We start from the raw sequence: 144,179 nt of genomic DNA, 5'->3' as shown, positions 1-144,179 counted from the left end.
CTTTAATAAAGTACCATTGGCTCAGAGCTCTATCTCAATTTCTTTTATTGTAAGTTGGATAATTTTAAACTCCACAGACTGAAGAGAAAGTCAGAAGAGAGCATTTGGATGGTAAAGAGTTCAAATTAATGCCACATGTAGGTCAATTGAAGGAAACAGGTATTTTTAGCTTTGGTTCTTACCTTGATCCACATTAAAACAGGAGAAGTCACTGTGAGCTTGTCACTATGAACATGTACTCCGCCCTGGGTCCTGGAGAGAAAAGTCAGAGTTTTCTAGGCAAAAGGAGAAAACTGATTCTTCCAAAGAGAGAATAGTTTGAGCTTATTAGCTCATTCCTCTGCTAATAAAGATAATGCACTTGAACTAGACTTTTCCTTTCCACTTCTTTAACATCAGCAGGGAAAGAGATGCCCTAGGTTCCTTTAAGTCATATTTGCTGTTTGTTGTTGGTAAGACATTTTTCAGTTATGTCCAACTCTTAGTAAAACCATTCAGGGTTTTCTTGAAAAAGATACTGGAGTGGTTTGCCATTTCCTTCTCCAGTTCATTTTACAGATGAGGAAATTGAGGCAGACATGGTTAGTGACTTGCTCAGGGTCACATAGCTAGGAAGTATCTAAGTTTCAAACTTAGGAAGATGAGTCTTCCTGACTCCGGGCCCAGTGCTCTTTGTACTGTACTATATTACCTAGCTGCCCCCTTCCCAAATCCATATCTGCACTAGTTATCTGGAAAATGCAGACCCCCCCTTTTTAAAAAATCTGCTTTTTAAAAAAAAAACTGAAAATACTCAGTTTCGATTATCTAAATAGCCCGTCTGTCTCAAAATTTACTGAATATTGTTCAGTGCCGGTTTTATTTCAACTCCTTTGAAATAGCATAAAAGAAATGACAGAAGTGAAAAAAGGAAAAGAACAAAAAGAATAGATTATTTTTTAAAAGGAGGGGGATGGGATTGTATAAAGGAATAACAATAAGAGGCAATGAGGCTGTGCAGATAATAGAGTATTAAACTTGGGGTGAGAAATACTTGAATTTGAATCCTGCCTCAAACAATGAGTATATAATTTTTGACAAACCACTTAACCTCTCTCGATCTCAATTTCTTCATTTAAGAGGACAATTATAACATCTACCTCATAGAGTTGTTGCAAGAATAAAATAAGATAGCATATATAAAATGCTTTGTAATCCTGAAACCATTATATATTCAATAGAAATGCTAGCTATTAGCAATAGATGGGGCAGCCAGATAGCCCAGTGGACAAAGCACCCAAACCTGGAGTCAGGAAGACTCCAAATATGATCTCAGATTTACTAGCTGAGCAAGTCACTTAACTCTGTTTTCTTCCTTTTCCTTATTGGTAAAATGGAATGGAGAAGAAAATGGCAAAACACTCTAATATCTCTGCCAAGAGAACTCCAAATGAGTCACAAAGAGTTGAATATGACTGAAAGAAATGAATGAGAAAGCAACAGATAGTTATACTAGAGGTTCTGCCCTTGATCTTCCTCCGAAGAAAAACCACTTCCAAAGATATCTCAGACCCAGTTCTATAAACCTTAGAACCACAGAGTCTTGGATTCTGAAAGATCCTCAGTGGCCAGATCCTCCAATCTGCATCTGAACACAAATACATTCTAACAGCAAGTACACATCTAGCCTTCTGCATGAAGACCTCTCTTGATAACAAACACATTACCTTCCAAGGCAGCCCAGTCCATCCATGCACGGTTCTGATAGTTAGAAAGTTTTTCTCTACATGCATCTGGCCTCCATTTGGCTTTCTGTATATTCTACCTACTGGGCCTAATTCTAGACTCAAGGCATTGCTCAGCAAGCCTTGAATGAAAAAAAAAAGCCAAATGAAAAGCCAAATGCAGTCCATAGATTGTTTTTGTATGGCCTGAAAGCCAAGAATTGTTTTTGCATTTTTAAACACAATAAAACTTTATTTTAAAATGTAAAAACCATTCTTAAACATATTTTTCCTTTATTTTTCTTGTTTTCCCTACCCCAGAATATGTCTAATGCAAAACCACATTTTGTATGAAATAATAACTATAATTGGTATTATATTTCTCATCTACTTAATGGGTGGAGGAGGAGATGAAAGAATAGAAAGAATTTGGAATTTAAAAATTAATTTAAAAATAAATAAATTCTTAGCTCCTTGACCCTGCAAAACAGGGAACCAAATTTGATCTGTAAACCATACTTAGATCCTTACTTAGAGCAAACCAGAATAAATCAAATTTCTCTTTTCCACAAAAAAAACCTTTAAATAATATGATTTAGCTGTAACGTATCACCTAAGTCTTGCCAGGTCTAAACATACCCAGTTCTTTCAACGAATAGAAAATCCTTAAATTTTTCACCCAGCTCAGAAATCTTTCTTTTAGATAGAGTTTAGTTCAGATATTTCCCTTTATGTTTTCTATCACAAAGGGATCTCTCCCTTCTCCCATCTCTTACAACAATCTGTTCATCCCTTACACTATACTGCATTTTAAGTTGTATTACACATGTTATCTTTATTTCTGTACCTTACTTATCTCGATTATAAGTTTCTTGAAGGCAGAAAGCTTGTATTCTTCTCTATTATGCTTCAATTTTATTATAATTATTTCTAAAATTGCCTCTGAGACAGAAGAAAATGGAAGAAAATTAGAAAGTATAGTATTGCATCCACATTATGGATGTGACGCTGTGAGACTGTAAATCCTTTGAGAGATATCATCTCATTTATCTTTACAACCTATTTGGTCAAAGTAAAGGGCTCTGCACATAGTAGGCACTCCAGTAAATATTTGGTGAATTTATTGAAAATGATCTTTGAATATTGGTCCTCCTTGGGCCAGCTTTATCTGATATTTGCTCAATTACAGGCCTCCACATTATTCCTCAGGCATACCCATATCTTCTCCTCCACCCATCTCTAATTTCCCTTTATGATATCTTCAGCCATTGTCTTAGCTTCTCAGGGAAAGGAACCATTTATCATCCTTTTTATTTGTATTCCTAACTCTTAGTACAGTACCTAACACATACTAGGTATTTAATAAATGTTCTATCTTTGAAAAGAAAAATAAAATGAATGTTTAAGGAAAATCTATTAGAATTTTTGAAAGGAGAACAAGTTGGATTAGGTGAGTATACATTACTTCAACTTGCAAAATACATTTGAAAAAATTACACCTAAAAAAGGTTTTTAAAATGAAGATTCCAAAGGCTCAAGAGGAAATAGGGAGTTTCTTATCATGGACAACCAAAGAACTACCTTAAAAACAGGAGTAGAAAGGGGTAAAAATTAGCTACCCTATCCTGAGTTCGATTCAGTAGGATCAGGCAAAGAGCATCAAATGGGGAAATCTTCAGTGGAATGGTAAATTAGACAAGAGGCCAGGCCAATTCAGGCTAGAGCTGATCAAAGTCTACTGAATAATGTGAAATTGAAAGCATGGGTTCAAACCTCTATACTTCTTAACTTAAACAAGTTATTTAATTTCTCAGGGCCTCAAATTTCTTCATCTGTAAAAGAAAAACATTGAACTAAATCATCTGCTACCTCTAAATCTTGTGAACCTGTAAATGATCCTACCTTTATTTAGCCTTATGTCAAACCAATTCCATTCATATATATGATGGTCTAGCAACAATAGATTGCTAACTGCATTTATCTCTCCCACATCATGACTTTCCCCATTGTAATTTCAATATATCGGGGATCATCATAAGAAATCATATGGGAATTTTGGATGATTTTGAGGAAGCCACAGATGACATACAAAGGCTAGCAGACAACATAAAACAACTTTAGAATCTCAGAAATGCATAAAATATGTCTATAGTATTGTATAATATCATATAATTATTATATCATATAATCATTATGGTATTAAAAGATACAATGTGTTGATATCAACACATTGTATCTTTTAATACCATAATGATTCAGACTTCTTCTCTAGTACTAAGGACCTCTAACTCCCATATATGGATGTACTTCTTGTTCTTTTTAATTTTCTTCCACCTTCTTCTGTCTCAGAGGCTTTGTTCACAACCTTCTCTGTGCCAAAATCGCATCTCTATCTCTTCTCAGATTGTTGAAATCTTCCTCATCCATTAAGGCTCATTTCAAAGTTTTCCTCCTTCTTCAACCTCCCCCACCAGAAATGAGTTGTGTTGCACTTTATACCTTTCTCATATATATCATCTTATTGTTTATATCACAACAATCTCTCTTGCTCTTGTAAAAGCCCTGTAAGGGCAAGGATTGTGTCATATTTATCTTTCCATTCTCCCTCAATATTTAGCATGACTTCTTATACAGAATAAATGCTTTAAAATATATAAGGAAATTAACTAAATTATACCCCCGCAACATTAACAAATCATAGATTTATAATTGAATGGGATCTTAGGACCATTTAGCCAAACTTTTTTCTCCTGGATTACAAATTTCTTGAAGGAAAGAATTGGATTTTTTTTAAAACACTGAGTCTCCCTCTCTTGCCCAAGCCAGCAGTAAGAATAGGACAACTGACAGGCGCAATCTCACTCTTAGTTGTATAGAAGCTTTGATATATTCCATTTCCCCCTTTGTTAAACAGTCTGGTGGCCCCCCATTCCTGGGGATTCACTATATTGATACCAAACTTAATTCAGACTTCCAACCGACTTAACCCATTGCAACCAAGAACCCCTGAGCACAAGTCTCAGCTTCTATCTGCAGTAGGAATTACAAGTATGTATCTCAATACCTAGCTTACATTTTTGACATCTCTGTATCTCTAGCTCTTGCTAAAACATCAAGGCATTCTGAATGAGATACATGACACATCCTTGTCAAATGAATCAAACTATCTCCATCTCAACTATCACTTCCCCTCATATTTCAGTGAATATATCCTAGTACCCAGAGTCCAATAGCCTGGGAATAATACCAACGTCGCTTCCAGTCTTGCTCCCATTGCCATCATTTATGGAAACAACTCCTTTAGAGAGCCCATGATCCTCACCACCAATATCAGATAGGTAAACTAAAGGACATCAGGACTGCCAAGACCATAGATCCTATTTCCAATAGAACCTCCACATGTAGCAGACGTTTTATATTCTCTGTGGTTTTAAAATTTTATAACCCATAGTGTTTTTCACATACGTGTTTAACAAATGTTTTTATTCATTCATCCAACCCCTTCATTTTACAGATGGAAACCAGGTCCAATAAGTTCCCCAAGGTCAAGAAATAAGTGGCAAACCCAAGATTTGAACCCCAGTCCTTTTAGTACAAATTCAACATTCTTTCCACTACATCTTTCTGCTTTTAGACAATTAAAATGAAATAATAGTTCGAGCAGAAGATAAGGTAATTAATTTATGAAACCTATTGCCCCCATGAGAAGTTACAAAGCTAAAAATACAAACCGAGAAAGGTTTAAATAAATATAAGAACAACATAAAAAATCCTCTTGTCAGTTCTTTACATATTAAAATGTTTATTTAGTTGAGATTAAGTTTATAATGAAAAAGAAAATTCATATTAAAAACATACTGAGGTCATTAAAAAAAGTAAATAGACATATGAATGACAGATTCATAAAATGTTATTAAGGAACCCAAGAGATTTTTATGGGGGATGTTCTTAATCCTTTGGGTTTGATGTCAAGGAAGACAACAGTATCCTTACACCAAAGCTCATTTTCCTCTACCAGAGACAAAATACTGGGAAGGATGAACTACTAATCTCAGTGCTTCAATCCCCAGGTTCTCACTCTGTCTGCATAAGACTTTAAGTGGCGTTGTGTCAGTACTATCTTAGAGAATGTTCAACAATCCTTGAATGGGTTGAAAAAATAGTAAGAGCGGAAAGTTCAATAGTAATGTCAAGAGCACTTGGGGAAAAACAGAGAAATATAAAATAATAAATGCTTATCTAGACATAAGTGTGGTAGAGGAAGAACTGTGAGAAATTACAAAGAACCTCAAGCAAGGTCAAGCTGTTATTATATTTTATTCCATGATGGAGAGAAATTTAGTATTGGAGTCAGGAAGATGTGGGTTAAGGCATTTCCTGTGACCTATACTGACCAAGTCATCCTGGATTAATCACTTAATTTTTTCAGACAACTCTCCAAGAGGATAAATTGCAGAGCAGATGTTCATATGCACTAGGAAAGGGAGTTTCCACAAGGGTAATTTCTTATACAATGAAATCACAGATTCAGCATCCTACCCACTTCCAAATTTATTTCTGTGCTTTTTAGTTCAGTCCTGTGATTACATTAGTGTAGGAAATTCCTAGCTCCTTCCACCAATCCAAGGAGCCTAGGATCCAAAAGCATTAAAAACAGAACTTGAACCTGGGGTTTCCTGGCTCTAGTGCCAGACCTATATTTATTATTCCACATTGCCTCTTTTTTACTTTTATTGACACATTTCATTTTGATACAACTGATATTTCTCAACAAATCCCAAAACAAAGCCTTCCATAAAGTGCATTACCTTAAAAGCAGTTCAGTCACTTGCCATTTTGTTTAATGTCACTATGTTTTAAAGTGAATCCAATCCTGGATTCTGGTAACAAGAAGATAAAACAGATGGTCCATGAAGTAGTAAGTGGTCAGACACTTATCAGAGCAGTGTGTCCAGTTTTGCACATGACAATTAAAGAGGCAGGAGAATAAAAAGGAAAAGCAAAAGACAAGTCAAATTAATAAAACTGAATACGGGAACAAAATCAGGACTAAGGAAAACTAAAATGAATTAAAATGATTCCTCTGAAGAAAACAGACTTCTCACTATATCAGAACAGAGGTTCTTAACCTAGAGTTCAATAACTCGTGTTGTAAATATTTTGAATTTTTCAAATATAATTTTTCAATATAATTGTTTTCTTTTGTAATCCCGTGTATTTTATCTTGTGCAACAGTTTGAAAGTAGATTCAAAGGCTTCTCAAGACTGCCAGAAAGTGTAGTGACACCAAAAAGATTAAGAAGTCCTGTACTGGGCAGTGGTGGCTTCCCCTCTGCAGAGGAAAGATGAATAGATGATATAAAAGCACCAGAAAAGATAAGATAACATTATCTTGTCATGATGAGGTTTCTCCAGCAAGTAGAATGTGAGTCTCTGTTCTCAAGAAACTTCCATTCTAATGATAACCGTTATTGGGGATTCAAAGAAATGTGAAATCCAATCCTGCCCTGGAGGAGCTTACATTTAAAGAGAAGAAATAAGGTATAGATAAATAAGTGAATTAAAAACACAGAATAGAACTGTGATTGTTTGTCCTTCATCCTCAAAGAGGACCTGACTTCAGGGAGGCAATGGAGCAATTAGGTACAGTAGATAGAAGATTGGGCTCTGAATCAGGAAGACTGATTTTCATGAGTTCAAATCAGATTTCCTAGCTCTGTGATTCTAAACAAGTCACTTAACTCTGTTTGCCTCAGAAGTATGGGAAACATACAAGGGAAACCTTAAGGATTTAGTGAAAATGGAAAAGGATTCCTGCGGGTGGCATTTGATGGCCTTGAATCTTGATGGAAACCAAGAAGCAGACATGAGAGAATTCTGAGCATGAGGGCTAGTGAGTGCAAAAATGGATTGGCCTTCAAAGGATATGAACAGACAAATTTTCAGATGAAGAAATTGAAACCATTTTCTAGTCACATGAAAAGATGCTCTAAAATCACTACAGATCAAAGAAATGCAAATTAAGACAACTCTGAGATACCACTACAAACCTCTCAGATTGGCTGAGATGACAGAAAAAGATGAATTTTGGAAGGGATGTTGGAAAACTGGGACACTAATACATAGTTGGAGTTTTGAAATGATCTAAGCATTCTGGAGAGTAATTTGGAACTATGCACAAAGGGCTATCAAACTGCATACCCTTTGATCCATCAATGTTTCTACTGAGTTTGTATCCCAAAGAGATCATAAAGGAAGGAAAGGGACCTACATGTGTAAAAAATATTTGTGGCAGCCCTTTTTGTAGTGGCAAGAAACTAGAAACTGAGTAGAAGCTCATCAGTTGGAGAATGACTGAACAAGTTATGGTATATGAATGTTGTGGAATATTATTATTCTACAAGAAATGATCAGCAGGATGATTTCAGAAAAATCTGGAGAGATTTACATGAACTAATGCTAAGTGAAGTGAGTAGAACCAAAAGAACATTGTACATGGCAACAAGATTATGTGATGATCAAATGTGATAGTGATAGCTCTCTTCAACAACAAAGTGATTTAGGCCAGTTCCAATGGTCTTGTTTAAGAGACCCATTTACACCCAGAGAGAGGACTGAGTGTATATCACAACATAGTATTTTCACTTTTTGTTGTTGTCTGCTTGTTTGAATTTTATTTTCTTTCTCATTTTTTCCTTTTTGATTTGATTTTTCTTGTGCTGTGTGATGAATGTGTAAATATGTATAGAAGAATTGCACATGTTCAACATATATTGGATTACTTGCCATCTAGGAGAAGGGGTGGGGGAAGGAAAGAAGAAATTTTGAAACACAAGGTATTGCAAGGGTGAATGTTGAAAATTATCTATGAATATGTTTTAAAAATAAAAAGCAAAAAAAAAAAAAGAAAAAGAAAAAGAAACAAATTGATTGACATGAGCAACAAAGCAGGTCAATGCGGTTTTGGATTTCATGGAGAAGAGTAAAGTGTAGGAAGACTACAAAGTCAGGAACGTCAGATTGTGAAAAACCCTGAATGCTAAACAAAGGACAGGTCCCATATATGTAGTACTTCATGTTTACAAAACACTTGATATAAATTAGAGGCAGCCTTATATAATGGAAAGAATAGTAGATTAAGAATCAGAAGAGATGTTGATTTGAATTCCAAACTGTTATGAATTATATAACATTGGGCAATTCAACTGGCTTGCCCTCAATTTGCTCATCTGCAAAATGGGGTTAATAACACTTAAAAAGTGGACACAACTTGGCATAATGGACAGAGGGAGAGTCTTGTAATCAGGAAGGCTTTGGTTCAAATCATATTGACTATATGGCTATAAGCAAGAAACTAAAACTTTCAGTGCCCCAGAAATTGATGATAGGCATTGGTGGAGAGAGTTTCTATACTAGGAAATAGATAAATGCATAGAACTTTTCCAAAAATATCATCAATGCTTACCTCCCAGCTTTGCTGTAAGCAAAGTTCTCTGTATATCTTTAGGTACTATATGAATATGATACATATATATGAGCTAGGAATGATTTTAAAGAAATATATAGATGGATAGATAGATGGATAGGCAGATAGGTAGATGATATATGTATAGAGAGAGAGAGAGAGACAGAGACAGAGAGACAGAGAGGGGAGGAGAGGAAGAGAGACAGACAGACCAACAAACAGACAGATGGATAGATAGACAAATAGATAGATGAATGTATAGACAAATAGGTATAAGATAGATATTCAAAAAGACAGAGAGATAGAAAGAAAAAAACAAAGATATGTAGATAGATGGACAGATGGATAGACAGCTATAAATGGATGATCAGACAGGTAGATGATAGATTGAGAGAAAGAATATAGACAATTGGATTGATAGACAGACAGATGAATGGACAGACAGATAGGTATATGATAGATAGATACATGGATGGATAGACAGACAGATAAACAGATGAATGGATGGACAGGTATATGATAGATAGACAGACAGATAGCTGAATGGATGGACAAACAGGTAGATGATAGATAGTCAGGTGGACAGATAGGTGAATATATGGAAAGATAGCCAGAAAGATAGAAAGAAAACAAGAAAGATATATCAATAGATGGACAGATGGATAGACAGATAAACAGATAAATGGATGAGCAGACAGACAGGTATATAATAGATGACAAATGGATGGATAGACAGACAGACAGATGAATGGATAGACAGGTAGATGATAGAGGAATGGATGGACAAAAAAATAGATGATAGATACATAAATAGATGAATAAAAAGAGATAGATAACAGACAGATATATATATATAATAGATATTATTTAATAAAAAAAAAACCTTCACAACAACCTTATGAAGGAAACAATACAAGTATTACTAGTCCTTTTTACATATAAGAAAAGTGAATCTCTGAGAAGTTAAATGACTTGCTCAATGTCACACAGCTAAAATAGGGATCAACCTATATCTTTTTACTTCAAGCCCAATTCTCCTTCCATTGTACCATGTGGCTTCTTAAAAATGGATCAAAGAATTAGAAAATGTTAGGCCTAAAGGGGACCATGGAGACCACCTAGTGCAACCTCATCATTTATCCAAGAAAAAAATGAGACTAGGAGAATCTAAGTGATTTTTCCCTAAGTCCTAGCTTTTCAATAATGGAGCCCAAGTCCTGGCATGTAACCGTATGTCATCTAATTCATGACTTTTAGTGGATTACCAAGGACCTAGTGGCAATAAGAGCTGTCAGGAAACTAGACACCATCACTGACAAAACTTGCCAGATACACTCTCCTGGGAATTACAAAACAGCCTTGCAAATAGCTTTGAAAAATCCATGCAATTACATTCAGCTCCCAACATCTGCCTTGACTCAACCCAGTCCTTAACCCAGGCAAGTCCCACTTCCTTTAACTATCTCCTAATTTACACACATCTGCCTGAAACAAGACTGTTCAGTTTTGTGCCACCGCACTCCTACCCTGCCAAGATAGTCCCATTAAGCCAATTATAAGGCATGAACTAGGAGAGATAAAGCAGATGACATTTGTCACTAGATCAACCTTGGTTGTGACAGTCTCCAAGATGTGTCTTAGGCATTCTGGAGATAGGGTGTGGTTTAAATGACTCTTTTGGTCCTTGGTAACATCAAGCAACACCTATAGGTCTAACCATTACCTCCCCACAGGGAGAAAGAAGCTCTTTTTCAGGGACAGAATCTGGCTTTCATTCTGAAAGGTTAGTTCAAGTCAAAGACTGAGCTGAGAGCTCCCCCTACTGAACCAAAGCTTCCTCTGCTCTGCTTTCTTGCTTTCTGCTTAAATTTTAAGGCTCAGATAAAAATCACAGTCCTAATTATGTTGGATCATTCCTTAGTTGTTTGTCCTTCATTCTCAAAAAGGACCATGACATTAGGAAGATGATGTCATGACTTGCAAGTCAATTGGATTTGAGTGAGAAAGGATGTGGAAAATCACCAGCCTCACTTTCTCCTTTGGAGCCATCTGATTCCAGTGGCAAGATATAGATAGTCTGGAAATAGCTCTGGATACAGTAGGAGACCTTGACCCTTTGAAGCTAAAGTCTTTCTTAGGTCTCTGACTGAGGCAACGTCCATTCAATGATTAAGGTTAGGTTAAACAAAAGAGACAAAGAATGGCTTCTTTTACCTAGTCAAAACAAATGAAAAATTCAGCCTAGGAGGTTGATCAGGGTTTCTAGTCAAAACAGAAGCAATTGCAATTTACACTAACTTTGAGCAATCAAAGCCCAAACAATGACCAAGTGATGCCTGGGCTGGAACCAATTGGCTAATCAATGAGAGCCAAAATGGTCTGGGTGTGAGGCATGATTCTTTAAAAAAAAAAAAAAATCTAGATTGTAAACTCCAAGATATCTTACAAGGGATGGATGGATGGATGGATGGATGGATGGAAGGAAGGAAGGAAGGAAGGAAGGAAGGAAGGAAGGAAGGAAGGAAGGAAGGAAGGAAGGAAGGAAGGAAGGAAGGAAGGAAGGAAGGAAGGAAGGAAGGAAACTAGCAACTATCATGGAAAGCAAAAGACTTATTGAAGGTAGGAGCTGTGACTATTATTTCTGTGCCAGATGTTCTATCTGATTCCTAGGGACTACATGTCACATCATGGCTGATCAGCCCTTGATATGTCCATACTAACAGAAAGGGACCACAAGTAGCTGTTTTCAGCATGGGTCATATGATTACACCTGAGGAAAGTCATTGGAGAAGCTAAAAACAAATCAAATAATTTGCTAAGCTTTTTTCCCCTTCTACAAGGAGCCTCCACTCAGAGGCAGGTAATTTTATTGAATCATTTTATGTACAAAGCCTGCAATATACTCACTCCATCCTCACCACAATCCCTTGGGAATCTTCATATCACAGCTTAATTATCATCTTCTATATGAGGCCTTTTCTGATTTCTCCCAATTACTAATAATTAGTTTTCCCCTTTCAAAAAAAAGTACTTATGTACCTTACATACATAAATGTTATCTTCCCCCCAAAAATTTAAGATCCTTGAGTAGAGACCTCAAAAAGTCTTTCATTTTTGTCTTTGTTGCTGCCAGTGCTTCGTATGTTTCTCACAGTATGTACTTCATAAATGCTTGTTGACTAATCAAAAACACTTTGATGTATTAATCACAGTAAATTATACTTAGTTTTTCTGTAAGATCAGAAAACTCACACAAATACTGTGTTTCTAAATGGGTACAGCATGAGAATAGCTATTTCTGACTAATAAAAATCATTTACAGGTAACTAAATGGCAGTGAACAAAGTACCAACCCTCAAGTCAAGAGGACCTGAGTTCAAATCTGGTCTCAGACACTTAACCCTTCTTAGCTGTGTGACCCTGGCCAAGTCATTTAACCCCAATTGCCTCAGCAAAAAGTAAATAAATAAATGAATGAATAAATGATTGCTTGCATTTCTGTAACACTTCAATAATTACAGTGTTTTCTTCAAGACAACTCATGCATTGTTGTTATTTTTACACATGAGGAAACTGAGACCCAGAGAGATAAAGGAACTTGACTAAGAATATACAGATGATAAGCAGAAGAGGCAGGCCTTGATGCAAAGTCCTCCCCCATAAAAGTCAATTTGCCTCCATTCACCACTCTACCACCTGTACAAGCAAAGCCATCCTTATAACCCAAAGGCCAATATTCTGGTCCTGAATTTATAGCTCTTTGGTCTTTAGCCCTGGAGAAGCAATTCATATAATCTAAATTTCAGAGGTTAAATTTTATTTATTAGTAAAAATTATTTTTTATTAGTAAAATAGGGATAAAAATATTCCAATGCTTAACAATGATTCCATCAGTATGGATTCTTTGATGCAAACACAGTAAAATTCTTTTATACCTTAGTTTGAAATGAGGGATGTCCTTCAATGAACAAGAGTTTATTTGGTCCCTCTTTACTTTTTCCTCTCCAAAAGAAAAAAAGGAAAAAGAAAACCCCTATAACAAATGTACTGAAGAAAGAAAAACAAATCCCCACATTGGCCACATCATAAAATTTATGTCTCATTCTGCATTTTGCATCCATCACCTCTCAATGAAGAGATGAGCTGCAGACATCATCATAAGTCCCTGGTTGGTCACTGAATATTTTTCAAACAAATCACCTTCTAATCATACTTCCCCATGCTGTACTTAAATCCCTAGCCCCTTCTCATATCACTGATTATACCTAACCCGGCTTCAATCTTAAGTCACTCCCAACATTCATCATTTTCACTTCCACACATGAAGGTGCTGAAAGGTGAAGAAAATTACACTACCTTCCTGACTGTGTCCAATACAATTTAAGTTATAAAGCTCTCAAGATACTAGGCAATCCTTCCATAGCTTCCTTATCAATTCACTCTCCCACTCTTTTTTTATTGGTGGTTTTTTTATAAAACCAACTCTTAGTTTTATTTATTAATTCAATAGTTTTTTTTTTATTTTCAATTTTATTAATCTCCCCTTTTATTTTCAGAATTTCAAATTTGGTATTTAATTGAGGGTTTTTAATTTGTTCTTTTTCTAGCTTTTTTAGTTGTAAGCCCAATTCATTGATGTTCTCTTTCTCTATTTTATGCAAATAAGCAACTACAAATATAAAATTTCCTCAATAACTGCTTTGGCTGCATCCCACAAATTTTGATATGTTGTCTCAGTATTCTCTGGAATGAAGTTGTTGATTGTGTCTAGAATTTGTTGTTTCACCCATTCATTTTTTAGGATTAGACTATTTAATTTCCAATTAATTTTTGGTCTATTTTCTCCTGGCCTTATATTGCATGTAATTTTTATTGCATCATGATCTGAAAAAAATGTGTTTACTATTATTTCTGCCTTTCTGCATTTGATATTGAGATCTTTATGCCCCAATACATGGTCAATTTTTGTATAGGTTACATGAACCACTGAGAAAAAAAGTAAACTCCTTTCTGTCTCCATTCAATTTTCTCTAAAGATCTACCGTACCTAATTTTTCTAACATTCTGTTTATCTCCTTAACTTCTTTCTTATTTTGTGGTTTGATTTATCTTGTTCTGAGACAGCCAGGTTGAGATCCCTCACTAGTATAGTTTTGCTGTCTATTTCTACTTGCATCTCTCTTAACTTCTCCTCTAGGAATTTGGATGATATACCACTTGGTGTATATATGTTTAGTATTGATATTGTATCATTATTTATGGTACCCTTAAGTAAAATATAGTTTCCTTCCTTATCTCTTTTAATTAGATCTATCTTTGCTTTTACTTGATGTGAGATTAAGATTGCTACCCGTGCTTTTTTTACTTCACTTGAAGCATAATAGATTCTGCTCCAGCTCTTTACCTTCACTCTGTATATATTACTCTGCTTTAAATGTATTTCTTGTATCCTCTCTCTTTTCCCCTCTTCCTCCTGTCCTATTACTCAGGTACCTTCTTTCACTTTCTCTTCCTTTACCCTGGTCTTGGTTTTTTTTAATTATTATTTTATTCTGAACTAAAGAAATAAAACAAGCATTTCCATAACATAGTAGAATAGAAAAAAAAAAAAAAGTGTACATGAAGCTGCAAATCTCCTATGTACAATTTGCCATTCCTTCCAAATATATAATAAAGGTATCATATAACTTTCTCTTTTCTTTTTTCCCTTGTTCTACTCCCTACCTCCAGAGATGATTACCATTAGACACACACACACACACACACACACACACGTATGTATGTTATGATCCCCATATGTGTGTATATAATCGCAAATATATGTGGGTGTGTATGTGTATGTATGTAAAACATTATATACCTACTTCTATTTATCACTTCTTTTCTCTGGATATAGATAGCATCTTGCTTCATAGGTCCTTTGTAGTTAATTTGGGTATTTATAACAGTCAAAATGATTTTTTCATTCAAAGTTGTTCTTTAAAAAAATTGATGTTGCTATATACAATGTTCTCTTTGTTCTGCTCATTTTGCTCTTCATTATTTTATTCTAGTCTATCCATGTTTTTCTAAGATCATCAAGCTCATCATTTCTTAAAGCACAGTAGTGTTCAATCAAAATCATATATAACAACTTGTTTAGCTTTCCCAGTTGATGGGAATTCCCACAATTTCCAGTTCTTCACCACCACGAAGACGGTTGCTATAAATATTTTAGAGCATGTAGGTTCTTTTCCTTTTTCCCCAATCATCTTGGGAAGCAGATCTAGTAATGAATTGCTGGGTCAAAGGATGTTGGCAGTTTAATAATTCTTTGGCAAAATTCCAGCTTGCTCTCCAAAATGGCTGGATCAATTCACAGTTCTAACAATAATGAATTAGTATCCCAATTTTTCTACATCTTTTCCAACATTTGTTACTTTTCCCTTCAATCATTTTAGCCAATCTAATAGATATATAATAGTATCCCAATTTGCATTTCTCTAATCAATAATGATTTAGAACATTTTTTCACATGACTATAAATTGTCTTGATTTCTTCATTGGAAAATTGCCTATTTGTATCCTTTGATGTGAGAAGTAAAGATAATATCAATTGGGGAACAGGCTTCATAAGTCATTTATATATTTGAGATATAAAATCTTTATCTGAGACACCTCAATTTTCTGCTTTAATTTTGATCTAGACTACATTGTTGTCATTTGTACAAAAACTTTTTAATGTGATCAAAATTATTCATTTTACATTTCTCACTTCTATCACTTGTATATTTATAAATTGTTTACCTATCCACAAGTCTAATATATAATGTGTTCCATGTTCTTCAAATTTACTTGTAATATCTCTCAATATATCTTGAGCATATATGCATTTTGATTTTATCTTGGTGAATGGTGTAAGATATTGGTCTATGCCCAATTTCTGCCAATGTTTTACAGTTTTCCCAACAATTTTTATCAAATAATGAATTTTTACCCCAAAACATTAAGTTTTTACACTTGTCAAAGACAGTTACTATATTTATTTACTGCTATAAATTTTATGTTTATTCTGTTCTACTGATCTACCTTACTATTTCTTAGACAGTACCAGATACTTTTGATAATTATTGTCTTTAATATAGTTTAATATCTGGTACTGCTAAACTCCTTCCTTTACATTTTTTTATTAGTTCTTTCAATATTCTCAACTTTTTGTTCTTCCAAATGAATTGTTCTTGTTTTTTTTCTAATTCAGTAAAACTAATTATTTGGTAATTTAATTGGGATGACATTGAATATATAAATTAGTTGAGGTAAAATCATTTTTATTGAACCTGTCAAACCATGAACATTTGATATTTCTCTTATTATTTAAATCTGAGTTTATTTGTATAAAGAGTTTGTTTTTATGATTTTGTTCATATAATTCCTGAGTTCATTTTGGCAAGTTTACTTCTAGGTACTTAATACTATTTAGAGTAAATGGGATGACTCTTACTATCTCTTTTTGCAGGGTTTTGTTTGTGATATATAGGAGTGCTGATGATTTATGTGGATTTACTTTACATTCCATTAATTGTTTTAACTAACTTTTCAGTTGAATTTTAGAATTTTCTAAATATATCATTATATCATCTGCAAATACAGACATTTTTATTACTTTATTCCTTATTCTGATTCTTTTTATTTTTCTTCTTTTATTGCTATTGCTAAGATTTCCAATACAATATCCAATAGTATTGGTAACAGTTGACATCCTTGTTTCACTGCTGATGTTATTAAGAAGGCTTCTAGCTTATCCCTATTACAAATAATGCTTACTAATGGTTTCAGATAAGTATGTTTTATCAATTTAAGGAAAAATCCATTTATACCTATATTTTCAAGTTTTTTTTAATAGTTTTATTTTCATTAAAGGCTTTTTCTGCATCTAATTATATAATCATGAGATTTTTTTAAAAAATTATTACCAATATAATAAATTATGTTCAGAGTTTACCTTTTGTTAAATCATTCCTACATTTCTGATATAAATCCTATTTGATTATAATGTGTAATCTTTGTAACATATCATAGTAATCTTCAAATATAAGATTTAAAATAAGCATGAAAAGGTAAACAGGAAAAGAAAAAAGCCTCTTATTTAAAGGTGAAACTGTTTATATCCTTACATGGGAAGATGATACTTGTAAATCTTGAGAACTATAAATTTATTAGGAGGTTAGAAGGTATATATTTAGAGGGTGTGGGTATAAGTTGGCTTTGATGTTATGATATTAAAAAAAAACATTAAGGAGTAGAAAAAAAGGATTGTACTGGAAGAAGAGGAAAGGTAAGGTAAAGTGGAGTGAATTAATTCACTTGAAGAGGGAGGGGAATGAGCATTGTTTGAAGCCTAATCTCATCAGATTTGGCTCAAAGAGAAAATAACATACACATTTAGTTAAATATAGAAATTTCTCTTTTCTTCCTTTTGACAAGGAAGTGGGAAGAGAAAGGGGAAAGAAAAGAGAGGGATGATAGGAAGAAAGGGCAGATTGAGGGAGGGCATGGTCAGAAACAAAGCACCGGTGAGGTGAAAGAGAGGATGACAAGAGAAAAAAAAGTATAATAGGAGAAAATAACATGGAGGGAAATATATAGCCAGTAATCATCATGGTAAATATGAATGGGATAAACTCTCTCATAAAACAGAAGGGAAGAGCAGAGTGGATTAAAAAAGCAGAATTTACAATATGTTGTTTGCAAGAAACACATCTGAAGCAGAGAGAATGCACAGAGAAAAAGGTAAAAAAAAAAACAAAAAACTAGAGCAGCATATATTATTATGCTTTAGTTGAAGTAAAAAAAAAAAAAAAAAAAAAAAAGCAGAAGTAACAATCCTGATCTCAGCCAAAGCAAAAACAAAAACAGATCTAATTAAAAGAGATAAGGAAGGAAACTACATCTAGATAAAAGATTCCATAGGCAATCTATGGTGGTTACCAAGTGATATAGCATTTAAATTCTTAGAGAAGTTAAGTCAGTTACAGGAAGAAACAGACAGCAAACTATACTAGTCAGAGATCTCAACCTCCCTCTCTCAGAATTAGATAAATCTAATGACAAAATAAACAAGAAAGAACTTAAGGAGGTGAATAGAATTTTAGAAAATTTAGATATGATAGATCTCTAGAGAAAAATGAATAGGGATAGAAATATATATTTTTTCAGTGGTACATGGCACCTATACAAATATTAGGGCATAAAAAACCTCACAATTAAATGCAGAAAGGCATATATTGAATACATCCTTTTTAGATCATGGTGCAATAAAAACCACATGCAATAAAGGGTTATACAAAGCTAACTAAAAACTAGTTGGAAATTAAACAATCTAATCGTAAAGAATGAGTGAGTCAAATAATAAATCATAGAAACAACCAAAAATTTCATCCAAGAGAATGGCAATAATAAGACAACATATCAAAACTTATGGGATGCACCAAAGTAGTTCTTAGGGAAAATTTCATATCTCTAAATGCTTACATGGATAAAATAGAGAAAGAGGAAACCCAATAAATTGAATATGCAACTAAAGAAGCAAGAAAAAGAATAAATTTAAAAATCCCCAATTAAATACCAAACTAGACATTTTGAAACTCAAAGGAGACATTAAAGAAATTTGAATTTATAAATAAGACTATTAGCTGGCTTTATGAAAAAAGCAATAAGATAGATAAGTCATTGGCTAATTTAATTTTTTTTTAATTATAGCTTTTTATTGACAGAACATATGCATGGGTAATTTTTACATCATTATCCCTTTCACTCACTTCTGTTCCAACTTTTCACTTCCCTCCCTCCACCCCCTCCCTATGTTAAAGTATATCCTGTATACAATATATGTGTGCAGATCTGTACTTGTTGCACAAGAAAAATTGGATTCAGAAGATAAAAATAACCTGGGAAGAAAAACAAAAATGCATTCATTTCCCAGTGTCCTTCTCTGGGTGTGGCTGATTCTGTCCATCATTGATCAATCGGAATTGAATTAGATCTTCTCTTTGTCAAAGATATCCACTTCCATCAGAATACATCCTCATACAGTATTGTTGTTGAAGTGTACAATGATCTCCTGGTTCTGCTCATTTCACTCAAAATCAGTTCATTTAAGTCTCTCCAAGCCTCTCTGTATTCTTCCTGTTGGTCATTTCTTACAGAACAATAATATTCCATAACATTCATATACTACAATTTACCCAACCATTCTCCAAATGATGGACATCCATTCATTTTCCAGTTTCTATCCATTACAAAAAGGGCTGCCACAAATACTTTGGCACATAAAGGTCCCTTTCCTTTCTTTAATATCTCTTTGGGATATAAGCCCAGTAGTAACACTGCTGGATCAAAGGGTATGTACAGTTTGATAACTTTTTGAGCATAATTCCAAATTGCTCTCCAGAATGGATGGATCTGTTCACAACTCCAAGTCCCAGTTTTCCCACATCCCCTCCAACATTCATCACTATCTTTTCCTGTTATCTTTGGCTAATTTGATTTTGAAAAAGAAAGAAGAAAACCCAATTATCAATATAAAAAATGAAAAGGGTAAACTTACCACTATAAAGAGGAAATTAAAACAATAATTAGGAGCTATTTTGCCCAACGGCATGCCAATAAGTCTGACAATCTAAGTGAAATGGATGGATATTTACAAAAATATATTATCTAGATTAATAGAAGAGGAAATAAAATACTTTTAAAAAATCTACTTTAGAAAAAGAAATTGAATAAGCCATCAATGAATTCCCTAAGAAAAAATCTCCAGAGCCAGATGGATTCACAAGTGAATTCTACCAAACATTTCAAAAAATTAATTCTAAAACTACGTAAATTATCTGAAAAAAAATGAGCAAAGAAGGAATCCTGCCAAATTATTTTATGACACTAATATGGTACTGATACCTCAACCATGCCAAAACAGAGAAAGAAAATTATAAACCGAGCTCCATAATGATTATTAATACAAAAAATTTTAAATAAAATATTAGCAAAGAGATGAAAGTGATGTATCACTAGAATAATACACTATGATCAGATGGGATTTATACCAGGAATGCAGATCTGGTTCAATATTAGGAAAACTATCAGCATAATTGATCATAACAATAAAAGAAATCTTTGATTATCTCAATGGATGCAGAAAAGGCCTTTGACAAAATACAGCACCTATTCCTATTAAAAACTCTAGAAAACTTAAGAATAAATGGAGTTTTTCTTAACAAGATAAGCAGTATCTATTTAAAACCAGCAGCAAGCATTATATGTAATAGGGATAAGGTAGACAACTTCCCAATAAGATCAGAGGTGAAGCAAGGATGCCTATCATCATCATTATTATTCAATATAATACTTGAATATAATAATAATAATAATAGAAAGAGAAGAAAAAAATGAATTGAAGGAATTAGAATAGGCACTGAAGAAATAAAACTATCACTCTTTGCATTTGATATGATGGTATACTTAGAGGATCCTAGAGAATCAACTAAGAAACTTCTTGAAATAATTAACTGTATGTAATGTTCTGGTTTGTTTTCTAGAGGTCTTGGGATCAGCCTTCGTTTCAGCAGAGTAATCATCATGAAAATAGGCAGGGATAAGGTCCAAATTCTTTATTATCTCCTTCACAGTCTGTCTCCTTCACCTAGGGCTCAGCTAGTTTTCTGAAGGTCCTCCAGAATGTGTCTTGGTTTCTGTAGAGGAAACAGGAAAGCCACCACAATGGTCTCTATCTTGAAGTCTGTCTCAATCCAAGTCTTCCTCTAGGTCTGACTCTGACTTCTTAAATACTCTATTACAATTAAATCCATTCATCATACTGAGTATAAGCCAAAATCATTATATCACTAGGGACCCTATTATTTGTTGTAAGATTAATTCAATCATACTGAATTGGAGAACTATTAATCACCATGCTAAACTAGATAGCCAGTGTCTTATCAATTCCACTGAGTTAACACCTTGTTGTAAGAATCCTTCTTTCAAGTACACTTCTCCAGAGTTCTGCTCTCTACAATTAACAACTTTAGCAAAGTTGCAGGATGCAAAATAAGCCCACATATATGATTAGCATTTCTATATATTACTACCAAAGCCCAACAGCAAGAGATAGAAAGAGAAATTATATTTAGAATATTAGTAGACAATATAAAATATTTGGGAGTCTATCTGCCAAGGTAAACCCAGGAACTATATGAACACAATTAGAAAACACTTTTTACACAAAAAGTCATATCTAAAAAAATTCAAAAATATCAATTGTTCATGAATAGGATGAGCAAACATAATAAAAATTACAATTCCATCTAAATTAATTTACTTATTCAGTGCCAATCAAACTGCCAAAAATATTTTATATAGTTAGAAAAAAAAATAACAAAATTCATCTAGAAGAACAAAATGTCAAGAATATCAAGGGAAGTAATGAAAAATGCAAATGAATGGAGTCTAGCCACTATATTATAAAGAAACAATGATCAAAACTAATTTGTATTCACTTCACACCCCACAGACTGCCTAACATGACAGAAAAAGATAAATAATAAATGTTGGAGGAGATAAATGAAAACTGGGACACTAATATATTGTTGGTGGAGTTCTGAAATGATCCAATCATTCTGGAAAGCAATTTGGAACTATGCCCAAAAAACTATAAAATTGTGCATACACTTTAATCCAGGAGTGTCTCTACTGGGTCTGTATCCCAAAGAGATCACCAAAAAAAGGGAAAAGAACCCACATGTACAAAAATGTTTGTAACAGCCCTTTTTGTAGAGGCAAGGAACTGGAAACTGAGTGGATGCCCATCAGTTGGGGAATGGCTGAATAAATTATAATATATGTATGTAATGAAATTTTATTGTTCTATAAGAAATGATCAGCAGGTTGATTTTAGAAAGACCTGAAGACACTTAGATGAACTTATACTAAGTGAAATAAGTAGAAAGAGAACATTGTACATTGCAACAATAAGATTATGTGATGATTCACTGTGATTGTCTTGGCTCTTTTCAACAATGAGGTGATTCAGGCCAATTCCGATAGACTTGAAATGGAGAGAGCCATCTGCATCTACAGAGAGGACTGTGGGGACTAATTGTGGATCACAATATAGTATTTTCACTTTTGTTGTTGTTTCCTTGGTTTTTTTTCCCTCATTTTTTTCTCTTTTGATCTGATTTTTCTTGTGTAGCATGATAATTGTGGAAATATGTTTAGAAGAATTGCATGTTTAGCCTATATTAGATTACTTGCTATCTAGGGAAGAAAAGAGATGGGGAAGGAGGGACAAAAATTTAGAACACGAAGTTTTGCAAAAGTGAACGCTGAAAACCATCTTTGCATGTATTTTGAAAAATGAAAATCTTTTGTTATAAAAAATAAACTAGTTGATACTGGCTAAGAAATAGAGTAGTAAATCACTGGAATAGGTTATATACACAAGATACAATAGTCAATGACTATATTAATCTACTGTTTGATGGACCCAAAGACTCCAGCTTCTGGGATGAGAACTCATTATTTGACAAAAACTGCTGGGAAAACTGGTAAATAATATACCAGGAACTAGGCATTGACCAATATCTCACACTCTACTCTAAAATAAGATCAAAATAGGTATATGACTTAGAAATAAAGGATAATACCATCAGTAAATTAAGATAGCAAGGAATATTTTACTTGTCAGATCTATGAGAAGGAAAGAATTTATGATCAAACAGGAAATAGAAAACATTAAGAAATGCAAGATGAATAATTTTAATTACATTAAATTTTTAAAAATTTACATAAATAAAGTCAATGCAGCCAAGATTACAAGGAAGCAAAAAGCTGGGAAACAATTTTTATAGCCAGTGTTTCTGATAAAGTCCTCTATATATGATTGTATATGTATAACCTATATCAAACTGACTGCCATCTTGGAGAAGGCTAAGAGAAGAAATTAAAAAAAAAATTAGAAATCAAAATCTTATAAAAATAAATGTCAAAAACTAATAAATAATTTTTATAAAAGGATATAAATTATATTGGACTAGATGGCCTTAAAGCAGATCGCTTAGTTCTTAGATTCTGTGATTCTGATTCTATTACTTTCAAATTAATAAAATTTCAAATGAATCCAATGTATTAATGTGGGTATGAACTTCATTGTTTGCTCTTCATTTTTGAAAAGGACCACATCATAGGTGATGTCATTACTTGGCTGTGAATTAGATTTAAATGAGGTAGAGTTGTGCAAAATCAGCAGTCTTACTCTTTCAGTCATCGAAGTCCAGAAGCAGGACAAAATTCAAGACATGGTAAAGAATGACTTCAACTACAAAAGTGAAGCCATTTATCTTAGGTGGAAATCTCATCATCTTTCAAAATACAATAAGCCTTGGTTTGTTGTTGTTTGTTTCTTTGTGAGTCCATCAACCATACTATCCATGCAGTTTTCTTGGCAAGGACATTGCAGTGGTTTGCCATTTCCTAAATGACTTGCCCAAGATCATACAGCTAGTAAGTTTCTGAAACTGGATTTGAACTCAGCTCCTTCTGACTCCAGACCCAGTGCTATATCCACTGAGCTATCTAACATCTTTAGTTTTAGAAAAGGACCAATGACATCATGGGATGATGTCTTGACTTGTGTATAAATTGGATTTGTGAGGCAGAATTGTATAAAGTCATCAATTTCTATTCCAGAGTCTTCAAAGTCCAGTGGCAGTACAAAAGTTAAAATGGATGTCAATGGATGGCTCGGTATACAATAGATGACCTTGGTGTCTTCAAGCTCCAATCTGCCTTCATAGCCATTAGGATAAATTGTTCTTATCCACCCAATTCACCAAGGAAAGTTCTGCCATGGTAAGTATTCATGCTTGGAATATCTAACCCCCCTAATTCATCCATGGTGTTGAGACTTGTTGATTCCCCTCAACCTGGTATAACCCATCTGCAAAGACAATTGTGCTGGAGTGTGACTAATACCTATGCTACAGCTTCTTGGAGTCACAGGTGAGAACTGGGTGACAGATAGACACCAAAGGTGGATGTGCAGTTCTGAAAAGGGCTGGGCAAGCCCTCATACCAGAGGTTCTAATCCTCTCTAAACATACATACATTATCTTCCATCCCTCTGATTAGAGGGTGGAGTTATAAATGCCTCCTTTTAAAAGAGTTATCAAATTCCCCATCCTCCTATACTCATTTTGAACATCTTTTCAATCCCCACCATTCATCTCTCCCTTGGAAACCCTTCCCTCTGCTTTTCTGGCTTTCTTTTCTGTGTTATCTTCCCCCACTGGAAGATGAACTACTTAAGGGAAAAGACTATCCTACATACTTACATTCCTAATACTTAACATAATGCTTGGTGTTTAACAAATACTGACTAACTGGTATCAGGACCTCTTTATACTTTTAAACATTAATGATGAATACCCCCCCCCATAGATTTTGCATATGTGAGTTATATCTATAAATATTTATTATATTAATAATAATCATAGTAGAACGTAGCATTTATATAGTGCCAAATGTTTGTCAAGAGCTTATAAATATTACCTCATTTGATCCTCACAACAACCCTCAGAAGTAGGTGCTATTATTATTCCACTTTTACAGAAAGCTGAGGCAGATAGCATTAAATGACTCACATGAGATCATACAACTGTCTGACAGAACCTGTGGGCCAATAGTAAATCATATAACCAGCTTCCCTCCTTTTCCAGAACCACATCTCTGATGATATTCTTTATACTACTTCTCCTGCACTAGTTACTCTGCTGCCTATTCATACCAGCATGAACTTCTCCATTTCCTTTTAGGTAACCCTCAACTTTAATTATTTAGAGACTGTGTAATTTATAACTTGCAGCCATTTAATAGGACTGAAAGAAAGCTAATGTTAAAAAGATGGACTTTTGTTTCCACTCGGGGGCACTGAAAAACACTGCCCAACTTCTGCTTAACTGGATTGTTTTCTTTTCAGAGATAAAAGTAGGATAGTTATTGTAAAAATATAGTTGTGCCAAAATCCTTAAAATATTCCAAATAAAATCAAAGGCAGTGAGTTGAAAAGGGGCAATATATAAATATAATAAAAGTCCAATATAACCCACTTTCCTGCTCTTGTTCAGTTCTGGGTCCAGATTTTAACTGTTTGTAAACTATATATTGCCGGATTCCAGTGTTTGAATTCTCAGCAGGCATTCTCAGTATAAGGCAAACAGAAATATGAGAGAGACTATATATTGTCATATATGGCAACAGAGCCCTAATCTGCTTGGGGAAAGAGAATCTTTGGCAGGCAGGTCAATAGTAATAGAAATTAAATAAAGAAACTGCTTCTTACATCAGTCTGTAGAGCTAGTCTTCATCTAGCAATACCCTTTGTGAGGAATGTAGAGAGCTCCTTCCAAAAAAAAGGTTCTCTATTTTCACCCAGGTTTTTATCTGGCCTATTAATACTCTTCTGAGGGGTTAGCTGGGTCCACATTCAAGGGAGGGTTCTTTGTTTCTAGAAGTGTAGCCCTGGCCCTTCCCTTTCTCTTTAATCTTTATGTATCTCTTTAGAGTAACTCACCAGCTACACTAAATATATGATATGATATGATATGATATGATATGATATGATATGATTATATGATAGACCTAAAGATGTACAGAATCCCAAAGTCTCTCTAGCCCAATCCCCTCATTTTACAGAAGAGAAAGCTGAGACTTAGGTTCAATTCACACAGGTAGTAAATGATTGAGATGAGATTTGAAATCACATTTTCTGACTCTAGATCTTATACCAGGGGAAACTAATGTCAAGGGATGTTAATAGGATTTAGAGTTGAAGGTCCCTACCTTTCCTTCAACTCATTCTTTTCTTTTTTTTCATCTCTAAATGACCAAGGTCCCCAAAATTGATCTTTCTTCATATCTTCAGGTAGTATATAACATAGTTGAGGCTAGCATGTTGCATGCAACTTATCTTAAGGAATGGAGATCTTTGAGATTTATACCATACGCTGTTTTTTAACATACCCAAATTCTGGAAGCTCTTTATCAAAATTAACGCTCTCCTCATAGATGACATTCAGTTTTTCATCAACAGCAATTACCTTCACCTGAAATAAAAATTTTTAAAAAGACTGGATCAGATCAAATAAGTATTAAAATAGTTATCTATGAGAGTCCTTGCTCCTTAAAAGCAGCCACCCTCACACAAGAAGCTTATCTACTTCTCTCTCTAGAGTCTACACCAAGAAGAGGAAGAAAGAAAGAAAGAAAGAAAGAAAGAAAGAAAGAAAGAAAGAAAGAAAGAAAGAAAGAAAGAAAGAAAGAAAGAAAGAAAGAAAGAAAGGAAGGAAGGAAGGAAGGAAGGAAGGAAGGAAGGAAGGAAGGAAGGAAGGAAGGAAGGAAGGAAGGAAGGAAGGAAAAAAGAAGACATAATTCAGTATATAACTCTATTTTAATGACTTCTTATTTTCAAAATACATCTATAGTTTTCAACACTCACCCTTGCAAAACCTTGTGTTCCAAATTTTTTCTCCCTCCCTTCCCCTTACCATCTCCCCTAGACAAAAAGTAATCCAATATATGTTAAACATTTGCAATTCTTATAAACATATTTCAATTATCATGCTGCACACACAAAAAAATCAGATCAAAAAAGGAAAAAAATGAGAAAGAAAACAAAAAGCAAGCAAACAACAGCAAAAAGAGTCACAATACTATGTTGTGAACCACACTCATTTCCCACAGTGCTTTCTCTGCGTGTAGATGGATTTCTCCATCACAAGTCTATTGAAATTGACCTGAATCACCTCATTATTGAACAGACCCACGTCCATCAGAATTGATCCTCACATAATCTTGTTGCTGTGTACAGTGATCTCTTGGTTCTACTCACTTCACTTGGAATCAGTTCATGTTAGTCTCTCCATGTCTTTATGAAACCATCCTGCTGATCATTTCTTATAGAACAATAACATTCCACAATATTCATACACCATAACTTATTCAGCCAATCTCCAACTAATTGGAGTCTCCACTCAGTTTCCAGTACCTTGCCACTACAAAAAAGGCTGCTACAAACATTTTTTCACGTGTGGGTCCTTTTCCCTTTTTTATGATCTCTTTGGAATACAGACCCAGTACAGACACTGCTGGATCAAGAGGTATGCAGTTTGATAGCTCTTTGGATATAGTTACATATTGCTCTACAAAATGGTTGGATCAGTTCACAACTCTACTAACAATGCATTTGTGTTCCAGTTTTCCCTTATGCCCTCCAATATTTGTCATTATCTTTTCCTGTCATCTTAGCCAATCTATTACTCTATTTATTTATGGATAAATTCTAAAAAAACTATACTTATACTTGGGAATTGAAGAAACACTGGGCAGAAAAATGTATTAAGCCAGAACAAAAGTGTCTCTGAAGCTAATGTTTGGGTAAATCAAAGCAAGATCACAAGACAGAGCATCATAGATTTAGAGATGATAGGGAACTGTCAGGAAGGAGAAGGGGAAGAAGAGAAAACAAGGGTATGCCAGAACCTGATACTAAGATGTGGTGGCTACAAGAAGAAGAAAGGGGTAAGTGTGCTGTATCAAGAGTGCTTTTGATAAACAACCCCAATTAGAAGGGAAGCAGAAAACTGGGGGGAAATTTATATATCCAAGGATTCTGATAAAGGCCTCAAATCTAACATAAATAGAGAATTGACTCAAATTTATAAGAATATAAACCATTCTCCAACTGATAAATGATCAAAGGATATGAACAATTTTTAGTCAAAGAAATTAAAACCATTAATAGTCATATTTTTTAAAAAAGCTCTAAATCTCTATTGATTACAGAAATGCAAATTAAGACAATTCTGAGGTACCACTTCACCTCTCTCAGATTGATTAAGATGACAGGAAAAGATAATGATAAAATCTGGAAGGAATGTGGGAAAACTGGGACACAAATGCATAGTTGGTGGAGTTGTGAACTGATCCAAGCATTCTGGAGAATAATTTGGAACTATGCCCAAAGGGTTATCAAACTGTGCATACCCTTTGATCTAACAGTCTCACTACTGGATCTATATCCCAAAGAGATCATAAAAAAGAGAAAAAGATCCACATGTGCAAAAATGTTTGTAGCAGCCTTTTTTGTAGTGGCAAGGAACTGGAAACTGAGTGGAAACTCCAATTAGTTGGAGACTGGCTGAATAAGTTATGGTATATGAATGTTATGGAATATTATTGTTCTGTAAGAAATGACAACAGGATGATTTCAGAAAGGCCTGGAGAGATTTACATGAACTGATACTAAGTGAAGTGAGTAGAACCAAAAGAGCATTATACACAGCAACAAAAAAAATTATATGATAATCAATTCTGATTCCTTTCAAATGAGGTGATTCAGGGCAATTCCAATAGATGTGATGGAAAGAACCAGTTGCATCCAAAGAGAGGACTATGAGTACTGAATGTAGATCACAATGTAGAATTTTCACCCTTTTTGTTGGTGCTGCTGCAGTTCATTTTGCTTTTTTGTTCTTTTTTTTTTTCTCCTTTGCAATTTGATTTTTCTTGTGCAGCATGATAAATATGGAAATGTGTTAGAAGGGAAAAATACAGAGTGGTTGATAAGGAATGCCAGTGAGTTCAGCCACTCAAACGTGATCCCTTCAGCTGGGGATTAAAAATAAAGAAGGCAAGAAACCAGAGGAAAAAACTGTGGAGACGGAGTATGGATCACAACATAATATAGTATTTTCCCTTTTGTTGTTTGCTTGCATTTTGTTTTCTTTCTCATTTTTCCCTTTTTGATCTGATTTTTCTTGTGCAATATGACAATTGTGAAAATAGGTATAGAAGAACTGTACATGTTTAATATATGTTGGTTACTTGCCATCTAGGAGAGGGGATGGGGGAAAGGGAGGAAGAAAAAAATTTGCAACACAAGGTTTTTCAAGGGTGAATGTTGAAAACTATCTATGCATATGTTTTGAAAATAAAATGCTATAAGAAAAGAAAAATAAATAAACTGTCCTTGGCATAATACTCCCCAAAAAAGAAATGAGGCAAGAACATGGCAAATGCAAGAATTTGTTTGCATGAGTGTACATAATTTCTCTTTTTTTTAAGTAGGGAAAATTGGAGGGAGAAAAAACAAATCTTTGTTAATTTGTTAATTTCTCTTATTGAAAAATAAGGTGAAAAAGAAAGAAGTAGAAAAGAAATTATTCAAAGGGGGGAAAAACCTGAAGACCACGGGGAAGGTCTCCAGGCTCTGTTCTGAGAAGAGGCAGTTGAAATGGTCAGTAACCTAAAGCTCTGGACAGAATCATTCATAAGCCATTCACTAACACCTCTGTACATCTACCACAAATGTTTGTCACTATTCAGAAATCATCTACATCTCCCCATACATACCTTCTTCCCCCAGGCTACATAAAAGTCCCATATATTTTGCATGTACCACTGCATACAAACCACCAAAGTTTCTATATACTTCCTGGCCATCACTCATTGCAAACACCTCCATTTCTGAAATGTGTCTTTTCATGTTTTATCATTACTTTCTTGTTACGACATATAGCCCCAGGCAGTGCTCTATCCCACAGGGACCCTTTATGCTATCTCTGCTGTTGTTAATGCTAGGTAAGTGAGAATCGAGAAACTCTCCTTACACAAAGGAACAGCTTGGTGTTTTAAAATCTCATCTCTTTTGGTTTAGCTAAAGAGTCCAGTCTCTTTCTGGTCCTTCCTGATTTTAGCCTGAAAGAGCATGAAGGGAACTGGTGGGCTGGAGAGTCACTGGACAGGGCCAGAAGGATAGAGGAAAAATATGAAAATAGAGCATCTGAACAAGAAACCCCTCAAGATTCAACAGTATTCCTAGGAAAAAAATACAAGCCTTTATATTTTGGATGGTGGTATGAGATAGTAGAAAACATCAAGATGTAGGAATATGTGTTGATGCTTTGATTCTAACTGAAGTTACTTCTCTCTGTGCCTCAGTTTCCTCATTTGTGAAAAAGATGCTAATACCTTCAAGCATCATAGGGTGGCTGCATAAAAAGTCTTGCTTGCATAAATGGATAAACAAGAAGTTATCTCACAAATCAGCAAATAATGTTGAGAAAAGCTCAAGCTAAACCTAGTTCCAGGTATAGAATCAAAGGTCATTAATTGAAAGATATGAAAAACAGTCAGATTCAAAGGGCAGATTCAAACTCCACAAATGAGTTCAGGATCCTTTGTTTAACATCATGCTGGCTTCCCCATGAACTTTCCCTCCTAACCTGCAGCTAGACTGAACAGCCAAACAGACATAGGTGCAGTGATGGAGCTGGAGTCAGAAAGACCCAAGTTTAAATACTACCTCAAATGCTTTGTTAACAGTGTGACCCTCATTTTTCTCATCTTCAAATGGAGATAACAATAGCACCTATTTCATAGGGCTATGGTGAAGATCAAATGAGATAATATATAAACAGTATTTTGCAAACTTTAAAGACTTATATAAATGCTACCTATTATTATTATTATGAAAAGCCTGAAAATTTTAAAGTGTTATTGTTACTTTATGTATACATTGATTGTATCATGATGGCATAAGTCAAGAAATCTTGGTGCTTTTAGAAATTAATAAGGCACAGTTGGGTTGACTACATTTATTTTTTGAATGCAAATAATGCTGCTAAAGTAAGCTTGAAAATGATTTTTTGGCCTTTATGCTCAAGAAACTAAATATGGGCTACATGCATGCTATTCATTTCCTTAACTGGTGCATGTAAGGCAGGCCTACCCCATTTTCATGAGCAAAACTCCATATTCCCATGCTCAGGACACAGTGCTAGGCAGGACAAGAGACAAAGATATGGCCCTTGTCCTCATGGACAAGGCTAAACGAAAATGAATAGAACACATTTTGAAGTAATAGGTCAAATTTTAAGCTAATATGTCAGAAATGGGACTCGAGGACAGCTCTCAGCAGTATGCTATGCTGCCTTTCGAAGAATGTCGTATATGAGAAGGAACACTGAATTTTTAGAAATCTGGAGCAAGAAGAGATCTTAAAATGTTATCTAATTTTAGAGATGAGAAACTGAGGCCCACAGAGATTAAATAACTACCAACGGTCATTTGGCAGAGCTGGGATTTAAATCCCTGTCCCCTGATTCCAAAGCCAGAGCTCTTTGTGCTATGCTGTCCTGACTTCTGCCAATGAATCTCAGTCAGAAGCCAGATAGCTTACTAGGAATAGGAACAATGGAATCTAGGTGGCACCATGGTGCACAGAGTGCTGGGCCAGGAGTTCAAATTCAGCCTCAGACATTTACAAGCTGTGTGACCTCTGAGCACTCAGTTTCCTCATCTGTAAAATAAACTGGAGAAGGAAATAGTAAAGGATCCTCACCAAGAAAATCTCAAATGGTGTCTCAAAAAGTCAGATGTGACTGAAAAATGACTGATTTCCATTGGCAGAAGGTGGTTGGGATTCTCCTTATTGCTGAAATCACAGCTCTTTTAAAAAATAATAATAATATTAGCATAAATAATAGCATACAAAGTAGTCTTGACTAGGATTAACAGAGTACTCTCCTCCCAACAATCTAGTAGTTTCCTCTAAATTCAGGTGTTTGTAAATGGAAATATTAATTTCAGATCCACTTACTTTAATACTTTGATGAATCTGTAAGTATTCTCTTCAACAATACCAATTAAAATCCATTCACACCTCAATCAATGCAGTTTTTGTGTTCATATAGTAATTTTTCTGTTCATGTAGATAAGGAGAAAAAAATACTCTAATTCTTAATTGAGTAATAAGTTTTAGATTGAAGAGGCAGCAGGTGACCTCAGGAATCCAAAACATTAATTTAGTCTTAGGGAGATCTTTGTCCTAACAATGTCACACCTTGCTGATAACAAGAATGTAAATAATTCAAGAAAATTGGACAGCAGCACTTTCTTTGAAGTTCCTTTCCTTTGCTAATACTCTGCATCTAGGTTTTGCTTTTTATCAGCTCTAAATTATCTTAAGTGAGAAATATTTTGTTCCCTTTGCATATAAACAAAAAACCTCTGCGTGAAACATTCTTTGGGAGAAAATTCTAAGCCTAAATTCCAGTTGCCACTCTCGTGTAATTACTGTAATAAAGATTCACTTGTCTCCAAGCATAATTCACATTTATTATTGAAATACTTTTTTTCTTAATAACGTTAATCATTTTGCACATGTATAACCTACATTAACTTGTTTACCATCTCAAGGAGGGGAGAAGGAAAGAAGGAAAGGAAAATCTGGAACTCAGTTTTTTAAAAACAATGTTAAAAATGATTTTTACATGTAATTGGAGGGAAAATACTTTAAAATATTAATTATTATTCCTGCTTTGTAACAAACTCAGTGAAAAAGTGAATAGAGAGCCACACTTGGAGTTAGGAAAATCTAAGTTCAAATCTTGCTTCCAATACTGTCATCTGACGATGGTGCTCTAGTCCAGTGGTTCCATAAGTATGGTTCAGGAACCCATCAAGGGTCCAAGATACCCTTTCAGGGAATCTTTAAGGACAAATTATTTTCTTAATAATACTGAGATTTAATTTCTAATACAATAAAATCCATAAAGAAAATCTACATAAAAAACTCCTTGAAGGAGTTCTCAATGACTTTTAAGAGCATTAAAAGATCCTATGACCCAAAAGTTTGAGAACTAGTCAGTAATACTTAGATTAAATAATGGAAGAGGTGTTTATCTATATTGGGAGAAAAGGGAGAAAGGAATTTCTATACTGGGAATTTCCTGTAGTCTATAACATACAGGTCCTGACCACAATTCAACTCAACAAGTGCTTATTAAGTGCCAATTTTATCCCAGAAACCATGCTAGATGCTAAGAATAAAAGGACAAAAATGAAAACAAGAACTGCCTTTGAGGAGTTTATGTTCTATTGGGTCATAGCAAAAGATATACAGATTAGCAGGAATATTTGTGTGTCTGTGTGTATGTGTGTACACATACATATATATACACACATATATGTATACATCATATGCATATAAAAATATGCTATAATATATGTATGTGGTGATACATACATAGTAATTGTGGGGAATATATGGGGAAAATCAAATGCTACTTCTCAGACTATCTATACCACACCTCTTTCTATTTTCTGCTTACCTTGAATTTTGATTCTTCATTGATAGCTGGAAAAATCATTATTTATCAAATTAACTGACATTACTAAGAATGGTGGTTGTTGTTATTGTTTGTACTTCATTCTCCAAGATTACCGTGATATTAGGGAGGTGGTCTGTAACATGCAAGTGAATTAGATTGAAGAGAAGGAGGGCGATGCAAAGTCACCAGCCTCCTTTTCTCCTCTAGAACCACCTGGGTCCAGTGGCCAGATATAATTGAAGATGACAGGAGATGACCTTGGATACAGTTGGAAACCTTGGCCTTTTGGCAGTGAATTCTAAAACCAAACTGCAGCCTTTTCAGATTAGTTGGCAGTTTCCCAGGGGGGTACTACCTGAGAAGTTTGGAACTCTGTGAGTTAGCCAGAGGCAAGAATAACAAAACAGTGGCTCACACATTCTAATCCTCTGCAGATTTAAAGAAATCTGAGTTATAAAACTTGTTAAACCAGAACAACAGTACTTCTCAGTGGGATGAAAGACTGAATTTGAGGAAAACAAAATACAGTTACAGGGCACAGGATTGAAAATTGAAAGGGAACTCAAAACTCATCTAGTTCAACCTTCTCATTTTTGAATGTCATAAGAACATACATCTAGACCTAAAAGGTATATCATAAACTATTTAGTCCAGATTTCCTCATTTTACAGATGGAGAAACTGAGGCCTAATATGAAGGGGGAAAAGACTCAGTACTCTGCATTTTGGTCCAAGTCTGTCAAAGACAAATGTATTCATTGTCTTCTAAGCATGAGGTCTGCTTAGAGCAGGGATCTGCATCCAACAGGTGTATGAATTTTAAAATTATATTTTTATAGTGAATTATTCACTATAACACTTCCTTTGTCATCTTATCTTATTTTATGCACCTAAAAATATTATTTTGAAAAAGGATCCATAGGCTTCACCAGAAACCAAAGGGGGCCACCACTTTAAAAAGATTAAGAACCCCTGGCTAGAAAAAGAAGTAGAGACAGTTTTGAACCATATCGGAATTCTCTTGGGGGCCCAAACCATGTTTACTTATATTTTTATAGCAACACTGAAATAAAAAGATAAAATTCTATAGCAAAGTAAAACAAAGGTGCTTAATTTAAGTTTGGTTGGTTTTTTGTTTGTTTGTTTTTGGTTTTGTTTTTTAATTTACTAAACAAAATTATAGCGATGTTTTTATCAGGAAATAATCGTTTCACTAAATAGTAAACTACAGAAATATTAATAATGGGAAGAGTGTCCTAGGAAATATCTTTCCGGAAAACCAAGACCTAGGGTCACCTCTTTGAAATTCACTTCAAGTCCCACGTAATTGAAGTTTTTAATGTAACCCCCAGCTGCTGGTGTGCTCACTGACCCTCGCCCCCTTACATTGTATTTATTTCATTCACACATTTGTTCATGTTTTCTCCCCAGATATAATGCTAACTTGTTGAGGCCAGGGGCTGGTTCATTTTTGCCTTTGTTAAGTTCCATAAATAATACTCCTCTGGCATATAGTTGGCACTTAATGCATATTTGCTGCCTGAATGAATGCCAAACAACAACAAAGGCTTCCCGTTATGACGATAATGTAGCTGTGCCCTTTGTACCCCGAGTCCAGGCCCTCTAGTCAGGTCTGCCTGGGAAATCAGGACTGAAAATAGGCACAGAAGATAAAAGGGAAAGATGCAACTGCACAGGTGGGGAGCCAAGGCCACAGGAGGGCTGTGGGGTTCAGTTTCCCCGATTTTCATGCTTAAGTCTCGAACCCCGCCACTCCAGCTGCTTTGGATAGCATACTGAAGCCAGAATTGGGGAAGGAGAAACCAAAATGATTGGACTAGGGCCAGATTACATTAGTGGGAAACGATCCTGGGTGGGAAGAGCAAGAAAACCTACTCCAACCAGGAGGGTTCTGGAGAAGAGGGAGATTCCGGGGGCAAGGAATCAGAACTGGGGAAGACAGGGCGCACCTGGAAGGGGGTCCCGGTGGAGGGAAATGTGCGTGCCCGGAAACTAAAAGCAGGAAAGAGAGAAAGAAACGTGCCCCTGAGTCTGCGAGGAGAGGCGGCGGTCGCTGGCCGCCAGCGGGGCGCCTCCGGGCGGGTACCTGCTGGGTGCTGAAGTCCCATCCTAGGTAGGCACCCTCTGCCATGGCAGTGGAGGCGGGGAGCACGACGCGCTGCGAGCTGGCTGGCGTCCTTGATGTGGCTGACGCCACCTCTGAGGGTGGGCGTGTGAGTGTGGGTGTCAGTGTACGCGCGCGCTCACGTTGTGTGTCACTGCGTGCGTGTGGGTGTGCTTCGCGCGCGCGTGTGTGTGTGTGTGTGTGTGTGTGTGTGTGTGTCCCAAGTCCAGGCGTATGACACCGGATGAGCCTCTGCACCGGAGCGTACGGTCCAGACCCACATGTAGCTCTAAAGCGGAGGGTCCTTGGCCCCTGTGCCTGCCCCCGGGAGGGCCCAGCCAAGCCCGGCCCCTCTCTACCCCATCCTGTCCGGTGCTGCCGCTTTCCTCCCTGCTGCTGCCAATCGAGCGCTCAGACCCGCCCCTTGGCCCGTCTCGGGGGTGAGAGCTTGTGCTGCGGTGTCGACAATTCACTCATCACCAGTTTGGGGGGGATCCGGGGAGAATACTCGGCCACACCCACTAGCAAAAGGAAATACTGTGAATTCCCCAAAGTTTTTCTTCTCTACCGTGGTCCACTCAGCCCTTTTTCTTTTTTTTCCTCCACTTCCCCGTTTCTTTTTTTTTAGGGCCCTGTACCATTTTGTTGACCACTCCATCAACCTGCTTCCCAGGAAAGAATCCACTCAGCTGTAAATTTCATTAACTTTCCTCTCTTTAGATCTTTGCATTTGTCTTTGTAAATTGAGGGATTTGGAGCTCTGAGGTTGCACTGAATTTGCAGTGACGGGCAGCCACCCTATTCTTCCTTCAGGAGCTAGTTCAAATGGTAGCATCGGCCTGGGGCCTTTCCAGGTACACACACACACACACACACACACTCTGCTAGTTTCTTCTCTCTGAGAATGCCTCCAAATTCCTCCACATATATTTTATTCATCCCTACTTGTTTGCTTTTCCCCCTCCCATTCAGAGGAGGGACTGTTTTTGCTTTTCTTGGCGTTCCCAGAACTTAGCACCTGGAACCGAGTAGTGATCAATAATCGTTTATTCATATGCTGAATTCATTTGCCCACTATATTGCCACTGAGGCTAAAGGCAGAATCGGTGCTCCTTTGCCAGTGGGCTGGAGATAGGAGTGCCAAACAAAATTAAAATGAAAGTAGGTCATTTTGGAAAATGCCCCCTGCCCCATGGTTTTTGGAGAGTCTGAATATGTAATACTGGAAAGTATAGTAAAACCAGAAAATCTGGATTCATTGTTCTGACACCTACTGGTGGGACCTTGGCCACCTATATACCAGGAAAGGCTTGTGGGTGGTATGGTTGATAGAACACTAGACTTAGAATCAGTTAGACCTGAGTTTAAATATAGCCTCATACTCATGCTAGGTATATGATCCTGGTCAAGTCAACCACCTCTCTTAGCCTCAGTTTCCTCATCTATAAAATGGGGATGATAATAGTACCTACTACTGAGTTGTGGTGAGAGTAAAATGAAATGACATTTATAAAGAGCTCTGCAAACCCTAAAAGTGCTATATAAATGCTAACCAACAGTTATAAAATTAGGAGTTGTTGTGAAGAAAAAATACTTTGAAAATTGCATAGCACCATATTGCTTCATGGTGTTGATATTATTTAAAGAAGAAAACATTCACATTTGTGGATTAGATGCTGATCCCCCATCTCTGACCTTTATCTCACAACAATTTGGGACTTAAAATCTCTTGTCACCCAGATAGCATATATTTGTTCACTCAACAGACATTTATTAAATAACTGCTATTTGCAGAACACTATAGTAGGCAGTAGGGCAAAGACGCAGCTTAGATATGATATGGTTTTCATATTTATGAAATTTACATTCTGATAGAAGCATAAGACACATCTATACCTTATAATGCACAATATTTCATGGTAAGTAAAGAGGTACAAAATACACTGTAAACTTGAGGGAGAAAGTTGTTGGTCATAGTGGTGCACAGAGAAGGCCTGTGAAAAGAAATGGTGTCTGAGATGGACTTTAAGGCATGGATAAGAATTTGACAAGTAAAGGATTGCTTGTCTAAACTTTAACAAAGTGCAGTGCAGCCAAGGGATGGGTCACTGGCTTGGGTACAGTAGGTCACAACAGCATTACTCTTACAGAATATTAAGACATAGTACCACCAAGAATTAAACTAAATAAACATCTTAATTTAGTATTGATAATTTCTGAAATTTCAGAAAAAATCTTCTACAAGAGCTACTTGGAAAGGCTGATTGATATGATTTCAAGCTTTAATATGATTGAGATCTATACAAAGAAATTATAAAAGCTGCAACAATAGATCATGTGTTGACTTTAAGAGACTGAATTATCCACATTGAGCTTCAGGGAGTTTTCTTTGGCTAGAGATATGAAAATCAGTTTCAAGAAAAAAGCAAGATACTCTCCTAATTAGTTCTGAATAGACAAGAAATTCCTAAGTAATATTAAAGGGAAATACAGTTGTATTTCCAATACATTTTGCCAGCTTGCTATGTTTGAAGTTTTTATATTACTTTTGACTTTCCTCTCCCTATACTCATATCCAATGAGTTCAGATTGTTCAGTTTAAAGGGACTTCTAAGACTAACTAATCCAAAGCATTCAGACCAAGAATTCTCACTATCTCACTAATAATACGAGAAATTGGATCAAACAACTCATAGGTTTCACTTCATATCCAGAAAAATTGGGGGGAAGGAGAAGGATATAATATGGAGAAAATCAATATTGAAGATATTGTGGAAAGACATGCATAGTAATATATTAGTGGTCAAGCTGTGAATTGGCCCAACCATTATGGAAAGCCATTTGAATTGTGCCTTAAAAAGGAAGAAGGATCTAAAATGCCCAAATACTTTAACTAGAGAATGTATAACTAGGCATAAATGTTCTAGGAAGGTAAATAATAACAAGAAATGTTTTTTTTTTAATATCAAGATATTTAGAGCATCACATTTCATAGTAGCCAAGAACTAGAAACAAAGTAGATACTCATTGAGTAATACCTAGACAAGTTGTAGTATATGAATGTAATGTAACTTTTCTCACTTTCCTCTGCTGAAACAATGAATGTGATGGATACAGAGAAGCACTGGGCAGTGTATGTACATAAAGTGATACTGAGTGAAGTGCAAACCAAATAATCAATGTAGATAATCAAAAAACAAGCATTATAAAGCACTCTTCTATGGGGTAAAATTTCCCATGCATATAATCTGTAAATAAAAAGCTATAAAAAAAAAAAAAAGGAATATCACTTTGACATTTGAATGGAGGATGTACTAGCATGAGGAAAGATTTGTGGCAAAGACACTGACCAACAATGTACTGCAAAACTCCAAGCATGAGGGGATATCTGCACCATTGGTGATGTCAGGGGTTAGAAAAGAGCATGTGCAAAAAATGTTACTAAGATAAAATTGACATACTTTGGCAACAGACTAGAAAAAGGGGATAAGAAAAAGTAAAATATCCATGATGACACCTTTTAGTTGTTTTTTTGTTTTTTGTTTTGCCCCTGAGGCAATTGGGGTTAAGTGACTTGCCCAGAGTCACACAGCCAGAAAATGTTAAGTGTCTGAATCCAGATTTGAACGGGTCCTTCTCACTTCCAGGCTGGTGCTCTATCCACTACACCAACTAGCTACCCCCCAAAATTTATAATAATATATATTTTAATTGCAGTAAAGATGGATTTAAGATGGATTTTAGCTTTCATTTTTATAAGATTTTGAGTTCCAAATTTTTTTCTTCCTTTTTCCCTCACTCCCCCCACTCCACACTAGTAAGCAATTTGATATAGGTTATACATATACATTCATTTTTAATATATTTCCATGAGTCACATTGAGAAAGAAAAACTAAAACAAAAGAGGAAAACCACGAGAAAGAAAAAGAAACAAAACAAAAGAAAAAAAAAGGTGAAAATAGGATGCTTTGATCCACATAGTTCTTTTTCTGAACACAGATGGTGTTTTCCATATCAAGTCTATTAGAACTGTCTTACAATGGTATTGTTAAGGAGAGTTAAATCTATCATAGTTGATCATCAGACTATCTGGCTATTGCTGTATACAATATTTACCTGGTTCTGCTCTCTTCACTCAGCATCAGTTCATGTAGGTCTTTCCAGGCTTTTTTAAAATCAGCCTGTTCACTGCAATTGCTAACCTAGATATCTGGGAAGATGGTGGTATAGGCCTGAAGAAGTAGATTTGAAAATAATGAGTATAGAAATAATCAACAAATCCATGAAAGCTAATAAGATCACCAAGAACTCTCATAATTTATATGTATAACTTTGAGAAAGTTCCAGAAAGGAGTGAGCTCAAGTCAAACTTCTCATTTAGTCTCCTCTTTGACATGGACTGGCATCAGGTATCTTATCTCCCCCATACTTCCTCAGTCCTTTCAGATTTCTTTTGTGTGCTGTCTTCCCCCATTAATCTAAGTTCTTTAAGGGTGGAGACTGGGATGGGCAGGGGGGTTTGTATCTTCTACACTTAGCAGAGTGATCAGCAGTAGATGCTTAATAAATGTATTATTGTTATATAATAGAAGAGACTGAGACGGAACAGTGAGATAGGTAGGGAAAAAAACCAAGAAAGAATAAATGTCACAAAAACCTAGAGAAAAGAGAATGTCAGGGAGAAAGTAATTAAGTATCAAAAGATGCAAAGAGATCAAGAAGAATGAAAACAGAGAAAAGGCCATTAGATTTGGCAAGTAAGAGATTTTTAGCAACTTTGGAGAGAGGATTTAGACTAGATAATCATTCATCTTTCAATTGAATGCTGAGCTCAGAAGCCAGACTGTATAGAGTGATTGGAAAGGAAATAGAGATGCATATGGCATACAACCTTTTCAAGGAGTTTAGTTCCAAAAATAAGGATAAATATAGGATTATACCATCACAAATGGATAGGTTAAGTGAGAGGTTTTTGCAGATGGGGGAGACATGAACTTGTTTACAGGCAGTAGAAAAACAGCTGGTATGTAGGGGAAAGAGTGAAGATTATATAATGAAGATTATAGAAGGAACAATCTTCTGGAGAAGATGGGATGAAGTGGAATTGCTTTTGCATGTAGACCAATTGCCTCCTTTTATTTGTTTGTTTTATTAAAACAAGCTTCAAATGCAAGAGCTACTCAGGAGTCCAATCCCACTACTACATTGGAATAAAGTTTTGACCCTTTTCCTGGGGGTTCACCATATTGATTCCACACAATGGGCTTAGACTCTGTGGCTCTCAGAAATACTAAACTCGAGAAATCTTCTAGCCTCAATCTTCCTGATCACTGGGATTAGTGGTATATTCCAATACTCCAAAGTCCAATAATCACCTTTTATAAGTAAGGACATTAAAACTGAGTTTTGCAGCTATTCAATTCCCACTTATTACCCTCAATTCTACCCCCTAGGGAAGACCAAGTCTAATCCTTAATCTCCTTTCAATTTCAATTATAGGAAGCTATCAAGTCTCTTTAAATCTTTTTTCTCCAGGCTAAACATCCCTCTGTTTCTGAAATCTTATGGGTTTTGCTTCTGAAATGTCTATCGAATCTGTTCCCTCTTCTCTATTCCTGTTACATCTTCTCTATTTTGGGCTCTTGTTTCACATCAGCCTGAATGATTATAATGATTTTAATGTCTTTCTAACAAGTCTTACTATTTTCATTCTATTCTTGCTGTAATCCTTCACCTCAAGGGCTAGTAAGATAAAGTTCCTTATGTGTGATCTAGTCATGTCAGTGTATAGATTTTGATATGTTAGTGAAGTGGATCTAGTCATGTCAATATGTGATATAATCATGTCCATATATGACCTAGTCTTGGCCCTTTGTGATGTAGTCATGTTAGTATGTGGATCTGGTCATGTCAGTATATAGAAGAATTGCATGTTTAGCTTATATTGCATTCTAGCTATCTAGGGGAGGGGAGAGATGAGGGCGGGTGGAGGACATGAAGAAAAAGGGAGGAACACAAAGTTTTGCAAGGGAAAATGTTGAAAACTATCTTTGAGTGTATTTTGAAAAAAATACTATGCTGTGATCCACTACATTCGATCCCAATAGTCCTCCCTGTGGATGCAGATAGCTCTCTCCATCACAAATATTTTGGAACTGGTTTTAATAACCCCATTGTTGAAAAGAGCTAAGTCCATCTCAGTTGATCATCAAGTAATATTGTTGTTCCTGTGTACAATGTTCTCTTGGTTCTACTCACCTCACTTAGCATCAGTTCACGTAAGTCTCTCCAGGCCTTTCTGAAATTATCCTGCTGATCATTTCTTATAGAACAATAATATTCCATAACATTCATATACCACAATTTATTCAGCCATTCTCCAACTAATGAGCAGAAAGGGCTGCTATAAACATTTTTACATATGTGCGTCCTTTCCCCTTTTTTTACAATCAATAGAGCAGTTCCCCCCCCCCCAAAAAAAAATTTACTATTAGCAACTATTTGAAAAATAAATGTAAATCATAAATAATAAAGATGCAAATCAGAGCAGTTTACCTCACATGAAGCAAACTGGCAAAGATGATAAAAGATAGGAATAGTTGCTATTAGAGAAAAGACAAATACATTTATACACAGTTGGTATTGTGAGTTGGTCCAATCACTTGAAAAACAATTCAACTGGAATTATGCTAAGAAAATAAGTCCAAAGTCTTTGACCCAGAGAATGTATTACTAAGCATATATCCCCAACAGGCCATATTAAAGGGAAAATCCCATATACATCAAATATTTATAGAAGAATTTTTTTTTTGCAGTAACAAAAAATTGGAAAAAAGTAGATGTCCATCGATTGGATAATGACTAAACAAATTGTAGTGAATGTTATGTAAGAAACAATGAATGCTGTGAATACAGAGAAGCATAGGAAGAAGGGAATGAGAATAATAGCAATATTCCAGACACTGTGCTAAGTACTTTTTACAAGTAAATCATCTGATCCTCACAGCACCCCTGTGAGGAGGTGCTTTTATTATCACTATTTTACAGTTGAAGAAACTGAGATAAACAGAGGTTAACTGATTTGCCAGGGGAGGCACAATTAATATTTAAACAAAAATCTTTTAAAATAAAGCATCATATAAATGCCACCAAATTCCCTGAGCAACTTGTTTGCCTGGCCTGAAGTCAGTAAGACTCATCTTCCTAAGTTCAAATCCAGCCTAAGACACTTACTAGCTATGTAATACCCTGCGCAAGTCATTTAACCTGGATTGTCTTGGTTTCCTCATCTGTAAAATGAGCCAGAGGAAAAAAAAAAATGACAACTCCAGTATCTTTGCCAACAAAACCCTAAACGGGATCATAAAGAGTTGGACAATACTGAAAATGACTGAAAAACAACAACAAATAAATGCCACCATCAAATGGTTCAGCATCAAAAACTGCTAAGATTTATTTAATCAGTGGATATGAAAGACCATTTATTTTATCATTGCCCCTTAAGAATCATGGCACCTATTGACCCACACTTAACACCACTGAAAAGTTTTTGTACAAACAAAACTAATGCAGACAAGATTAGAAGGGAAACCATAAACTGGGAAAACATTTTTACAGTCAAAGGTTCTGATAAAGGCCTCATTTCCAGAATATATAGAGAATTGACTCTAATTTATAAGAAATCAAGCCATTCTCCAATTGATAAATGGTCAAAGCATATGAACAGATAATTCTCAGACAAAGAAATTGAAACTATTTCTAGCCATATGAAAATACGCTCCAAGTCATTATTGATCAGAGAAATGCAAATTAAGACAGCTCTGAGATACCACTATACACCTGTCAGATTGGCTAGAATGACAGGGAAAAATAATGCAGAATGTTGGAGGGGATGTGGGAAAACAAGGACATTGATACATTGTTGGTGAAATTGTGAACACATCCAACCATTCTGAGAGCAATTTGGAACTATGCTCAAAAAGTTATCAAACTGTGCATACCCTTTGATCCAGCAGTGTTACTACTGGGCTTATATCCCAAAGAGATACTAAAGAAGGGAAAGGGACCTGTATGTGCCAAGATGTTTGTGGCAGCCCTGTTTGTAGTGGCCAGAAACTGGAAAATGAATGGATGCCCATCAATTGGAGAATGGCTGAATAAATTGTGGTATGTGAATGTTATGGAATATTATTATTCGGTAAGAAATGACCAACAGGATGAATACAGAGAGGCTTGGAGAGACTTACATGAACTGATGCTAAGTGAAATGAGCAGAACCAGGAGATCATTATATACCTCAACAACGATATTGTATGAGGATGTATTCTGATGGAAGTAGATTTCTTCGACAAAGAGAAGACCTAACTCAGTTTCAATTGATCAAGGATGGACAGAAGCAGCTACACCCAAAGAAAGAACACTAGGAAATGAATGTAAACTGTTTGCATTTTTGTTTTTCTTCCCAGATTATTTTTACCTTATGAATCCAATTCTTCCTGTGCAACAAGAGAACTGTTTGGTTCTGCACACATATATTGTATCTAGGATATACTGTGACATATTCAACATGTATAGGAAGTGCTTGCCATCTGGGGGAGGGGGTGAAGGGAGGGAGGGGAAAAATCGGAAGAGAAGTGAATGCAAAAGATAATGTTGTAAAAAATTACCCAGGCATGGGTTCTGTCAATAAAAAGTTACAATAAAAAAATAAAAATAAATTAAAAAAAAAAAAAAAGAATCATGGCACCTTTCCATAGAACCTGCAGCTAAAGCCTTTCACATATGCTATCTTTCCCATTAGAATGGAAGTTCATCAAGAGCTAGGATTGACTCTGTTTATCTATTGGTATCCAGGGCTTAACATAATGCTTTGCATATAGTAAGTTCTTAATAAATGCTTCTGTCATTTATTCTGATAAATGTGAATACTCTCGTGATGCAGGAGCTGGAAGGAGTGTGTGAGCATGTGTGTGTGTGTATGTGTGTGCTTATATATGTACTCACAAATACATAATGAGTGATATGACAAGTGTAGGCAGCCCTGTATAGAGACTGCTGATCTTGGGAGAAAGCAAAGATGTCACTAACAGGTTTGGGCGGGAAAGTGCCTCACTTTAAACAGAAGATAAATTGTACCCCTTTGGAGGGGAATTGGGAAGGAAGGAATTAAAGGAAGTCTGGGAAGACCATCTCACTTTCTGTCATTGGCCAGGGACTCCTGGTAGTGAGAAGTCGCGGTGAGGAGAGAATTGACTGAAACCTCAGCCTATTCTGGGAGTATGAGGGTCTCTAAATGTCTCCTTGCTTTCTTTCCAAGGGCTGAAGTTTTCAAAAAGCTTATTCAACAAGATGGATGCTCTTGTAGAAGCAGAGGGAGGTCTCTCCCACCATCTAGTGGGCACTCTGTGTGTCTGCACTAAACCTTTAGATTTGACTTCAGTAACCAGACTTCAGTACCACTTTGATGGTAAAAAACAACTCTTTTCCTTAAGTCATTTATACCAGTAGTCTCCAAACTCTTAGGGTCAGGCACCTGTATCAGTTTTTAAAGATGTTTTGAACACAGTTTATATTTAAGTAAATGTATATTACATCTGATGTATTTAATATATGTATCTGTATATGTGTGTTTATGTATTATACGTCTATGTACACATGTGCATATACATGTATATGTATTATATATGCATTATGAATATGTATGCATATTGCGATTATATGTGCATTATGATCATATGCATGTTATATATAGTATATGCAGACAAACATATATATGTATACATTTATTCATTTGTTTATTACATAAATATACTATTTTGCTAATAGTTATATATATTATGTCTGGTGCATATTCACAGTACCTGAGACAGCATCACTCCATTGGAAAAGTTAAGGAGTCTACCTCCAAGAGACTGATAATATTCATAGTAATATTCATAGACATTCTGAAACTGGTTCTGGTCTGCTGACCATGCGATTAAGAGGAATGACAAAGAAGGGATCTTTGCATGTGATGGAATATTAGATGGTGATTTCTAAGAAGAATCCTTCCAACTTTAGGGTTCTAGAATTCTGTGGTTCAACCTAGAGCACACAGGCTCCTCGGGCAGTACATTTACAATTATGGAATTTTAGAGCTACAGGAGACATTAGAAATTACCCAGAAACAACATTTTCATTTTACAGATGGAGAAACTGAGGCTCAAAGTAGGAAAGCGAATTATCCAAGGTCATGCAGGTAGTGAACAGAACAGGGATTCTCAGTTAATGCCTTTGATACCCAATCTAATATCTACCTTTCTGTGCTTTCATTTCATATTCTTTTCAAATCCCTAAGTGTTCTTCCTTCCTGATCTAAAAAGCGTTATGTAAATCAGAAGTCAGATATCAATTGTTATTGTTTCCTTGACTACCAGAGACTTCGCTCCTTCTGATGAGGAATTTGGCACCATAAACTGTATTTGCTCTGGGAAAGGAAACCATTTATCAGACAGGTGCCAATGAATTCCATAACCCAAGAGACTTCTGGGATGGCACTCCTCTGGGCATCTTTTCCCCATTTGGAACTTAATGTTTGCTTGTGGTGCCAGTGCTCAGAATGAAGAGGAACAAGTAGGTTCATGTCTACAAATATCCCTAACTATGGAGAAGCCAGAGTCTGCATTTGTATGTGTGCACACACACAGGTCTGTGCAACAAGGTAAACACCTGGCCAGAGACTCAAGGCTTTGGATTCTAAACCTGACTCTGGCACTGACTCACTGTGTGATGGGGACCCAATTCTTCACCTTCTGAGCCTTTATTACATCACCCCAGAAGCTTTAGATGCTCTTGTTCCCCTATGAATCTGTTGTTGTCCAGTCATTTTTTTCCCCCCGTCATATCTCATCCTTTGTGATTTCATTTGGGTTTTTTCTTGGCAAAGATACTGGAATAATTTGACCTTTCCTCTGCAGCTCATTTTACAAATGGTGGAACTGAAACAAACAGAATTAAGTGACTTATCCAGAGTCTCACAACTAATACACGTCTGAGGCCAGATTTGAACTCTTAAAAAATTGATTCTTCCTGACTTCAGGCCCAAGCAGTCTATCCACTCTATCACCTACTTGTTCTGGAAACAAGCCACCATAGATAAATGATCAAACTATCTGAATTGATAACTTTCAAAAGAGCAAGCACAAATTTCTAATAACTACTTGAAAAACACTCAGCCTCAGTGATAGTCAGGAATTAAAACAATTTTCAGGCAACATTTCATACTTGTCAAACTAGCAAAAATAATTAAAAGCAATGAAACTTACTGCTACTTGTTTGGTGGAGAAAAAAGGACAGTCAATTCATTGCTGGTAGCTATCTGGCAGTGTACAGTGTAAGTTACAAAAAAAAAATCATAATCTTTGACTCATTAATTCCATTGTTGGAAATACAACCTGAAAATGTTATTTTAAAAAAATGAAACTAAAATTCGCTATCTGTAAAAAGATCTGCATGGTCCTAGAATCTGTAATTGGTATGGAGGGAACCCTGAGAACACATGTTGAAAAATAAAGGTATGAGGGACAGTTAGGTGACGAAGTGAATAGAGCACTGATCTGGGAATCAGGAGGATCTGAGTTCAAATATGAACTCGGTTATTAGCTGTGTGACCCTGGATATGTCACTTAACTCAAATTGCTTCCCCCCCCCCAAAAAAAAAGAAAAAAATGGAGGGTTAAATAAAATGTGGTAAATTAATATAATATTACAATGTAGGTAAACCCAATAAGCATAAGGAATATAAATAAATCTGGAAAGACCTCTCTGAAAAAATGCAAAGAAAAAAAGAAAAAAAAAAAAAAAAACAAGCGGAAACACCTCCCTCCAAAGAAAAACATACACACTGACAAGCTCACAAAAGGAATGTAAATTATAAAAAAAGAAATCTAAAGAATTCCAATGAAGACAAAGAGGAAACAGCTGAAAAAATAGTTTTATTATATTGCAAGTAATTAATTTAAATATAATTAAAAAGCTCTAGTACATAGAACTTAATAACTTTATTGATTTATGTAGTATTAAACTTTTTCAATATACAGAGATTATGGTACCCTCAGCTAGTTCTCCCTCCTTTCTCAAGGAGTTCAGCACAAAATTTACTATTTTCTTCTTCTTTCCAGGTCTTCCCCTTTGAATGGATATATTAACACTCCTGTTGATTTCCCTTCAAACACTCTAACACATCCGGTTCTTCAATTTTCTCAAATCCCATTATCTTTTCCTTCAATACATACACACATAGAGCACACACAGAGATAGTCACACCTTAGATCTCACTATTATCCCCAAGGATTCTGATATTCCTTTATCTCAGGGCTTCTTAAACTTTTCCCACTCTTGTACCTTTTTGCCTGAGAAATTTTTGCACGACACCAGATATATAAGTATGTCAAACAGATTTTAAAATCAAACATTTGCTGATAATAAATCATAAAGAAATGAACTCTAAAGCAATCCTTTGATACATGTGTGTATACACATATAAATTTATTATTTATTAAAGATGAAAATCAATTTGTATACTAATGAGATGGATGTGCTTGTTTATTTTTATATAAAGAATTAAATCTTGGCAGAATATTTAATATCTTTTACCACTGCCAAATTTTTCATGACCCCCACATTCAGTTACAAGACTCCATATGTGGTCATGGCCCACAATTTAAGCTTTGCTCAATCTAACTATTCCAACTCTTTCTATGCCTCTTTTTTCCTATCCCTATTCTGCCCATTTCATCATGGTTTCCTGTCCTGTTCAATATTTTTTTCAAGTCATTACCCCAGCTTTGATTTCACTTCTCTCCTATATATATATAAACAATTCAACTTCACACTGTTATCATCTCTCAAGTCCCTTGGCCCTCTTGTCCTATTACTCCCCATCCCTTGCCAAATTCCACTCTTGGATTTCTTCTACAATCTGTCTCTTCCTCAACTCCTACACATATGAAAGATGGACTAAGCACTAAGTTCACTGCTCCAAGGTAAACTTTTTATTTCTCTTTAATTGACTCTTCATCTAACTTGCAATGGAGTTGCTCCTTCAAGCTGCCCAAACTTCACCAACCCCCCCTTTTTCACCTAAGGACCTTGCCTCATACTTTACTGAAAAAATTGAGACCATTTGCCATGAACTATATCTTCTCCCCTTCTCCTATCCTTCATCTCAAGATTCCTTGATACTATTGTCCATGCTTTCCTCCCTATCTACCAATTCATTTTCTATTCCCTTCTATTCCCCCATTCTTTTATTTTTTTTAAATAGTTTTTTATTGACAGAACATATGCTTGGGTAATTTTTCAACATTGTCCCTTGCAATCACTTCTGTTCCAACTTTTCCCTTCCTTTCCTCCACCCCCTCCCCTAGGATGGCAGGCAGTCTCATACATATTAAACATGTTAAAGTATATCTTAAATACGATATATGTGCATACATCCGTACAGATTCAAAAAGGTAAAAATAACTTGTATTCCCCCATTCTTAAAAAAAAAAAAAGCCTTCACTATCCCCTATCTCTCTTCACATTTTTGTCCTATATATTTCTTCCTTTTCTAAGCCAAATGCCTATTTAAAAAAACTGCTTCCTTTCTTTTTTACTTATTCTTTAAATATTTGCAATTTGGCTTCTGACCTCATTATTCAAATGAACCACTTCTCTGTAAAGTTACTAACAATTTAATAATTGCCAGAGTTGGAGGTCTTTTTTTTTTCTTCAGACTTCCTCCTCGACCCTCTTTGCTGAATTTGACAGTTTGTGTGTGCCCTCCTGAACACTCTCTCCTCTCTAGGTGTTTGTAAAGTTATTCTCTTCTAATTCTCTTTTCATTTATCCAACCCCTCTTTCTTTGTTTTCTTTACTGTCTCATCATCCATATTGTGCCCCCTAACTATGGGTGTTTCCCAAAATTCTCTATTAGATGCTCTTCTTTAAACTCTTTCTTGATGACTTCAATTTTTATGAATTTAATTACCATCTCTTTTTGAATGACTCACTGATAGATTTATCTAACCCCAGGCTCTCTCTTGTGCTCCAATTCCACACCAGTGACTGCCTTTTGGAGAAGCTCAATTTGTCCTAAATGAACTCTTTATCTCCCTTCCCAAATCTACTTATCTACCCAATTTCCCTGTTTCTAACAAAGATAGAACCATTCTTCTAGACATCCAGATTTATAATTTTGACATCATCCTCAACTCCGGATTCCTCCTCATTGTCTCTCAATCATTCCCCAGGTATTCATCCTGTTCTTATCACATAGTCACAGGTTAGAAACAACCTAAGGTCCTACTAAAGAGATAATTGAGAATGGTTATTGAACCCTGAAACAGGATATTGGGAAAAGTTACAATAGGTAAAGGTCTAAGGTTGTGACATGACTTTGGGTCCTGGATTTGCTGCAGACTTTTTCCAGGTAGGAATCTCTATGCTACAGGAGTTTGGCACACAGATACAGAGAGTTTGCACTCAAGAGGGAGTGCAAAGATCAGACACCGGAAATCTAGTTAGTAATAATTTGGAAAAACCCAGAATGCATAACCAGCATGATTTCTAGCGTTGTCAAAGAAAGAGAGGTTTTGCAAGCTACATCCGGAAACATGTCTCTCAGCAGTATCTATTTCATAATAGAAGGGTTTTCAGAAGGAAAGCAAACAAACTTGTTGACATTACCAGGCTCATCTTCCCAGGGATACAATCCCTTGTGATTAGAGATGAACCAGGGGTCAGAAATAAAAGGTTGCTTAAATCTAGGCAGGGGCCACTCTCTATTTTCCTAACCAGAGGCCAGATGACCAACCTCAACTAGAAGGAGTTCCTCCTCTTTCTTAGACCAAATTCAAACATAAAGACATGACTTCTGAGCTTAAGACACATATTTAAATATATTAATTTAAACATAAGGCTTTTAACTGTGCTTTCTTCCAAAAATCCAGTGGTGAAGTTACATGTATCTCTATTCCCATTATATAGATGAAGAAACTGAAACTCAGATAAAATAAAGGAATCAAAACCACATTTTTCTGACTCCAAATGTCTGCCGTTTAATTCTATACTATACTATATGCAGCCTAAATGGATATGAGTACTGAACACTTCCGTGGGATAGCACAGATTTTAGAGTGAGTTGAAAGGGCCCTCAGAAACAATCTAAACCATCTCCTTCATTTTTCAGTTGAGAAACAGAAGCCCAGAGGAGGTAAACTCTTTTTCAAAGTCAGTTAGGTATTAAACATCAAAGGTAAGATCAAGGCCCTTTGTTTCTTTTCTCTGTACCTTAGTAGGGTTGCTTCAATAATTTAGCATAATCCTTCATTCACTTGTAATCACTGATTTTCCAATGGGCACCTTATTGAATTTGGGAGTGGGATAAGTGTGATATTATACTATATCCTATAATATTATGTTAATCTATGACAGTTTATTTAATCATTCCCTTATTATTGTATGGTTAAATCTGGAATGGATGAGCCTAAGGCAAAGGTTTTGAAATTTGGATCTATGAATTTACTTAAAAAAAAAAAAGTATTGATAACCTTTTTTTGAAAAGAATTGATTTGTTTTATGTATTTTATTTTATGTACTAAGAAAGGGGCATAGATATCACCAGATTGCTAGAGGCAACTACTAAAAAAGTTAAGAATCCTTTATGTAAAGAAGTTACGTAATCACTTCTCAGACAATTTGGGCTAAAATCACGCATATCAAAAGAGCACTTAAGCAAGAATGGAAATGTGAGGCACAGTGACCTGTGAGTAATTGGAGCATGGTACTATTCCAAACTTGGATCAGTTTGTAAAGTGACAAAAAAATCCCACTTCCCTTATTGGGCCTTTGACCAACAGTTACCATATCCTATTAGTCACACCGGTGTTTTCATTTGAACAAGGACACAGACTTACAAGAAACAAAAACAAATTCATTATTGACTATAAGCAAAAAAAAAAAATCTAAATTCACATTTTTAAAAGTTCAAAATATAAAATATTTAAATAATTTTTTTCAAAGAACTTTTGGCATTTGTTAATGGGAAGAATTATTTAGTAAATAGTACATATGATTTGCTTAAACTTATTTACCTCTGGTCTGTTAAGAAAAGTGGGGCTAAAGGAAGGAAGAGAGAAGATAAAGGGAGACAAGATAATGTAATGCTGGAGAAACTAAGGCCAGATAGAGATTACAGAGTTTTTAATATTTTATTTGGAAGAGAGAGATTGTGTTGGGGGTATGTTGCCCCCAGGGCTGATGTCTCAAAGCATCTAGCAGCAAATGTGAATTCTCAATGACATATATATGGCTCTAAGCTCAGGGGTGGAGTCCAAACTCTCTGGAATCTTCAAGAAGGGGTCCATCAATCCGGTTCTGACAGTTTGGAGATAGGACCATAAATTCTTACAAATTGGGAGGACTGAGGAGGTGTCCAACTATAGCCAGGAAGTCTGAAAACTAGAGAATTAGACAATTCCAATTACGTATCTAAGATAGGACATCTGGAGTCTTATCTTCTGGAATGTCAGATCTCCACAGCCCTAATTATCTCAGTTCTAATGAGCAGAAAGGGAGGGTTGCAACCAGGAGAACTGAGGCAAAACAATTCAAGGAAACCGAGACAGAACAATTTAAGGAAACTGAGGCAGGACAATTTAGGGAAACCAAGGCAGAACAATTAGGGAAACTGAGGCACAACAATAAAAGTAGAGTTTTAGGGATCAAATCAGGGAGATGAAAAACCTGGAAAGTCACTTGGCTTCAATATGTCTGATCTTGTCTTGCCATGGAGATTCCATTTACACCATGGATTCTTGACTTTCAGTCCACAGATCCAGAATGGGTGGATTTGGATGGGAGAAAATATATTTCTTTATTTTCACTTGCCTTTAACTGGCATTTAGCATTTCCTTTAATTCTGAATGTAGACAACAAAACATGATTCTGAGAAAGCGTCCATAGGATTCTCTAAACTACTGAAGAGATCTAGGACACCAGAAAATACTATTAATCACTGATTTACATTGTAAATATCTTGCCTTGTCCATAGTTGTTGGTATGTTGTCTCTATTGGATTGTGAGCACTTTGAGAGCAAGGGCTGTATTTTTATAATTTGTATCATCTGCATGTAACATAATGATGGTGAAGACCAAATGCTTGTTACCTGACTCCTGAATCCAGCCTCATGATTGGGACTATTCAAGATTCCTTTACCAGAGTATTTGGCCTCTACCTTATCTAGTTTTCAATACTGCCCTGCATTGTATCCACCTTGTTATATATATTATTCTCTTTCTTGCATTTTACATCACAGCCAAACTGGCTTTCTTGCTATTCCTTACATATGCCATTCCAATTTCCTTCCTTCATGTTTCCCTAATGTCTTCAGAAGGGGTTATTGTCCTCCTAGGGATAGAAGTTGAATGGCCACACTGGGACAAGACTCTGAGATAAAGTCACTTCCTCCTACCTGAGATATGACTCCAGCTGACACACTATTGAACTGATGAGGTCAAGAGAAAGATGTAGGACATATATAGCTCATTTTTGAGAAAAGCTCATTACTCCCAAAATAGAAAGCCCTTAGAGGATTCAAAATATCATTCCTAATGTAGCCAGTCCTAGAGAGCTTCAACACTACCTTCATCAGGGATATAGCAACAGGAGGATCTTTTATTAACTAAAGCATAGGGGTCAAATTCACAACCTACAGGCTTCAGGCAGCCTGTGAAACTCCTAAGTTTTAGCTGAGCCGCATTAAAATGTAATTGGAAAAGAAATCATAAAAAGAGGGGAAAGGGCCTATATGTACAAAAATATTTATGGTAACTGTTTGTGGTGGCAAAGAATTGGACATCAAAGGGAGGCCCATCAATTGGGGAATGGCTGAACAATTGGGGTAATGGAATATTGTTGTGCTATAAGAAATGATGAGCAGGCAGATTTCAGAAAAACTTGGAAAGGGTTACATGAACTGTTGCTGAGTACAATGAGCAAAACCAGGAGAACATTATAAACAGTAATAGCAACTTATATGAACTGATGCCGAGTAAAATGAACAAAACTAGGAGAACATTGTAGATAATAATAGCAACATTGTATGATGTTCAACTATGGTAGACTTAGCTCTTCCTTGCAATATTATTATCCAAGACAATTTCAAAAGACTCGTGGTAGAAAATGCTATCCACATCTCGGGAAAGAACTATGGAGTCTGAATGCAGAATGAAAAATAGTATTTTTACTTTTTAAATTGTCCAGGTTTTGTGACTTTCTCTTTTTGTTCTGCTTCTTATTTCATAACATGGCCAATGTGGAAATATGTTTACATGATTGCACATATATAACCTATATCAGATTGTTTGCCATTTAGAAGGGAGGAAGAGAGAAAAAAATCTGAAACTCAAAACCTTATTAAAAATGAATGTTGAAAACTATCCTTATATGTAATTGGAAAGAATAAAACACTATTTTAAAAAATCTAATTGGAAAAGATTTAATAATATAAATAAAAATACAGCAAAATGCAGATAATGTGAATTTATGTTTTTCTAAGTCAATGAGACCCACACACCATTGGACTAGAGGAGGTTACAGTTCAGAATGAATTCACTTAGAAACATGTCACCCTGAATATCACTCTTAAAATAGCCTTCTTCAGAAACCCTGACTCCAAGTCATCCAAGTTCTGCTGAGTCAATTCTCTGTTCACCCCAAACTTGTTTTCCTGGCTCATAGAGGAACTCAGCAAATGATTAGCCAATTTACTTTTCAGTTACCACAAGGTGACATAAGCCTAATTGGAGAAATTAGAGAATATTCTTAAGTTACTTCACTCCCAGAAAAAGGCCCATGTCAAGGTCAATCAAGATAATTTAGTAGAAATTCTGATGACTGAAGATTCAAAGTTAGCATCCCAGCTATGATCTACTAACTACTAATAAATCCCTTTGAATAGTAGGTCCTTTTCTCTCTTTGAGATTTACTTTCTTCATCTATAAGAGGAGTATTTTATTTTAGAATCCAAACAGTCTGATTTATGTTACTGCAATGGTTGGTGTAATAATTAAATGAAATAATGGATGTTTAAGCATTTTGTAAATTATAAACATCTACATAAATATAAATTGTAATTATCATTAAAAAGTATAAAAAATGACTTTTTCATGAAAATCATTAATAATCATACTTTAGATATAACTATTTCCTCCCATTTGGGACTAAATTCCTTGAGAAAACCTAGGTGGCTCCACATCCTTTCCTTTCATTATCTTCTTCTATTTTCTGATAATTAACATTCATTAGAAATGGCTCTCTACAAAAGTTACTAACAATCTCTTAATTGTCAAACTGAATGGCTTTCTTAGTCTTCAGCCTTCCTTATCCCTCTCAAGACATGAATTACCCTCTTCTCTCCCATACTCTCTTTTCTCTAGATTTTCATGACATGGCTCTCTCCTGATTCTTCTTTATGTCTGGCACACTTCTCATTCACCTTTGCTGAATGTTTGCCCAGGTCATACCACTAAATGTAGTTGTCCCACAAGACCTTGTCATAGATCTGCTTCTATTCTCCTTGTATACTATTTTGTTTGGTGATTTCATCACTTCCTTTCTTATTAAATTATTATCTCTATGTTGATGATTTCCAGAACTGTTTATTTAACCTTAACCTGTGTTCTAACATCCAGTTTTATATTTCCAACTGTCTATTGGTCATTCTGAACTGGATGTTCTTCAAGCTTCTTAAACTCAATATGATCAAAACTGAAATCCTTATTTCCCCTCAAGCTTTCACCTCTTTCTAGCTTCCCTATTCCTGTCAAGACTAGTACCACTTTCCTAATCACCCAGGATCACACATACATGTTATCCTTGACTCTTCACTCACCCACTCTCTCCTTTTAACCAGTATATTGCCAAATTTTATCTTTGTGATCTCTCTTATATGCCTTTTGATTCTGACACTGCCACCACCTTGGTGCAGACCCTTACCACCTCATGACTAGACTATTGAAATAGCCTGTGGTTAGTTTCCCTGCCATAAGTTCAATACATGCTCCACCCAGTTATTAAAGTGATCCATCCTAAGCAGAGGTTTGATCCTGTCACCTCCCTACCTACTTAATATACTCTGGTGGCTCCCTATTATTTCTAGAATCAACTATAAGCTCCTCTGCTTGGCTTCTTGAGCTCTTCATTACGTTACCTTCTTATCTTTTTAGTCTTTTTACATTTTATTTCTTCTACAAACTCTGTAATCCAGTAATACTGGCCTTTTTACTGTTCCATGAAAAAAAAATTTTTCCATTCCCATGTATTTTCTTTGGCTGTCCCCCATGTCTATAAATATCTCTCTCCTCTTTACCTTCTGGCTTCCCTGGGACCTTTCAAGTCTCAGGAAAATTCTGACCTTCTATGAGAAAACCCCAATGGAATGTGTATACCCTTTGATCCAGCAATGTTGCTACTGGGTTTATATCCCAAAGAAATTTTAAAAGAAGGGAAAGGATGTGCAAAAATATTTGTGGCAGCTCTTTTTGTAGTGGCAAGAAACTGGATACTAAATGTATGCCCATCAGTTAGAGAATGGCTGAATAAGTTATGGTATTTGAATGTTATGGAATTTTATTGTTTTGTAAGAAACAGCATGTTTCTTTTGTTTTTATTGTTCTGTAAGAAACAGGATGTGTGTTATGTTCTTTTGTTTTTATTGTTCTGTAAGAAACAGAATGTAAAAAAGGATGATTTCAAAGAGGCCTGGAGAGACTTGCATGAAGTAACGCTAAGTGAAATGAGTAGAACCAGGAGATCATTGCATATGTCAACAAGATTATTTGATGATCAATTCTGATGGATGTGGCTCTCTTCAACAATGAAATGATTCAGGGCAGTTCCAATGATCTTGTGATTAAGAGAGCCATCTATACTCAGAGAGAGGACTATGGGAACTGAGTGGATCACAACATAACATTTTCAATCTTTTTGTTGTTTGCTTGCATTCATTTTATTTTCTTTCTCATTTTTGTTTATCTTTTTGATCTATTTTTTTCTTCGAGCAAGATAATTGCATAAATATGTTTGCATATATTAGATTTAACATATATATTTTACCATGTTTAATATATATTGGATTATTTGCCATCTAGGGGAGGGACTGGGGGAAAGAGGGAAAATTGGAACCCAAGGGTCAATGTTGAAAAATTATCCCTGCATATGTTTTGAAAATAAAAAGCTTTAATTAAAAGAAGAAGAAGACGACCCCCAACGGAATTACCACTTTTGTATGATTGGATAATATATCTCTCTTAAAACAACCTAAGGTTGTATTAGTTCTACAGGTTTCCATATCATATCTTTGCCTCATATTGAGCTTTCAGTCCACCAAAACCCTCAGTCCTTATTGTTATAGGAATTTTGACTGTCATCTAAGTGTGTTAGCAATCTCTCCCAGCTTTGTTTTATTTACATATTTTAATACACATTCCACCTACATCTTTATGAAAGTCATTGGCTTGACCAAAGCTATAAAGTTAGTAAGCAGCAGAGTTGAATGTGAAATTAAGTGTTCTTCTCACTATATAGAAAAATTAGCAATTTAAGCAAAATATCAGGGGAATTATTTAACCTTAGAAGAAGACAGAATTAAAAGGATAGATTTTTTTCAGCCTTTAGTCTCATACATTCATGTACATGAATGTGCTAATTACAAACAAGATTCTTATCTATTCATTAAGCACAATTTGCTGAATCTTGGAAAAATCAAAGTCTAGTATTCTAATTGAACAGAGAAAGAAGCTGAGATATTATACCTTAAAACTGGCAAAGGAGATTATCTCTATCATCTCATTTGAGTTTCATAAGCATTTTGTGAAATGGGACTGTAGGTGTTATCACCCCTATTTTACAGATGAGCAAAGTAAAAAGTAGAAAGGTCAAAAGATTTAGGACCTTGACCTCACCACTAGTCAGTGAACAATTGAACCCCAGAACTTACTGACTTCACCATGCCATACTGCAAAACTAGGATTTAAACACAATTTCTAGAAATCCAATATCTTTTTCGTTATACCTTGAATTTATTACCCAAACTTTTTATTGCATAACTTTGAAAGAAATGCAATTGTATATTTCTAATAATATTCAAAAATTTGAAAAGCTTTCTCCTCAATTAGTCCAAAATAAAGAAATTCATTAGCCTATAGCATTATTTAACTTGAGAAATAATAACATATTTCACCCCAAGTTTTTTTTAGAGCCTGCTATTGTGGACCCCAGGGGCACAAGTAATTAGAAAAACTCAGCTGTCTCGGTATTTAAACTCAAAGAATCTTAACACTAGAAGGGCCATTGATTTAAACTCAAAGGAATTAAGTTGCAGGCTGGGGAGGAGATGTGGCTCTGCCATTTGTGTGACTTTGATTAAGTTCTTCCTTTTCCTCATCTATAAAATGGGAAAGGGGTTGAATTAGAAAACTTTTGCAATCCCTTCTGCATCAAATTTATGATGCTACAGTCCTATGGTTTAGTCCAAATCCTTTCATTTTACAGTAAAAACAAAAGGGAGAAGAGGAATGATTGAAAGTAATTAAAAAAGCTGGGATTAGAAGTCAAGCTTCTGGATAATATCTCTCATAACTATAAACTGAGTGACTTGGTAGTGCAGAAATTAGAGCAGGCCTGAGCCAGGAAAACATGAATTCCTGTCTGTGTAACCTAGGCAAGTTATTTAATTTCTGTCTACCTCTATTTCTTCAACTGTAAAATGGGAATAAAAATAGCTCTTATCTCCCATGGCTATTGTGAAGATCAGATAAGTTAATATTTCTAAAGGGTTTAGCATAGTGCCTAGCACATATTAGGTGCCTAATAAGTGCTTGCTTCCTAAGAACAGTTATTTTTTTCTTTAAAATTCAGTTCCTTATTATTGTTCTGTAAGAAATGACCAGTAGGATGAACATAGAGAGGCTTGGAGAGACTTACATAAACTGATGATAAGTGAAATGAGCAGAACCAGGAGATCATTATCCACTTCAGCAACAATACTACATGATGATCAATTCTGATGGACGCGGCTCTCTTTAATAATGAGAGGATCAGTAATGAACAGAACCAGCTACACCCAGAGAAAGAACACTGGGAAATGAGTGTGAACCAAAACATAGCGTTTCCATTCTTTCTGTTATTGTTTGCTTGTATTTTTGTCTTTCTTCTGTTATATTTATCTTCTTTCTAAATCCTATTTTTCTTGTGCATCAAGATAACTGTATGAATATGTATACATATATTGTATTTAACATACACTTTAACATATTTAACATCTATGGGACTACCTGCCATCTAGGGGAGGGGGTGAAGGGAACGAGGGGAAAAGTTGAAACAGAAGTTTTTGCAAGGGTCAATGTTGAAAAATTACCCATGCATATGTTTTGTCAATAAAAAGCTATAATAAAAAATAAAATAAAATCCAGTTCTTAACTGGAGTCTTAAAAGCCACGGTTGATCTGAACCTGTGACAATTTCAGTCTAAACTGAACTCAAAGAAGCTTTTGTCAGGTTAATCCGTTAAGGTCCCATGATTTCACCACAGAGACTGTCTGTTCATTGTTACTGAGAGTGGCGATTTCATCACAGATGAGTTCAATTAGGTAGAATCCCAGTTTTTCCTTGGACACACCCCTTCCTCCACTAGATCAGCCTGAGATTGTACAAAACTGTGTTTCAATGAGAATCATATATGTAAAGCACTTTCCAAACCTTCAAATGCCATATAAATGTGACAATTATTACTGAATGAGAGGTCTCAGCATTTTCTTCTCAATTCTTTGAATTTGGTGATGATGAAGAGGATGTGAACTATGATACATAAAGAAATTAGGTATGACTCTCCTCAAGAAGAGAAGATTTAGTGGGAATGTGAAGGCCAAAGATTCATAGAATTTCCAAGTTAGAAAGGGCCTCAGGGACCATATAGTACAGCCTATTCCTATAAAAGAATTTGTCTATGACATAAGTAACAAATGATCATTCAGCCTTTATTAGAAGACCTGAAGTTCAAGGAAGACCATTATCTCCAAAGGGCCCCATTCCACTTTTGTTATTATTACTCAGTTGTTTCAGTTCTGGCAGACTCTTCCCATTTGGGGATTTCATGATGCTAAAATGGTTTGCCATTTCCTTCTTCAGTTCAATTTATTTAAACTTTTCCTACTCACAACGCCAAGTGCGTGAGAAAATTTTATGTGACCCTGGATTTATAGGTACATAAAATAAATATACAAATCAGACATTTACTGACAATAAATCAAAATTTTGTGACCCCCCCCCCATTCAGTTTTGAGATTCAATAAGATGTTATGAATCATAGTTTAAGAAGCTAGGAACTGAATGACTTCTGAGGGTTCCTTTCAGATCCAAGTCAATACTCTTCTGGTCCTGATTAGAAGTATTCAACCATGGCACAGGTATATGGCAACATGGCTTTGTAAGGTAATGAACTCTCCATCACTAAAAGTACTTGTCAGGCAGAAGTTGAATATCCGTCTTCTGGAGATTGGTTGGAGATTAGATGACTCCTTCTTAGATTCTATGATAATATGATTCAGTGAAGACTTTTAGGCTACATGGCATTGTGTGTGTGTGTGTGTGTGTGTGTGTAGAACTGAAAAAGGAAAAAAAAGTCCCTTGACATTTATAATATGGTCCTAAATTGCTTTTTTTGTTCTTCAAGCAAATCCCAAAGGGTCGATAATTTATTCAGTAGGATAAGGCCTTCTCTCTCTCAGTGGAAATGCATCTCAAACACAATGAAACATCTGTCCTCTTGAGTATTTCTAAACTCACTTTTCAAAGGACTGCCTTGTTCCCATGGAGTCTGTGTAATGACTTCCTTCAATGGAAGAGTGCCTAAACCAGGAGTATGGAGTAAGAGTTGTAATGGAGGAAACAAAGCACAGGGCCTAGCTTGCTCAGACAGATGATTCCCTCATTGGAAATCCCCAAAAGCTCACTGGCAAAGCAGCTTCTCTGATCATTCTTCCTTTTTGGCTTATTGATCGACCAGTTGTTGCATTAAATTCAGCCCAGAGGTCATAGATTTCATAATTTATAGATTTAAGCTGGAAGAACCCTTACAATTCATCTCATAGATCATAAAGGAGAGAAAGAGATCCACATGTGCAAAAATTTTTGTGACAGCCCTTTTTTGTAGTGGCAAGAAACTGGAAATTGAGTGGAAGCCCATAAATTGGAGAATGCCTGAATGAGTTATAGTATATGAATGTTATAGAATTTTATTGTTCTATAAGAAACAGTCAGCAGGGTGATTTCAGAGAAGCCTGGAGAGATATGCATGAACTGATGCTAAGTGAGATGAGCAGAACCGTGAGATCATTGTACACAACAAGATTATAGGACGATCAATTCTGATGGATGTGGCTCTTTGCAACAATGAGATAATTGAGGCCAGTTCCAATGACTTATGATAAAGAGAGACATCTATACCCAAAGAGAGGGCTGTGGCAACTGAGTGTGGATCACAACATAGCATTTTCACTCTGCATTTTGTTTTCTTTCTCATTATTTTCCTTTTTGATCGGATTTTTCTTGTGTAGCATGATAATTGTATAAATATGCATACATATGTTGGATTTAACATGTATTTTAATATTTAATATAATATATTGGATTACTTTCCATCTAGGAGAGGGGGTGGGGAGAAAGGTGAGGGAATTTAGAACACAAGATTTTGCAAGGGTCATTATTGAAAAATTACCCATGTATATGTTTTGAAAATAAAAAGCTTCAATAATAATAATAAAAAAAAGAAGTCATCTCATAAAACTCCCATTTTACAGATGAGAAAATTGAGGTCTAAGAGAAGGAACTTACTCCAAAGTTATGCAAAGGGTCATGATTTGAATGCAGGTCCCCTGACTCCACATGCAGCACTCTATCCACAATAGAGTGGAATAACACTCTACAAGGGAGAATAACAACTTATATCTCAATAGAGCTGATATATTACAGTAGAAAAGGAATTGCATTTGGAGATAAAGTTCAAATTCCTGGATTCAAATTCCAATTCTACCACTGGTGTGACCTTAGTCAAATCATTTCACCTTTCTAGAATTCAGTTTCTTCATGTGTAAAATGGAGATTAATGAAATGATTTTCTGAAGCTCTTTCAACCAATCAGTGAAACAGGAAGTAAATGACTTTTCCCCATTTTATAGAGGAAGAAAATGAGGTTCCTAAAACTGTCCACAATCACACAGTCAGTTATGGAGCTGAGATTCGAACACAGATTTTTAGCTTCTAAAAGTCTATATACTTTTCCTAACAAGGAAATTAATCTAGTTTCATAGAGTATGTAGGGAAAAGAACCAAGTCATAGCTGTGAACACTGTTTGCTCTCCTGGACACTCTACAATCAGATTGTAAGAAGATGGTTTCCAAAAAACACTGGAAAGACTTACATGACCTGATGCAAAGTGAACAGAAACAGAAGAACACTGTACACAGTTAAGAGCAATTTAGTATAAGGAGGATGAACTGTCAAAGACTTAGCTACCCTGATCAAGACAATGTTCTAAGACAATTCCAAAGGAAGCCATGGTGAAACATACTATTCATCTCCAGAAAGAGATGTGATGAACTCTGAATGGCGATTGAAGCAGTCTGTAAAAAGAGGATAATAACAGCATCTAACTCATAGGTGTGAAGATGAAATGAGATAACATATGTAAAATCTTAAAGGCTAACTAGAATATAATAAATGTTAGCTAATAATAATAATAATAATGTATTAATTAAATATATGCCCAAGATTTGGGGGATTAAAGGTTGAAGGTGAAAATAGTGTGGATCCTCATGAACATTTATAGGAGCCCTGGAATTTTCTCATATAACGGAATATATTTTATTTTTCAAGTGACTTATTTTGAACCTTTGAGATCAAAGCAGGATCAACAGAAAACAAATAAAGATGTAAACAAGAAAAGGGAAAAAACAGCTAGAAATTCCACCAGGAGGAGGGATTGTCTTCTTCTATGATGTCTAGGAATGAGTGCTCAGGACATAATAAGTGTTTGTTACATGTTTGCATTTAAAGTGATGTTCCTGGGCCTGTTGTGCTCCACCTGAAGTTCAGTTGTTGTCACTGTCTCCCTGCACTTCTGGAACTGATGTGACCCTTGTGGTTGTTTCTTATGCAGGATTGCTATCTTTTCAGCTGCAAAGACGATAATAAATCTTTTGCCTCCAAATGTTCAGATCAAAAATTCACTGCACCCTTTTTGTAATGGATGCCCATCAACTGGAGAATGGCTAAATAAGTTATGGTATATGAATGTTATAGAATATTATTGTTCTATTAAAAATGATCAGCAGGATGATTTCAGAGAGACTTGGGGAGACTGACATGAACTGATGTTAAGTGAAATGAGCGGAACCAGAAGATCAATGTACATGGCAATAGCAACATTATAATCTTGTTATAATATAATATATTATAATATAATACAATATATATTACAATATATTATATATAATATAATATTATAATGATCAATTCTGATGGATGTGGATCTTCTCAAGAATGAGACAATTCAGGCCATTTCCAATAATCTTTTGATGAAGAGAGCCATCTGCATCCAGAGAGAGGACTATGGGAAATGAGTGTGGATCACAACATGGCATTTTCATTCTTTTTCTTTTATTTGCTTGTTATTTTATTTTCTTTCTAATTTTTTCCTTTTTGATTTGACTTCTTGTGCAGCAAGATAATTGAATAAATATGTATGCATATATTGGATTTTACATATATTTTTTACCATATTTAACATATATTGAATTACTTGCCATTTAGGGGAGGGGCTGGAAGGGGGGGGGTGAAATTGGAATATAAAGTGTTGCAAGGATCAATGTTGAAAAATTATCCATGCATATATTTTGAAACTAAAAAGCTTTAATAAAAATAGATTAAAAAATTCACTGCAACAATGGGGTCATCTCCTATGAATAGAGATGATCAGAAAGCTTGAACATTGCCTTGACTTTAGTCCTTCAAAGCCATCCGATGATGGCTTGACCACAGCTCCTCAGTGCAGGGAATACCAGCAACATATCCTAGAATTCAGGTACTGAATCTAAGCAGGTCTATGGCATCCTGGTCCCAGATACACTTCTCATAGCAGATCATTTTCTCTTTACTTTGAAATTGTCTGCTTATCAGCTTCCCTCTAGCCACCTGATATCCCATTTCTGCTCAGCTTAGAGGCAGAAGTCATTGTCTATCCCCTGCCTGAGCTGCAAAAAGCCTGAAGCCAGCCAAGACATGCTGAGGGGCAACCTCTAAGGCTGAGCTCCATGGAATGAAGTGCTATCCAGGGGAGGGTCTAAGAAGGGCCAAAAAGAAGGAACACAAGTGCACATTCCCTCAGGGTAGACAGGGCCAGAACACCCTTGGTCAGTTTGCTGGGTGGTTGGGCTGTAAACTTGTTCTCTCTCTAAGGGCATAACTCAAATTGAAAACTAAGGGCCATCCCTCTGTACCCACCTGAAGTGGTAATAGGATAACCAAGCTATATGCTTCCAGGGCATCAGGTTGTAAAATGCTGGTTCTATTCTTCCAACCCTTCATACATCCCTCCCCAGGACAAGAAAGGAGTCTGTTTTATCTGATCCTATGAGACAAGCCTTTATTATATGTGGGCATACCTGGTCCTTTGCCACAATTTGTGGCAGTCTTCCTTTGGACTGAGAAGCCAAGAGCAGCCTGAACGCTCTCCCAATCCCTCCCTTCCTCTTCCCCCTCTCCCATCAGCCCTTTCCTGCAAAGTGAGAAAAGAGTAGGAAATCTCAAGGGGCCAAATTTGGCAGAAGTAAATAAGCTCATGGCCAATAGATGGTGGAGACGTATCCCAGGGAACAAAGTGGCATTAAATCAAGGAGAGCAGGAAAGGGTTGAGAGGAGAGCTGGGAATTCTTTTATGTGAACACAAAGATTCTGTCTGTTTGAGAAACTTCAGGTCTTAATAAAAGAAGATTTGGGCTAAAAAAAAAAGTGACATCACAATCCTCCCCACCTTTGTCACTAACTTGCTGCTTGATTTTGAACAAGTTATGTCCCTTATTCTGTTTCCTAATCTGTACAATGAAAGGATTTGGATTGTAATTTCTAAGATCCTTTTCAGATCTAATACTTAATGCACACACAGAAGCCAATGCAATAGGAAGACTCAGGAGCCTATCTCACACCAAGACGTTATACCATATTACCCCAAAGGGGAGATTCCTTGCCCCTACAACAGCTTTTGGAGATAACAGGTCAATTGTCTCCCACTCCTGGGAGAGAGAATCCTATAGCTCTGGTTGGCTTCTTTCTAGGAGCTATAATCTGCTAATAGCTATAAATAATCTATAACCAGGGACCAAGCAAGTCATTTCCTGTCCTGAAGATGTAGGTGAAGAGAGTGTTACTTGTGATGTCTCTTCCCTTTTCCTCCTGTCATTGGAAGGGTAAAGTCATCTTATTTATAAGGACTCCAGAATCTGGAGCAGCAAAGTGGTACAATGAGTAGCTCTCTGGGTCTGGAGACAAGAAGATTTCCATTCAAATCTGGCCTTAGATTACTGGCTATGACTGGGCAAGTCCCTTGATCTCTGTCTTAGTTTCTCCATCTGCCAAATGGAGATAGTAGCATCTATCACCCAAGGTTGTTATGAAGATAAAATAAGATAATATTTGTAAAACTTTTAGCACAGGAACACATAGTAAGAAATATATAAATCCTAGCTATTATTATTTCAGAATGAGACCTTGGATCATTAAGTGACCTAGAATCCATGGTCTTGTTTTATTTAATTCAACACAATTAGTTTCCTATGTATTTTATGCCTTTAAAAACATGTGGAAAAAATGGTTACAAATTCCTAAACTAGATCAAGGCCCTCATTTTATACACAAATAAATGGAAGTCTCCAAAGTTTAAATGACTTGCCCAACCTCTAACAGATAGCAGCCAAGCTAGGTTTAAACCCGAGTCATCTGCTTCTAAATCTGGGGCTCTTCTTAGTACATAAAATCCTAATACATTGTAGCAATAGAAAGTTGGATTTCCTTTCCATGAATGTTGATATCCAACATTTACTGGAACCAATCGCCGATGGGCCAGTCATCGTATCCTAAGAAGAATCACACCAAAAGGCTTTCCTTGGGAAATAAGAGTATGAGAAGCTTTATTTACAATTCCATTTTCTTTCAGAAAAGATTCATTTTTAACCACAGCAAGAAATAACTCAGATGTTTTCTTTTTTCTTTCTTGTTGCCCCTGCATGGATGAAAGAATATCCCTATGTGAAGAGGTCTCAGCCAACCTAAGGAACAGGTAAAAATTCTGATACTGTTTCTTCTGAGCCTGGCCTGGGAGTGAGGGCTTCTACAAGAAAAGCAACAGACAGGAAGCTGGGAACCTGCCATCAAAGAGGTGAGTGCCAGCGTTCACCTAGGAATGGAGGCAGCCCAGCCAAGGCAAGTCTCCCATTTGAACAGTGACTCAGAAACAGGATGAAGGAAGAAGGCCTTTTGGCAAATACTGTGGGTCAGGACCCAAGACTACTCTGTGGTTAGCATGGTACAAGCTGCTTTCTAAGGAAAAAAGAGCCCAATTTCTGCTCCTACTAGGGGAAGGGAGATACTAAACATCAAAAGGTCCTAGCTTGGTTTTTAAGGGCATTTTAACTTTCTTTTAAGTACACGGTGGCATGAGGAATTCAGAAGGCACAGGGGTGCTGAGGTTGATTCTCCAAATCTGTCCAATTGTTCAGCACCTCTAGGGAGACAGCCTCCAACAGCCAGGGATGGGGCCCACAGGGACTCAGACAAGCCACACATGGAAAAGCCCTGGTTTCTGAACTGACAAAGAGAACTTCTATTTATTGTCCAGTGATTTTGCAGGCATTCTGCCATTCAGAATACTCTCTGGTCTCTCAGAGGGCAGTCCATCTTGTGGGCAGGCACCTAGTAGAATGGAAGCTTCCTGGAGGCAGGGGGTATCTTAGTTGGGGTCTTTATGTTCTCAGTCCGGTGCCTTGCACATAGTCAGTGTTTAATAAATACTTGTTGGGTTAAATTTCTTCCAGAGGGGAAAGACAAGAGTCCCAGTAAGATTTCTTCTGCACACCGAATGAAATGCCTACCCTCCCTTCCCACCCATCTAAGACAATGTGTTCAGGTACATGTGCCAATGAGTAATGATGATATGTGCTCCAGGAGAGTTCACTCAGGAAAAACATGGAAGGAGAAGGTTTGCTTAGGAAAAACTGACGTTCTTCTCCTTGCCTTTAGAGAGAAGCCATGGCTTTGGTGAATTTCTTACACCATATGACTGCAGGAAGGGAACGATGTTTTCTGTTAAAAAAGAAAAGGAGAAAAGTCAGACTGATTCCACATTCCCCCACATCCAATTGTTGACAATCCATCCATTCTTTAATGCCCATATCAAATATCATCTCCATGAATCCTTCTGATTTCTGCAGCTAGAAACAATTTATCTAGCACTTTATACTTCTCCTTAGGAATGTATCACACCCAACTACAGATTCCATAAAGGATCGCATATCTTTGCCAAAAGACCAGTCTTAACTAAGTTTAGAGGGGCCAGAAGGTTGGCCACTCATGATACCATCTGGTAAGCATGGCGGAGTTATGGTCTACACTATTTCATTTTTGTCTTTCTTTAATATCTTAGCAGAGTGTCAGAATTATAGCAATTAATAAATACATATTAATTCAAGACTATTGGGTGGAGTAGTGCTCACACTAATGAATCATGGATCATTGACAAATTAATATGCCAATCCCATATTGTAACTCAAATCTTGTTCAGCCATTATTCTCTTTCCCTCTATACTTGGTGATCTCATTGGCACCCATGGATTTAACTACTGCTTTTATGCAGGTGTTTTCTAGATCTCTATATCCTGGAATAGAAGCTAATCTCCCTTTTGAGATCCAGTCCCATACTGCCAATTGCATCTGGCTATCTCCAGCTGGAAGTCCTGTAGTCAGTTCAAACTCAAAATGCTTAAATCAGAACTCCTTATTCTTCTTCCAAACATTCCTCCCTTTTGAACCTTTCTACCACCATCGAGGAGAACATTCTTCCAGCCACCAGACTTATAATCTCCATTTCACCCTTATTTTCAAATTTCTCTTCTTTTTTTACTCTCATATAGATCCTCTTCTTTCCACTGACACAGCACTTTCCCTGTATAGCCCTCCTTTACGATACCTAGACTACTGTCTTCTAACTGGTTTCCCTGCCTCGTCTCTCTCTCCCCCATTCTCTATTCAGAGGCTGAAGTATATTTCCTCTAGTATATTATGCTATTTAATAAATTGCAATGGCTTCCTGTTACCCCAGGATTAAATATGTTTGGTATTTAAAATCACTCACAATCTTGGCATTTCCTACCTTCACAATCTTCTTTACTCCCCTTCTCATCCTCTATTCTGACCTGTTCACTATTCCTTGCAAATAAAACTCCATCCATTCCCAGGCTCTGCTACTGGCTTATAACTACTCGCCAATGATTCCTAGTTTTCCAGGTCTCCTTCAACATACAGCTCAAATCCCACCTTCTGCACCCACTGCCACCAGCCCTTCCATTTCTCCTCTTTCAGTGGATCCATGCCCATTAAATGTGAGCTCTTTAAGAGCAGGGGACCCATGTCTTTTGTCATTATTCTGTACCTTTTATAGTACCTAGCACATAAGAAGCACTTAATCAATACTTGTTGATTGAATATTCATCATATTCTTCTCAAGGGAAGTGATCATGTGTAATTCATCAATATCTTCAATTCATCAATATCATCAATAGTTTGTCTCTTGTCTAATCTTACTGCTGCCACCTTAGTGCAGGCTTCCATTGTCATCTACCAGGATTGCTCTAACAGTCTCCTAACCAGTCATTGCACTACAATCATATCTCTTTCATTCAACTGCCCAACTACTTGATAGATCTGGTCATGATCTCCCTCATCTGCTCAAAAGTCTACATGGCTCCTTACAAGTTATTAAATCAAATTCCAACTTTTGGTACCTGACATTCATTTAAACTTGTCTCTTATCTGGAGTCCATCTACTTCTTCCATCATATCTTCTATTCCTTCCATACATTCTACTCGATTACTGGACTCTATTCTGTGCCTCAAACACACTCTGCCTTCCTGGCTTATTTTTGCTTCCACTAATGCCTGGATCTGGTATGTCTTTCTTCCTTCTTTTTGTTTATTGAATTCTGACATATTTTTTGAAACCAAACTCATACACCACCTCCTCCAAGAAGCCTTTGCTTCATCAGGTCTCCCAACCCATTTATCATGTAGCCCTGCGTGTCTGAGTCACAGCTCCATCTCCGTAGGATCACTAAAGACAAAGTCTCAAAATTAGCTAGATTCTGAATCTCTCCCAAGAGTAGTATTCTATACACTTGATGTGCTTAATACATGTTTGTTGAATTAAATTGAATGTTTATCATACATCACCACACATATCTAAGGGTCGTAATACAATGTTGGATTTGAGAGTCAGGAGAACTGAGATCAAATCCTACCTCACACTCTTACTTGCTATGTCAAGAAAGGTAGATGGTACAGTGGATAGAACTTTGGGCTTTGGAGTGGGGAAAACGTAAGTTTAAACATAGCCTCAGACACTTCCTAGCTACATGACCCTGGGAATATCACTTAAATCTGTCTGCCTCAGTTTCTTCAACCCTAAAAAGGGGATAATAAAACATGTACCTCACAGATTAAGAGGTTCAAATTAGATAATGTTTGTAAAGAGTACAGTGTCTAGCACACAAGAATTGCTTAATTAATGCTTATTTCTCTTCTTAAATCATTTAACTGTTTTCAGCCGCAATTTCTTCCCTTATGAGTAAGAATAATAGTATCTTTTCCTCATGGTTTCCATGAGGAACAAATCAAATAACATATGTAAAGTCTTTGATAGACCAAAGTAAATGTTAGCCATTGTTATTATTAGATACTTAATAAATGACTGATGGACGAATGAATATTCTAAGAGATACGTCTTAGGAGATAGGATACTGTGACTTGAAAAATTGCCAAGGAATCTGGGGAGAAAGAGTTCTTATTTGTCAGACAGCAATCAAAAATAGGGTTCTCAGGTCAGGCTGTTCTCTTAGTAATTATTTGTGAGGAGCCTCGTATTTAGGTCACCAATCATAGTCAGACCACTTAACATGGTGTTGTTATTTTTTTATCATGTGAAAATGGACAGTGTTAAGAAACATGATCATATTCTCCATCCTACCATCCAGCTGGATAGGGCACAAAGTTTTTATCTGGATTTTTCACATCACTTGAGCACCACGACCTTCATCTTCACAGAGCTATTTCCATTCTACTACTCTAAAACAGATCCCCTTGAATTAAATAAAACCTACTTCCTCCAAAGAAATAAAAAATGGTGAATAGTATGTAAGTGGTAAGATTGACAAAGGAGTGAGAGAAGGGAGGCATTTCCCAGCAGCTCACCTGAATAAATTCTACTGCTGGGCAGAAATATCAACAGATGGTTTCTGAACTCCAAATGCTGTGATAAAAATGTTGACAACGACAATGATGAACACCAGCCCTGTCGCCAGGTTGTTGAGGAAATCCAGTTTTGCGTGCTTGGCAGGATTGTTAAGATCATACTTTACTATAATCAAGGAAAAAAGAAAGAAAAGAAACAAGTGATTTCTTTCCAAACATACATCCTATGGATTGTTAGTTTTTTGGTATAAAAAGAATCTTCTCACAATGCCCATCAATTGAAGAGTGGCTGAGCAAGTTGTGGTATACAATTGTGATGGAATACTATTGTGTTATTAGGCATGACAAATAAGATGGTTTCAGAAAAACTTGGGAAAATATACAATTGATACAAAGTGAACTAAAGATAACTAAATGGAACCATAGATGGAATCAGGAAGATTCATCTTTCTGAATTCAAATCTGGCCTCAGACACTTACTAGTTATGTGACCCTGGACAAGTCACTTAACCTTGTTTACCTCAGTTTCCTCATCTGTAAAATGAGCTAGAGAAGAAAATGGCAAACATCCTTGCCAAGAAAACTCCAAATGAGATCACAAAGAGCTGGACATGATTGAAAAATGACCGAATACCAACAAAAAAGTGAAGCAGATCCAGAAGATCATTGTATATACAGTAATGGCAATATTGCATGATGACCACCTGTGAATGATTTAGCTATTCTCGGCAATACAACGACATAAGATAACTCCACAATATTTATTATGACAAATGCTATTTATTCACCTCTCCAAAAAGAACTGATGGGCGAAGTCAGAATGCAGATAGAAACATAAATATTTTCTTGTCTTTTAGTTTCATTTATTTATTTATTTTGGTCTATAGCCTCTTTTGCAACATAACTAATATGGAAATAAATTTTGCATGACTATACAGATATACTCTATATCAAAGTGCTTGCCTTCTCAAGGAAGAATGAGAGGAGGGAGGGAATTTAGAAGTCAACAATTATATATTTAAAAAAAGATTTTAAAACCTTTTTTTATATGGGATTGAGAAAAAATAAAATGAAAATATTCTTTAAAATTAAAAAAAAATATTCCTAGAGATGTAGCTAAAATGAGAAATTTATCAACCTATAAGAACAAAGATTTGAAGGGAACTGCAATGGTGCTATCACGAATTTTAAAATTTGTATAATTTTTAAAAATGTGCTTTCTAGTTATCACTATTTTCTATTTGTCACTCTACTAGAGGATACAGTCGACTGTGGCTGCTGGGGTATGGGAAGTAAAGAAAATTCTGTTAATTAATGCTTATCAGCCACACTCAGTAACAGAGTCTTTGAGAGTTGCCCTGGATACTAAGCTCCCATGCATCATAAGTAGGACCTGAATCCAGAACTTACTGATGCTAAAATCATTCCTGTGTCCACTACATCATGTTTTTATTTCTATTAACATTCTGAGTAATGAGCCCAAGAGATAATCTGTCCTTTGACAAATAGGTAAATTGAGGTCCAGAGAAATGAATTGATTTGCCAACAACAGGCTTCAGGCACAAAAATGAGATCCAGAAGCTCAGCTAAGATTTGAACCCAAGTTCCCTGAGTCCAAATCTAGTACTCTTTCTTCTACTGCACACTATCTCTCACAAAGGAAAACTGCTTTCATTGGATGCTGTTATCCCATCAATGATTTGGGAACAAGGGGGCTAAAACCTAACCTCAATACCAAGAATTTTAAAGAACTGTTCACTGGAATTTAGATCTTATTACTTCCAAATGACTCATGATTATCCATCTCATTAGCCATTGATTTAGCTTAGACACAGCAGGGTATCAATAGACTTTTAAATCAAAAGATGTGGGTTCAAATCTCTGTTCTGCTATTATCTACATGATAAATCACTTCAACTCATTGGAAATTGTTTACTTTTCTGCAAAATACAAACACTGGGGAAAGAGCACTGTCCTTTGGAGTCCAAGGACATAGGATTGGATCATATTTTTGACCCTTATCACTTGTATAATAACCTTAAGCAAGTCACCACCTCCCTAACCTTTAATCTCATTGTTATCTAGTCTTTTTAATCATGTCTGACTCTTCATGACACCATTTGGGGTTTTCTTGGCAAAGATACTGGAGCGGTTTGCCCTTTCCTTCTTCAGCTTATTTTACAGAAGAAGAAACTGAGGTAAATAAGGTGAAGTGACTTGCCCAGAATCACATAGCTAGTAACTGTCTGGATTTTCTTCCCTATTGCACCACCCAGCTGCCCTTTTGTCTTCTTAGCTGTAGAATAAGAATGCCTGATTAGATGGCCTCCAGCTTTAAATCAATGCTCCTATTACTGGATGATTCCAATGGTTTAGAGCATCTCTAACTCCTATTAAACACACATACAGCTCACTCTACAGCTCTCTCCCTCCCTCACTTATACACACACACTTCTACCATAACTAGAAAGTTTCACTTAAGGTATTTCTTAACAGCACTTTGAGTCTTGTTCCTATGTCTTCATTTTGGTCTGGGCAGTTCTATGTTCCTCAATTGAGGTTTTTTGGTTTTGATTAGGGGAAGCTGCCTAAGGGCCATCTTTGTTTCATAATAGTGAGGTAAAAAAAGAAAAAAACCGTATTTTTAATGCCTGGAGTGCAATTTTATATGGTGAATCAAATGACCATACATGCTGGGTGGACAAAATAAATGCAAAGATACGCCATATTTGAAATAGCTTCTAAATGAGAGCAAGATACCACAAAGTTAATACAAAGAACAGTGAGTTTGAACCTGGACTCTGTTACTAATTCCTTGAATGACTCTAGGTAAGTTATTAGTTTTCTCCTCTGGACAAAAATTATCTGATTTATCTGGGTCTAGAATCAGAAAGATCAGAATTAAAATCCAGCCTCAGATACTACCTGGGCAACAGTGGGCAATTCACTTAACCTATTTGCCTCAGTTTCCTCAACTACCAAATGGGGTTGATAATAGTACGTAGTTGTTAGGTACTATTTGTTAGGAGGATCAAATGAAATATATTAGTAAAAAGCACAAGTTCTACATAAATAAAGCACCATATACATGTTTATTTCCCTATCTTCCCTTTGATCTTATGAAATCTTCTGACAATTAGGGACCAAAAAGTATTTCTCAGATTGAAGAGCATCTCAAAGTAGCCAGTACCCAGGGATAGAGAAGATATTCCCCAATGGTCTCACCAACTAGAACTTTGCTGGTCTAGTCAGAGGAGCTCCAATCCAGAGCTTTCACTAAAAGAAACATGAAGTTCTCAGAGTGCCTTTCCTAAGAAAGAGTTATTCCAGTGGATAAATATGTCAATGCTGATGGAAGTGGGGAGTGTCCAGCAAGGATTAAAACTACTTAACTGTCAATATACTTTTCCTTAGAGTAAGGGTCGTTCTCTATCTTTCCTTTCAGAGAATCACAGAATCTCAGATTTAGAAAGAACTTCAGAGATTATTAAGCCCAACTTATACCAGAACAAGATTTTTCTTTAGAATTTTAATAAATAATCAGGGAGCCCATGCATTAAGACTTAAAAGTGAAGAGGAATACATTGTCTCCTGAAGCAGCCCATCCCACTAATTAATTATTTTAAAAATGTGACCCTGGGCAAAATGGAAAACACAACAGCACCTAATTTACAGGTTGGCAATGCAGATCAAATGAGATATTTGTAAAACACTTAGCATAATGCCTGGCATACAAGTGATGAGTGGGTTAGTTGGTTGATGCCTTAAGGAAGGTACAGTATAATTGGGAAGACAAGAAATATACATTAAGATGGTGGCTGTTCTTGTTGTTGTTCATCTTTCATTCTCAAAGAGGACCAAAATGACATCACTATGTTAGAGTCAAGTTAGTGTGTCCAACTGTGGCTGATTGGATCAATATTAGCTCAGCGCGCTCTGCCACAGATTGGACATAAATAGTCCCCATGAACATGTGGGATAGACTCTCTAACTTTGCACATCTCATGTTTCTTCTGAGCTAATTTAATTCTGCTTTGCTCAGAAGGCACAATACTTTTTCTGATGCTAGGCAGTCCTTGTCAATGACTCCCATGTCATACAATCAGTTATAAAGTTCTTAAGAGAGACCAGGAGGGTATCCTTGTGTCACTTTTTCTGACCACTTTGTGAATGCTTATCCTATGTGAGTTCTCCATAAATAGTTTTTTTGGTATCTTATGCAGCCAGGTAATCTTCAGAATCTTCCGAAGACAACTCAAATGGAAGCAATTCAGTTTCCTGATACGGTGTTGGTATACTGTCCAGGTTTCACAGGTATACAACAATGAGGTTACCACAACAGCTCTAGAGACTTTCAGTTTGGTGGTCAATCATTATTAAATTATACCAGCACATAGTAAGCACTTAATAAATGCTTATTCCTTCCCTTACTTCTCATAAGCTGTAAATCTGTCTTTTTGTAATTTCTGCCCATTATTTCTCTTTTTGGCCAGAAACCTTGAGGGTCTTCCATTCCGGTTTTTTTTGCACAAGGTAAAAGAAGCCATTATTTACCTCATTTCTTACCTATCCTTAATCACTGGAATGAGCATTGCCTCATTCATTCAGAGACCTATGAAAGACCTTAGGTTAAAAATCAAAAGTCTACCATTGCATCCAGGATCATATCCAGTCATCCTAACCTATATCTTGCCACTGGACCCAGATGACTCTGGAGGAGAATGTAAATATAACCTACCCTTATTTTATTCCAATTCACTTGCATGTTATAACATCACCTCCCTGATGTCATGGTCCTTTTTGATAACAAAGGACAAACAACAACAACTCATTGTTCCCACTTTATTCTCTGGGGTCAAAAAGAATAAATTGACTACTCCTCCCATAGGACCTCTCTTTAAATGCTTGAAGGGAACTGTCATCCTAATCCTCCCACCCTCACTTTCTGATATCCAGGTTAAACATCCCTAGATCTTTATATCTGTATATGTCCTAATCTCCTTTTAATGCCTTCCTAAAGAATCCAAGGTAGATGGGTAAAATGAATAAGGTTTACAAAAGATACTGGTGAAGGGCAAGATTTATTCATGCAACAAATCTTGAATCTATATTGAATCTATGTGAATGTTCATCAGGAAACATAGGAAAATGAAACACGATTTAGTCCCTTACTTCAAGGAGGTACGGTGTAATTGGGAAGACAAGAAATATACATTAAGTTGATCTTGTCATTGTTCATCCTTCATTCTCAAAGAGGACCAATGACATAAATGGAGACTTATTGACTCAAATAAGAACTGAATTTAAGGGGGCAAAGTTGCATAAAGTGATCGGCTCATTTCCTTTTCCAGAATCAGTGAAATCCAGTGGAAAGACAAAAGTCAGGATGATTGGTGATAGCCTGGGATGCAGTGGATGACTTTGGCATCTTCAGTGTCTGACCAAGTGTCTTTATGGCGATTGGAACAAATTGTTTTCATTTGACTGGTCCACTGGGGGAAGTCTTCTCATGCCTGGAATATATATTTCCCTAACTCACTACAGATTTGAGCCCATCAATTACCCTCAATCTGGCTTAGCTCATCTGCCAAGATGATTTTACCAGGGTATCAATGGCACAGGCCACTGTGCATGCTATGAGTTTCTGGAGCTACAAGTGAGAGTTGAGTGACAAGTGGACAGAAAAGGGGGATAAACAGCTCTGAAAAGCTCAGCAAACCCTCATACCAGCACTGCTAGTCTTCCTGACATTCCCTATAAAAATTATAATTAGGAGACTCATTGACCTCTAAGGTTCTTTCTAGCTCCAAATATTTAATCCCATGATCCTATATGTGGAAAAATTTTAAATCTCAGACAGTTAATAATATCTGGCCCATAATTAAATAAATTTTTGTTGAATACAAAATGCTCTGAACAGTCTGAACTAATTACTATGAAGGAGGAAGGGTCAGGAAGGTAGGTTAAAAATCAGGGAAGATATCATGGGGAAGACCCCATTTGAATTGGGTCTAGCAGGAAGTGTGGTACTCTGAGATGCATACAAGAATATTCTAGACATAGGAGTGATATAAGCAAAGGCACAGAAGAAGCAGGAAGCTGAGTAGGTCAGGTATTTGGGGAGAACACTGAGTTGTCCAGTTGAACTGATTGTGTTATCATAGAACACCACGATCTCTGAAGAGACCGACATGACAATGGAAAGCTATATGATGGATATATGGAGGCTGCAGCATCTCACTAACTCTGACTCATGCACCGGAAACAATGTAAAAGATATCATCTGGGAAATGCACTGTTGGAAAAGGAAAGAGATGAATGGATGGAGGGGGGGGGGGGAATGGATGAATTAATCGATGAAAATACATATTAAGTGCTTACCATGTGCCAGACACCGTACTTAGATTGGGGACACAAAGACATTCCCTGCCTTCAAAGGGTTTATATTCTAAAGGGGAAAGGCAATACATACAGAGAAAGAACAGTACAGTACATATTTTAGAAATAAAATGATGAATAGCTGGCATTTAGAGAGCACTTTAAGGTTTTTCATAATGCTTTGCAATTGTTAATTCGTTTGATCCTCACAACAACCCTGGGAGGTGGGTAACATTATCATTCCCATTTTACAGATGAGAAAACTGAAAATGAGGTTAAATGATTCACCAGTAAGTGAATCTGTAATAACTGTCTGAGCCCAGATTTGTACTTAGGGACTTCCTCACTCCAATCTACAGGGCTACCCAACTGAAATGAGGAGCAAACTCATACAATTAGGAGCCAAGGTAAGCCCTTGATGCAAATGCAGTGCCTCAGACTATAGCTGTGTTAACCTGAATTGGACTCCTTGATTCCTTCCTTTAATTAAATCCAGAGGCAAAATGAATGTCCACTGCAAAGAATTAGTATAGTAGCCTTCCTGAGCTCCCGTCAGAGTAGGGCAGGAGCAGAGGTGACTGCCACATGCCAGGTACACAGACCCAAAGCATATAAAAGTGTTGAAGTGGAGGACAGAGGAGAAGGTGGAAGACAGGGGCTGTCAGGAAGCATTGTGCAGGCACCCATCCAACTGGCCAGAGAGGGCACCTAGAAATTGAGTAAGCTATGATTGGCTGCTCCTGTGGGGATGAGGCAGGGAATTATTTGCTCAGGTTTCTCTAGGCCACATCTAAAGAGAAAACTTTCCTCCTCAGGCCCAAATGAAGTGTTGGAGTAACCAAAGAAACCAAAAGCCAATAAGAGGAGAGGTAGAGCCCGCAGACTCTGTTTTGTGGAGGGAACTCATGAAGAGACTTGGCAGTCTGATCTGTTTCAAGACCAAACCTTGAGCTCTCCATGAAATCTGCCCACAGCCTGTTATAAAATGTCCAATTTTTCAAATGGCCATCCATTGCTCAAAAGCCTGCTTGACTACAGAGAAACTCAAGGCTTTGTCCAGCAACAGGATCACATGTCTTTCCAGAAATGGATATAATAAGCCTAACCCAAGTCTTTCTCTCTTAGGGGAGTTATTGAAAATTCTGTTGACAATTCCTAAAAGGTGAGTAATGGCCAAGAATAGGCAGGCCTCTCAAGGAAAAGCAGCAGAGCTCAATTCAGGAAGAGATCATAAGAGCACAGATTTCTAGCTGAAATGGATTTCAAAGACCATCTGATCTAATTCCTTATTTTATTTATGGAATTGAGAGAAAATCAAGTCCTACGGAAGGTAAATAACAGACACAGATCACAGGAATACACAGCAGAGCTGAGATTTGAACTCAGGTCCTCTTATACTAAATCCATTCTTGGGTCATCCAAGTTTATGAGCATGGTGCATTGAGGAAGAAACAACAAAGAGGGACCTCAAAGGTCATTCAGTTCCACTGCCTAATTGGATATAAAGGCCGAGAAGTTAAATGATTTAATCAGTCATCCATTTAGCATCTGTCTGAGTTGGGATTTTAATGCAGGTTTCTTTGCCCTATTCCAGGTCCAATGCTCTGCCAATTTTGCCTTCTCCTCTGTAGTTTCTTTCCCAATTACTTTCCTGTTTTTTCTCTGCAGTCAAGGAGGAGCAAGAAGCTTCAGATTTCCTATTCCCAGACTCAGACCACACCTCCTAGATCTGTGAATCTCATGGATTTCTAGATCCACACCTTTACTCCACTAACCTATCATAACAGGGATCTCAAAAATAACTGATTTAGAAGCTGAAACCTAGAAAGGAGAAAAATATTCCTGAGGTCATTGAGGCAGTAAAAAGCAGGGCCAGATCTTTTCCCAGTGGACCATACTTCAATTTGATTCCTCTTTTCATTTACTAAGTGTCTACTGTGTACCAGGGAAACAGAAAGTTGTAATCCTCTTCTCAGTTCACTTCCAAATACTTTGTTTGCTCTTGCCAATCCCTCAGCTCTGTGTAGAGCCCGAGCAAGCCCTCACCAAGATTCTATTAATGTTGGAACTAGGTCAGAAATGTTCTTGATCCCTGAGTCAAGTCAAATATTATCTCTCTGAAGCAGGAACAAGGAGGAAATGGCCTGCTTGGAAGGGCTAAGGCTAGGGAGGCAGGGAGAATGAAGAGATACTGCTGGAGGAGAAGAAGGAACAGGAAAAAGAGAAGGGAGAGGTTCAAGGCAGAACAGAGAAGGAGTCAATAGAGAAAAGAAGCTAGGGGTTTATTTCCACAAGTAAGATCTAAGATCCAGATTTAGTCATCTTATTCACCCTCTCTATTTTATAGATGGGAATACTGAGGCCCAGGAATGAAAACAAAAAGTAGTATTTGACAGTACTTTCAGGTTTGCAAAGTCTTTAAACAGATAATCTCATCTGATGCCCAAAACAGTCTTATGTGGTAGGTGCTATTATTATGATCACTTTACAGATGAGGAAACTGAGGCAGGTAGTACTTAAGTGACCTGACCAGGGCCACACAGCTAAGAAGTATCAAAGATAGGATTCAAAGTCAGGTCCCAAGGTATCACCCAGCTATATAACCTTAATGAGGAAGGCTAAGAGCCTAAGTCATGAAAATTAGAGTTGGAGATGGGATTTGAACCCAATGCTTCTGGATCCTAATCAACCCTCTTCTTCTATTTACCAATTCCACCACTGGCTCAGACCCCACAGCTCTTCCCCTCCTTCAAATTACTTAGGTTCAAAGTCACTGCCCTTTGACTAACATAGTCTTTGGCCCTAGAATTTGAAGCCTGTTGAGTTTGAATCAGTCTGGTACTAACAAGTCCAATGCAGGGGCCTAGGAATCAAGCCTTAACCCAACTGTCCTGCAGGATCCAGTTTCTGATTAAGGACTGTACAACGTCTTCCGGGCTGATATTAGGACCAGTTTGGCTGCTTGGCATCTAAGGGGAAGCTTTTCCTTCCCATTTTCTGCTTTACAAAACAGACTTGGGGCTGTTTCCCTCTTTCCAGAGGTGGAGGGCTAACTTCAAACACAGCCAATGTGGTAGGTAGTTGGTTCTGCTAAAAAGCTTTTTTCTTTGTTTTTGTTTTTTCTTCATTTCCATCTTTGTAAAAAAGGGCTAGAATGGGAGAAGGATACATAAAAGAAGAGATGTAAAAAAAAATATATCAACAAAAATTATACACACACACATAAACATGTGTGTGTATGCATGAGCATAAAGTAGAAGAAAGAGACTGGATTGAGTTAATGGCTTACATATTTATGGATGGTTGGGCTCATTCTGAGCCAAAATAGTTGAATCATAACAACTAGAATTGCTTCCCTTATACTAACACCAGTTACCTCCCTGCTCCCACTCAGGGATCCCAGTCTACAGTTCCAGGAGTTTTCTGACCCTTGCCTTCATTACTGCTTCACTCCAAATGCCTCTTCCTTGCTCAAATTGACTTTTTCCATCCCAGAAGCCACCTTTAACTACTTGGCTGTTTTCCTGGTCTGGCCACAAGGATCAGTTTCTTAGTATACATGGAGAAAATGGCTTCAGGGGTCAGCACCAGTTGCGAGTATGGAGTTAATCTCCATACTAGGTCCAAAGCAGGGAGCTCACTATCTGCATACTCAGATGGTCCCCAAAGCAGAGGTACCATGCTCCATACATGACTGGTACGAGCTGTAGGCATATTATGACCCATAACCACAAACCTCAGATTATGCAAGTATGTTTGTGTGTGTGTGACTTCCTCAGAGAGCTTCTCCTTCCACCTCAAGCCCACACACTCCAGTGTGGTGCAGAGGAAAGAATATTATTGGCTTTGGACATCAGAAGACCTGGATTTGAGTCTCACTAATATAATGTAATGTAATTGGCCAATGATGAGCAGTAATGGTGGTCTTGGAATTGAGAAGATCCAAGTTCAAATCTCATTTCTCACACAGGGCAAACCACTTAATCATTCAGTGTCTGAGCAATAATTTAGGAACTCATTTAAAAATCATAAATGTATCCCAACAATGTAAAGAAGACATATCCTTCCTATATTTACCTATATTGATATGTCTCACGATCTCTGTATATTACTGGAGTACTTTCCATTTTTAAAATGATTTTACATAATTTTATTTACTTACGTGATACAATCCTAGAAGGTAAGCAGCACGAGTATAAGTGCTACACTTAATACACAAGTGTTATTAACCCCATCTACAAATAAGTAAGCTGAGACTCAGAAAGGAAAAATTACTTCTCCAAGAACACATGTGTAGTAAGTAGCAATTCTACCATTTAAATCCACATCTTCTGATTTCTGAGCTCTTTTTACTACTGCATGTGGCTATCTGGATAAATTGTTCCATTTGGAATCAGGAAGATGTGAGCTGCCAAAGATACCTACTTGTTAGAAAAACCCCGAGATAGGTACTTCAGTTCTTAGCCTTAGTTTCCTCAGCTATAAATGGAGTTAATAATAGCATCTACGTTGTGGATTTGTTATGATAATTAATGAAATAACATATATAAAATATTTTACAAGCTAAAGGGTCAGTGGAATTAAGTGATTTCCCCCAAGATCACACAGTTTGTTAAGTGATTGAGCCAGAATTTGAACCAGGTCTTCCAGGGATCTGTCTACCACTGTGCTACTATCTCCTATGATCTCAATTCAGTTGGTGTTGAGATCAGCACTGATGCCAGGACCCTGGCAAGACACTGCTAGCAAAGTTGTGACAGAGAGCAATGAGCATGTCCAGATCAGGCCATGCTGAGGAATAGCTCACCTAGGGTATGAATAGCCAACTAAGGAGTAGCCATTAGGGCTACCAGAAGAACTGGTAGCTAGGATTATTAGGATCAATTTCATTGATTAGGGCTAAGCTTAACTGTTTTTATCAAAAGAAGGTATTAGTGTCCTCTAAATTTTCATACCCTGGGACAAAGTTCCTATTACCTTACCTTAGTTTCTCCTTATATAATAGCTTATAAATTGCAGGTGATCTGCAATAGATAACAGATAGAGTACATACCCAGAAAGATCAGAAGCACGCCCACTCCCACCTGGAGTACGAGGGAGACAGAGATGAGAACGATAAGTGGGACAAAAAATGCAAAGGAGGGTCCTTGTTCTATCACAGCCTTTAGCTGGGAGGCATTGGCCATCAGCAGGGCAATGTCTAGCATGCTTTCAGCTGCACTCTTCTTGTTAGCATAGTGGTTTATGTTGATGGATCTGTTCCTCCAGCCCCAGCCAGCAACAGACTAAAAGGGAAGAGAGGGAAAGGATTAATTAACAAAAGGACACATGCAACTAGCTGAAAAGCTGAAAGATAATGCTGTGGCATCAGCTAATAGCTCATACTTACATACAACACCTTAAGATTTATCCAAGACTTGGCTCTCAAGTGCAAGTATCATAGAAGCATGACTTTGCTGGTTGGACACAACCCTTTTAATGAGGAAACCGAGGTCCAGAGAAATGAGGTACCCAAAATCATCTGGATAATAAGTGGCAGAGCTGGGATTTAATTCCAGATTCACTGACTTTTCCATAGTACTATCATTTCACTGATGAAAGAACTGAGGCTCAGAGACAGAAAAGGACCTAAATGGTCGGCAAATGTGAAACAGACACTGAAGAAACCCACTTTTACCTTCTTCCATACCCACAATGCCTGAATCTCTCGTGGATATCATAAGCATCCTAAAGTTATTTTCTTTAGCAAACTTATCCCCATACTGTTTGCTTCTTAAATATGGATTTGGATAATTATACCTCCTTGAAACAGAAAGGAGAAAACAATTAGAAAATCAAATAGAATATTTAGCTATTTCTTCCCCTCTCCTTTAGTAGAAAATTAGAAGTCACCAAAGTAATATGACAGAGAGATTAGTCAGCACAGTAGGAAAAGCATTGACTGGAATTAGAGAAATGAGATTAACTCCCACTTCTGGTGTCAACTACTTTGATGACCTTTCACAAGATACTAGCTTCCCACTAGCTTCAATGTTCTCAAAAAACATGGGTTAGACAAGATGACTTCTGAACTCTTGACCTATGATCCTTGGGTCATATTTGGGGTATTTATTTCTTTTCTTTTTATGTAGATGATAGCCTAAGAGTAGCTTTACTATGCCCCCAGATGCCTCTTAACTAAACTCAGTCTTCTTGCAAAAGTGAAGGGATGGGGAGAATTACAGTGAAATATAACATGAAAATATCTAGATACAAAGTCAAGAAACTTGGGAGAGGGGGGATTCTCGATTCTGATACTTCTTCACCTTAGAGAAGATACAAGCTTTCTAAATTTTCACCTTCGTAATCTGTTCAATGTGGATAATAATGTCTAGAGTATAATCAAGGGATTATAATGGGAGTCAAACGAAAGAAAATAACATGTCCCAAAATTTAAAATTGCCTTAAGACTTCAGGATACTTCGTGTATGTCATGTTGCTTTGTAGATTAAATTTAAATAAAATTTAGAGAACAGTATTCCATAAATGTGTCTTCTCCACTTGAAAGCTTACGGAATTTTATCCCCACAATGGATGTTATGAGAAAGATAGAAGTTATACCCATATCTTCTGCAGAGCTGTTAGCTCGGCTTTCTCATAGGGGTCGGGGGGAGTCCCTAAAACACAGGTAGTGAATTCATTCATTCATTTAACACAATTTGGCGTTCAGTTTGGTTTTATTTGTTTATATAGGGTCTCTTACTGGAATAGGAAATGCAGAGTCCATTCCTGCCAATTTCAATCTGTGGAAAACTTTAAACTTGCTCATTTTTTCTGACTTGGTGGGTTTGTTCATCATAGTGATCAGAAGATCACTCCCCCTTCCAGGAGCTCACCATGTTGATGTTGGACTTTGAGCAGACACTCAATCAGCTTTTGACCTACTCACTGCAGCTCAGAACTCCCAAACTTCAGGGATCAGTTTCCCCCAGAGGTATGAACCACATGCATGCACTACCACAACAAGCTTGGACATACATCTCTTGATCAGCTACTAAATTCAAAGACCTGCATCCAGCACTATGGGGAATTCAAAAATAATGAAGAGATTGTCCCTGTTCAAAGAGCTTATACTCAAGGTAGGGATGAGAGAGTAGATAAAACACATGCGCATAAAATGATAAAAATAGCTGATATTTATTTAATATTTTCAAATTTGCATAATTCTTTGCATACTTTATCTCATCTGATCCTCACAACTATCTCCTCATGTCAATCAGGACAGAATCATACAGTAATTGAGTAGTAGTATTATTATCCTCATCTAACAAATAAAGAAACTGAGCCTGAGAGAGGGGTGAGGGGAGATTGAGTGACTTATCCAGGATCATAAAGTCAATAAGTTTCAAAGGCAGTATCTGAATCTAATATTTCTGGGTTTCCTCATGTGTAAATTGGAGATGAAATATCTATTCCACAAGGTTATTGTAGGAATTAAATAATGTAATGTGTGTAAAATGCTTTTCAAACTAATGTTTGCTGCTGCTTTATAATTATAATATTAAATTATATATGATAATATCTATGAGTGTTACAAAGAAAATGTTTTAAAAGGTCAAGGGAGAAAAGATTACTTCCACTTGGGAGGAAGAAGAAAAGCTTCAGATAAGAAGTAGAATTTGAGTTGAGCCTGAAAGGATTTTGTATTTTCAATCATTTTTCACTTGCATCCAACTTTTCATATTCCCATGTTGGGGGGAGGGGTAGATGTTCACTCCAAAGATAACTGTAGTGATTGATCATTTCCTCTTCCAAATTGTGGATGGATGAGGAAACTGAGGCAATTATATTAAGTGACTTGTTTAGAATCACATAACTAGTAAGTATCTGAAATCAAGTTTGAATTCAGAAAATGAATCTTCCCAACTCTAGGCCTAGCACTCTATTCATTGGCCCACCTAGCTGCCCTGGAAAGATACATAGAATTTTAAAAGATAGAAATGGAGAGACGGATTCCAAGTGGAGAGGAGGAGTAGATGAACCATGGCCTGACATAACCAGGTTTTCAGAAAATGGGGGATTTTTCAATGTCAACAATAGCAATCATATTTCATTGGGTTAGGAAGGAGTGTGGATAACACTGGAACTTCCCCCAAAACCGGAGGCAGTTAAGAAATTGTATAATGCTCAATGCTGCTAAACTATAAACTTTGCAGCTCTCTGTGTATCTTCCTATCATTGCCCTGGGTTTCCATTTATCTTAAGTCCAAGGGACTCTCTCTTGGCCTAACCAACCAGCCACCCAGCCTAAAGACACTGAGTTATTTTTGGATCTTTTTGACTTGATGAGCCTCCATTAGTCTGTGGGACCAGTGGTCTCCCACCATATTCCATGAATATCCAGAAGATGGACCTACCTAGGTCAGTTGGTAAACCAGGTAGGTACAGAAGAGAGTCATGTAGTAATTAAATGAGTATAACTAGTAGGTCAGATTATGGTAAAGTAGAGAAAATTCTTGGCTCAGAATCAAGGGACTTGGGTTTGATTCCTGATTCTGACATTTACTGTATGATCCCATCTAAGTCAACTTCAATAATGAGAGACTAGAAAGACAGCAAGTAGCCATATCATTGTAGATCTTGAATGCCAGGCTAAGAAGTTTGGATTTTTTCTGTAAGGAATGGGGACTCATTCCAAGAGAATCAATTAACTAAATGTACCCTGTCAATTCAAAACTCACTTGGCTTACCTTGAACTCCAAAAGTCAAGGGGACAGAAAAAAATGTGTTCCTCCAAAGAAAGACCTTGGATGTGACTAGACTTTACAATAGGATATATTTGAGTACTATGCAGATAGGTGATGTTGGGGGAAAGACTGGAAATTATTTGATTTTTAAAGTAGATAAATAAATTAGGAGGAAACCAAACATGGATGAATGAGAACTATTTCTTGAACATCTTTTGAATTATTGCTTTTCAATCGAATATTTAGCATTGTGCCTGGCACATATATTAGGCACTTAATAAATGGTAATTCAGTGGAAATGAATTATGTTTTTTTCTCTGAGGGAAAAATATTTTATTTTTTTTTTTGTTTTAAATCATGAATATTTTCTTTTCCTTCTCACTTGTACCTGAAACTTCAACAATGGTTATGACCCATGGGTCTATTTTCTTGGATCCTCCATCAATGAAAGTGCTAGGTTAGAGGCAGAGAAGAATTAGAGCCAAGTCAAGAAACATTTATTAAATACCCACAAGATAGTCTCGAATCTCAAGCTCATGATTCAATGAGGAGAAAACATTCACGTATTTATGAACAAACAAGCTATGCACAATATAAACTGGGAGCAAACTCAGAAGGAAGGCACCAAGATTCAGGACTGGGAAAGGTTTCTTGTAGGTGATGGGACTTGAACTGAGATTTGAAGGAAGTCAGAGAAGCCAGGAGGAGGAGAAAGAGGAGGAAATGAGGAGGGAGAGGATTCTAGCCATGGGAGACAACCAGAGAGAGACTTAAGAGATGGAGAATTGTGTGAACAAGGAATGGAAGGTTATTATTGTTGTGATGGTTCTTGTTTGTCCTTGGTTCTCAAATAAGGTGATGTCTTCATGTGCTGGTGAATTAAATTTAAGCAAGAGAGAACTGTGTAAAATCACCAGCCTCAAGGAGGACAGTGACAATGGATCACAGTGTGTGAAGAGGGATGAGTTAGAAGAAGACTAGATATGTAGGAAGGGACAATTATGAAAGTCCTTTTTCTCATCAAAGTGAGGAACTGAGATTTAGTCAAGGATAAAAATGGTTTAGGGAAAGTTTTCTATACCAGAATTCACTTCTCTTTCCATTCAGATATTTTAAAGCGAGAGCCCAAACAACCTCAAAGTACATGACAACAATTCATATGACCAAAGGGAGAACAGAGAAGAAGGGGAAAGAAATTAATAAGGATTTGGGAGGGAGGAGGGAAAGGAGGGAGGAAGAAGAAATGAAAGGAGAGGGAAGGGGGAAACCTTTAATGGAGGAATTCTTAACTCAAACTTCCTAGATAAAAAATGAGGAATATCTAAATTTTAATGAACACCTAGACCAAGCAAAAGCTAAAGCAGAAGCATTGATATGAAGGAATAAACATGATCCCTTCATGTTATTAGGACTAGACCCAGACATGAGCCATATTTTTATATTTACAGAAGAAAACATGGAGAGGGGCACAAACCAAAGATAGCAATTTGTGGCATACTCCAAAATACTGAACCTAATCTGTATAACTTCAGAGTTTAAAAGTCAGACCATGGGTTAAGTAGCTAGATGATGGGGAAAAAAAAAAAAAAGAGTTGGGCCTCAGTTCAAATCCTACCTCAGACACTTCCTAGCTACATGATCCTGGGCAAGTAATTTAATACTTCCCAGTCTCAGTTTTCTCATCTGTACAATAGAGATAATAATAGCATCTGCTACAAAGAGTTGTTGCAGGGATGAGATAATGTATAAAGCACTTTGCAAGCCATTACAGCACTATACAAATGCTAGCTACTGTTGTATCTGTTATCAGTAATATATTTTAATTTTTTACATTAGTCCTCTCCCCTCCCTTGAGAGCCATCCCTTTTAAGAAAGAAAAATAACAATAAAAAAGCTAATTCAGCAAAACTAACCAAGACATAAACTATGGATGATAGTGTGTCTAATATTCCATATCCTTGGCCCCTCTCAATGAAGAAAAGAAGGTGTATTTCCTCTTATCCTTTTGGGGGAAAAGCTTAAATATTATACTAGAGTGTGAGGTTTTAAGGATTTTTTGTCATTATGCTATCTGTTTATATTATTTAAGCCACTGTGTATAAACAAACAGCTATTAGAACATATTTTGAATAATACTTTATAGTTTCCAAAGCATTTCTCCTCCATGGAATCAATGACACTGTTGGATACTAACACTCCTTCCTCCTCAAATTATCCTGTATTTCCTTTTCTGTGTCCCTCTCACCCCCACCAAATTAAGGCAAGGATGGGATTTTGGTTTCATTTTTTCATTTTTGTCTTTGCAATTCCAGAGCCCGACCACTGTAGGCACTTCATAAATGGATTTCAAATTCTTGAGGGCCCATTTATGTTTTCCCATTTCATTTATATTTGAACATGGCATGGATGCATTCCCTAAGAGAATGTACAGATTTGCTGCAGCTGGTAAGCAAGCTGCAGAACTGTAGTGATTTTTACCGAAGATGATTGTTTTCTAAAGAACAAAAGGGAGAAAAAACAATGTGTCAGCAATTGTGACCTCTATGGCCTCTGGTTGGGCATCACAGGGAGGAATGGCTAAACCAACAAACACACAACAAGTTCTTCATATCTGTGAGGTTATCTCCTTAGGAGAAAGTTCAATGCTTTCTTCCCTTGGCCAATCTGAGAGAAAACGTGAGAAAGAGAGAGAGAGATTGAAAGAGAAAAGGGAGAGGAAGAGAAGGAAAGAGATAGGGTGGGAGAGAGTCAGAAAGAAACAAGAAGAGAGACAGATACAGAAAGAGAAAAAAAGACAGAGAGACAGACAGACACAGAGAAAGAGAGAGACAGAGAGACAGAGACAGACGGGGGGGATGGAGAGAGAGAGGAAGAAAATGAGGGAGGGACGAAGAAAGAAAGAAAAGGAAGGAGAGAGGGAGGAAGGTTCTTGAGAACAGGGATCTATATCTTCACTCAAGTTTGTCTTCATTAGGCACTTAATAAATGCTGCTTATTACTATAATGTTTGGCCTGAGCTTGATTTATAAAATACACTTTGGTGGGGTTTTTTTAAATGATTGGTAGTGGTCTAAGAGACCTTATAGAGCTAGGTTATAGTGCTTCAAGAAAACTTCCTTCAAACTATATTATTACTTTTTGGAAAGACTATCAGCAAGAGACCCAGGTCACTCCACCTGAGAACAGTCAGTCTGTGATCTGTCAATAGCTGGATATTAACAAGGCCAATATGAGCCAAAGTATTCAAAAACAACTTTTTAAAGGAGGTTGTGTTCCCTTTCTTTTTATTAAATTATATAGATAATTGACCAAGAATTGGTCGTATCTTAGTCTGTTATTTTTAAAAGGAACAATATATTGTGTGGTTCTGAGCTAGTCTCTAACCTCTATCTGCCTTAATTTCCTCATCTGTAAAATGGGAAAAATAATTACATCTACCTCCCAAGCTGGTTGTGAGAATAAACCAAGATAATAGTCATAAAGTACTTTGCAAATCTCAAAACATTCTATAAATGCTCACTATCATTATTATTATTTTTATTATTGGAAATTTCTTTTGTATTTACTTTGCATATACTTATCTTTGTACTGTAGAATGTAAGTTCATTAAGGATAAGGTTGAACATTTTGGTTTATAATCCCAGAGCCTAGCACAAGGTCCAGCATAAAGCAGGTGCTTTATATATTTATGTTTAGTGAATTGAAATGAAAAGGAGGGGAAAGGAGACATTTAGAGCTATTTAAAACATGACATAGGTTGCTTTGTTGGAGAGTGACTTCTTGTCAGATGAGGTATTGAAACAAAGGCCTCAAGATGAGCACTTGATGTTATAGAGAGTATTCTTCCATTAGATGAAGGACTCAACTAATTCAATGCAATAAACATTTATTAAGTACCTACTAAGTTCCAGGCATAGAGCAAATCACTGAATATATACACACACAAAAAGGGGGAGAGGGATAAAAAAAGACAGTCCTGGTCCTCAATCTACCTGGCAGGTAGCTTATATTGTAATAATGTAATAATGAAGGAGGCAACATGCAAATAAATATATACAAAACAATTTACAGGAGAAACGGGAAATTATCAAAGAGGAAAAGCACTGAATCGAGGAGAGTTAGGGAAGGCTTCTTATAGAAAGTAAGATTTTAGTAAGGACATAAAGCTAGAGAGATCAATTCTCAGAAGGGAGGAAGGAGAATGTTTCAGACATGGCAAATAGCCAGGGAAAATGCCTAGAACCAAACTCTGGGCCTGCAGTTAGTCAGAAAAACCTGAGCTCAAACCCACACTCAGTTAAATACTAGCAATGTGATCCTGGACAAGTTATTTAAATGCTATTTACCTCAATTTCCCCATTTATAAAATGAGTTGGAAAAGAAAATGATAAACTACTGCAGTCTTTGCCAAGAAAATCCAAAATGCAGTTACAAAAACATGATTGAAAATGATTAAACAACAGCAAATATGTATGGGAAAAACATACACATTTATATACATATGTATTGTCATTGAAGACAATGAAGGTAGAGAACTCTACTGTGAATAGCAAAATAGAGTAGAAAATTAGGAGCTCCAGTGACTCCCAAGAACCGAGCCAGTCAGACTTTAAAAACAAATATATCCCTGGAGTGTCTTTCGGTCTGGGCAGCAGGCACGCCTCAGGCTCATGCCAGAGCAGCTTTCACTTGGTTCTTGTTATGAAGGGAAGAAATAGGAAGGTGTAAGCAAAGGCCTGGGTTAGGCAGGAAATGTTTTTCCTGAGCAATGCAAATAGCCTACAAAGGCTACTTGAGAGTCTTCTGAATTCCCACATGAGGTTCCTGTTCCTCCTCAAGGTCCACTGTGTCTCGAACCCACTCTGTGGCAGGCCAGACTTAAATGTTGGCAGCAAACACCAACCCTGCCAGGCCACATCACTCCACCCATACCCAAAGAACTTTCTGGCAAGTAGCATTTGCTCAGGGTACACTTCTTAGGGTTCTTTAGGTACTACTTCTGAGACAGAGAACTGGGCCTGGAGTCAGAAGAACCTCAGTTCAACTTTGGGCTTACATGCTTACAAGTTGAGGCTCTATCTGCCTCAAATACAAAAATGGGGACAACAGCACCAACCCCCAGGAATATTCTAAGGCTCAAATGAAAAAATATCTATAAAGCAAATTAGAATAGTCCCTTATAGAATGGAATAAGCATAGTAGATGCTTAATAAATACTTGCTCTCTTCTTCCCCTTAATTTTTTTACTCTTTGCCTCTGATGACAGCCCTGTTCTAGGATCCAGGGATGGGAGGACAGAACTTCTTGACTAACTTGCTTGTGTCACTGGCAATGACATGGTGTGAGTGGCGTCCTGCCAGGGCAGCTGCTCCTAAGAGACCAACGCCCTCTGGAGCACTTGCCACTGTAACTAGCATGCCCTCAAAATGGCATATGGCATAGGCCCACGGCCAAGATGACCCTCAAGTTAGAGGCTCTCAGTGCTTGGGGAATAAGTCACCTCAGAAAGCACTGGTGCGATGGACAGGACACTGGACCCAAGTCTGAGTACAGCTGGATGACCCTGGACAACCTCTGTGATTCTCAGTTCTCTCCGGTGCAAAAGAGATACAATGATATCGATACTACCCAACTCACAGAGCTTTCTTTTTTAAATGTACTTTGGGATATGGTACAAAGAATACTGTCTAGAATCAGAAACACTATGTTCAAATGTCGTCTCTGATATGTTTTGTGTGACTTTAACAAGTTACTTAAACTCTGGGTCTCAGTTTTTTCATCTGCAGAAAGAACAGGTTGGATTAGATGGCTTATAAGAGTTTCAAACAGCTAGATTTATACTCTAATGAGAAATCTCATAGCATTTCATAAATGTGAGCTATTTCTTCCTTCTTGGTTGCCTCATTGGTAAAATACAAATAATGCTACTTACAGTCATGATCTTTATGAGGAAATCCCTTTGTAAAGTTTAAAGCACTATAGGAAGGTGAGCTGTTATTACTGTTATAAGGGAGGTGAGCTAGCCTACCATGTCACCTACATCATGGGATGGCAAAAGGTTTTATGTTAGGGTTTTCAGAACTTTGGAAGCTTTCCTGGGGGGGAAATAGCAGTAAAAATATAGGCAAAGATTTATGGTTCTTCTATTAGTCATTCAAAGTCTATCTCTTAAAAATTTATTTAGTTGAGGTTGGTCCGAGGGGTACTGAAGGCAGACCTGACTGCTACCAAGAGCTGATAGTTAAATTTTCAATATGAGCATTTGCACCTCAGGAATTGGTAAATAGTTACAAATCAAGACTTGTTTATTGTTTTATTGATTATCTAGACTTGAGAAAATGATAGAGAAAGTATTAGTGCAGATTAAACTTAAAAGAATATCTAGTCTATATGTTGTATTTCTTTTTCTCCCCAGGAGAACTAATTGTTTAAATATTTACTGGCACATCCCTGGTTAGGTCCCATTTTTTCCAAACATCAATGCCAATCTTACCTAAAAGACTGTGTAATAGTGTCTAGAAACCTACTTTCCATTCCTGTCCTTTCCATTAGTTAGCAATGTGAATATTTACATTCATTCACTTAATGAATACCTACAAACTCAGTTTGGCACTGAAAAGAAAAATATTTTATCTTAGAATCACCAAATGCATAGACTTCATGAAAATCCAACACTTTCCATGACTAATAATGTCTCAATAAGAAGAGTGCAGGATTCCAACAAAACACCTACACATATGTCTTCAAAGAGCCCAGTGCATTTAACCAGTGATGTTTCTTGTTTTGGTGAAATTTGATAATTATTCATTTTATAATTCAGTTAATTTTTTCCCTCTTTGAGGCAGGAGATGGATAATTCCACAAAATGTTAGTGCTAGTGGGGACTTTAGAGATCAACTAAGTTCTCCCAGTTGATAAGAAATTGAAAAGAAATCTTATAAAAAGATTTGTCCCAGGTCAAATTGCTAATAAGAGGGAAGAACTAGCCTCGAACTGGGTCTTTTGAGTGTTCTTTCAAATATACTAGGCTGTGTATCCTAACAATAAAATAAAAAATAAAAAAAACAATCCTCCTTTCACTAATTTGGGGGGAAGAAGAAAATGTGGAGGCAACTGGGGTTAAATGATTTGCCTCAGGTTGCACAGCTAATAAATACCAAGTGTTTGAGATCAGAATTGAACTCAGAGGCCTCAGGGCCAGCGCTCTGTCTACTGCATCATAAAGATGCTTCTCTACCCTGTACGAAAAGAAGCTCCCCATTGCCAACTAACTTGGAACTGTTATGTGGATGGACTTCAGAGTTTCTCAGTCCAGAAAGGTCAGAACATCCTTTGGGTGAGCAGTAATTTCACTAGGTGAAATTCGTGCACCTAGTGAAATTAAGTTGAGAAAACACTATTCTAGAGGAAAATCCTATGTTGTGTCTATCATTCTTACTCCTCTGGATTCAGTTTCTTCCAAATTCGGAACTTATTTTTTCCCAGCCATTAATTTATTTAGACGTAACCTCAGATATATAACCTTAAATAGAGACACTTTATGAGTAACAAATATTCCATATTTTTTTAAAAGCAGGTTTCATCCCCAGAAGTTCATAAGACTATATGACTACCTTCTACCAATTCTCTATCTCATTTCATATAGTGATTGAAGGATTGTAAAGCACTTTATAAATATCTTGTGTGATATTCACTTTAACCTTGGGAAGCAGGTGCTATTACAATTTTTACATCATTTGATCCTCACAGTAAAGCTGGGAAAATATGTTATTATTATTTTCAATTTACTGCTACTACTACCACCACCACTATTGATGATGCTACTGCTGCTACTACTGCTACTACTTACGACATAATAATAACTTATTACATTGTATATATATTATGTATATACAATATATAAAAATACATTTTATAATAACATATGTATATTATTAAAATAATAATAATAACTATTAACATATACATAGTACTTATAGGTCAAGCATTGTTTTGTTTTGTTTGTTTTTGGCAGAGGCAATTGGGGTTAAGTGACTTGTCCAGGGTCACACAACTAGGAAGTATTAAGTGTCTGAGAACAGATTTGAACTCAAGTCTTCCTGACTTCAGGGCTGGTGCTCGTCAAGCATTGTTTTAAGTTGTAATTTTTTACTTAAGTTGTAATTGTTTAAATTGCAATTTTTATATCATTTGATCCTCACAATAAATCTGGGAGGTAGTATTATTAATATCCCTACTTTATACACTTTAGAAAATTGAGGCATACAGATTAAGTGACTTGCCCAGACTCACATAGCTAATAATTATCTGAGGCTGAATTTAAACTCATGATTTCCTGATTATGGCTGGCACTATATCCAATGTACCACCTAGTTGCTTTATCTGTACAGATAGACTAGCTCTGTCATATTGGAATATGTTGATCTAATATCTGGTTCCTACAACATGATTCTTGCACATATGATCCATAAAACTTTTTTATTCACATAGTATGTTTTTGGTTCAGACGTGTGATTCTACTGGTTGAAGAAATTTCTCTCTATTCAATATACCAGGCTCTCTCACTTTATGTATTTATCATATTCTCATTGGTCTCATATTCATCTATAAACATACCTCATCTCATTCTCCTGAACTACAAACCTTCTTGAAGGCAGAAACTCTGCCATTTAATGTTGTACCTACCTCATAATGACTGGAACTACTAATTGCATATAGTAACCACCTCATAAATTTTCACTACATAAATTCAATGTTCTCCTACATTCTTTCTTTCACAGCCACAGCACGCTTCATCATATCTCTGTAAAATTTGCTTATAAATACAGACATAAACTCCCTTTGATCCCCTTCAGCCATTCTTTGAGCTTCATTCCAATTTTTTTATATTAGGGAAATGCCTCTTCCCCCCCCTCTCCTCAATTAATTTATGAGAAGGAAAAAAATCTTAGTCATGGTTAATAAAGCCAAAAATAGTACTGACAGCTCTGTATCAAGAAAGAGGAAAGTTATAGGGGAAACTAGGCATAAATAGGAACCAGAACCTCCCCTCCAAAGATGATGGAAGTACCCATGAATCCCTTTAGATCGCCAAAATGTTCTGTTTACCTCTTTATCTGCCTTATAATAAACTTGTTTTATCTTTTCCTTTTCTTTGGGTTAAATGACTTGCCCAGAAACACAGCTAGTAAGTGTCTGAGTCCATATTTGAAATCAGGTCCTCCTGAATACAGGGCACTTGCTCCTTCCAATGCTCCACTTACCTGCCTCTTACTCGTTTTTTCCCCTCAAGCTCCTCTACCAATCAATTCACAAACAATAATCATTCTGCCTCCATAACATCTCTCAAACCCATCTATTTCCTCTTAGTCCACCTAGCTACTGTCTCTGATCCAGGTCTCCATCACTGTTCACCTAGACTATTGTCATACTTTCTTAACTGCTCTCCCTGCAACTGGTTCCCCTCTATAAGCAATCTTCCACACAGCTGCCAAAATACTCAACCCCCCTGCAGACGGCATGATGCAGTAGAAAGATTACTGTATTTGAAGTTAGAGGACATGGGTTCAAATCTCACTTCTACTTATTATCTGTGTGACTTGGATAAATCACTTCATTTATCAGAGAGGAGAGGAAGGGAGAAAAACTTGAACCTCAAAATTTTGTAAAAATGAATGCTAAATGCTTCCTAAGATAGCTTTTATAAATCACATTTTTCCTAGAATATAAATGGATTTATGTTCACTTAGAAGATGCAATAAAACCTCATCATAAAAAGTACTAGATTTAAAAAAAAACTGTTGTAATTCAAATACAATTAACTTCCAAGTTAAAAAAATCAAATTAATAATAGTTGTAAAAAATGAATGCTAAAAAAAAGTCTTTACATTCATAATTGGAGAAAAAAGAAAATCCTGTTTTAAAAAAATATCTAGATTAATCCATAAGAGATGTTGGACAATGTTATCCTCTAAGAGTCCCAGAATGTGGCCAAGAGGAAGAAACTAAATTATGAGATTTCAGGGGCCCTTATAAAAGCAATATGCTTTCCCCCAAAGAATAAATGGTCAAAGGATATAGCTAGGCAATTTTTAAAGGAAAAACACAAAGTATTAATAATTCTTTGAACAATTTTGCTTGCCTATGCATATTTGTTACAAGACTTTTGTTTTTTTTTTTTCCAGTGGAGGGAAAGATGGAACAGAAGGTAGATTTTCATTAAATTTAAAAAAGCAACTGAAAAACTTCTCAAATCTCTAATAATCAGAAAAATGCACATTAAAACAATGCATGATGCCATCAAACTCCCACCAAATTGGCAAAGGCAGTCTTAAAATAATAAAATTTAGTATTGATAAGGCTGCAAAGAAACACTGAGATATTAAGCTATAGGTGCAACTATGAACTGATTTGTTGAATTGTTTCAGTCCTGTGTGACTCCTTGTGACATCTGGAGTTTTCTTGGCAAAGATACAGGAATAGTTTGTTATTTCCTTCTCCAGTTCATATTACAGATGAGCATACTTAGGCAAATAAGGTTTAATGACTTGCCTAAAGTCACCCAACTAGCAAGTATCAGAGGTCAGATTTGAATTCAAAATGAATCTTCCTGATTTCAAACCTAGTGTTCTATCCACTGGGCCACCCAGTTGCCCTATTCTTCAGGGCGGGGAAGTGATGCTAAGTAATAAAAAGAGCTACAAAATTATTCATACCCTTTGACTCAGTGATCCCCTAGCTAAGACTGTAATCTAAGAATGTTATTGTTCTTCCACTGTAGAAAACTACAAAAATAGCAAAACCATAAAATGTCCATAGTGACTTTATTTGTAATGATGAACAATTAGAAATTCAACACAATGAGCATTTGTAAACCCTGAGTCATTGTGCTATTTTCCAAGGATATAAAGACAGTAGCAAACCCGCCTGGGCTCTAAAGAATCTGGGTCTCAGCTGGGAAGGATATTCCATGTAAACAAATTAGTAAATATAAGGTAATTGGAGGATAATGAAAAGAGTAGGAAAATGGAAATGAGGGACTTGGTGATGGCTATATAAGACCAATGAACGAGGAATAACAGAATCAATTGTGGTAGCATTAAATCCTAATGTTAATAGGAATATCATGATAGAGTAATGAAGTATTATTGTGCCATAAAAAAAGAAATTATGAAAAATACAAAGAAGTATGACATATATTAAGTGATGCCAAAAGAAAAAAAGGAGAATTAGAAAAACAATATACATATAGTCAGAGGAACTGGGTTCAAATGATGATTGCTCATTGCTGAGTAAGTCACTTTGCCTCTCTGAGACTGAGTTCTCTTTTCCATAAAATGAGGAAGTTGGATTTAATTATTTTTAAGATGCCACCCAGTTATAAATCTTATGACTTTATTAGCTGCAGTTATGAAAAAAATTAAACCACAGGAGCAAAATTGGATAAGTTTTCAGATGAAAAGATTAGGGAGGAAAAGACAGAAAACTAAGATAATATTTCTAAAGTTTACATTCTTTTGCATTTTAACAATTAATATTTTGGAGTTTAAAATCCAATGTATCACTTTATTCCTTTTTTGCTTATTAATTTTATTTCTTTTATTGATGATTGTTAAGTTTACAAAAAATGATCATAAAAGTTACCTTTAAAAATACTTCAGAAATTCTGGGAAAATTATCCTAACCCACAGGCCCTGAAAGTGAATTAAGGGACAAATAGGTGACAGAGTGAATAAAGAACCAATCCTGGACTTGAGAGGACCTGATTTCAAATCTCCCCTCAGACACTTAGTGGCTGTGACTCTGAACTAGTCACTTAACCCCAGTGGCCTCCAAAACAATGAATAGAGGGATTTAGATTTGAGAAAGTCAGTAACAGGGTGCCATCGAGGGGCAGAGAATCAGGGGATGATATGAGGAAGATAGTGTATAAGGACCATTAGCCCATCAGCAGCATGAAGAATGGGCTGGTGAAGAGAAGCTGGTGCCAGGAAAGTCAGGGAAAACATTATTATCATTGGAAATATTCCCTCTTATTTCAGCCACCTTGGGCACACAGCTAACTCCCACAACTGAATACCAGCTTCAACTTTCCTAAATTCTAATGGGCAGGGACACTTAGCAATTACATGCAAACTCTAATTCTAACCAAACAGGCCCACAGTTGTTCCATGTGTTCAGAAATTTTGCCCAGCCTGGTACAAAGAGAGCCAGTGAGTTAAACACTCACCCCAGCTGAGAAAGATGACATAACAACATGTGGAAAGAAAAACAAAATTTTCAGAGTTGGAAGGACTTCAGTGTGTATCCACAGCTCGTGGTGCAGTGGATGGTCCTGAGCCCCTGGACTCAGAAAGTCTGAATTTCTATTTTCTCTCAGGTACTGGCTGTGTGATCTTGAGCAATTCTGTTTGCCTCAGTTTCTTCTACTATAAAATGGGGAAATAATAGGCCCTATCTTTCAAGGTTGTTATGAGGATTAAATGAGATAATATTTGTAAAATGTTTAGCACACATTTGTCATTCAGTCAATTCAATTGTGTCTGGCTTCCTGACCCCATTGGGGTTTTCTTAGCAAAAATGCTAGAGTGTTTTGCTAATTCCTTCTCGAGCTCATTTTTTTTTTTAACAGATAAGGCCGGTGAGGTTAATAGGTGAGATTGTCCAGAGTCACATAGCCAGTAGGCATCTGAGGCAAGGTTTGAATTCAGAAAGATGAGTCTTCCTGACTCAAGCTCTGGCACTCTAGCTCCTACACTACCTAAGTGCTCCTTCTTATACCTAGGAAGTACGTAATAAATGTTGATTTCCTTCCTTCTTTTGATCTAGTTCAACCTATATTCTAAAATGAAAATACCTTATTCCAAAGAAATCAAAAAGAAGGAAAAAGGACCCACATGTGTAAAAATGTTTGTATCAGCATTTTTGTGGTAGCAAAGAATTGGAAAATTAATACATGCCCATCAATTGGAGAGTGGCTCAACAAATTGTGGTATATGAAGGTAATAGAATATTATTGTTCTATAAAAAATGATGATCAGGCTGATTTTAGAAAGGCCTGGAAAGATTTACATGAACTGATGCTGAGCAAAACAAGTAGAACCAGGAATACATTGTACACAATAACATCAAGAATAGGAGGTGATCAACTATGAAAGATTTGGTTCTTCTCAGTGGTTCAGTGATTCAAAGCAATTCCAATAGACTTTGGACAGAAAATGCTTCTGCACCCAGGAAAAGAACTATGGAAATTGAATGTAAATCAACACCTGCTATGTTCACTTCTTTTTTTCTGTTTTTTTCTCTCTCCCATAGTTTTTCCTTTTTTGCTCTGATTTTTTTTCTCTCCCAACATGATTCATAAAGTAATGTGTATTAAAATAAATTTACCAAGAAAAAATGGAAACACCTTTAAAACAGTTCATCCAGCTTTTGTTTACTAGCTTCACTCATTACTGCGCCTCCCCCCCCCCCCCACCTAGTTGAATTACTCCATGTTGAATAGTTCTAATTGCATGGAAGTTTTCCTTATATGAAGTCTGTATTTGCTCCTTTACACCTTTGGCTCACACTCCTAATTATGCCTTTCTGGCTAAACAGAATGAGTCTCAGTCTGTTTTCTTCATGGCCTTTGGTTAGAATTAGAGTTGTATGTAACTGTTGTGTCCCTTCTCATCTTTCAAATACTTGAAGACAGGATTACAAAGAAAAACAATTACATCTAAGTATGGCTTTCAAAATTAAAAAAAAAAAGCTCCTGGACCTAAAGTCAGGAATCCCTGTTCTAGCCAAACTTCCTCAAAGTTAGCACTAGTGCAGTACATTTGGGACAGCACCTCAGATATTCACCTCTTGGGAGGAGGATCCACTCCTTCCCTGCCCTTCTCCAAATGCCAACACTTTTGGATCAATATGGTCCCTTGATCAACCATGGTCCATTACTGCTAGGATCCTGTGTCCTTTATATTTTCTAAAACCATCTCCACCCAACTGAGTAGCCTAGGTTGGGGTCCTATACCAGGAAGACCAGGAACAGCTGGGAGGACCAGCTGTGAAGACAGCTAGCCTCTGGCTTCAGGGATGACCACTACCCTTCATCCCCTCCCTCAACCCTACTCCACTCCCCAACTCAGCATCTTCCTTTATCCTCACTCTTTGCCCTTTTAGAATCCTCTCCTGTTTTAATTAATTCAATCCAAGATAAAAGCATCTTCTACAGTCAGGTCCAGCACTGGGTATTAGAGATAAAAAGTCAAAAACATTTATTACCTTCTTGTAGGTTATGTTGCACGGATTGAAACAAAACTTATGTATACAAATAAGAACGACTGTGTAGAAGGTAATCCACTGACAAATGAAGGTTAGCTCCAACAGCTAGGGGATGGGACAAGGATACCAAGGACTCAGGAAATGCCTCCAATGGGAGATGGTTCTAGAGCTGATGCTCAAAGTCGGGTAGGGATTCCGAGAGCCACAGGAGAGAAGTGATTGGGGATGGCCCATGCAAAGACAACCCTAGACATATTGGGAACAGCAAATAGGCCTACTGTCTGAAATGTACTATAGGACAATGGGAGCTAAGGTGAAATAGGCACAAAAAAAGGGGCAGCGAGGTGGTGCAGTGGATAGAGCATCAGCCCTGAAATCAGGAGGGCCTGAGTTCAAATCTGGCCTCAGATACTTAACACTTCCTAGCTGTGTGACTCTAGGCAAGTCACTTAACCCCAAATGCCTCAGGAAAAAAAAAATAGGCATAGAAAGATAGCCTGAAAAGAAAGTCTATTTATCTTAGATCCAATAGGGAGACCCTAATGTCTACTGAATAGAGGGACATGATTATAAGGGAGATAAGAGAATTGCCCCCTCTCTTCAGCCCAGTCTTTCAATCAGATTCACAGAGATCAAAGCAAAGTCATTTGGATAATACAGTGTTTTAAGGGTATGACTCTCCCACAAGAAAAAAAATGAGACTTCTCTTAGATCTGTTTACTAGACTGGTTACAGCATAAAGACTGCTGGGTTTATGTCTAAACAACTTGGGGTTGAATCTTGTTACCTATTATCATTATCATTACTAATTAATTAGCACAGTGCCTGGCACATAATAAGTACTATATAAAATTTAGCTATTTTATTAAGTCACCTAATTTAGGGACTCATTTATCAAATGAGGAGGCTGTGACTAAATGGCTTCAAAGGTCCCTTCTAGCTACAAATCCATTTATCTTCTTCTCATATCTCCTCCTCTCCTATTCCTTTCATCTTCTGCTGCTCAATGAAATCTAGTTTTCTCATAAGAACACTACATCTCCTGGCAACCATCCAAGGACCAAGGCTGGCCGTTCCTTCTGTTACAGCACTAGACACACAGAGCCAGGAGACATGAAGCTAGCTCCTCTGCTCCCCTCACAACTTCATTCTGTCTTTCACACACCTCAGCAACTAGCTCACCTCCTTTAAAATTGATTCTATACCGTCTAGGATCCTTGGTGCTATTGCTAATGGACATTTAGGACACGTTCCCTCTCCATAATCATGTGGGTCCCAAACCAGTCCTTGCCTTCTGGTGACATCCAGGAGAGGTCACCAAGGAAGTAAAAGGCAGAAAAAGAAACAGAAACCAGACTGTATAAGTCTAAATCCAAGGCTCTTCCTACTGCTTCCCCAAAGAAGTGAGTAAATACATGAACTGATGCTGAGTGAAATGAGCAGAACCAGGAAATCATTGTACATAGCAACAAGAAGATTATACAATGATCAATTCTGATGGACGTGGCTCTTTTCAACAATGAGGTGATTCAGGCCAGTTCCAATTTGTCTTGTGATGAAAAGAAACATCTGAATCCAGAGAGGACTGTGGGAACTGAGTGTGGATTACAACATAGTATTTTCATTCTTTTTATTGTTGTTTGCTTGCATTTTGTTTTTTCTCATTTTTTTTCCTTTTTGATCTGATTTTTCTTGTGAATCATAATAATTGTGGGAAAATATATAGAAGACTTCCACATATTAAACATTTATCGGATCACTTGCCGTCTAAGGGAGGGGGTGAGGGAAGAAAGGGAAAAAATTAGAACACAAGGATTTGTAAGGGTGAATATGGAAAATTATCCATGTACATGTTTTTAAAATATAAGCTTTAATTTAAAAAAAAAGAAATGAGTCAAAGGAACAGGTTGTTCAGTCATGTTCAACTCTTTTGTGACCCTACTGGAGCTTTCTTGGCAAAGACACTGGGATGGTTTGCTATTTCCTTCTCCAACTCATTTTACAGATGGGGAAACTAAGGTAAACAGGATTATGTGACTTGCCCAGGATAACAGAGCTAGTAAGTATATGAGATGGGATTTGAAATCAAGAAGATGAGTCTTCTAGACTTCAGCTCCCAGCACTCTATGCATTATGGCATCACTTCCTAGTAGGACAGGGACCAGAATTCAGGTGCCTTGGCCAGACACCAGTTCATCCCTGAAGAGTCTGTTCTCACTGTCTATTGTGACCTACTGCAAAACTAACCAGGTTTTTCACCTCAGTGAGCAAATATTATTCTAGCTGTTCATGAAGTGTTTTGAAGACATTTCCCAACAGACCTTCCCAGGAATGGCATCTGCAAGAGATCCACCTCTGTCTCAGAGCCACAATTTCATGAATACTGGCTTCTCCATACAAGGGAGGCGGTCCAATGCTTAAATTTATGGGGCCGTCATTTTTCTCTTTGGGGTGAAAGTTTCTAGTGGCAGCAATTCCACTCCAAAAAACCAAACTACACTGATTTTCAAAGCAAACCAAACCAAACACTAGACACTAGGAGAAAAATAGCTATTTGCAAATGGCATGCTTCTGAGACTCTAAGGACAGATTTTGGAGCAGAAATAAAGGTTCTTCCTATCAATCCCTTTTGTAGAGTGACCCAGTGATTGGAGTTTTAGACTTGAAATCAGGAAAACTTGAATTAGAATCCTGCTTCAATTATTAGCAATGTGGCACTGGACTTCAATTTCCCCATCTGTAGAATGAGGATAATCATAGTACTTAGTTCTCTTCCACAGAGTCAGTGATTCAATGATATGGGTCTTCTTACTGCTCCTCCAACAAGACCCTCCATTACCCAACACTGTATTTTCCCTGGCTATGTCCCAGACCTGGAATTCTCTCCTCAACTCCTTCCCCTGGTTTACAAGGCTTCCTTAGTTCTCAGCTAAAATCTCATCTTCTGCAAGAAGCCTTTCCTGTCCTCCTTAATGTCAGTTCCTTCCCTCTGGGATATTCTCCCATTTGTCCTGGTGCATCTTGCTTATATGAAGCTGTTTGCATGTTGTACCCCCTGGCATAATAGGAGCTTCTTCACAGCAGTGACTGTTTTTGTATTTCCATAGCTTAGTATCATGCTTGGCGCATAGCAGGGCCTTAATAAATGCTTGTGGGTTTGACTTACTTCACAAGGTCATATCAATTGGGACAGTATGTATAAATCACTTTGCAAACTTAAAAAGCTCTTTATAAAAGCAATTTCTCATTATTGTTATTTATTATTGTCCTGAAAAAGGCTGAAAATCTGCTGTTAATTGATCAAAACTGCTTCTGCCTCACCTGCCCTGAATAATAACCTTTTTTAAAGTTATAACCCTGTTTGAATCTTCATAAAATAAGCATTTTTTGGTCCCCTGACCTTCTGACCCTTAGCTTCCTCCTGGCCCCCATAATGGAATATTCCATAATGTGAATGACTCTACAGAAAGTGCCATCTCCTGGCAGCCTCATGGGTTAGGCTTGGTTTCTCCTCTTGGAGGCTTCAGAGAAAGCCTCAGTTCAGGGACTAAATCTTGCCATTCTTGCCCACCAGAATTTTCCTCTTCATGATTTCCTACTATGTTCAATGGGGCTCTATTAGTTTTTGCTTATGAAAAAAAAAAGTACCTTGAAGTCTAAGTCTGAAGAAGATATTATTTTGCTTAAATTGAATTTTATTTGGTTTTTCCCTGAGGCAATTGGGGTTAAGTGACTTGCCCAGGCTCACAGAGCCAGGAAGTGTTAAATGTCTGAGGTCAGATTTGAACTCAGGTTCTCCTGACTTCAGAGCTGGTGCTTTATCCACTGTGTCAACTAGCTGCCCCAAATTGAATTTTGTTTGAAAAAAAATCTCAGAATTCATTGTCTCTAGCCTTCAAGTTGCCAGCTATCCACTTGGTGACCTCTTTCTAGAAATCCATATTTTTTTTTATGTTAAACGTGCAGTTCTTCTATACATACTTCCACAATTATTATCTGTTCAAAAAAAAATCAGATCAAAAGGGAAAAAATGAGAAAGAAAACAAAATGTAAGCAAACAAGGAAAAAAAAGTGAAAATACTATGTTGTGATCCACACGTAGTACACTCAGTCCTTTCTTGGATGCATGCAGATGGCTCTCTCCATCACAGGTCTATTGAAACTGGCCTGAATCACCTCGATGTTGAAAAGCGCCACATCCATCAGAATTTATCATTTTAAAATCTTGTTGTTGATGTGTACAATGTTCCCCTGGTTCTACTCACTTCACTTAGCATCAGTGCATGTAAGTCTCTCCAGGCCTCTCTGTAATCATCCTGCTTATTGTTTCTTACAGAACATTAATATTCCATAACATTCATATACTATAACTTATTCAGCCATTCTCCAACTGCTGGGCATTTACTCAGTTTCCAGTTTCTTGCCATTACAAAAAGCACTACTACAAACATTTGTACATTGTACAAACATCATGTCCCTTTCCCTCTTTTATGATGTCTTTGGGATATAGACCCAGTAGAGACACTGCTAGGATCAAAGGGTATGCACAGTTTAATAGCCATTGCTTTCCACATTTCATTCTCTCCAGAGTGGTGAAATCCATGAATTTCAAAAATTGAAATAACTCTGGATGTCCCTCCACCCAGTTTCCCTTCCTTATTTTTTTCCTTTACTTGAAAAGGGTGGAAGAACTGTGACCGCAGCGGAAAAATAAATGTTTTGACCTTCCTTACTACATGGAAATTTCCCTACCTCCAATCTCTCCCAATCTAAACTATTTTACATATCACTGCCATATTAATCTTCTTAAAATATCACTTTTCTCAAGTTATAGTCTAGTGAGCATGGAAAGTTAGCCCAGAGACAGGAAGATAAAAGTATAAGACCTGTCTTTGAAACTGTGGCTATAAGACTCTAGATCAGTTATTTAATCTCTCAGGGGCCCAAGCGTCTCTCAAGTGACAATTTATATTCATAGGGAAGTTTATTGACTGGAAGTAGTTAACAATAATAGAATCAGCAGTCCAGTCCAAAAAAAAAAAAACTTTCAGGAAGTTACAATGACTTTGACTTGTGATTACATCAGGAAAAAGAAATTCCACTGATGGAGATGGGCGAATCATATGTAAATTACTCAGTGAGCTACCAAGAAAGCTAAATAATAAAAGGGCTTGCCTACAGCCACAAAAACTAGTATATACCAGAAGTAAGGCTCAAAACGATTTTGAAAGATCAAGCCTTTATTAATCTGAATAAGCATGGGGGGCACAAATAGAAGTAGAAAGACAGTTTCTGCCCTCAAGAGGCTCACATTCTAGTTGAGGAAGATATTACTGTTCATAAAAGGGAACAGTAATATGGAGAATTTTTTGGTACCCAAGTAGAGACAGGGTGGCAAAGTTCAGACAGAGTTGGAATGGATGCTCATCCTATACCCCTCTCCAAAATGGAGGCCCTGGGAGGAACTCACCAATGGGACAAAAGGGTCTCAGGGTCAGAGGATTGTTCCAGGGTGAGAAGGCAGCTGAGACATACATTGCTCTACACCACCTTGCCTCTCTATTTTCTCACTAAAACTACATCTCATCTGCTTGGCTTTTAAGGCCTTGCTTCATCTGGTCCCACTCTACTCCTCCTCTGACTCTGCTCCATGCAAAAGTAATAATTGTCCTTTGGCCAAGCCTTCTTACAAATACAGGTCCATGTGATGCTCATTTCCAATGCCATGTCTTTGACTATCTAAAAAAGACCTTCACCTTCAGTAAAGAAGATTCCTTTACACTGAATCATGTTGGAAAGAATAGCATGACATAATTGAAATTTGAATTTGGATTTTGAATCAAGAGAACCTGAGTTCAAATAGTGATTTTCCACTTACTGCTTGGGTGACCTTGGACAAACCATTGAATTTCTTAGAGATGTAGCTTTCTAATCTTTCAAATAAAGGGCTTGGACTTCGTGGTCTCTAAGGGATTTTTCTGTACTTATCTGTAATCCACATAGCCAAAGCCTGCCCCTCCCTCTTCCAAGTTTCTACAAAACATATTCTACACTACAAGTTCAAGTCCTGCATTATTTTCATGCCTACAATGCTATCATTTCTTACTTTGTGAGGGGCTGTTTTTCATTTTGGTACAGAGAGAAGGGTACTGAATTGGAGCCAGAAGAACTGGGTTTAAGTACCTATTCTTCCTTTATATATCTGTTATACCTTTGTGACCTGAAGCAAGTCATCTTATAACTAGGCTTTGGTTTCCTCACCAATGAGGAATGAAGAAGTTATATCAGATTGGCAAGGTGATAAAAAGGAAAATTCAAATATTGGAGTGTCTGGGGGGAAAGAGGCCTCTCAATATACTCTTGGTAGAGTTGTGAATTCTGGGAAATAGTTTAGAACTATGCCCCAAGTTACTAATCTCTACACACCCTGAAAACTAGTAATTAAACTACATTAAAACTAGTAATAACCTTTTCTCAAAGAAGAAAAAGATCCAAATGAATAAAAATTTTTATAGCAGCTCTTTTTGCCATAGCAAGGAACTAAAGAGGGATACCCATCAATTGTACAATGGCAGAACAAATTATGGATACATTAATTTAATGGAATAAATACTATTACACCATGTCAAATGATGGGAGGGATGGTTTCTGAAAATCTTGGAACACCTGTGTGAACTCAGTCAAAGAGAAGTGAACAGAACTAGAAGAACAGTTTATATGATAACATTATAAAGACAAATGACATCGAAAGACTTAAGAAATCTGATCAATTCAATGACAAATTATAATTCCAATGGACTGATGATGAAACATTACCTACAACCTGACTCAAGATACAGAATGACACACATATTTTTAGACATGAGCAATGTGGGAATTTATTTTGCTTGACTGAATATTTGTTACAAGGGTTTTCTTTCTTCCCTCTTCCCCCATGAAGTACTAAATAGGAAGGAGAGAAAAAAAATTTATTGACTGAAAAAAATTAATTTTAAAAAAGCAAAAAGGTAGGGGACAGGTATTCATGATCAATATTTCACACTATTGACAATCACACAATTAGCTAAAAATAGCAGAGAATAGAAGATCCCAATTTGCCTATTGGTATTTTACCTAATTTTTTTCAATTGATTCTTCAGATTAAAACATTACTTTAACATCTCAAAAATATTAATAAAGTGGACTGTATAATCTCAAAGGTCCTATCTGGCTATAAATCTATTATACTCAGTATTGAAAAGTGGACAAGGCACCAGATGGTGAATTGTACATGCAACTGAGAAATATGGCAAAGATTCTACTCCCAAATGTGAGAGCTAACAATCTAAATGGAGGAGAGGGGACCTGAGAGCCCCATAAGCATCCTGATGTGCCTTTCTGGTGGGAGGCTTTTGCTCCAATCATTTTCTACACTAATGCCTCACCTTATTGAATCCTATTACTATACATTGCCACCTAAGATCTCTGGAACAAGCCTGGGCATAGGCAAAATCCTAAACTGCCTTCCACAGAATCCCACTGTTCCAAGCTTACAGTAATGATTCAGAGGGTGCTCTAAAAACATGTTTTTACACAGGCCACATAGTGGTACTTTTAAGTATTTTTTTTTCCTTCAGTTGGTTAATTTGGCTCTCTCCCGAGTGCTCTCTCCCTCCCTCCCTCTACCTTCCCCCCCTTGTCTCTCTCTCCCTCCCTTTTTCCCTCTTTCTCTCTCTGTCTCTCTCCCTTTCCCCCTTTCCCTTCTCTCTCTCCTGCTCTTTTTCCCTTTCTCCCCCCTTTCTCCTGTCTCCCTCTCTCTCCTTCTTTCTCTCTTTCTCCTTTTCCTCTCTCCCTCCTTCCCCTCCCCACACATACACATACTTTTAGTTTTTATGTGTTTCGTTTTTTAACAAATATTTACTCTATTGTCTGTCTCTGTCCCACTGGAGGTCCAAGATAATTGAGAGGCCTCATTCCTAATTTTCATGGTAGCCTCTCAGCCACAGTTATTCTGGCAACCCAGTAAAATACATGTCCCCAAATCACTAATTTAACTGAACTGCAAAATCAGAAATCTTTTGAAAGGGGAATGATACGTAACTAAGGGACATCTTTGAGCAGATTTTAATTTCTCACCCCTCCTCTCTCAACCACCAAAACACTTACTGACCAAAAATAATTAAGCTTTTTTTTACTTTTTCAAAATGGCTACTTTGAATACACTTTTAGAAACTTGGCAAGGGACATGTCTTTCATTTAGGATGCCAGGCTTACAGTCTGGAAATAGTTTAGAGTCATAAGAAACCATTAAAAAAAAAGCAGCAGTTTATAGTCATATGAAAACAAACTTTGGAGTATTTTAATCAAATCTTTCACAAAAATCAAAGTTATACGTGAAGTATAACTCTAAGAGTATCAGAATAAAGCTGGACTTTTTTGGGGGAGGGCAAGATAATCAGGGTTAAAGTGACATGCACAGGGTTACATAACTAGTGTCTGAGGCCAGATCTATTCCCTGCACCACTTAACTGTCCCCAAAGCAAGAGTTCTTAAGATTTATTCTGTCATGGATTCCTTTTAACAATCTAGGGAAGCCTCAAAATCATGTTTTTAAATGCATAAGCAAATTTACATGGGATTAAAAGGAAATAAAGGTGTAAATTTTATTCAAGTTCATGTATACCCTAAAATCTATATAAATCCCTAGGGAAAGAACCTCTGGATAGAAATTTGTTATTTGTTAAGATCTAATTGCTATGATGACAAATAAATCCCCTTCTGGCTCTATGGAATTCTATGATTGTAAGATGATTTTATATTTACTTATTTGTGAACCAAGGAATTTCCTTGAAGGTAAAAATGTCTCTTTTTCATTTTAGCCTCTGTATCTCCCACACCTAACATAATGTTTGACATACTTACTAAAAGTTCGTTCAGAGATCCAAGGAAGGTCTTTACCTCCTAAAGAATGAGTTAGCCAGTCTGTTACTATCACTGCTTTATCGCCATATTTAAGTTGACCCTTTGATTGAATTCTTCCCTAACTCCACAACTATCCCATCTCAGATATGATAGAAGGGAGAACCCAACGTTCTCTGAAGCCAGGATCTTCTGGGGACACAAGCTACCCCTCCAACCAATTAAACCGAGAATAAGTACATAGTCTTCTGCCGCTCTGAAGTTCCCAAGCGAACAGCCCAGAAGCTACTCTCAGAGAATCAACATAACCTGAGTTTTGGCCAAAGGTTGCAGGCTTGGACTTCTGCAGACTCCTGGCTGAAGAGTGAGCAAAAATAAAGAAGGAATAAGAGAGGAAAGGGGGAATATGCGCAGGCCTAAGGCAACTTCTCCATTCCTTTTATATTTTTTACTACAAAGATTTTTGGATGTGGGCTTGTAGCAGTCAAAAAGCCTCAATTCCTGTTGCAACTTCACTACTCACTAGCTGGATGACCTTGGACGGGACACTCCCACTTTATGGGTTCCTTTCCTCTGGGAGAAAAAAAAAAACAATGTGGTAGAATAAGCTCAAATTCAAATATTTTCAATCCTAGTAACTATTGGCTTCCCACAGGAAAGACATTACAACCTGTTATTAGAAAGCATACAAGGGACAGAAAGGCATTCCTTCCCTGAGGAGGCAAAGGATGGACACTTCCCTCAGTGGAGAGATATTACTGAACAAGCTACCTAGAAGTGATGCAAATTTGAGACCAGGCTCACCTTTGCATTTTTTTTTTCAATTTTCATTTAAAGCCTTTCCAAACAGGCTGTGTCATTTGAGCACCACAAAAACTGTATTATGGATTTCCTCTCAACCCTCAGCATAGTTATTTTTAAATGAAATAAATTCACCTTAATTATGTTTGAAAGATTTGAAGGGAACACCTAGAAAGAATGAAGAGTTTCCTTTAAAGGGGTCACCAACCAAAATTTGACTCAAAAGGGTAATTCAAAAGCATTAATTTTTTTTTATTTAATAGCCTTTTATTTACAGGATATATACATGGGTAACTTTACAGCATTAACAACTGCCAAACCTCTTGTTCCAATTTTTCACCTCTTACCCCCCCCACCCCCTCCCCTAGATGGCAGGATGACCAGTAGATGTTAAATATATTAAAATATAAATTAGATACACAATAAGTATACCTGACCAAAACGTTATTTTGCTGTAGAAAAAGAATCAGACTCTGAAATATTGTACAAGTAGCTTGTGAAGGAAATCAAAAATGCAGGTGTGCATAAATATAGGGATTGGGAATTCAATGTAATGGTTCAAAAGCATTAATTAATTGATCCTAATTTTACAGAGGAAAAAACTGAGGGTCAATGACTTCAATAAGGTCACACGGCTATTATATGGCAATATTATCAGTTGGAATTATGAGCAAGTTGGGGCTAGAAGAGACCTTAGAGATCATTTCATCTATTTCTCTCATTTTATAGATGAAATCCAGAGAGTTGTCACCCAGGTCACAAAAGATGAAACAAAGTCAAAATCTACAATCCACTCCTTTCTCTTTGTCATCATGTCTCTTTGCTCATTATTCTTTATTCTATGTTCTCTTCCTCCATCCTACCCTCTCCCCAGATTCTCCTTTAGCATCCTCTGGCCTTCAGGACCATCTCTCATGATTCTCTTTGGAATGAAGGGCTATTACTACTTGCAACATCTACCTCCCAGAGAAGCTGTAAGGAAAGAACTCCAGGATAAATACAAATGAGCCATTAAGGAAATTATAACCAAAGGAAGACAAAGCAAGTGAGGACTTTATGTAAAAAAAAGACAGTCTGAGCCAGGGCAAGATATAAAGGGAGGTGATATGCCTATAGCATTTTACTTCCATCATTTCATTTAATCTTCAAAACAACCTGGAGAGCTAAGTACTCCAGAAATTATTATTTCCATATTATAACTGAGGAAGCTGAGGCTGAAAGGACTTAGCTAGGGTTACACAGCTAGTTAAGCGGTAAGTGAAACATTTGAACCCAGAGCTCTGTAGATATGAGGTCTAATATTCTTTCACTCTACTTTCCCTATAACAAATTAATCAAGACTGAAGAATGTAAACAGTCTGGAGCTTTAATTTTCCCAGGTCTTTTTATTGTTGGCACCTAGTGAGAGCAATATAATTATCAGAGCAATTTAAATTTGTTCAGTATCCTCTCATACATTTCCAGAAAAAGCCCAACAAATGTCCTTTTTGGTTTCACCTTTAACTAAGCAAATCTCCAGACTGCACCGATAATGTTGGCTGCAAAAATAATCTGTATTTCCGGCTATTTCTGCTCTTCGTTAGACAGGAAGGGAAAAGAAGAGAGTGTCAAGGGGAAAGGAGGTCAGGGACAAAGTCAAAAGCGTCAAAGAATACTTTTAAAAATCACCAATTGTAGGGATGATATCCTTTTAGGGAGTTATTTCTATCCTCTGTCGAGGCCTGGCACTTGACCTTCTTTGATTTCCTGTTTCACCTTTTTTTGAAAAGAACTCTGTGGCATAGTTATTTTTAAAATCATTTTAAAAACACAGTTTATTTTTTAAAGTCTAATAATTTTTTTCTTTTCCTCTCAATCCTTGACATAGATATTTTTAAATGAAATACATTCATCTTAATTATGTTTGAAAAAAAATGAAGGGGATACCTAAAAAGACTGAAGACTTTCCTTTAAAGGGGTCACAAACTCAGATTTGACTCAAAACATCAGAGCCAGCAGGGACTTGAGTGATCCAAATCCTTTATTTTATAAGTAAGAAAACTCAGACCTATAAGGCAACAAGTGTAATCAGTAGCAGGGCAAGTAATCAAACCCAGCTGCTCTGATTTCCAAATCCAGTGCTACTTTCCCCAAACTCCAGCCAGAGTTCTCAGCTTCTCTGTTCTCCAATTCTGTGGAGTCTCAGTGGTAGTGGGTAAGTGAGAAGGTATGGAGAGAAGAAACTGAAGAACTAAGTAGGGGAGGAGGAAAAGGTAACAATCTCGATCACAGTAAGCAGGAATAAAGAGAGTGACTTGAAAAGTGCTTGGGAAAGGACAGCAGTTGGTGAGTTCCTTAGCCAAAGTCCATGGAGCGTCCCTCTCTTCACCCCGATCATCACCGCCCCCATTCCCATTGTTACAATGTTGCACGGCATCCGGATGTGGCCTTAGGGAAGATGAGTCTAACCCTGGCGAGCCTTAGCTAACTCTTAGCTAACGGGTTCTGGCCTGCATCCCAAACACGCCAGACCTGGGAGCCGGCTGCTCGGCCCCCAAATCTCTTGCCTTGAGTCCAGAAATCAGTTTCGCTGCCCCCTTCCCAAATCTCCTAACCTGGCTCCAGGAGCCATCTTGCCCTCCCCTAAATCTCCTGAACTGGATCCAGAAATCAGCTACGTTGCCCCCTTTCCTAATCTCCTTCCCTGGCTCCAGAAACCAAATGCGCTACCCCTTTCCCCCAATCTCTTGCCCTGACTCCAAAATTCAGCTGCGCAGCCCTTCGATCGCCTGGCTCTGGCTTTAGGAACCACCTGTGCCACAACCCCCCCCCCCCCAATCTCCTACCCTAGATACAGAAATCAGCTGCGTTGTCCCTTCTCCCTAATTATCTGTCCTAACTCTCCCCCCATTCTGATCCTCCCCCTCGCATGCCTTGGTTCTAGGAACCACCTGTACTACCCCCCCCAATTTCCTACCCTAGCTCTAGGAACCACCTGCGCACTTGTCAAATCTGGGGGAACTACGGGACCACTAAGCCATTGGCCGGACCCCCAAATAGTCTGCTAAACTGCCTTCTCCCTTTTTCACTGCTCAGATGGCCAAGGAGACTGCTTCGTTGTTCTATCCCAATTCCCCTGACCCGGGGAGTCGGCTACCCTCTCCTATTTCTGCTGACTGGGACCCCCAGGAAACCCTTTGCGTTGTCCTTTCCCGTTTTCCCTAGCCAGGCCCCCGGAGAGCCCTGTACTCCACCCCTTCCCATGTCCCCTGGCCAGATCCCCGGGAATCCTCTGAGATGCCCCCTCCCATTTCCCCAAGCCAGACCCCCCGGGGAGCCCTCTGTGCTGCCCCCTCCCATTTCTCCTGGCGAGTCTCCCCGAGAGCCCCCTGCTCTGGCCCCTCTCCCAATCCCAGCGTAGCCCAGGGGCCACTTACCCTTCCCCCTGAGGAGGCTGGGGAGCCGGGCCCTGCAACCCCGTTCATCTCGTACTCCTCCGGGCCTGAATCCATGCCGCCGCCGCCTCCGTCGCCACCTCCGTCTGGGAGTAGAGCGCGCTCCGTAGGACTGGTGGCCGCCGCCGGGCCGCCGGGCTGAGCTGCGCTCGCGTCCAGCTTGGAGCCCTTTCCCGCGCCCTGGGTCCTCTGCGGCTCGGCGAGGCTGCAGGACCAGCCCCGGATGGATTTCTCTTCCCCGGGCCTGCCTGGGGTGCCTTCTTCTCCCGCTCCGCTGGCCGGCACAGGAGGAGGAGATTGACGCAGCCCCAACCCCTTCACCCCCCTCTCTGGGGGCGGGGACAATAAAATGTAAATACACTGTTCGGTATTTTTGTAGGGAGGGAAAAAAATTATGGGCGGGACTAGATAGGCTTGTGAATGAAGCGGGAGGAAAAAGTAGGAAGAGGGATGGGACCGGGCTGATGGAGGCTGGTGGGGGCACCCTCGGGGAACCCTCCTGCCAGCCCAGGGGGACCACCTGTTGCCACCTCGGAGGAGCACAAAAGTTCAGATTCTTGGAAGAAGCCCCAGATAGCCATCCAAAAGCCTCCTCACCTAACGGGTGGGCCCTCACAGCTGAATATGGCTTGTCTAGATACCAGCTAGTGGCAAAATGGGGCCAGGCACACTTGGGCCTCTTCCGTGTTGTCAGGCAACCGGGCTGCAGGCTCGGGAGCCCAAGGAGCTCCCAGCAGACCCCATGAAGCAAGCATGGCAGGTTACAATCGGGACGGGCCTGGGAGTGATGTCACCTAGTGTGGCCCTCTGGGCTGGCTCCTTGGTTCTAAATTTCCTAAACATTCTAAACTTGTTGAGATCTCGTAGGCTCTTGAACCTAGAACTGGAAGAAACCTTAGAAATCTATTAGTCCAGTACGCAGAATGGAAGTCTTTTTGGACAAGACTACTGTGAGAATTTGTTTTGCTGGACTGAGTATATTCTACAGGGTTTTGTTTTCTTTTTTCAGTGGGGGAGGGGGAGAAGTGAAAGGAAGAGAAGAAAGCAAATGATTAATTGGTTCTATTAAAAATTAAAAGAAGTCACCTAATCTAACACTTTTACAGATGAGGAAATTGAGGGCTGGAGAGGTTAAGTGACATATGGGAAGTAAGTGGGAGAGAAGATTAGTATTCTAACTCTGGTGTTCCTTCCCCTTTACCATTCTGCTCTATATTTATAAGTCTGTTTATAGCAAGAAGATTCTCCTCAAAAATCCTTCATTTTAGGAGAGGGACCCACATGTGAAAAAATGTTTGTGGCAGCCCTTTTCTTAGTGGCAAGAAACTGAAAACTGAGTGGATGCCCATCAGTTGGAGAATGGCTGAGTAAATTATTGTATCTGAATGTTATGGAATATTATTGTTCTATAAGAAATGATCAGGAGGGGGATTTTAGAAAGGCTGGAAGATACTTGCATGAAATGATGCTAAGTGAAGTGAGCAGAACCGGGAGATCATTATACACGGCAACATCAATATTATACAACGGTCAATTCTAATGAATGTGACTCTCTCCAACAATGAGATGATTGATGCCAGTTCCAATGATTTTGTGGTGAAAAGAGCCATCTACATCCAGAGAGAGAATTGTAGGAACTGAATGTAGATCACAACATAACATTCTCACTCTTTTTGTTGTTGTTCTCTTGCATTTTACTTTCTTACTCATTTACTTTCTTTTTTTTTAAATCTGATTTTTTTTTGTGCAGCAAGAGAATTGTATAAATATGTTTATATGAATTGGATTTAACATATATTTTAATATGTTTAATATGTATTGGATTGCTTGCCATCTAGGGGAAGGGGTTGGGGGAAGGAGAAAATCTGAAACACAAGGCTATGCAAGGGTCAATGTTGTCAAATTATCCATGCATATGTTTTGAAAATAAAAAGCTGTATTTTTAAAAATCCTTCATTTTACAAATGACTTCACCAGCTGAACTCTAAACTGGATTATTCTTCCCCAGTCACAAGAGACTACAGTGCCTTAGACCCTTCCAGAAAAGGCCCTTTCCTTTTCTTTTTTAAATAGTATTTTATTTTTCCAAATGCAGGCAAAGGTAGTTTTCAACATTCACCTTTGCAAAACCTTGTGTTCCAGAATTTTTTCTCTCTCCCTTCTCTCCCTAGACAGCAAGTAATGAAATATAGGTTAAAACATGTGCAATTCCTCTAAACAAATTTTCATATTCATCATGCTCCACAAAAAAATCAGATCAAAAGGGGAAAAATATCAAGCAAACAAACAACAATAACAAAAAAGGGTGAAAATGCAATGTTCTGATCCACATTCAGTCTCCATAGTTATCTCTCTGGATGCAAATGGCTCTTTCCATCATGAGTCTATTGGAATTGAAAAGATCTTTTTCTTAGGAAATGCCTCTAGCTCCTTTCCCCTTAGGATTGAGTCGCCAACAAAACCTATGTTTCTAGGGATGGGGTGGGGAGGGGGAGTGTTTGAGAAATAGCCTGTTAATCCACAAGAACTGACTGAACCTAATATGGGGCTAGGACTGTTTTCCTGCTGGACGTGGGGTGGGGAGGGGGAGTGTTTGAGAAATAGCCTGTTAATCCACAAGAACTGACTAAACCTAATATGGGGCTAGGACTGTTTTCCTGCTGGACGTAGGGGGGGACAAAGATGTATCCTAATCTAGGTATGCAAAATTAAATAACAATACTTCATATCCCAACCAGTTCTAAAGTTCTATGACTCTAGGATACTAAGGTAATATAAGCAGTTTCCAAACTAAAAAAACAAAACAAAACAAAAAAATCTTAAAAGAATATAAGACACTATCACTCTCCCTTGCCCCACCCAACTCCTACACAAGGAAAAGCCCTTGGAGAAACCACAAAACTTTAAGAAACTCTGTGTATCCAAGGAGAAGTGATGAGAAGCTGGCCTGGAAAGTAATATAGGCAGGATAGGACTGCCCAGCCAGACGTTCCTCTAGCCCCCAAAATTGTTCAACCAACAAGCTAAGAGATCCTGGCCAAACATGTAAAGTCTCCGTGCTTAAATTTGCTCTTCTGTAAAATAAGAAGGTTGAACTCTATGGCCTCTGAAGTTCCTTCCAGCTACAAACCTATGACTTTCCCAATTCCAACTCCAGTCCCCTAGTCATTATACCATACTACCTTCTTAGGATAGCCTGTCTCCAACTAAAGCTCAATCTTAAATAGTTCATTTTTTAATGTATATAACTTTGGATTTTAGAAGCTCAGCTAGTGAAACTCAAACCTTGGCAGGCCCTATAATCTGGAAAGGTTTTGAGCATGGGTGGCAGATAACAGATTGTTTTTCGTTCTAGGGCCAGATTAGCTGGGTTCGGAGAGATCCAATTAATTCATCCAAATAACAGCTGTAAGCTGCTGATCTTTTTTGGTTTACTACTCAGAAAGCTTCTTTAGGAAGGTTTAGAATAACCAGTTACATCTATTTTTAGTAGGAGTATCCCACCAATGAAAAAATCACAGGAACATGAAATATTTCAACTATATTATAAATGAAGTATGTAGACTTTCACAGACTAGATTTGATACCTAACTACCACATAGCATTGTTTCTCATGGGAAAATGTATTCCAATAAAAATGCACCCAAATTAAAAAAAACAGGAGAATTTGGGGAACATACTCTACTCATAAATTGATGACAATCAGAATATCAAATCAGGAAGACAAACAATGAATCCTAGGAAAAGTCAAAGAAAGGAGATTGCTTTCCATGGGCTAGGATAGAAAGGGAATATTTTTTAGAAGATACAGGATTTGAGTAGGGTTTTGAAGCATGGATGAGATTTATACTCATCAGAAAGGTTTTCCCCCTCTCAGGAAGGAGAAACATTACAAGAAAAGGTGCAAGGGTTCCTCTTAGAGACTGGAGTTTTGTCCTTGAATTCTATTCGGCTCCATAATTTTGTCCTTCCTATTTGTTGCCAGCATCTCTCAAACTCCATATTCAGGCTGCTTCTCTGATCCTCTGCTTATTGCCTATTGCCAGATTACCTCAATGATCTGTTTCTGACTGTCTTCCAGAACACCTGGTTTCCTCCCAGAATTTCTAACTTTTTTCTGCCTCTAGCTCTTACTAGAGGGTCTCAAACTTTATCCCTCCATACCTGTCTGCTGAGCAGACCAAGGCAACCCTCTAAGATCAACAGACCACTTTACCTATCTACATTTGAACTTGTTCAAGTGCATTATCCTTCCAAAACTCCCCTACATAAGATTCAATTATTCAATCTACTTCTCTGAAAGATATGCCTTTCCTCTAGATCTTTAGTTTCTGTGTCCCCACTAGTTCAACTTATTCCTGAGCATAGATATTGAAAGAGAATTGATCATATTTTTGTGTTAGTTTTCTGCTTTCTTTTTCTTTAATCAATATGTTTTGTTTTGATTTATCAGTTTCATCCCTTTCATCTTCCTTCATAACATTTTACTATTAAAAAAACCAAAAACACAGGTGAGCAAAATTGCCTGATGTGGTAGTTATAATTAACATTACATGTAATACAAAGCCTTTCTTTACCTGCTCTCTGTGAAGTAAGTAGCTCAAGCATCATTGTCTGCATTTTACAGATGAAAAAACTCAAATAGAGCAAGTAAGTAAATAATGAGTTTGATTTTTAGATAGGTTGAGAGTGAAGTACAGGAAGAGTCTTTGGCAGTTTATATTTAATAGGCTGTTAAAAATGGAGGTGAAAAAGAGATACTATAAATGGGGAAAGTACTCATATGGGCCAAAAAAATTGTTTGTAGCACCTCTTTTTGCAGTTGTAAGGAACTGGAAATTGAGCTGATGTCCAGCAATTGGGGAATGGCTGAATAAGTTATGGTATATGAATGTAATGGAATATTATTGTTCTATTAAACATGATGAGCAGACTGATTTCAGAAAAGCCTGGGAAAGCTTACATGAACTGATGCTGAATAAAGTGAGCTGAACCAGGGGAACATTGTACACAATAGTAGCAGCAAGATTATATGATGATCAACTGTGAGGGATTTGGCTCTTCTCAGCAATATGGTGATTCAAAACAATTCCAAAAGACTTGGAATGGAAAATGCCATCCGTATCCAGAGAGAGAACTATGGAGACTGAATGTGGATTGAAGCATAATTGTTTTTTGTTTGTTTGCTTGCTTTTTCTTTCTCATGGTTTTTTCCCCATTGATCTGATTTTTCTTGTACAACATGATACAAAAATATGTTTTAAAAATATGTTTAACCTATATCAGATTGCTTGCTGGAGGTAGGTAAGGGAGGGTGGGAGAAAAAATTTGGAATGCAATTTTACAAAAAATGAATATTGAAAATTATATGTACAGGTATTTGGAAAAATAAATACTTTAGAGAAAAAAAGAAAATGGAGGGTAAGGTTAGGTATACAGATATGAGTCATTCACATCGAAATATTGGAATAAATGTTCAGTAGTCCTTTTCCAAGCTAAGTATTAGATTGCACATAACCTTGCAAACTGTGATTACTAGCACTCCTCCAGACAATGATATTTAGGTAGGCTAAACAAAAGTTAAAGATGGTTTCCAAACAGACCTCTAAACAAGCCCTTTTCTTCATGATGATGATTGTATTTTGCTGCTCTGATTACACGGTCCACAAGGAAGGCAGGTTGGGACCAGAGATACGGGGACAGAGGTGGGAGGCCAGAACTGATGGGTGGGGAGGGAGAAAGGGGAAAGAGGAGCTATGCTTAATTTCAATCTGAAGTCCTGTTGCTTCAAGAAAACAAGAAATGTCTGAAACTTGAGCTTAGGGTAAACCGCATCCACAAAAAGAGTTGGCACTGGAATTTGGATTCTGAGTGCAGAGTCACAGGATATAGCCTCAAATCACATGCGGGACTGGCTCCATGATGAGGAAAGTGAAAGACTGTGGCTACATTGGAAATAAGGAGGGGAATGACACCCATTGAGAAAGCAGAGGTTTGGGGAAGGCAGGAAAGGGGTGGGGGAAATCTACAGCTACAGTGGGAGACATTCATTTCTCACAAAGATTTCAGTCTGGCCCCAATGAGTCAGGCCATTGTTAAACCCCTAACCAATGTAGAACCACAAAGAGAAAGAGGAAGAGGAGGAAGGAACTGGATTATGATGTGTCTGTATGTCTGAGCAGAAAATTCAAAGAAAAAATTCTCCAGGTCATGAAATCATGTTAGGGCTATGAAACCATGTGGTCTAACACTTTTAATTTACACATAAGGAAACTGAGGCCCAGAAGTGATTTATCCAGAGTAGATAAGTGTCATAGTGGATAAAACACTAGGTTTGGAATCAGGAAAACTCTGACTCAACTGTAAAATGCATTTCACCTAATGAAGATAAAATGAAACAATAGTTGTAGAGTGCTTAGTGCAGTGTCTGGCACATAGTAGGTGCTTAACAAATGCTTGGTCCCTTCTTTCCTGAGAAGTGACAAAGCCTGGATTCAAATCAGATGCTCTGTCTTTCATTTTGAAACTCCCTTAGATTCTCTGTTCTGATAGTGACCTTCAGTCCTGAGAAGTAGTCCCCACTAACTAGTATGGAGTTATCAGTCATTATAGACTAACAATTATGACTGGGTCTTCCCCATGAACATATCGTGAAATTGGCAAAGTTTGTCACTGACATCCCCCCTCCTGCTACCCACCTATGTCCCTTCCTTTTGCAGTCCACCCTCCTGGATGCTAGGAGGGTCTCCTACTTCAGTCCCCCATAGTGTGGACTTTTCTCCCATCTGTTTCCTCTTCAAAACACAACTATCCAATGTTCTCTGTAAAGTGAACAAAATGAATCCAATAAGCTGATTCCCACTAAGACATTGTTATTGCTGTTCAGTCATTTTAGTTGTGTCCAACTCTTTGTGACCCCATTTGGGGTTTTCTTGGCAAAGAAACTGGCATATGATCAAGTAAGCCCATATAGTCTTATGAATACTGTGAGCAGATTTGATTTTCCTCTGCTTAACTATTTCTCTCCTTCCCCATTGTTCTTAGTGATGAATATTGATGAGGTCCTAAAACCAGGATGTCAGCACTGAGACTCATGCATGATATGGTAATAGGCTATCATCTAGACAGTTTTTATGACAGATCTCTTCTCCCCAGTGATCAAAAGCATTCTGAAATTGTTGCTGGGTCATTCCAGACATAGACACAATGACAAGTGGACTGCTATAAGGGAGGTCTACTCTCTTGAAATATAAAAGTCAGGAAACCCACTACAGGGAGCATCACACACACACTGAAAAGAAAAAGAAATTAGTTTCTAAACAAACCCAGACTAAGATTCTCTAAAAGCTGTGGTTATGCACTCATTTCAGTCATGTCCCACTCTTCATGACCCCATTTGAAGTTTTCTTGGTGAAGATACTAGAGTGGTTTGCCATTTCCTTCTCCAGATTATTTTACAGATGAGGAAACTGAGGCAGTTAAGTGACTAACCCAAAGTCATACAGCTAATAAGCATCTGAGGCTAGGTTTCAAATCACAGAAATGAATCCAAATCCTGAACTTTATCCACTGCACCATATAGCTGCCCAACTAAGATATGAATTAATGAAATAATTGTTTATTGCATTGAATTTCCAAGCTATTTGCATCTTAATAGAGAGCTCCAATAGCTTTCATGACCTAACCCAAAGGAAGGACTTTGTCAAATAATATCATTTCAAGTGCCAAAATTAGCTTAGTGAGAAAATATTTCTTTGGAAGGGGCCCTTTCTTGGTACCTCTCCAAATCATGTACTATGTAACCTGAATGTAAATAAGATTTTCTCTAGATATGATCATCCACTTGAGGAAGTTCCATTTCCTTGGCTAAAATGAGGTTTGACGAGATCAGAATTCTTAACCTTTTTTATGTTATGGGCCACTTTGGCACTGTGAAAAAGTCTATTAACTCCCTCTCAAAATAATATTTTTAAATACACAAAATAAAATACCTAGGGTTGTAAAAGAAACAATTATATTGAAATGGTTATCAAAAAAATTTTGTTGTTTGTTGGTTGTTGTTGTTGTTGGTTGTTGTTGTTGAGGCAGTGGAGGTTAAATGACTTGCCCAGGATCATACAGCTAAGATGTGTTAAGTGTCTAAGGCCAGATTTGAACTCAGGTTCTCTTGACTTCAGGGTTGGTGCTCTATCCTCTACACCAACTAGCTGCCCCCTCAAAATATTTTTAAAAACCCAAATCACAAAGACCCTTTAAAATCTATCCACAGTCACCTTGAGAATCTGTAACCCCCAAGTTAAGAATTCTTTGACTAGATGATCTCTGAGTATAAAGTGGAGGGTTCTTTGACTGACTTTTTGTCAGATAGTTTAGTGAATACATATCAGTTCTCACTCATGAGCACCAGGGTTCAGGTCCTGCCTCTGACAAACGTGGATTGTATTAAACATGTCACCCTCTTGGTGACCAAGGCAGTGATCTAAGACTATAAATTACATAATAGTCATTAATTTGGATTGGTGAAGGGTGTTTCCTCACAGGGAATTCATGACATGAGAACAATATCCGATGAGGAAGCTTGTAACATCAGAAAGAGACAAACTATTATAGTCCTTTGAGGGAGTTTCAAAGAAGAAAGCATTAGATGAAACTGCCTCTGAGTGACACAATTGGCAGGAAGTCTGCTCCCCACATCCCCCTGCCTCTTTCTTATCTTCTCCTCCAGGCCTTTAATGGAACTTGGAAGGAAAAAAATGGGTGGCTGAAAGGGATTATGGGAACAGAAAGGAAAGCAAGACTGAAAAGGGGATAAAAACAGAGACAAAGAGAGGGAGAGACAGAGAGAAACAGAGACACAGAGAGAACAACAAAAAGAAGAATGAGAAGAAGAAAGAGAAAGCAGAAAGACAGAGACAAAGAAAGAGAGAGACAGACAGACAGAGAAACAGAGACAGAGGCAGAGAAAAAAGAGAGAAACTATTTCTTTAACTTTGGTAAGCTGGATGAGAAATGGAGAAAGGAGTCATCTAAGAATGGCCCATGATTTTTTTTGCTTCCATTTTTGGGACTTTTTGTAAATAAAAATTGTTTCATCCTGCATACCTAGGCAAATACAAAGTAGTGGGTTTTTAGAACAAACTTTATATTTGCTAATGAATCTAATTTCTTTAGTTATAAAATTGAAGCATTCTGGGAAGGAGAAAGCAAAAGATGAGAGAGGGGGGCAGAGCTCTAGAGCTCTAGTACACATGTACTCCTCTTGGAAAAAAAGAAGCTCATAAGAAAATCTGCCTTCACCCCAGCATTTATAACCAGAAAAACCAAACATGGAGACATAGTAAAGCCTGGTTTGGGTAAGACTGCTCTTTCAGAGATGTTTCTTCTACCACAAGTCCAAGTGGGAATGCATAAATGAATTGTCTCTCTTGGATATTTAAACAGAAGGATTATTCCTACTTCTTTCAGTCAGAACACTACTCCTTACCAAGATTGCACTCTCTATAATAATCACTCCCATCCCCACTGAGTGATTGGCTCACAATCTGTACCTCTTTATATTCTAACTTGTTTTCCTTGATGCATGAAACATTTTAGGATGTTTTGTGTAGCTGTTGTTTTGTGATACTACTTCAGGCTAGACTTCAGAAAATTCATCTTCATGAGTTCAAATCTGACTCTAGATACTTCCTAGCTGTATCACTGTGGGCAAGTCATTTAACCCTATTTGCCTCAGTATCCTTATCTGTAAAATGAGCTGAAGAAGGAAATGACAAACTACTCTAGTATCTTTGCCAAGAAAACCCCAAATGGGTTTACAAAGAGTCATACACAATTGAAATGAATGAACAAGAATAAATGTGACACTACTTGGGAGCGGTGTGCTTGAGGTGAGAAAGGGAGGAATTAGGGTACAGTTAGTCAGTGCTTGGTTCAGGAGACAGCCCCTGGTGCTAATGCAGTCAGGAGAACTAATTCCAGAAACCAATTCTTAGCATATCCTGTTCTAAATTGGCCCAAAGTAGAATTGAGAGATATCCTTAAGAACATACATAGAATTGAGAAGGTAATGATTTAATACAACACAACATACTCTTGGTCAAATCTGAGCCCAATAGCAAAAACAAAAAGAGGGTTTCAGGAGAGAGATTGTGCTCTGTAGGTTTTTCTTGTCTTTCAACTCTGTTAATTGACCACATAAGCTACAAAGGAAGTGAAAGTCTTATTACAAGTGAGTCACTAAACCCTCATTATAGCTATGTAGACAACATAATCAAGCAGCTAACTAAAAATGAGCTGTTAGTCCCTTAAAGAGTCATCCCCAGAGACTTTATCTGGAAAATTATTGATGATAAATAGTTCAGTATTTCAGGGTCCTGAGATTTTGTAGTTGTGGCTACTCTTTCCACCAACACAGATCACAGTTTCTCTAGGATTTAAGATGGTTTCAAAAATTGTGATGGTTGAAAGTGAGGATTTGGATTACTTGATTCTGCCTGTTTGTTACAAGGGAAGTTAGTAGTTTTCTATAATTTGAAACATAGAAGAAGGGTAATAATACTGATGCCCCTTACCCCAAAAGAGGAAGAAAAGAAAGAATTGAAACTTTTTTTAATGTATGGAAAAGATCAGAAGGAAGTTCAGAGGGAGACACAGACAAACAAGACAAATTTGGAACCAACATGTAGAATTTATCATGTAATTCTTAAAAAAAAATCTAAGTGTAATAGAGATTTTTTTGTTTTATATACATTCCTATTTTTCCATTCTTCCGATGAGGAAATGTTCGTGATTGCATTAGTCATGTTCAATTTAATAAAATTACAATATTTCCTTTTCAAAAATTGGTCTTTTCCTAGCTTGGTAGAACCTGCCAAAACTTTTGTACTGTTGGGTCATATCCATCCTATGATTAAGCATGGCAGTAAGAATTTTTGCTGAAGATATGTAAAACCCAATTTTTTATATTCTAACATTTCGGATTTCTGATTCTTAAAACAGCTAAGTAAAATAAATAAATCACCTCCCTTTCATCTTATGTAAGTCTATATAATAAATAATGAATTCATTAATAAACCTGTAATTTAGACAGTGCCATTACAAACGGATAGATAAGACAAAGGGAGTTTTGTGGGTCACATAGAAGTTAAATAATTTGCCCTGGTACACAACTATCAAGATTCCGAGATAGATTTGAATTCAGAATCCCACATTGACACCATACTATTATCAAGGAAAAGTTTTTCTTTGCAGGGATCTTCAAACTTTTTAAATAGGGGGCCAGTTCAGTGTCCCTCCGACTGTTGGAGGACCGGACTATACTAAAAAACAAAAACTTTGTTTTGTGGGCCTTTAAATAAAGAAACTTCATAGCCCTGGGTGAGGGGAATAAACATCCTCAGCTGCTCCATCTGGCCTGGGGCCATAGTTTGAGGACCCCTGGATATAGGATTATGAACAAAAGAACTATATTTAGAGTTAAAATTCCAGTTCTCTGTGGGCCTCAGTTTTCCCCATCTCTCAAATCAAGGGGTTAAGCTAGCTATTCTAGTTCTTCCTTGCCCTAAACTTTTGATCCTGTGAACTCTAAAGAGCTGCCCATTTAGAAGGTTTCTCCAAAGCTAGAAGAGAGAGGGAGTAGGGAGAGAGAAAAATAGACAGATTGCACCATGTAGCAGAAAGAGTGAAATCCCAGCTCTATCATTTACTATCTTTATGATGCTAGATAAGTCAGTCCCCCTTGCCTAGCCTCGATTTCCTCATCTGAAAAACAGTAATAACAATCTGGTATATTCTGAAACATGTATGTGTATGTATGTATGTGCATAATATGCACATGTATACACACACATATCTATATCATATCACAGAATGGTGGTAAGGAAATCATGTTTTCAAACCTTAAAGTATTATCAAGATGCAAGCCACTGTTAAGGCTACCCCAAAGAGGAAGGAAGGGCAGAAGGATGAGAATGCTTTCCGTCTCCTGCTCCTAACTCATGCTCAAAATATAGACCAGAGTCTTTAAAAAGGGAAAATTAGCTCTTTCTCATAAGGAAATCCAAAAAATGCAAGTCATAGCATTGAAAGGAAAAGAATCCTTAGTTGAATAAGCATATTTCTTTCCAAACCCTTGTAAAAGCCATTATTGGACCATTTCTCCACTGGGTATTTCTGTGTCACCAGCAGAGGAGAAGCCTGAAGATAGATACAGCAGGTACTGAAGAAATATTGGCTTTCCTTTGTGAGGGAAAATTCAGAGGTAGGCAGCCTACTGTTCCTATTTTAAAGATTCACATATGGAAACATGGAGGCACAGAGATAACGAGATCACAGGAATATAGATTTAGAACTGGCAGGGACAATTGATCACAAATCCACTCCAATCCAATCAATCAACAAGCATTTATTTAGCACCTTCTATGCTCCAGGCACTGTGCTAGGTGTTGGGGACTCAGAACTAAATAGTAAACAGTCCTTGCCCAAAATGAGCTTATATTCTATTGAGGGAGAAAATGTGTATATGTTTATATACATATATACATGTACATGTATGTATGTGTATATATGTATATGCAATACCTATATGTGTATATGTTTATAAATAAGATGGAGCAGGGCAATTTCTAAATAACCAATGTGTCCTAAATGATTGGGCAACAAAGCATAAAGGACTCACCCAAATAACTTGATAATAGAACATTAATTTTCCTAAATAACCTGATAAGATGACTTCTGGGGGTGGAGCCAAGATGATGGAATAGAGGAAGTGGTCAAGCTCTTCCAACATTCCTCTCCAAACAACTTTAAAATACCACTTCAAATTGAATTCTGGAGAGGCAGAGCCAACAGAAGGTCAGTGAGACATTCTTCCAGCCCAAGACAATTTAGGAGGTTGAAGAGAGAGAGAGATCTATTACATGAGGGTGAGGGCTGGTCCAAAGGCCACTGAATTCTCCTAGTGTAAGAACAGGGGTTGGGGACAGAAAGAAAGACTATGGGCTAAGCACTAAATTCATGAAGAAGGAAGTATCTAGAAAGGTGGTGGTTAAAGTATCTTGATTGGGTGATAAATTTGGATTGAATAAACCTCAAAGGAAGTGAGGTTATTATTGGGTAATGTTGGTTGAGGGATAATCTGCAAGTGGCAAGGGGGAACCCTGCTTCCAACTCCCCTATCACAACCAATGAGTCAGGAGGATGGGTGAAATTGTAAATTGTACCGTAAAGGATGGTCAGATGTCATATCCTTGGGAGGGAGCCTGGGCTCAGTGACAGCCAGAATGTGGAAGAAAAGGGAAATGAAAAGATTTAAGATAAAAGCCAATTTTATATACATATACACAAATTCACATATAATATATAGCAATAAGAAAGAAAGAAGGGATGGAGAGGGAGGGAAAAAGAGAGAGAGGGAGAGAGAGAAAGAGAGAAACAGAGAAAGATGAGAGAGAAGGAAAGAGGGAGGAAAGGAGGGTGCGAGGGGGGGGGGAGAGAGAGAGAGAGAGAGAGAGAGAGAGAGAGAGAGAGAGAGAACAGAGTAAGTGCAGGAATTTTTAGAAATCACAGTGGAAGGAGTGGGTAAAGCTGGAATAGAACAGTGGTGTAAAGTAGGATTAAGGGAAATGGAAATAAGGGAATGGGCAGTTGGGAAATGAGAAGGATATTTGTACTATGTAAGCATTAATGTTGGGGACCTTATAAGAAGGTGGGAGTATGTTAATCATTAAGAAATAGCACTTTACAAACCTAAAAGTACTCTATCTATGCTAATCATTATTACTTATAACAGTGATTGGAGAGAAGTCTATTGAGGAAGGCAGATGATTAGGCTGTTTGAGATCATCCCTTGATATCTACCCTTGTGATAGATGGTAATGTTGTATCCTGAGACTTAGGACACCCAACTCACAGCATTTAAGAGCAGGGGAATGATAGCCTTGGAGAGTCTAAACATGGAGTGGGAGCTGGCAACTCAAGGTAGGGGTCTGATCAGGAAATGCTGGAACACTAGAGAAAATTCTGAGAAGACAGAGACAGGTGGCTTGGATTAGGGACTGGCATAGGACAATCAATAGAATAGGGTCAGATGGAGATTAGTAGAAATGAAGACATTAATGGCTACCTAGCCCTGCAGTATTGGAGACATGAGTTGCCCTTTCTTATCCTTGCCTTGATATTGTTTTTACTATTTGTGTGCGTTTCTTAGTGTGGTTTCTACTTGATTCTACTCTCCTTGATGTTGTTGGATCTGTTTGTGGGAAAAGTACACCCCTAAAAAGAGCAGGAAATTTGGAGAAATATACTTAAGGCTTAGTATAATTGATTTAATCCTATAACAAGATGTTAACTCAGAAGAATTGATCTTATAACAAATAATGGTTCCCTAGTAATATGATTGGTTTATACTCAGTATACTGTAATGATGTGATTGTAATAGAGTATATAAGCTCTGGGGATTTAGAGAGACATTGCATCTTCATCATCCTCGTGATGGTTCTCCTGCTTCTCTCAGTAAGACCAAGACCCATCTGAAGGCCCTTCAAAAAGCTAGCTGGGCCCCAGGCAAGGAGATAGACTGTGAAGAAGGCAATAAAGACTTTTGGACTTTATTCCCTGGCTATTCTCATGATGGTTACTCTGCCGAAATGAAGGCTGGTCCTAAGACCTCCAGAAAGCAAACCAGAACACTATACACCCCAAGATTAATCATCATCATAGATTAAAACTAAGAGCTGAAAGGGAACCTTAAAGGAAGATTCTGAGGTAATAAGAGGTGCCAAGTTCATACAACTGATAAGTATCTGAGGTGGGAAGTCTCCCTAATTCTAAGGGGAATATTCTATTCATTTCTCCTAAGTTGTTTATGAAAAAGATTTTTTATTGATACTTTTCATATATTGTTTCAACAAATGTCCTTACTTTGGACCTTTTGTATCTTCTAGCTGGATATTGAAGATATAGTATTAACAATTATTTAGCAATTTAAAGTCTTGAGGCTATATATATTATATATAAATTCTTATATGTATGGACACATTATACTTGTAATATATGCATATGTAATGTCATTTGATCAATGGAGGCTCGTGAAATACAGTTTTGGGGATGCAAATGCACATAGAACCTTGAATCTGGCATAGCTGTCCCCCTGGGAGAACCCTTGTGAGTTGGTGGAGGTAGTGGAATTGATGAATAATATATAAATATATATAGTAAGGTCCTGATTGTTATAAATAACAAATCTTATCAACTGGTTTTATTATGGAAATTTGAATGGCACATTTTCTTTGTGTTAGAACTACTTACCATATTTTATATAATCATATTTTTCATAGTAAAAATCCAAACATACAAGATCACTTTGGGGAATTCATTACTCACATTAATCACATTAATCACACAAAATAAATACAAAGGTAGCGGTTGTGTGTGAAAGGATAAAGGGCATTAGTAGCTGAGAAAATCTGAAAAAAAAATTCAATTAGAAGAATATAATCTGTTCCTTTGGAAGGGAATAGGAGAATTGAAGAAAAAAAAAGAGGTAAGGAAGACTACATTCTAAGCATGAGGAATAGTCAGTGAAAACATACAAATATTCCAGGAGATGGAGTGTGGGAAATAGTCTGACTGAACCATAGTTCAGGAAGAAGAGGGAAAAGGAAGAGAACAAGCATTTATTAATCACCTACTATGTGCCCATAACTGTGCTAAGTGCTTTAATCCTCACAACAACCCTGGAAGGTAAGTGCTACTATTATTCCCATTTTACAATTGAAGAAACTAAGGCAGATAAAGAAACCTTTGTCTAATGAATTGCCCAGTCACTATAAGTAACTAGTAAGGTAGTAAGTATCTGAAGTTATAAATTTAGGTCTTCCTGATTCCAAGCCCAGTGTTCTCTGCACTCTGCCATCCAACTGTCTCTGGGAAGAGAAATAATGTATAAAAAGACTGAAAAGATAAGTTGAACATTTACTATGTGCAGGAGGAGGGAAATATAAATGTGAAATCAGTAGCTGGACATGGTGATCCATACCTATAAACTCTGGTCCTAGAGGTTGGTGGATCACTTGAACTCAGGGGTTCTAAGCTACAGTGGGTTAAAACAGACTGAATATCCATGCTAAGTCCAGTACCAATATGGTGAGCCCCAAGAAATTGGGAACCACAGACTGCCTATGGAGGAGAGAAGAGAAAAGGAGAGGAGAGGAGAGGAGAAAAGAGGAAGAGGAGAAAGAAGAGAAGAGGAAGAGAAAAAGGAAAGAGAAAGGAGAGGAGAGAGAAGGGGAGGGGAGGAAAGGAGAAGGGGAAAGAAAGGAGAAAGATTAAACATAATCAATACCCTGAAAAATCTGAAGAGTTAGGACCCCCAAGATAGATGAGAAAGGGAACACTGCTATTTAGAGAAATTATGACTGGGGTAGACCAGCTGGTAGCGCTAACTATCCTTCTATAGCTAGAAACAACAAAATGTAGAACCTAATTAGTTAGAATTAGTTATAATGGGAAGGCACCAGATTGAAAGCCTCTCAAACATACAAACACACAGTACACACATAAAAAAGTCTTTTTTCTTTCGCCTCACCATGTCCTAGGGTCTCTGTCCATAGAGACTGGGATCCATGGGTTTCTGTCTTCCCCTCCCCCTTCAACTAAATTTATCTTGTTTATTTTTTTTTTTTTAATGACAAAACAACCCCAATGATTTGAAGGCATTTGTTTCATGTTCTGGGCTTACCACAGGTGTAGAAAAACAAACAAAAAAACTCACTTCTTTTGTACTGTCAAAAGGACTATATAGTTAAACATATCCAAAGATCACTATTGTACTCAGAGCAATTTCTTACCAGTTCTAAAACTCTAATTGTAAGAGTATTGTTAAATCCAAAAATCAGAAATAGAAGATGACTTCCCCCACAAGAGTTAAAATGAACATAACACAAGTGCTAAAAGGGCATGATAGGTTTAAGTTCCTGTGAAAAAAATCCTGGAGGCTTTGGTGGACTGCAAACTCAATGTGAGTCAATAAAGATAAATGGATCAGAGGATACATTATTAGAAGTATGGGAAGATGATAGACTGGATATATTTGAGATATTCTAAATTGAACCATATTTTAGGAAAGTCATTGACAAATTAGAACCTGTCTAGAGTAAGTTGATCAGGTTGATGATAGGACAATCATCATGCTATAAAATGACAAAAATTAAGGAACTGATAGTGTTTAGTAGAGAGAAAAGACCTTCAGGGGTAATGTGTTACTAGGATTTTATAACTGCTTTCAATTATTTGAAGAATTGTCATGTAGAAAAGGGTAGCTGTTATGGCATAATGCCAGGCCTGATGTCCGGGAAAACTCATCTTGATTTCAAACCTGACCTCAGACACTTACTAGCTATATAATCCTGGGCAAGTCATTTAATCCTGTTTGTCTCTATTTCCTCATCTGTAAAATGAGCTGGAGAAGGAAATGGCAAACCCTTCCAATATCTTTGCCACTAAACCCCAAATGGGATCACAAAGAGTGGGACACAACTGAAAAATGACTAAAGAACATGTAGAAAAGGGATTGTTACTGACCTTAAAGCAGTAATTTCTGAAGACAAAAACAAATTATTTGGTTTTATTTCCATTCCATTCAATAAGATTTTATTAAGCAATAGTGCCCCCTGGGCTTACTCCTCCAACTCACAGCCATATGTTAGAGATCTCAGAAGGTGGCTTTTGATGATTTCTCCCATCAGGATTCTAAGGCAGCCCAGAAAGGCTGAGTTTCTAATACTGCCATTCACAATCCCTTATCAGTGGATTCCTCTTTGATTTTTTAATCAATAGCTTCACTCAGATTATAGAAAAGGGCATTTACTGAGAAGGTATAGCAATAGCAGTAATTCACAAAAACATGTCTCCCAAACTGAAAGCACATTCTCCCCTGAACATATGGGTCTCTGAGGTGGGCACAAACTAGAGTGATCAAAAGGTAAGCTCACAATTCCTATTTACTAGAATTCTTCTTTGTGGAGTCATAAAGTGACACAAAATAAAATTGCTGTAATCTGTTGAGTTGTGAAGATCAGTGACGTGGCACACACTTCTCAGGATTTTTTCAATTATCTCCTGATTTTTAAGACTATTCTCCGTAACTCCAGTAAACTCTGCTAACAACTCGTCACCAGTTGACCTTCAGATTATCTCAGTAATGAAAACATGTGATCAACTAGAATGGGAGTGGAGAGAAAATAGAGGGGAAAAGTATTTTTAACTGTCACTAATCCATTTTCTTCTTCTTAATTCTAAATTTAAGAAATAATAAGCATTTCCATATGATGATAGAATATAAAAATGAAATTATAGATCTATTATGTACAACTTGCTTTTCCTTTTAAATATGCAATAAAGTTGTTATATAACATTCTTTTTTCCCCTCTTCCCCCTACTCTAAAGATAGCTACCATTAGATATAAATATGTATATATGCGTTTGTACATATATGTACATGTAAAATGATATTATACACATTTCTGTTTATCAGTTCTGTCTCTGGATAGAGATAGCATCTCCCTTCATAGGTCTTTGTTATTAATTTGCATTTTTATAATAGTCAAAATGATTGGTAGCTCAAAGTTGTTCTTAACATAATATTGTTATTCACTCCATTTTTTTTCAAGGGCTTAGCCAGAGCTCTACTACCACTAGATTGACCTGCCACTGGACAATGGGATTCTGTACTGGCTTGCTATTTTATCCAAACAATCCTAGGGATGGGTCTTATTTTTTAAGCTAATAATCTATTTCCTGTGTGGTGTCATCTATCATTATCCAAAGATCAAAGCACCTTACTCTTCTTAAATTGATTAAAGATTTGTATATCAAGTCCACAAGCATTTATGCCAAACACCATCCTAAACAATTGGAATAAAAAGAAAGACAAAAAATGGTCCCTCCCCTCAAGGATCTCACATTTGTTCTAATGGAAAAAGTATATATTAAGAATATTTTGAGGAAATTCATGAATCAGAAAAAGGAAGCTTTTTATTTATTGGCTAAAATAAGCTATCTGGATCTTCTGTGATTATATCAATATGATTAAGTAGCACAATTACTCAGCTGGAGATACAAAGACAAAAAGGCAACAGGTCCTACCCTCATTGTGCTTACATTATCCTGAAAAGAATGTAACATGTACACAAGAAAGTACAACTGATATAATTTGAGAAGGGAGAGAATACTAAGTAGTTGGTGGCACATACATCAAGAAAGGCTGCTTAGAGATAGTGGCACCTGAACTAAGCCTTCAAGGAAACTAGAGGCTTTAAGAAGTAGTAGTAAAGTGGAAGCGTATTCCAAGCATGGGGGACAAAGGCATGGGGAAGGATCCTAGATTTAGAACCTTTCCCAAAGACCATCTGGTCCAGTCCCTTCGTTTTACAGATTAGTAAATTGAGACCCCAGTAGCTTAAGTAACTTGACCAAGGCCACACATGTAGTAAGCATCAGAAGTAAGATAAACATTTATTAAGCTCTATTATGTGCCAGGCACTGTTCTAAGTATTGAGGATACAAAAAGAGGCAAGATAGTCCCTGACCCCAAGGAACTTACAATCTACTAGGGGATATAACATGCAAACAGCTATGTACATACAAGCCTATACAGGATAAATTGGAAATAACTAACAGAGGGAAGGCAGTAGAATTAAAAAGGGAGAAAAAAGCTTCCTGTAGAAGGTAGAATTTTAGTTGGAACACAAAGAAAGCCAAGGAAGTCAGAGCGGAGGAGAGAGAGTATTCCAGGCATGGAGGAGAGCCAGAGAGACTATCCAAAGCCAAGAGATGGAATGTCTTGTTCCCAAAACAGGCAGGAGGCCAGATTCACTAAATCAAACAGTACATATGGAGGAGTAAAGTATAAGAAAACTGGAATGGCAGGAGGACACAATGCCAATACAATATTCTTGTATTTGATCTTGGAGGTAATAGTTAGCTACTAATGTTTATTGAGTTGGGGAGGGGGGGGTGGAGGGGAGAGAAAGGTGATATAATTAACCCTGTGTCATGCTGGAGATTGTATTTTAGACTAAAGGCAATAATAACTAGTGATTTTTGAACAGAAGATTAACATAATCACACCTATACTTAGGGAAAATTATTTTAGGAGCTGTATGAAGAATGGATTAAAGATGGGAGAGATAAGAATCAGACATACTAATTAAGGGTTATTGTAATAGTTCAAGTAAGAGACAATGAAAACATTAATCTGGGTTATTGTTTGGTAAATCCAGAGAAGATGACACATGTAAGAGATGTTTGGTAGCCAGAGTCAATAAGACTTGGCAACTGATTAGATATGAGAGTTATGGGAGCGGGGAGCAAGGATAAGTCCAAGGTTGTGAAGCTAGTTGGCTAATATAATAATGGTGACTCAATAGAAATAGAAAAGCTTAAAGAATTGACAGGTTTAGCAAGAAAGATTAGTTGGGTCAGAATTTGGTGAGGCACAAGCAGTCAAAAGACAGGTGGGGAAAGAGTTTGAGAATATAGGACAGCACGCAATGGAACTGATTAACTTTCAAGTCAAAATGTAACAGGAATGTAGGATTGGTTCAATATTATGAAAACTATGGTTATTTGCCATATTGATAACCATATTGATAACAAGAATGGCAAAAGTCTTGTGATTACATCAATAATTGAAATAAAATCATTTGGCAAACTATAAACCCATTCTGGTTTTAAAAAAAAATTTCATGTCAAGTTTGAGAAAGGAGGAGAATGAAGGTAGAGGAGGGATGAATTAATAGTAGAGCAGCAAGTTTGGAGTTCAAAGAGATCACCATGATTATGGAGAATAAGTCTAGAAGAAGCAAGGCAAATATGGGAGGATAGGAGATCATACTCAAAGAGAGTTAGAAGAGATATTCATGACCATCTAGTTTAACCCCTTCATTTTACAAATGAAGAAACTGAGAACTTGCCCAGTGTCACACAAATAATCAGTGTCAGAACTGAGCATCAAACCCAGCTCTTCTTATTCCAAAGAGTACTTTAAACACTCCAACGAGTATTTCAGTACTCTTTCAACTCAACCCCATTTCATTTCCCCCACTAAAGGTTCAAAGGAAAGCATAGAAAACAGGCTTATCAAATTTACAATGACCCACAGTTGGAAGAAATAGCTTACAACTCACATATTAGATATGTCATCAAAATTTTTAAAAATATTTATGAGCTAGGATCATGAGCTAACTATAATGAGGTGAAATTTAATAAGGTTAAATTTCCATCATTTGTTGTTGTTTTTTAAAAATCAATTTCACAAGTACAATATGGGGAAGGCATGACAAGATCATATTTTCTGTGAAAAATATCACGGGCTTTCAGTGGACTGCAATCTCAGCATGAATAATATAGCATGACAACCAAAATGACAATAATATCCTAAGTTGCATTAAGTGTTTTAAAATGACAAATAAGTAGATAGATAGATGGATGGATGGATGGATAGATGATAGATATATGGATGGATGAATGGTTAGAGAAATGTGGTAAAATGAAAGATACAGATAGATAATAGAGAAGGAAATAAACATTCATGTTATTGTTGTTATTCATCATGTCTAACTCTTTGTGACCTGAAGGACTTGTCCGTGGGTTTTTTTTTGACAAAGATTCTAATGGGTTTGCCATTTCCTTATCCAGTGTGTCTTCATTTTATAGAGGAAGAACTGAGAAAGAGAGAGGTTAAGTGACTTACCTAGGATCACATAGTTAAATGTCTGAGGCTGGATCTAAACTGAGATGTTCCTGACTTTAGGAATCAGTATCAACTAGCTGCCCAGATAGACAGAGATATAAATATATGAATAAATTTTTATTTTATTTTTTTTATTTAATAGCCTTTTATTTACAGGATATATGCATGGGTAACTTTACATCATTAACAATTGCCAAACCTCTTGTTCCAATTTTTCATATGAATAAAATTTTAAAAGGCACAAATTTGGGTTCTCATGGAACTTACATTCTATTAGTCAGATTTTAGTTTGGTATAAGTATAATGTGAAAGAATCAACCCTGGATTTAGAGTAAGGGAATCTAGAACTAATCTTGGCTCTCTACTTACTCTCTATGACTGTGACACACAAATCACTTAATTTCTCTAGCCTGAAAATTTTTATTTGTATAATAAGGAAGTTGGATTAGATCAGTGGTTCTCCAGCATTTTGATCCCAGAGCCTCTTTAAAACTCTTAAAAATTATTAAAGACCCCCAAGAGTCTTTGTTTATGTGAATTATACCTATCAATGCTTACCATATTAAAACATTTTAGCATTATTATGAATATAATTTTGAACTTGAGGATCCCTTGAAAGGTTCTTGGGAACCCCTAAGGATTCCTGGGCCACACTTTTAGAATTTCTAGGTTTAGTGATCTCAAAGGTTCCTTTCATCTATGATTCTACAAAGTAAACAAGTACAAGTACTGCTCTTTCCAAGCCTTATCCTTACAATTCTATGATAGTTGAGGACGTTGTTCCTGGAATTCTTTTTCAGGTTTGGGTTGAATAAGATAACCTTTTAGGACCTTTAAGGTTCAGATTCTATGACTTTCATAGAATGAAAGCTCAAATTTGGAACTATGCTCAAAAAGTTATCAAACTGTGCATATCCTTTGATCCAACAGTGTTTCTACTGGGCTTATATCCCAAAGAGATCTTAAATAAGGGAAAGGGACCCACATGTGTAAAAACATTTGTGGCAGCCCTCTTTATAGTGACAAGAAACTGGAAATTAAGTGGATGCCCATCAGTTGGAGAATGGATGAATAAGTTACGGTGTATGAATGTTATGGAATATTTTCTGTAAGAAATGACCAATAGGATTATTTTAGAAAGGCCTGGAGAGTTACATGAACTGATGCTAAGTGAAATGAGCAGAAACCGGAGATCATTGTACACAACAACAAGATTATACGATGGGCATGGCCCTTTCCCAACAATGAGATGATTCAGATCAGTTCCAATAATCTTGTGATGAAGAGCACTATCTACACCCAGAGAGAGGACTGTGGGAACTTAGTGTAAATTACAACATTTTCATTATTTCTGTTGTTGTTTGCTTGCATTTTGTTTTCTTTCTCAGTTTTTTTTCTTCTGGATCCGATTTTCCTTGTGTAACCACATAACTGTATAAATATGTATACATATATTGGATTTAACATATATTTTAACATATTTAATTATTTAACATCTATTGAATTACCTGCCATCTAGGGGAGGGAGTGGGTGGAAGGAGAAAATTTGGAACACAAGGTTTTGCAAGAGTCAGCGTTGAAAAATTACCCATGCATAAGTTTTGTAAATAAATATAACCCCCCCAGAATAAAATAAAATAAAATGAAAGCTCACCAAACTTTAACATAAGGAAGGATATCAAAAACTGTCTAGTCCAACTTGTGAATCTCCTTTAGCTCATCTTCAACAACAAGTCATCTAGTCTTACCTAGACAAGAGGGAATTAACACATTAATGATTATTGAACTTCAATTCTTTTCCAAATCTATGGTTTTCTTGTAGCAGACTGAAAATTAAGTCCAAAGAAAATGCCTCTTATCCTCAACCCAATTTTATCCTTCTTCCCATTGCCTCTCCCCCCACCCCAATTTATAACAGGAGGACTCTGTGACCAACATCTAGTCAAAGCTAGGAGTCAAGACTATGAGCATGTGTCTGTCACTCACTCAACCCTACTCATTATACTCCATACCAAAAACCAGAGGGCTCTCTGCCAGTTTTCTCCATCACACTTTTTGCATCTCTCTCAAGCTGCTCCTTAGCCCTTGGCTCTGCCTCTTTGTAGATGTTGGTGACCTTCTCTTCTTGATGTAGGGGATTGGGTCTGCCACATTCAGTCAAATCTTAGGGCTTGTCCCTATTTGCCAAGGAAAAGTCCAGTTCTTTTTCTTAAACCTATTAGATTCCATTGAAAGTTGTTTGCAATATATAGTAGATAACGTTTTAATCAGAATAATAATAATCATAAAAATATTTTATCAATGTATTCAGAATATGCCTTCTTAGCCCTACCTTTATATCATCACTCAGATGATAGAACAAGGCAGTCCCACCCACCAAGTTCAGAGGACAGAGCTTCCCTTTGGTAGTGGCCAAGGGCACTCACCCAGACCTTTTGGCCCACAAAAGTCCTCCAAAGTGAATAGATATTGTTTCCACTCCTGGAAATACATATCAAGCCTATTCCTGTCTCATGAGAAAGAGGGCAAGGGCTGCTTGACTAAGCTTTTTGGAACTCTTTACATTCTCTCCTTCATAAAAACTTCTTTGGCCAAATAGAGCCATCCATAAATGGAATGGGAAGTGCTTGCAGGAACTGGTTGGTCTCTCTCCCAAGGAAGGCAAGGGATGCATATGCTCAGGATAGAATCTGATATTACAGATATTATTCCCAGGCTGCCTAATCTCTATTTCCCAATTTTTAGTTGTTTCTTGTCTGACAGTCAGGTACATTCATTTACTTGTTTCTCTGTTCCTTTAATATTAGCAAAGTCTGAGACAGCTTCATCCACCAAGAAACATAAACTGATTAGATATCATAATCCCAGAAATACAACTGGAAAAAAGAAATGCGCAGGTCATTGCCTCAAGGGGTGTTTTCTGAGAACCCAAACGCCATCTGCAAACTCAGTCATTTTTTTCTTTTCCAATTCTTGTTCCCTGTCTCTGCTCAACCTGAATACCTCCCAGCTCTGAATAAAAAAGGCCTAGGTGTTCTATTTCCATTTTACAATAGCTTTCAAAATTAAAGCTCTTTTTATTTCTTAGGAAATACATGGACAGGTTGTGGGTGGTGACTGGGAAATAGAATGGGGTTAGACTAAATGACTCCAAAAAGCAGGGAGCTTTTGATGGATAGAACAGTTGTTAATATTGTCATGGACTACAATAAAAATGAACCCAAAAGTTAACATTTTCTTCCAAATATTCTTCTTTCAAATTCTTCGAATCATTGAAATATCCATCTCTGAGTTGCTCAGAAAGTTGGTCCTTGCTCTTTCCACAAACATTTTTAAACTATATCCTGTTTGCTCAGGCTTCTGACTTGGGCGACTGCCTCCTTAGCCACTGGTTGCTTTCATGTTCACCACCAACAACAGGGTTTTCTCTTTTCTTCTCTTTGGAGAGTTCCTCTGACCACTTTTTCTGGGCACAAAAATAGAGATAGACCAAAGAAAAGGAAAGAAAATCTTAAAAGAATAATGGAGGGTTGGTCTTTGAAAACCTCAATAAAATGGGTTGGGTAATGTGAATAAGCCACTATCATTCATAAGTATTCAAAGTTTGTTTTGTTTCATTTGAAGGTTTGTTTATTTTTTAAAGATAAAGAAAATAAATTGGGCCAAATTTTTAAGAATTAAGCAACCTGCCAGTTATTCTGGATAGCATTTTTAAACTATGTCCCTAAAATTATTAAACTATTTGTGCTTTTTGGCCCAGCAATACTGCTACCAGGCCTATATCTTTAAAGGTAAAGTAAGAGTAAGAATAAAAAATTGGAAACAAAGGTGTTCTCTTTTTATCAGAGAATGGCCAAACAAATTGCAATCTATGAATATAATCAAATATTATTGAACCATAAAAAAATGACAAAATGGACAGTTTATGCTGAAAAGATCGCTATGAAATGGCACAGAGTGAAATGAGCACAATTAAGAGAACAATTTATATAATGACAACTTTGTAGAACCTTGAAAAATTTACAGACTCTGGCCAACACAATGATGAAATACAAATGTAGAGCAATGAAAATGAAATATGCCATTCACCACTTGATGGAGAGGTGATGAACTTAAAATGCAGAGAGAGAAATGTATTTTCAATGTAGGCATTTGTTTCACTAGAGTATAAGTGTTTTTGATAAGGCTTTGTTTTTGCTTTTTCCTTTTTTTGAGTTCAAAAAGAAGTAAGGAGTGAGAGACATTACAAATTCATATAAAAATAAATTCATTTTAAAAAAGAAAATATAAAACAGGAGAGAGAAAAAGAGAGAAAGAGAGAGAGAGAGAGAGAGAAAGAGAGAGAGAGAGAGAGAGAGAGAGAGAGAGAGATCACTACTACCTCAAGTAGGAGCACCACATAGCCCAGGAAGGAGAAAGGAAGTATGGATGCACCTAAGCCCTACCACGACTGTTTTCCATTCAGGAGAATAGGAAGCAATAGGAAACAACTATAGAGATCCATCTACAGCATCAGGATTTCTAGGCATCCTAGTTTAAAAGTCTAAAGATGGTCTCAGCTAACTCTATTTAAAAAAAAAAAATCAGGCTTCTCATGTGTTGCCTGCATTAGGTTTTATGTCAGCTACCAGATTCCTTTTGCCCCTGGTATAGATGTATTTAGTCCTTCTCTCTATCCTTTTAAGATCTTGTTTGGGGCCGATTCAAAAGTCCCTTCTTTCTCTAACATTCTTTGTGTCCCATGAGGCTTTCTGGGATAGTGAAAGTCAATATAGCAGCAATCATCAAATGGACTATGAAGCAGGGTTGGTCCCCAGGAAAAAAAGCACTAAACCTGGAGTCCCAGGATCTGAATGTGAAGCTATCTCTGACTGACACCTACTTGTATAAATTTGGTCAAATTTCTTGGCTTCATTAAGCCTCCTTTTGGCAAGTGAAGGAGCTGAATTAAATCAAATTAACTTAATTTGTGAATTGTAAACTGCGGGTTGCAACCCCACATTGTGTCGAATAACCGAATGTGGAGATCATGAAAAATTTGGCAACAGTAAATTTGATACCTATCAAATATTCTCCCAAGACTTAATTTTTTATGTAAAAATAAACAAACACATTCATCTCATTAATTATGAAAATTTGTTTTTGTCTTTAGCAAATGGTAAAAGTATATGTATACCAAAGAATTATTTTCAAATAAATTTCTTTATTATTTATTATCAATAAATGTTTAATTTGTTTACCTACTTTATATATCTATATATCCCAGGCTGCCTAAAAATTTCTCTGGCAAAAAGGAATCACAAGTAGGAAAAGCTTAAGAAGCCTAGGACTAAATGATACCTAAGTCTCTTTTAGCTCTTTATCTATAAGCTTATGATCTTAGGTGTTTCCTATGTACAAAGTGCTGAAGGTTGAAAAAGGGGAAGAAATAACAGTATCATCAAAGAGCTTATTTAAAAAATAAAGAAGCGACAAGGAGAAAATTAATAGCTGAGTATAGCCAAAGACTATTCAAAGAGTCTGAAACATCTTTTAGTAGTGAAACAGTGTATATAAACAGCAAAGCTGTTGACAATTAAGTAGTTCGAAGAGCATACAATTTATAATGTACTTATAAGTTAGATTTTCTTGTAGCCCTTATTTAAAATAGGTATTAAACTCCTTCTTAGTAGAAAAAAGAAGTTAAAGCTTTATGTCCTGCTAAACTGATAATGAAATTGGGATTGGTTAATAGTAATAGTAATACTATCCAGATTATAGGAAATAATAGTCCCAATATTTTTAGTACTGGTCAAATTTATAAATGGAGTATTTTGTTCAATTCCCAGCTCCAGATTTTAAGGGAGACATAGAAAATTAGCATCCAGAGGATGAATCTTGAGTGAATCTTGAGAACTTCCTAGAAGTCATCTTATGCGAGGAATTGGGGACATTTCACATAGAGAAAACATTGATGCTGAAGGGGATCTTAGAAAAGGGGACATGATTACTATCTTCAAGTATGAAGGTTTGGCATATGTAGAGTGAAAAGATACATTCTGTTTGTTCCAAAGGGCAGAGAACTAGGGTTAATGAGTGAAAGTTAAACGAAATTAGTATTGATTCAAAGAAAGAAAGAAAATTCTCACAAATGAAGTTGTTCAACAAGGAAACAGGGTTAGGAAAGATGGAGTATACATGAATAAGGGCAATAAAGAACATGATGATTTAAGTAGAAAAGGTGATCTAAGTTGAAGCAAAGAGGAAGAAGAGAAGGAAAGACCCTGGAAGCTGGTTTAGAATTAAAAGCAATTTGCAAACAAGAAATCTGATGTTCCATAGTGCACAGCAGGAGGGAATTGTATTCAAAAGTAATGAAACAAGGGTAAGAAAGATTAGAGAGTTAAGATTAGGTAGATAGGAAAGTAAATTTCAAGTAAGTCTTGATGGATCATTTACAGAAGAACCAACAAATCGCTCAGATATAATGGTTTCAGTTTTATTGGAAATGAAGAGATCATATCTCCATGAAACCACTGGTATGTTTTGAAAGTTTAAAATGTAACAATTGCTGGTGTAACAGCAATGATATCTGCTATTATTGTAATAATCACCTCTAAATTTACATGTTTCCTAAATGGACACATCCTCAGAGCCAGAGAATTGCTGAAATCCCTCAAACATTTTAGGCAATACTATGAGGCCAGCAAATATATACTTTCAGCTTGGCTTAACTACTGGCCAAAAGAAAATGATTTAGAAAAAGAATTCCCTGTATCCAAAATTGCTACTCTGCTCAAAAGCTGTTATTTTGAGTCATGAACTCTTTTTTAAAAATGCAAGCCGTTCTATCTCTCGAGCACTTGGTAGTTTCAAAGTTCTTTTTCTTGCATTGTTCTCATTTGACCTTCCCAATCATCCTTTGAGGGTGGCAGGACAAGTATCATTACTTCCATTTTTATTATGTTTGCTAATAACAATAATTCAACTCACCCTAAGTATGACATGCTATTTTCCTTTACTGAATGTAGGTTATTAGACAAAGTATAACAGAGGGATTGAGAAAACTTTATGAATTAACTTTATTTTTTTTTGTGAGACAATTAGCGTGAAGTGACTTGCCCAGATAGAAAGTGTCAAGTGTCTGAGGCTGGATTTGAATTCAGGTCCTCCTGACTCCAGGGTCAGTGTTCTAACCGTTGTGCCACCTAGCTGCCCCAGATTAACTTTACGTAAAGGGTTTAGTATCTGCTTGTTACAGGAAAAAAGTCAAGACCACTTAGAGGCAAAATAGAATAGTGGATAAATAGAGGACCTTAGATCCACTAAAGTTCAAGTTCTATTCTATCATCTAATGGATGTATGACTTGGAAAAATCATTATCTAGGCAACTCATTAAGAATTTCAAGTTGAAGCAAATACAGATATTAATCTGTATTGATACTGATAGTGTCATCAATAAGGCATTCCCTATGCCAACGAAGCACACAAGTCCTTGTGAGTGTTCATGGAATCAGTATCAATCTCATAATATTTTTAAATTCAAATTCTCTTTCTTCCTGACCAGCGTTGGTGCATAGTTTCCCTATGGGGAAGATTCTTATTTTAATTTAAACATCTTCAGCTCCAAAGGCTGAAAGGAAGGAGTGGGTAGAGAGCTGATCTTTGAGTTAGAAAAACCTGGGTACTTTTGACACTAACTAGCCATGACTCTGAGTAAGCCACTTTATCTGGAAATGACTTTTGGCAATGATCTAAGATTTCAAGTTGCAGAGTAGGTATCAATCAAAGGCAGTGGTAAAGGAAGTAATTCATGGAGTGCTTCCTACTCTGATGAAATTATAAGTCTAGTCCCTCCAAAAATGCAACAAAACAATTGATCATGTGTTTATACTGCTTTAAGGTTTGCTTTCCTCATAACAATCCTATGAGGTCAGTATTATTTGGCATTTGGGGAAACCTTGTCTCAGAAAAGTGGCGGAACTTACTTATGTATACATAGTGCCTAGAACCTAGGTCTCCAGACAGCAAGACCAGGACTCTTCCTAGTACACCATATTATCTATTGTCTTTTTCCTTGCTTATGCCTAAAATAAATCCAAAATTAGCTTACTTACACTTAATATCTACATAGTAGTAGTAGTAGTAGTAGTAGTAGTAGTACTTTTAAGGTTTGTAAAGCACTTTTTATACATTATTCATCTAATTCTCTCAACAGCCCCATGAGATAGAAGCTATTATTATCCCCATTTTACAGATGAAGAACCTGAAACTTGTAGATGTTCAGTTACTTATCCAGAATCACACAGCTGAGTGAATCTTCCTGATTCCGGTTCAGCATTCTATTCTCTATCTTATCCCTGCTTCTATTTAATAGTTTAATAAAATCTACATGTAAATGGTGTGTGTGTGTGTGTGTGTGTGTGTGTGTGTGTGTGAATTTGTTTCTCTTGATGTAACCATGGTCTGCAAAGAGCAATAGCAGAGATAATAAAATGTTAATATATTAATGAAATATTAATGAATGTGATCCTTCTAGAAATAAGAAAATTTCTCCTTGATTTGATTAGAAAGATTAGTCTCATCATTCCTTTAGGTTTCATTCTCCAGGATTTTGGCACTATACTTCTGCTATCTTCCCACTCTCCGCATATAGATCCATTGACCAATTTGTCTTAGAACATCCATTTTGGGAAAGATCTCAGACTAGCCATCCATCAGTCTTCAGATTTAAACTCAAGTCCCAGACCAAAGAACCTCTTCATCCTCACTACAAACTTTTCAGCTTTCCTTTTATGTGTTTCTTCCTCTATTAGAATATAAATTTCTTGAGGCTCTTTTTGTTTGTTTTTGTACCCTAGTGCTTTGCACAGTGCCTGCACATAGTAAACACTTAATAGATGATTGTCAACTGACTTTAGCAGAAGTACAAAGGAGATTTCCTTGATTAATTGGAGAAGACAATGTCATTGGCTGAGTGAAGATTTGTCAAATCCATGGTAACCTTTAAAAAGTTTAGCTCAAATTTGGAACTATGCCCAAAGAGCTATCAAACTGTGTATACCCTTTCTTCCAGCAGTGTCTTTACTGAGCCTATATCTCAAAGAGATCATAAAAAGGGGGAAAGAACCCACATATGCTTAAGGTTTGTAGCAGCTCTTTCTGTAGTGACAAGGAATGGAAACTGAATGGATGATTATCAGTTGAGGAATGGCTGAATAAGTTATGGTATGTGAATGTTATGGAATATTATTGTTCTGTAAGAAATGATCAGCAGGATGACTTCAGAAAGGTCTGGAAAGACTTACATGAACTGATGCTGAGTGAATTAAGTAGAACCAAGAGAACACTGTACATAGTAACAACAAGATTATGTGCTAATCAACTCTGATAGATATGGCTCTTTTTAACAATAAAGTGATTCAGGTCAGTTCCAATAGACTTTTGATGGAGAGAGCCATCTACATCCAGAAAGAGGACTGTGGGAATTGAATGTGAATCATAACATAGTATTTTCATTTTGCTGTTGCTGTTGTTTGCTTCTTGCTTTTTTCTTTCTCATTTTCCCTCCTTTTTGATATGATTTTTCTTATGCAGTATGATAAATGTGAAACTATGTTAGAACAATTGCACATGTTTAATATATATTGGATTACCTGTTGTCTAGGGAAGAGAGGTTGAGGAGAAGGAGTGAGAAAAATTTGAAACACAAGGTTTTGCAAGGGTGAATGTTAAAAAAAAAAACTGTTTTTGCATATATTTTGAAAATAAAAAGCCATTATTTTTTTAAAATTCCTTGTAATGATAAATGTTGGAGGGGATGCGAATATGAAATGATCCAACCATTCTGAAGACC

General features: G+C 37.0%; 2 protein-coding genes across 4 annotated transcripts in view; both read right to left on the bottom strand.

Moving 5' to 3' along the window:
• The window catches only part of XYLB (xylulokinase), a 220,534-nt gene extending 184,851 nt beyond the window's left edge, over positions 1-35,683 (bottom strand). The window contains exons 1-3 of one of the 3 annotated variants that reach the window (XM_031957004.1): positions 35,475-35,683; positions 26,218-26,300; positions 183-252 (exon numbers count right to left, since the gene is read on the bottom strand). In XM_031957004.1, the coding sequence (XP_031812864.1) occupies positions 183-252; positions 26,218-26,300; positions 35,475-35,519 (198 nt within the window). In that variant the 5' untranslated portion in view covers positions 35,520-35,683. Of the gene's footprint in view, positions 1-182; positions 253-26,217; positions 26,301-35,337; positions 35,446-35,474 lie in introns of those variants that run through there. The other 2 variants (XM_012543706.3, XM_031956996.1) reach the window with 2 other exon arrangements.
• Positions 35,684-65,733: 30,050 nt separating this feature from the next.
• Positions 65,734-112,905, bottom strand: NINJ1 (ninjurin 1). Its single transcript, XM_012543709.3, has 4 exons — positions 112,576-112,905; positions 81,520-81,751; positions 70,089-70,254; positions 65,734-66,929 (listed from the first exon to the last, which is right to left on the bottom strand). Exons 1-3 carry the CDS (start codon positions 112,648-112,650, stop codon positions 70,100-70,102), a joined length of 462 nt encoding a protein of 153 aa, XP_012399163.1. The 5' UTR covers positions 112,651-112,905; the 3' UTR covers positions 65,734-66,929; positions 70,089-70,099.
• Positions 112,906-144,179: the final 31,274 nt, after the last annotated feature.

Source organism: Sarcophilus harrisii, chromosome 1 (assembly GCF_902635505.1).
Source record: "Sarcophilus harrisii chromosome 1, mSarHar1.11, whole genome shotgun sequence".
Taxonomy (NCBI): domain Eukaryota; kingdom Metazoa; phylum Chordata; class Mammalia; order Dasyuromorphia; family Dasyuridae; genus Sarcophilus; species Sarcophilus harrisii.
Note: the sequence above shows the minus strand (reverse complement) of the source record. Positions and strands in the feature narration are given on the sequence as shown.

What these genes read in the sequence shown, in the direction of transcription:
- NINJ1 (XM_012543709.3), bottom strand. Translation starts at nt 112,650, where the DNA reads ATGGATTCAGGCCCGGAGGAGTACGAGATGAACGGGGTTGCAGGGCCC. An exon ending in CAGCCTCCTCAGGGGGAAGG is followed by an intron (nt 81,752 to 112,575) that starts GTAAGTGGCCCC and finishes CTTCCCTTTTAG; the next exon opens with TCTGTTGCTGGCTGGGGCTG. An exon ending in CGTGCTTCTGATCTTTCTGG is followed by an intron (nt 70,255 to 81,519) that starts GTATGTACTCTA and finishes CCTTGATTATAG; the next exon opens with TAAAGTATGATCTTAACAAT.